Source organism: Pelecanus crispus, chromosome 8 (genome assembly GCF_030463565.1).
Source record: "Pelecanus crispus isolate bPelCri1 chromosome 8, bPelCri1.pri, whole genome shotgun sequence".
Taxonomy (NCBI): Eukaryota; Metazoa; Chordata; class Aves; order Pelecaniformes; family Pelecanidae; genus Pelecanus; species Pelecanus crispus.
Window position 1 is genome coordinate 20,616,969 of NC_134650.1, and position 137,819 is coordinate 20,754,787.

General features: G+C 47.0%; 10 protein-coding genes and 1 non-coding gene across 16 annotated transcripts in view; 5 read left to right on the top strand and 6 right to left on the bottom strand.

The window, feature by feature from the left end:
* The first annotated feature begins 502 nt into the window (after positions 1-502).
* On the top strand, positions 503-706 carry LOC142594238 (small nucleolar RNA SNORA74). The gene has a single exon (XR_012831277.1). It is a non-coding gene; the product is annotated as a small nucleolar RNA SNORA74 (small nucleolar RNA).
* Positions 707-5,066: 4,360 nt separating this feature from the next.
* On the top strand, positions 5,067-32,261 carry MATR3 (matrin 3). 4 transcript variants are annotated; one of them, XM_075715892.1, is made up of 15 exons: positions 5,067-5,104; positions 13,436-14,507; positions 19,041-19,102; positions 19,635-19,676; positions 19,944-20,047; positions 21,195-21,247; positions 21,709-21,834; positions 22,462-22,587; positions 22,775-22,945; positions 24,246-24,377; positions 25,836-25,879; positions 26,353-26,743; positions 28,434-28,827; positions 29,429-29,550; positions 31,172-32,261. In XM_075715892.1, exons 2-15 carry the CDS (start codon positions 13,617-13,619, stop codon positions 31,220-31,222), a joined length of 2,709 nt encoding a protein of 902 aa, XP_075572007.1. In that variant the 5' UTR covers positions 5,067-5,104; positions 13,436-13,616; the 3' UTR covers positions 31,223-32,261. The 4 variants fall into 4 exon arrangements, with proteins under 4 accessions (XP_075572007.1, XP_075572011.1, XP_075572008.1 ...); XM_075715893.1 differs by lacking the exon at positions 5,067-5,104 and adding an exon at positions 5,707-5,803; XM_075715896.1 differs by lacking the exon at positions 13,436-14,507 and having other exon boundaries at positions 5,076-5,104; positions 31,172-32,260.
* A 3,798-nt stretch (positions 32,262-36,059) lies between these two features.
* On the top strand, positions 36,060-45,553 carry PAIP2 (poly(A) binding protein interacting protein 2). Of its 3 annotated transcripts, none has more exons than XM_075715349.1 (4): positions 36,060-36,109; positions 40,496-40,655; positions 43,045-43,224; positions 44,465-45,553. In XM_075715349.1, exons 2-4 carry the CDS (start codon positions 40,518-40,520, stop codon positions 44,528-44,530), a joined length of 384 nt encoding a protein of 127 aa, XP_075571464.1. In that variant the 5' UTR covers positions 36,060-36,109; positions 40,496-40,517; the 3' UTR covers positions 44,531-45,553. The 3 variants fall into 3 exon arrangements, with proteins under 3 accessions (XP_075571464.1, XP_075571467.1, XP_075571466.1); XM_075715352.1 differs by lacking the exon at positions 44,465-45,553 and adding an exon at positions 41,913-42,096 and having other exon boundaries at positions 43,045-43,082; XM_075715351.1 differs by lacking the exon at positions 36,060-36,109 and adding an exon at positions 40,111-40,122.
* A 2,457-nt stretch (positions 45,554-48,010) lies between these two features.
* SLC23A1 (solute carrier family 23 member 1) lies at positions 48,011-52,241 on the bottom strand. Its single transcript, XM_075715250.1, has 15 exons — positions 52,077-52,241; positions 51,514-51,585; positions 51,195-51,296; positions 50,938-51,095; positions 50,768-50,856; positions 50,618-50,685; positions 50,347-50,528; positions 50,140-50,260; positions 49,870-50,026; positions 49,512-49,659; positions 49,272-49,377; positions 49,066-49,195; positions 48,681-48,824; positions 48,431-48,526; positions 48,011-48,267 (listed from the first exon to the last, which is right to left on the bottom strand). Exons 1-15 carry the CDS (start codon positions 52,110-52,112, stop codon positions 48,011-48,013), a joined length of 1,866 nt encoding a protein of 621 aa, XP_075571365.1. The 5' UTR covers positions 52,113-52,241.
* A 348-nt stretch (positions 52,242-52,589) lies between these two features.
* Positions 52,590-53,642, bottom strand: MZB1 (marginal zone B and B1 cell specific protein). Its single transcript, XM_075715757.1, has 4 exons — positions 53,451-53,642; positions 53,045-53,151; positions 52,866-52,970; positions 52,590-52,767 (listed from the first exon to the last, which is right to left on the bottom strand). The coding sequence occupies exons 1-4, from the start codon at positions 53,640-53,642 to the stop codon at positions 52,590-52,592; spliced, it is 582 nt and encodes a 193-aa protein (XP_075571872.1).
* Positions 53,643-54,687: 1,045 nt separating this feature from the next.
* Positions 54,688-58,911, bottom strand: PROB1 (proline rich basic protein 1). Its single transcript, XM_075715641.1, has 2 exons — positions 58,183-58,911; positions 54,688-58,128 (listed from the first exon to the last, which is right to left on the bottom strand). The coding sequence occupies exons 1-2, from the start codon at positions 58,909-58,911 to the stop codon at positions 54,688-54,690; spliced, it is 4,170 nt and encodes a 1,389-aa protein (XP_075571756.1).
* Positions 58,912-63,737: 4,826 nt separating this feature from the next.
* DNAJC18 (DnaJ heat shock protein family (Hsp40) member C18) lies at positions 63,738-80,328 on the bottom strand. The gene is made up of 7 exons (XM_075714953.1): positions 80,291-80,328; positions 79,955-80,100; positions 78,026-78,211; positions 73,862-73,974; positions 72,389-72,498; positions 70,170-70,342; positions 63,738-65,986 (listed from the first exon to the last, which is right to left on the bottom strand). Exons 1-7 carry the CDS (start codon positions 80,326-80,328, stop codon positions 65,862-65,864), a joined length of 891 nt encoding a protein of 296 aa, XP_075571068.1. The 3' UTR covers positions 63,738-65,861.
* Positions 80,329-83,828: 3,500 nt separating this feature from the next.
* Positions 83,829-92,721, bottom strand: ECSCR (endothelial cell surface expressed chemotaxis and apoptosis regulator). The gene is made up of 8 exons (XM_075715644.1): positions 92,632-92,721; positions 90,548-90,659; positions 89,987-90,034; positions 88,023-88,070; positions 87,339-87,437; positions 85,955-86,053; positions 85,312-85,348; positions 83,829-83,955 (listed from the first exon to the last, which is right to left on the bottom strand). The coding sequence occupies exons 1-8, from the start codon at positions 92,719-92,721 to the stop codon at positions 83,829-83,831; spliced, it is 660 nt and encodes a 219-aa protein (XP_075571759.1).
* Positions 92,722-104,519: 11,798 nt separating this feature from the next.
* Positions 104,520-104,942, top strand: SMIM33 (small integral membrane protein 33). The gene has a single exon (XM_075715930.1). The coding sequence runs from the start codon at positions 104,520-104,522 to the stop codon at positions 104,940-104,942; it is 423 nt and encodes a 140-aa protein (XP_075572045.1).
* A 7,753-nt stretch (positions 104,943-112,695) lies between these two features.
* PCDH12 (protocadherin 12) lies at positions 112,696-122,492 on the top strand. Its single transcript, XM_009492606.2, has 4 exons — positions 112,696-115,572; positions 116,091-116,185; positions 117,463-117,614; positions 122,128-122,492. Exons 1-4 carry the CDS (start codon positions 112,696-112,698, stop codon positions 122,490-122,492), a joined length of 3,489 nt encoding a protein of 1,162 aa, XP_009490881.2.
* A 3,468-nt stretch (positions 122,493-125,960) lies between these two features.
* The window catches only part of DELE1 (DAP3 binding cell death enhancer 1), a 16,448-nt gene continuing 4,589 nt past the window's right edge, over positions 125,961-137,819 (bottom strand). The window contains exons 5-11 of the mRNA XM_075715755.1: positions 134,505-134,560; positions 132,796-132,889; positions 131,935-132,077; positions 131,071-131,229; positions 130,062-130,154; positions 126,468-126,624; positions 125,961-126,217 (exon numbers count right to left, since the gene is read on the bottom strand). Of these exons, the coding sequence (XP_075571870.1) occupies positions 125,961-126,217; positions 126,468-126,624; positions 130,062-130,154; positions 131,071-131,229; positions 131,935-132,077; positions 132,796-132,889; positions 134,505-134,560 (959 nt within the window). The remainder of the gene's footprint in view (positions 126,218-126,467; positions 126,625-130,061; positions 130,155-131,070; positions 131,230-131,934; positions 132,078-132,795; positions 132,890-134,504; positions 134,561-137,819) is intronic.

Here is a 137,819-nt window from a genome sequence, read left to right on the forward strand (position 1 = left end):
GCCCTCAGGTATGGGGTCCTCACCAGTGGCCTTCGCTTATGAAAACCCCCAAGTTTTGCAGGAGGTGGAAGCAGCCAAATGAGGAGTCTTCTGGAGGAGACTGCCGCTCTGGTAGCGTGACCTGTGCCTGTGGAGGGGAGATGTAAAGGAATAACCTGAACATGAGGCACAGGGGGAGCTCAGGAGCCTTTTGAGCAACATGGGTGAGGCCTCTCCATGAGCCAACAAGGGGGAGATGGGCAAAAAGGCTGCTTGTTCTGCCATACTGAATAAACTAAATGGCCTCTGCTGGCTTGTGAATGGACTGTTCTGCCAGCCTGTGGTGCTCTAGGGTGGAAATGCTGACCTGGTTTATCTAGTGAAGCAGGCAGTACTTCCTGTGGCTGGAGGAAGGCCTGATGAGAGGAGGTGTTAGAAGCAAGGCCCGCATCACCAGATGGGTGTCCTTTTGGGCCTTTGCTTCCTTCTGTACTTTAAAAACTCGATTTTGAGTTCTGTTTCATCCAGCGGTAGTCAGCTACCCATTGCTGTTCAGTGCCTGTGATAGTGTTATGCTGCTGGGAGAGAAATGTGCTGCCGAGTCGCTCCTGGCACCACCGGTGCTGTTCTAGTGCTAGGTGGTGCCAGGTTTTGGCAGCATTCTGCATGCTTGAGAGTGGAGTAACTCCTTCTCAGTGGAGTTAATCCTAGATTGGGTGCAGACAACGTGCAGTCAGACAATTAAAAAAAAATGAACTGTTGCAGACATTTTGTTTAATATTGCATCTTTTATATAAAAATGAAGGTCGGCTAATTTAGGGTTAAGGGTTGAATTTGGGGTCTGTAGAGATACTCCTGTTAACTGTCTTTGTATGTTGTTTAATTACAGGCAAATGGTTTGCATGTTTTGCTGCAGGTAGGGGCTTGCTGGAGAAGCAGTAGTTGTCGGAAGAAAAGAAACAAGCTGCTGGTGCTGCTTTGAAGATCTTTGAAAGAGATTGAGAAGATGGAAACTTGCACAATTTAAATGGGAGTACTAGAGAAGTACTTGTTTTCAGGATCTGAGTGTAGTAACTTGAAAGATCAGAAGTGGTTGGGGGCAAGGTATAATAAGAATTACATACACAATTTGTTAATAGTTAATCCCTTCTCACTGCTTGTTTAAAATTACATTTTTTTATGTGACCTCTATTTATTAAAGTTACTGACATTTCAACTTGCTCATTTTGGTTTTCATAAGGCTGTCAGATACAGCAGGATTTGAAAGTCGTGTTGAATTCTGGTCTGTGGGAGACTCTGGAGAGGCAGGAATGTGGCACTGGGTGCCTGGTGCCCCTTCCTGCCACACACGCTGTCCTCCATAGCCTCTGCTGCAAGGACAAATTTTTAACAAGTCTTCCTTTCCTCTGGCACTTGGAAGGAGATCAGATGTTTAAATTAGTTTTCCATGAAGGAAATAAGGTCTGGAATTCCTATTTCTGCTGTCTACACAGCCAGTACAACTTCACAAGATATCCTTCCCATGCTTCAGTTCCTGACTTGAAAGAACTTTCTTATTATCTCCCTTCCCTGGGCCTGGGGGGAAGGTGATGCCCACTGAAGATGGGGGAGTTGGAAAAGGCTGCCAAATATGTAAAATACATTAAAACTGGTGGGGAGGGGAAAGATGACCACCATGGATTCAGGCAAAAATGCTGTTTAAACTCAAAAGTGATTGTAGTTGTCAGAGTAAAGGAGTATATTGCTCTCGCCAAGATGCCTGACCCTTTTGCACTTGGTGCAGTCTTCTGGAGAACCTTGTGTTTGTAAAATAATCCAAGCCTAGGAGTTTTTAGGCTAAAACTTCTGTTTTCAGTTTTTTAAAAAATGGTTCAATGGTCTTCACTCATGTTACATTACAATTATCCTGTTGTAGATGCTACTATAGCTACAGTGCCATCTATATACAAATTAAATTCAGAAGCTTGGACACGAGACTGCTGTTGTACACCATGATATCTGCAGGAGTGCAACAGTGTCAATGTATTTAGGTTGTTAGCGGCTGGAATTTATAAACGTGAGGCTTTTGATAAAACACTAGCACACGCCAGGTTAGTTCCTGGATTATTGATGGTTTATGTCAAATAGGTGCTTCTGTCATGTAGTTAGTTCTGTATGAATTACAGCGCTGAATATTTTCAGGGCTCTCCTAATTTTTAAATGACCCTGGTGCTGCTCACTTATCTGTTAGCCCTTCTGCCATCTGAATATTGCTGATCTTTGAATGTGCATTTGTTATGCTCTATATGGAGATATTTGTCGAAGTATTCAACGTTATTGGGAAAAAGTTTTTTCTTAGTTGAAGTCTATGACATACATGAATATAATTTTACTGGTTCTATATGAACACATTCTCCCTGCAAAACTAATGACCAGGTTTCCTATGGATTTACGTTGTGCCCAGCAATCTTCTTCTTTCCCAGTACTCGCCCAGGAGGGGAGCGATGGGTGTCCTTAGGGCTGGCTGCCCGCTGCCCTCAGGGCGGGTGTGGGTTCCGGTTTTCACTGCAAAGGCTTTCTGCCTGCTGACTGCCGAGAAACAAGCTCACTGTGTCAGGGGACTCTGCATCTGTACCAGGTATTTCTGAAACTGGCAAAAAATGAGGAATGTACCCTCTCTGTCAGTGCATAAAGCATGTGCTATATGGACAATAAATAACGTCCTGACTGGCTTATTTCTTTGAAAAACTGTTTCTGCAGTAAAGCTCTACTAACATTCATGTCCGGGCTGAACCCAAGACTTGTAGGCCTGGTTGTGCTATAACAGAAAAGGCAGTAGAGAAGGACAGAAGGAGTCTGTTGGGGTAACCTCGCAGCACGCCTGCTGCTGGCAGCGGTGATTATCCCATCTGAGTGCTTGGGAACAGCTGCAGAGCCCTGCTCAGTGCACGCCTTACGCACCACGAGAGCTCTTCTGAGGCCCCGCAACAATCAGACAGCTGGAGCAGTAGCACTTTTCCCCCAAATCCACCAGGCTTTGTGGACATACTGGAAAAGGGAAACAGGAGCGTCATAAACATTCTTCAGTGATCAGCAAGAGTACAGGCTTAGGGAACTGGAGCTCTGCATCTTACCGCAGCAGATGCATTAGCAGGGTAGCGATGGTCAGCGCTGTATGGCTCCTTCTGCAGCGCAAATGCAATCAGGAAAGGTCAAAGTGATTCACCTTGCTGCCAGTTTGGTGCCCTGACCGAAGGACAACAACGGAAATTGAGAGAGAACCCATGTGGTCCAAGAGGAACAAAATACTGGCGTTGAAATAAAGCCAGGGAAATGGAGCGAGACCCGCTTTTGTGCTCAGGAAATGCTAACGTGATTTATGATTCTGTTTATTAGCACTGTATGTTTTGTAATCTGTATATGACTTTTACTGGGCAAAAGTGGCTAGATTGCTTTACATTTCATCAAGGTGCTTTGCTCTGCCTTTACTGCTCTGCAGTACTGCAGCACAGAAGTATTGTTAACTTAGATTTATGTGTTTGTTTTTGAGCACTTAATTGTTTTTTATCCTGAGCTTAAGAGAGCTGCATTTCTTGTGATTGTTCTCTGAGCACTTCCATATTATTTCAACAGGTATTTTGTACCAAACCCGTTTTTTTCAAACACCTTCTGTGTTATTCTTTCATTGTGCTCTCCAGCCACATACAGAGAAGAAAAATCAGCCTGTGATGAATTCAAAAGGCAGATTTTTCTTTTCCCCTGGAGACTGAATTCAGGCACACTCCCTCACCTTTGTAAAGCTGCCGGAACATAGCAGCTTCCAAGATGATGGAGAGACAGAGTCTCTAGCCACAAAACGAAATTGGAAAGAAAGATAATGACTATGAAAAATTTTGAAACATAAATATTATTTGCCCGATTGTACGAGTATTACTTTGGTCATAAAAGCAACAAATCGTAAGGAGGGGACAGGAAAAGTGAACTTCCCTCATACCAGCGCAAGGTGGCAATATTGGCTTAGAGGAAAAGGCAAGCCTGGCACATAAGCCGTGGGCCTTTTTTTGCCAGAATTTTCTAATGAACCTAATCGGCATCGAGAGCCCATTGTCTTAAATACTTTGGAGATGGTAACATCTTCATTCTGCTGAGGAGAGCAGTCCTTAGGCTTGAGCTGACAGAGCATGGCCGCACTGGTTGCCAGGAGCCCGGCCTAGGGAGCTGCAGGGACTATGAGTGTCTGCCCTATTGCAAAGGTAACAACGCTTTTGGGGTTAGAAGAGCCAAGTGGCAGCGAGGAATCCTTGTTATCTTGGGTGAATACATGCTAAAGCGCTTGGCTAGCGTTACCCGTTCCTCCGTTTGCAGTCATGGAAAGCGGGAGAGGCAGCGGCCGGCGCGGGCCCTGAGGGGAGCCCTGCCTCTGCCAGAGGAGGGTTTGCCTCCGCCAGGGCTGGGGACGCGTTTCCTCCTGGGGGAGCCCGGGGTGCAGAGGGCACCGACCCCGGCACTGTCCCTCCGGCTGTCACCCCGCGCCGCCCCTGCGGTGGCGAGCGGGGACGGGGGAGCTGCGCGGGCGGCAAGCGCTGAGGGCGGCCGCGAACCCGGGTCCCCCGCCCCTTCCCTCAGCCCAGGCCGGGGGGCGGGGACAGGCGGGCGGTTCGGGCCCCGCCCCCGAGCGCCTTCCCATCCGCCCCCGCGGGAGCGCGCAGACAATGAGCGGGGGGCGGGCGGCGGGCCGGCGCCGCGCGGCGCGGCAGGACTCTCGCGAGAACAGGGTGAGCGGCCCCCCCCCCCCCCACACCTCTCGCGAGACCTGACGCGGCGGCACCTCCCTCTCCCCCCCCCCCCTCCCCCCTCCCGGCCACATCCACACACGGAGGGCGGGGCGGCCGGTCGTCCCAGCGAGCGCAGCGGAGCGGAGGCGAGCGGTGCGGAGCGGGGCGGCCGCCGCCGGGCACGTGAGCGGGCGGGCAGCGGGCGGGCGTGCTCTCGCGAGCGCGGCGAGACGTGCGCGGGGCTCGCGCAGCCGCCTCCCTCTCTCCCTCCTTCCGCCCCTCCCCTCCCCTCCCCCTGCCGCTGGCGCCACAGCGAACGGGAGGCGCCACCGCCGCCGCCGCGCTCCCTTCCCGCCGCCCCCGGCCCGCAGGTAGGCGCGGCGCTGCGGCCGCCCCCGGCCCGCCGCCATGTTAGGAACCGGCGTCGGCGGCCGCCGCTCCGCGAGGGGGTGGGGAAGAAAGGGGGGGGGGGGGGGAGCGTCCGTTAGGAACGGCCGCGGGCGGGGGGAGCGGGGCTGGCGCGCGGCGGCAGCCGCAGCGCGCATGCGGGAGCGGCGGGCCCGGCACGGTCGGTGCCGCGGCCCCGCCGCTGCCCCACGGGCCGCTCGCTGCCGCCGGCGCCCCCGCCCGCCGCCTGGCAGTACTGCGGCCGGGCCGCGCCGCGCGGCCTCCGGCGGCCCCGAACAAAGCCCCGCGGCCCGGGCCGCCGGCGCCCCGCGACTCCCCTTGCTGCGCCGGGAAGGGCCGGCTCCGGCGGCGGTGCGCGGCCTGCACGGCCTGCGCCGCGCCGTGCCGTCCTCCCCGCGCTGCGGGGTAGGGGCGGGCCGGGTGCCCCCTCCACTGGCCGCCCCGTGGGCACTGCCCGGCGCTTGCTGAGGGCAGGGAGAGAGGCTTCTTCTTGGCTCCTCGGTGTTTCGGCACGTAACACGTGTTTTCAGGGGTGACCCCAGCTAAAAGCACGCTTCGTCCCTGCTAGCGCTTCTGGCTCCAGTTTGAGGTCCCAGAGTCGGCATCTTTCCTCCCCGGCCCCCAAAAACGTCCACTCGGAAGCAAAACAGCGTGTGAATAACGTGCGTGCCTTCTTAGCGTCTCTGAAGGCCGTTAGTCTCAAAAACTGCTGGTTTTGATGTTTATCTGGGATTACGAATTAATGACTTGAGCATTAACAATACTGACAGTGGAAGCACCGTTTGACTCCACTCTCTCCACTCAGTTTCACTTTCATATAATTTAGGCTGTGGTTGCAAATCATGCTGCAGGGATTTTCTTCTTCTTTCTCTGCTGTGGTGGAATAATAACCTACTGTGTTTTTTATATACATATTTTGTTTCCAGAGTCAAATTAATGAGATCTAAAGTTCACCTATGCTGAAAATAAGCAAAAGTTAAAAAGAACTTTCTGGGAACCTGAAGAACTACTTTGTTCCAATAAATGAAGCATTTATGCTGTAGAAAGAAAGCTGAAAAATCCTTCTTTCAAACATGTGGCTTTTTTCCTTTCCACGAAGCATACCTTTGGGAAAAAAGTATCTGATACTGTTTTAAACAATTGAATGGTCTTTATTCTTTTCACTCAGCTTTGAATTCTTCAGGTTTTTTGAACTATCAGTGGAGTAGGTGGTCCTGACTTCCTAGAGTAAGATAAGTACAGAGCAACTCTTGTTGAAAACCTAAGTCTCTTAGAGCAGTCTGTGTAGTTTTTGTGCCTCAGAAGAGGAAAAGGGAGTGTTTTCTGATGCTTCTTTATAAAGAATCTCTTGATCCAGTGGTTTAATCTTCCTGAATTTTGAAACATGTTAATACATTGAAAACTTTAATAAAGTTAAAATCATACACTATTTTTTCAAAATGTAGTGAAACATATACTAAGATTTTTAATGTACTACTGAGAAATCACTGAACTTCTGTCTTGAATTTAATCAAAAAATACACAAAATGATTCATTACTGAATTACATGGAATAATTAAGTTTGAGTGAGGATACTGGCACTTGAGCCTTGTCCAGGTGTTTGTTCAGTGGTAACCCGATATCCGTACTTTTACATTGTGCACTAGGTAAGAAGATGAAATCTGAACAGCAAATTCAAGAGTTTTGATCATTTCCTAATGATTCTGGTGAGGCTTGCAATGTCACAAGCCTTTTTTGTATGTTTGGTTTAGAGAATCTATCTGAAGTTACTGTGTATTGAAATCTTCAGTTTCCAGTGTTTTGCACATATCTAGGTGTTACATATATCCCACCGCTAAATGATGGGAAGACTAAGAGAAATTCCAAACTGCATCCTTAAAATGTGAATAGCCACGTTCCTAAAAGTAAAAACTGAAAACCAAGGAGGAGGGAAGAAGAGTCAGTCTTTGAGGCTCCAACCTAAATTAAGGATCCAGGGTATTATGATCCATGCAACTGAAATATGAATGCCACCTGGTTTATTCAGGACTACACTTAAATGAAAATGCTCATTAATTTGGTGTGAGATAAAGAAGTACGTATTGTGTACAACACTTGTCTGTGACTTGCACATATCCCTGCTGAGAGTTTTGGTGAATACAAAGATATTTTGTAATCTAATACTTGACAGTGTTCTGGGTAGCTCAGCAAATCTGGGGGAGAAGCTGTTGTAGGGAAAGCTGCAAAGAAATTATTTCCATTCAGTTTATTTGTTAACTTATGAGTGTATTTTTATAGCCTCAGTGGTGCTGGCATTCTTCCTCAGTGCTCTAATCAATGAGTCTTGAAAACAAAAGCAAATACCTGATAGTATTTCTGAACTAATTTAGTTTTGCAAGTGTATAAGTACCATATTGTGTAGTCATAACTTAAACAAGAAAGTTTTTGTTTTGAGCACTAAAACAGTCAAACAGTTCCTTGATTCTTCTCTGCAGCTAGAATACATCTCTACAACCTCATGCAAGACTTCAGCTGGGAAAGAATGTGATTTTATCCCAGCTCTGGAAATGCCTGGAGGCAGACTTAGATTCACTGATTAGTCAGAAAGCTTTTTAATCACTTACCAAATCAGAATACAGAAGTGTTCTGTTTTGGTTTGGTTTTTTTTTTTTTTAAAAAAGTGAAATTGGTTCTCTGTTATACTGATTAACTCTCTAATATGGTCTGTCTTTGGATCACTATGTATATGACCTGTTTATTTCTAAAAAATAGTCGTGGTATGTTCTGTGATTATTTTTATTTTTTTTTTTAATCAAAGTTTTGGTGCCTGTGAGGCTATTCATCTCCAAAACTGATGTGAATGAATAGTGATTGTCTCCTCGCTTTGACAAGTGCACGAACATACAGTCATTATTACCAGAGCTTCCAGTCTAAGATCCTACATCATTCTGCAGTGACTCTGTTTTTGGCAGGCCCCTTCTGTTGAACCAAGTCTTAATTGCTTTATGGAGCTTTTTGTAGGTTCTGGAGCCTATGTGCCTCCATCTTACTGTGGAGTTGGAGCTCTGAAGGTAGTGACAAGGAGTGGGCTTACAAGTAGTAGAAAGGAGTGCATGGAAGCCATAGAGGTAATCATGTTTATGGAGCGGTCAGTACGCATGACAGCAGTTATTCTTTATGTTCCTGGCTGTTTTTATTTTCCCTTTCTAAAAATATACTTTTTTTGCCTCCTCTACTCTTTCTGTACTGTTTCTTGGGCCCTTTTTCACTTGTGTCTGTAAAGGAATAAATGCACTGGTTTTCATGCACTTTTTACGAAAAGGATGCTTAAATTTATTAAATTATATAATGAGCAGAAATAGGAAATCATCTTTTACAGTGCTCTTTTCTGCATTCAAATGTTGAAAACTATGTAAGTTCTTTTAAGATTCTTAATTGCTAAACTAGTCATTTTAATTCCCCATTTATAAATAAATCTTTCGTATGCAGTACTTCTCTGTTCTGCAGCAATTCTCTGTTACAGTAACTTCAGATCTCAGATTATTATGTGCCCCTCTGATCAAGCAAGTCACTGAGATGAAGCTGAACATAATCCTAAGAAATTAAACTCTTCCAGTTGTTCTGCAAGGCCTGAAACAGATTGTCTAATCTGCGCACAAAAAAAGCACATGCATCAAGTGTGCCAGGTGCTGCTTAAATTTTTGAGGTCATGACCTTTGAAGATCAGTTGGTTTCTCGCATGTGAAACAGCAGTATTAAATAACCACTCTGAAATGGTGATACTTGAAATGGGTGATAATCTGCATTTTCTCTAAGGCTGCTAGACAATTCCTCCTTTGCCTTTGGAAAAAACAGTGGCCATTTCTGTATTGTCCAAGTTAAAGTAATCCCATAGACTTCAAATACGTTACACTCAGTCATTCAGTGGCTAGATAACATCTGCTTCTAATTTCCTTGCAAGTTCTTGTTTTTACTACCATTGTTTCTCGGAGCAGCATGGGGAGCTGTCTGTCTAAATTTTTCACTTGAACTTCCAAATCTCTTCTGTTGATAATCTCTTTGCCATGATATGTTGGAGACAGTTTTGCCAAGGAGCATATGAATTCTTCCATAGCATAATAGATTGTTGCACTGAGTGTAACACATAAGGGAGGAGAAGAAAAATCTGTAGATTTTTATCCAAAGAGCAAGGATTGTGGATGTGAAACTTCTTTTGAGACTTTTTTCCCAAGGGTGTACAGTCTTCAAAAGCCTTGTGTTGTTGCAAACGGAGGGTATGTTTTTCAGCTTGCAGATTATTTTATGTTTCTACCATAACTGAGTTTGTTTGATTAAATTCAATGTGTCTTGAGTAATTTTGGTTTTGAAGTGAAAGTGAAACTGACTAGAAAGTGAAAACAGTTACTCTTCATTTTTGAGACTTCTAAAAATAGTGGAAGAGGAATGGGTAAAAGATGAGTTGTTCTAAGAAGAAGATTAATATTAAAGCTATAATATGTATGCACTGGTTAAAAAAAAAAAAACTGAGAGTGGTAGAAGGAATAGGGAGCTGGGGAATTATTTTCAGCCTACTGGTGTTCCATAAAAGGTGGTAGTCTAAGGTTACTCTGTTCAGCACGATCAATGTATCCCAATAATTCACTGAATGGAAACTGTTTTCAGGAACAAAATTAATATTTATGTAGAGCAAGAATTCTATAAGTTTTATAGAAAAGAGTTTATAATCAGTTTTACACAAAAAGAAAAACCTTCTCTAGTGTTCGAAAATTAGCCTAATTTTGGCCTTTATTTGGCAGCAGTGTGTTCTGTAGGTTTCAAATTTCTTATTTTTGTTGTCTGCCTTTACAGAAAACTCTTGCAATTTGTAGATATAAAATGGTTTTTTTCATTGTCTGCATTTGTCTGGAAATCTAGTAACATTTTGACTTTCAACTTATTTCAAGATTGCTTTGTATTACATATTTTCAAATCTTAATATGGCCAAATTTCTGTCTAAAGATCTTAAAAATGTATATCTGAAAGCCTGTCTGTTCCCAGTATAGCTGAAATTACATGAAGAACAATTAGCGTAACACTTTGAACTCAGCTAAATCATGTCTGGATCTTCAGACAGCTTTGTTCGGTCATACTCATCTTGTTGCTGTGACTCAGTTGATGGCACACTCGCTTAAAAGCTGGCATGGGTCCGTGGGAACCTGTCTCTATCAGATACTGACATGAAATCTTTCAGAAATGATCAATGCAAGAAATGCTATCTTAGAATCACATATTAAACCTGACCATGTGGAAGTTAAATGTTCTTTGGTATGACTTTTTTAGAGCTCTTCCCCCACCTTGTTTTCTTGTTGCATTCATCTGAGCTTAAAGAACGGGGATGGTTAGGAGTACAGTACAACAGCAATTGCAAGGTGACAGTGATGTGATAAATAGTGATTTTTGAGGGTAACTTAGAAACTTAGTTTTTGTAAGTACCCCACTCAAATACCTAACTAGGTGTAGGCAGGGCTAGCACACCAACTGCTAACGTTTATTCTGTCTTCATCCTACAATTGTCTTACTGTCCCACTTCATGCTTTTTCATAAGATTGTCCCTCTTTCTTTGTCTCGTTCCTCCCCCCCCATCTTTCCTGTTTTTATTTTTCCCTTCTTTCTTCGATGGGTGTTTGCAGCAGCAGCACAGCGTGGTTATGTAAAACCTCTGTGTGTGGGGGGGGTCGAAACGTGGCATGTAATCAGGTTCTCTGCAGCCCAGGTCCCTGCCGGACTGGGATGTGATGGGTTTTGTTCTCTGCTAATCTCTCCAGAGCAGCAGACAATGAACTGCCAATTGAAAATTGTGACAAGAGGATTAGTGAGCATCTGTTCAAACAGAAGGGGTATTTTTGAAGAGTGGAGAACTTTCCTGATTTAGTGAAAGCTTGAATAGTGCAGATCCTTGCATTGACACCAGGATGCACGGTGCCTTTCCTGACCATGTGGCTGTCTGCTGAATCACTGTCAGGGTCTGGTTTGTAAAGCCCTCTGGAATATCTTGATTTCATGAAGAACCTAGTAAGTTCAGTTTCAAACCATTCTTTAAGTGTGTGAATGAACTAGAAGGAAATTTATATGTAAAAATGGAAGGAGTAAGGATTAACTCGTAAAATTGTCATAAAGTACTTTGAAGATTACTGTGAGATAAAACATGGTACCCAAGGTGAATATTAGTGTTTCTCTCATGTTTGAACTCAAGAGAGTCTTGGGTTTTTTTACAATATAGTTCTTAAATGCTTTCTATTCAGGTGTTCTTTAGTGTGGTCAGCCTGTCCTGGATATCTCACTTAGAATTTGCCTCATCTGCTCTCCCTATATTCTTGATTTACTGTTTTCCTCTGAAGCTTTCTGCAGTGCTTTTCTGTCTTCCGCCTCAGATACTTTTAAACTTCTTTTCATCCCCATGTTTCTCAATCTCTTATTCTTAATCAAATGTTACACAATTAAGCTTGCTTTAAGTGGCTCCAGTGAGTGTGGATCTTAAAAGCATAGCTGAAATAGGAGTTCAGCTGTACTGATAACAGAATACGTAGCAAACTGTATAAAGCAGTTACTTTTCAAAGATGGAGTTCTGTGTGGGTATTGTCCTTTATGTATCTCTCATAGAATCCATTATTTTTCTACAGAAATGCATAATTTTGTAACGCACTGCTACCGAGAAAGAAAAAACAAGTGCTTGTCAACTTTGAAGCAGCGCAAACTTTACGTGCTGTTGAAAGAGGGCTCTGGATTGAGTAGGCAGTTGGAATAGAGATATGCTCATAACCTTGACCTTTTCTGTTTCCAGTACAAGAGAAATTGCCTTCTGCAGAACTGGTCTCCAAGTAAAAATCCTTGCTTTTGTTTTGTCCTTTCCATTTCTCCCCAAACGTACCTGTTCTCTTAGAAGCCGATTTCATCTGGAGCTATGCAATTTGTGCCTGTTTCTTTTTCAAGTGATTATGTGTTTTATGTGCATCTGAGCGGCAGTGCTGGAGAAGCCAAACTGCTGTGCAGAGATTTGAAAGGGCTTTACCGCATCGGGAACCCAAGAACAGCGTATTCCTGGTGGAATGTTTTCATGTGTGTTGAATTGCTTTAATTTCTGTGTGTCTATCCCAAGGTTGAAAGAGTATGGGGAGACATATTACAGTTTATTTCTGCTCTGCACTAAAAAAAAAACCAAAAAAAAAAACCCAAAAAACCAACCAAAAACATTTTATGAAATATATCCATTGCACCATAAACTATACTGTGGATATTAATACACTGTTTACTTAAAACTTGAAGTAACTGCAGTTGAACCAAATATTTAAATATGAGGTTAGTATTTTACACGAGGCAGATATCTATCTCTTAAGAGTATTGTTTTAGAATCTTTAACTACCACATGTGGTCATGGTATCAAAATGTTAGACCTGAACCAAGGAAGAAGCAGTATGCTGGTAAGAGACACGGACACTGCTGTCCTGCAGGGCTGGCTGGGGGTGTAGTGCCATCTCCTGACTCACCTAGTGTCTCTTTCTGCAGTAGGGTTTTCCTTGGGTCTCCCATCCCAGTACTAAGCCTGACCTTGTTTAGCTTGAGGTCTGAGAGTGCAGGCTGATGTCATGGCTGCAGTATAACTGAGTAAAGAATCACTTCCTAAGTGCTGTATCCGTATAACTGCAATTTGAGCAAGAGGTCTTGTTTACTTCCTGCAAAATTTAAAACTTATTTTTCTTGTTCACATCTGTCTTCACATCGGTAATTTGAATTTTACTGCATAAAGATTGAATATTATGTTTGGTCTTATTTACCAGATCTTACAGCAGAAACTTTTTGCCCAAACTTCAGTTACTTTTAACTTCCTTGCGTCCTATTCTGTGGTGGTATAGGTTTCATTTTCAAATATGTATTGTATGCCAAAGTCATCTTGGATTCTATGGGCTTAAGTTTTTTGTGGTCTTCTCATAGACACAGTACAGTAATGTAGGATATAAACAAAACCATTAACCAGAGATCAAGGCTTATATGCTAGTAAACTTTAGATGCTTTCAGACATCCCAAACTTCTGAAATTCACTTGTCTTCGGTGTGAAAGTAGCTTTTTGTAGAAGAGGAGTAGTATGTATAGGAAACACGACTGTATTTTTATCTGAAATAATATATGTAGGTTCTGGGTACCTCTTGAATCTGTTAAGTTATGTAATAAAAGCCTTGTAAGATTGAGATCTTTAATGTTTTTAGATCAACATGATGCATAAGTTTAAAACTGCATCTGTTTAAAGGGATTTATGACTAAAACTGCTTGTTTTTCTACAGAATTGTCTGGTGTTTCTCAGCTTGAAGAAGATCTGCAGTCATTATTGATCCTCTTTCTTGGCGTTACCATTTTTGAAGTGAAGTTTGCCTAGCTTTCTAGTGTGAGCTCTCTTTTCAGCCATCTTATAAAAAAAGAACAATTTTTTTTTGATCCGTAAAGTAGACAAGCTATAGTTCTACAATGTCCAAGTCATTCCAGCAGTCATCTCTGAGTAGGGATTCACAAGGTCATGGGCGTGACCTCTCTGCAGGAATAGGCCTTCTTGCTGCTGCTACCCAGTCTTTAAATATGCCAGCATCTCTTGGAAGGATGAACCAGGGTACTGCACGCCTTGCTAGCTTAATGAATCTTGGAATGAGTTCTTCATTGAACCAACAAGGATCTCATAGTGCACTGTCTTCTGGTAGTACCTCTTCCCATAATTTGCAGTCTATATTTAACATTGGAAGTAGAGGTCCACTCCCTTTGTCTTCTCAGCACCGTGGAGATGCAGACCAGGCCACTAACATTTTGGCCAGCTTTGGTCTGTCTGCTAGAGACTTAGATGAACTGAGTCGCTATCCCGAGGACAAGATTACTCCTGAAAACTTGCCTCAGATCCTTCTACAACTTAAAAGGAGGAGAGCTGAAGAAGGTTATGGTAGAGATGGCAGATCATCCACACGGGAACCACCGTACAGAGTACCTAGGGATGATTGGGAAGAAAAAAGGCATTTTAGAAGAGATAGCTTTGATGATCGTGGTCCTAGTCTCAACCCAGTGGTTGACTATGACCATGGAAGTCGTTCTCAAGAATCTGGTTATTATGACAGAATGGATTATGAAGATGACAGATTAAGAGATGGAGAAAGGTGTAGGGATGAATCTTTTTATGGTGAGACTTCGCATAACTATCATAAATTTGACAGTGAGTATGACAGAATGGGTCGTGGTCCTGGTCCCGAGAGATCTCTCTTTGAGAAAAAGAGAGGTGCTCCTCCAAATAGCAATATTGAAGACTTCCATGGATTCTTACCGAAGGGTTATCCCCATCTGTGCTCTATATGTGATATGCCAGTTCATTCTAATAAGGTGAGTTATGCACCAGATACTTCTATTTTCTTTTACGTTGTAGTATCTGTTCTGTTTTTACCTATTTCTTTAATTATTTCTATAGCCTGGTTGCTTTTGAAATGATCTGAAAGTTGGTTTGAGAGTGAAAAAGGCACTTTGTTTATTTACAAAGGTAATTGTTAACAAACACTGTAAACCAGGGCTTTACATTAATGTATTTTGTTTGCCCAGATTGCTTAACTTCAAGTCAAACAGCTATCATCTACTGGGATATCTTATTTATATTTTACATCTACATGTTCTCTTAACCACAAACATCTGGCATTCAAGCAGTTTTTGGGTGGGTTTTTTTATTTTTTGTTGGTTTGGGTGTTGTTTTTTTTTTTTTTTGCAGTGTATCTACTGTGCTATTCAGGAAGCTAGTTTCAGCTCTCCTCCACATCTGTCTTGATTGCTGATTTATATGTAGTTAAGATGCATTCTTGCACAGTTCTGCTTTTTCCCTGTCCAAAGGGAAGGAGTTAATGTAGAGCCCTGGAACTTATTTGCAAAAGTAAAAAACACGTTTTAGATTAGCTCATTCTTGCCTTTTTAATTTCACTTTAACACTCTATCTCATACTATGGCTGAAATTTGTCGTCATTTTTCTCCTTTTTCACAACTTTCTTAGACACTTCAGACTCACTTTTTATTGTCACATGTTGCATCTATCCCTGTAGACGCTCCGAGCAATCAGTCTGCTGTTGCAGTGTCCTGCTCTGTGTTCCTAGTAGTGCTCTTTACTTGGCTCGCCAGTAGAGTGGATCTTCGGGTATATTCGGTTATGCTGAGACTTCCCTCTTAGTTTATTCATGAGTAGTCAACTCTCTGCAAAGGTAGCAGGTTACTCAAAATGGCCTGTTTATTCAGACATTATTTTCAGAGCCTTCTCACTTTCAGCTTTTCCAATTTTACTCATCTTGCTGATTTTCAGTATACTAGGCAATTTAATTGGCTAATTGGCTAATACAGTGCCCTCTTGTCACAATTAGTGGCTAATTAGCTTGAAGGCCTTCAATTGAAACTGTAATACGTGCTATTACTGTAAAATTGATACAATGTGGAATTGCTGTTACTAACCATTTCTTTACAGTTACCTCTCAAAAAGCGCTGCTTCTGTACATCTAATCTCTTTGAAACATGAGAATTATTCTGTCCCTGAAAGGAAATGATCAAACCAGTTTTAGAGCATACGCTGTATGACTCCAGCTGATCTGACAGTTTATGAACTTGTGTTGCTTTAATTATTTTTTTATATAAAATAAGCACAGTAATCCGGGTTTCTTGTCTCCTATATTTGACGTTTATTTTCATAAAAGGTTTTAAGTGTTAACACTTTAGATGCCATGCTCAGTTCTGTAAAAGGACTTCATTTGGTTAGATTGAAAACATAAACTTCTGAGGCCCTTGAAGATGGCAACCAGTAATCCTGTAAGTAGGGTTCTTTTTAGTACTTTATTTTAAAGCCTCATGGTTCTTGGTTTGCTTTGGTGTGAAGATCTGTTGAAAGGATATCCAACATGAAATATCTTTCCAGGTATGAAAAATACCGAATTCTTTTGACAGCACAACTTCAGTGGCTGACTTCTTCTGTAACATGTAGAACCATCATTTTTTTTAGGAATATGCTTTGAGTTAAACTGTTAGTACACCATAAAATATTTGAGATTGGATCATCCGTTTCTTATGGCTCAAGTTTGGGCTTTGTTTCTAATTTCAAAAATCATGTCACTGCAAGAATTTTTCTCTTTCTCTCCTTTTTTCCTCTGCTTTGCATACCTAACAGTTACAGAATTTCTTACCTTGTGTATCCCACAAAACTGAATCAAGTGGAACTTAACTTCTAAAGTAATCTGATCTGAACCGAAATTTATGGAAAGCAGAAAGGGAATGCTTTTCTTAGCTGGGACAATGTAAACTTACTACTGCAGTATCAAAATCTCATTTTCCCCACCTCCAAATAAAAATACAGAAGATTTTTTTAAAAAGCCTATGATAAAGCAATGTGTATTTTAAGCCCGAGCCAGTGGTTAAACACCCTCAGTGTAACTTAAAACAGAGGACTAGTCTGCCAGCTTTTCTTTTTTAGCAATGTTCTTAATTGCTTCTTTAATTTGATGTGTACATATTTTAAGACCCAGTTTGTTTTCTTTCTAATTGTAAGGTAGACTGTGCCCCAGTTTTTTTAGGCATTTTGTCAATCCTGATCCCTTTATCAAGGAATGAGGTGTTAGATGTGGAGGGATTGTTTTCCCTGCCAAAGAAAAAGGCTGATGCAACATGAGCAGATGAATTTGGAGGTTAAACACTTGAAACAGTGATATATCTCAAAGGAAAAACATGGCGGTGTCCCCAGTAGAGGGCTATCTAAAATTAGGTGCTTAAGTTTGGCCTAATTTTTGAAGAACAGCATGTCCTCTTGCTTGCATCAATTGAGGCAAAAGGTAATCTGGGTTTTAAGAAACTCAGTTCAGATTTTCTCCATGTTAACTTTGGGCATTCATGTTAATTAGTGTCTGTAAATATCTTGTGCCCTGAAACCTCAGAGGAGTGACGCTTCAGACTGGGTAGAGGCAGGGAGCAAAGGGCAGTCCAGATTAATAATTGTATTTAATAAAAAGTTAATAATGCAGATGAGCCATTGTTGTTCTGAAAACTTTCCCTGGGGAAAAAAAAATCCTAAGTTATATTTCAGATCTCCCTTTTTTGCCAATTTAAAAGCATTTGAAGTATAATGAGAATTAGATTTCCCAAACTTTGGCTCTAGTTTGCAGATAAATTTCTATTTCATTTTATAATATAAATTACATGTTAAGACAGCTTCAAAGCATGGTATATCTAGCAGAATCAGCCACCGAAGCTTTACAGATTGTGCACCCAAATTTAGAGGGTTTTTTAGTGTTTAAAGTACTGTTTTCTGTAGTATAGTACTAAAACTTGCTAACAAGTTTTAAACTGAAGAAGCTTTGTTTTTAAGTATTGAATGTTTTGTAGATAAGTAGGTTTCTTTGGGGTCTTTGGTGGGTTTTTTCATCCTAATTGCCAGCGTATTAATTTATCATTGCAGAGCCTGCATCTTGTGCAGTTAACAAGAAAAAGTGGTGCTCTCATTTTACATCTTGATAAAATGAATGAAGGTTTCATCTTGCTCCACATTATATTCTGTGTATCATGGAGTAATATTGTAATGTAGCTTAACAATATTACTTTATGGGAGACTTTAGATCCGGGTTTTTCTCCTTTGTGGAAAGTGCAAGGAGGGCATTTAGCATATGGAAATGCTACAGTAAGCCTCAGGAGTGTCTCACTGTATCTAGAAGGATGGCTATAGTGTGGCAGAAACTAAAAATCAGGGAAGATGAGGGATTAGGAAAAAAATCATTTGTGGGTGCTGAGCAGAAATATACCTGTAAGAAGAGACATATAAAACAGTCAGCCAATGCAGTACACGTTCACAGTTGAAAATGTAGCCGATAAAACCTTTGGTTGTTAAACTGCCCCCCAAACACCTGTAATTACTCTCCCCTTCATTTCTCTCTGAACCTAAAGCTAATTTGCCCCTTGTGTCTCTGCTGATCCCTTTGCTTACTGAGGAGCAGCAAAGTGGAAGTCAGACTGTAGCTCATAGATGTGCAGCGGTGAAACTTCAGAAGTTCTGTCACTTTACAAATGTGAATATAGCACAAACTAGTACTGTTACTTGTGAGAATGTAAGGATATGGAGATCAGATACTCTGTACTTCGATAAAGGAGGAGTCCCCATGCCCTCTCTCCTCTTGAAATAAATAACTCCCTTCGTAATCAAAAAAATCTGCGGAGAAAAAGTAGAAAGCCCTCATTCCTTTCTAGTGCCAAAGTCAGAACCAGAAGGAATTTTACCTAGCTGATTTGGTTTAATTCCATTATTCCTCCTTTGTACCATCTGGATTTAGATCTTTTTTTCCTTGATATTCCCTGCAAATGGTCATATTTTTTTTTATATGTTGCCTGTATACTTGTAGTTTGTCCTAGCTATGCACTTCATTTCTTTTAGTCTTTCCTTTCTGAATTCCTTGCAATTTCTTGGCTTCTTTATGGTTCTGAAAACTTGAGTGTTTAGTTCACATTAATCTTTAAAAGTCTGAGGAATGAAGCAGAGAGAGTGGAGGAAATTCTAAAATTACTGAAGAAAAAAAAAAGTATCTGTGTCCAGTTCCAAAAGTTGAATTCACAATGGTACGCATGTATACTGTAGCATTTATTCCCTGGTAAGCTTTGCACCTCTGAGGCAGGATCAAGCCCATAGATTGCAAGACATTTTTCATCAGACTCCTTTACACCCAGGTTAGGAGTTAAGAGGTAGGTCCAATTTCAGTGTCTCTTTAAAGCACTACAAAAAGAGATTTCATTATCTATGTATGTATCTTCGATACTTCATCTTAGAAGAGAAGATACTGCACTATACAACATTATTTTGTTAAAAATGTCTTGTCATATGTGGCTGTTAATTTTTAATTATTTACTTTGCTGCAGGAGTGGAACCATCATATCAATGGAGCGACTCACAGTCGACGTTGTCAGCTGCTGCTTGAAATGTATGAATTTGAAGTACAGTAAACATTCTTGTGGCATGAGGGCATGTACATCTAAACAATGGTCAATTATGTTGCACAAAGCAGGTTTAGAAAATGTGCTGTGCCTTGTAGGGAATAAAACCATGCAACTCGGATCATCTTCAGGACAAAAAAGGGATCTCAGTTCATACCTTGAATCATACTGACCTATATGTAATGTTTTAAAGCGTTGGGTCTTGGGAGTTGAGACTATTGTAATTTTTTACTAGTCACACCAGCTTCTCAATTTGTGTTGTAAAACAAACTGTGTGCAGGTTGTATTATAAATTGGCAGATGTGACATATACTGTAGGAAATTTCTCATTAAGAATAACACTTTTATTCTGTCAATATATACTGCTCACGTCTCTTGTAGTGGTTTTGTAGTCAGCAGTGTTACTGTGTGTTTATCTGTGTTAAGGTGTAAAGGTATGGCTGCTTGGATGAAAATGATTACAGAGGTAGAGGAGATGATATTTTTCTTACTGGTTTTTGTTTGTTTCTTTCTTTTAAGATACCCAGAATGGAATCCTGACAGTGATTCAGGACATGGAATGTAAGTAGTAATGAATTTTGAAGTATTTGTAATTTTTTTTTTATTTGAAGCAGAGAATGTTCTTAACATGTTATGTGAAACAACACACCTCCTTTTCTTCAAATGGATACCTCCCTTTGTTTTCTACTAGCTGAAGAGCAGCAGTAGAAGTAGCTAAAGTTAACTTCTCCTTGGGTGTTCTGCAGAAATTAGGGGGGTTTTTTGAGAATGAAAACTTCACCTTTTTTTTTTTGTTTAAAATTAAGGTGGTTTTCCCCCTCTTTCTAGGGGTGATCCCTTTATGTTGCAGCAATCCACAAACCCTGCACCTGGAATTCTGGGACCACCACCACCTCCATTTCACCTTGGAGGACCTCCTGTTGGGCCAAGAGGTAACATTAACAGGCACCTGCTTTTACAAGACTTAAGATTGTGCTTTTTTTTTTTCTTTCCTTGTTTTAAGTTGTTACTGGTGTTTTAGAACAACAAAACAAAACACTCAGTTTTCTGAGCGATGGAAGACTGGTACTTAGTTCCCACACTTCCACCTTTCCACCATGTGCTAACTACCAGCCACGTTACTATGGCTGGCTTTTTAACTCTGATGTCTCTTTTTTCCTGTCTAGAAGTTTTTTGCATTGTCTTCCATTTAGCTACGCATTGGTGGGTTTTTCTGTGAAACTTGCAAGAATTCAATGTCCTAAGTGCTTTTCCTGCTTAATTAATTTCAAATTAATTTGACAAATAGATTTGAATAGCAACTGAGAAATAGGAAGCTAGATCATGCAAGCCTTCTTCACAAGAAGGCAGGCTAAGAATCAGGTTCTTGCCTGAAGTTGTTACTTCCTTTGAAGTTGTTACTACCTTTTAAATAGTTCGAGTGACTAAAAAGCAAAACTAGTTAATTTACCTAGCTATCCTGACAAAGTACAAGTTTCAGACACTTTAAAGGAATTTTTAGATGATAGATGCATTCATACTTAATTTCATTAAAATAATACTGTTAATTTTTCAAAAAATCTCAAACTTGACTAGAGCTAAACTATCTGAAAGGCTTTTTTCAGGTGTTTCTTAGTAAAAAGGGCATCGTGATAGAATTGCCATTGCTTTAGAACCAGAACTAGGAGTCTTTTTCTACACCTAAACCCTCAATTGTAAAAAGAGTATTTTAGATAGATCTCGCATCTTTTTGTGTACAGAGACATCTTGCTATGGCAAATCTTACTCTAAAACAGGAGAGATTTTTTTTCAACGGGCTTTACTTATTCTGTGCTATTTCTGCACATCAGTAAGGGCAGCTCTTTCTCTACTGTTGGACTGAACACAATGATCAGGAAGGAGGACCTCAAGTTACAAGAGCTCTGAAATAAATTAACAGCCTTTTCAGACTGTAATGAAATAATTAGTTTTTAAAACATGATGTCGTTCTGGTTTAGTGTATTACAAGTGACTTGTCTCTTTACAAATTCTTAGGAGATACATGTTAATAGCAGTCTTACAGGTTGAACTAAGCTTGTTTGTTCTCTTAATTTCTTAAAGGAGCTGGAAATGGAAATATGCAAGGACCAAGACACATGCAAAAGGGCAGAGTGGTTAGTATTAAAAATCTGTTTTGTTTTTTTAAAAAACAGGTTTTTGCAAAAATGCTTTTTTGTTTGCCTTCATAAAGACAATCCATTCATTCAAAAAAATCTTAAGTGAGATTTTAGGATTTATTTGTGTGGAAATACTGAAGCTTTGGAATAAGACTGGGGTTTCGTTGTGTCAAGGACTCTACAAAATATTTGTTCCAAAACTGTACAGACCCTATTTAAACATTCTCTTATGATGAAGCTGTGGGACATGAACATACAGAAGGGCAACTTTGGCACGGCAGGCATCTTCCTCTGTGCAAATCCCTGGAGGTTCTGTGTCTTTTCTGTATGTATCTCGTTTTAGTTACTACTGAAGATTTTAAAAAGGAAGTAGAGCAGAACCTTGACAGACTGTCTTTTTAGGTTAGCTGATAAACATTTTATTTTCATGTTGTGTATGCATGCTTTTTGTTCCACAGGAAACAAGCAGAGTTGTTCACATCATGGATTTCCAGAGGGGAAAGAACTTGAGATATCAGCTGCTTCAGCTTGTCGAACCATTTGGAATAATTACAAATCACCTGATTCTAAACAAAATCAATGAGGTAAGATTAGGCCCTTTAGTACTGCTGTTGGCACTGCTTGGTGACTTCAGTATGCTTACTGTGTGAGCTTAATTTTTGTAAAAGGACTTGCTCAGCTACCAAGCAACATTACACGTGTCACCAAGGTCAGGTGCGTGAAAGGGAGACTGACTAGTATGTTTCTTTCCAGAAATGCTGTAGTGCTGCATTTTAACTTAAATACTGTTTATAAAATCCTTCTTGTTGGTTGTTCATAGCTTTCTCAAAAATACACTATGCTTGCAAATTGTTCTTGTTCTGATATTCTCTGAAAACTTACTTGATCTTAAGTTTGTATTACACAGGGTGTCATATTTTGAAATGTGGAAAAAGCCAATATCATAGAAGAGAAAAAGCAGGAAGCAGTTGAATGTTCTGAATCCAAATCTAGGTGGAATGTAAACAAACCAAATAGTTCTGTTTGTGCATCTAAATAAAGCATGTGAAATTCATGCCAAGTTCTGCAGGTCAGTTAATGTTGTAACCAGAAGGCAATTTCCATTTTTGATGCAGCTGTTTTTACAGGAAAGCAAGGAAGAGCTTGAGATTTTAAACAAAAATACTGATTTTTGAAGGAGTAGTGTTTAATTTGTTCTTACATGATTTCAGGCATTTATCGAAATGTCAACCACTGAAGATGCCCAGGCTGCAGTAGAATACTATTCAACAACACCCGCACTGGTATTTGGTAAACCAGTCAGAGTCCACTTGTCACAGAAATACAAAAGAATAAAGGTAAAACACTTCTGCTTTTTTAACATTGCCTTATTTTAATCTGGGGCAGTGAATGTTATGAGGCCATTGCATTTAAGTTATTCTTAATTTATGTACTTCTCAGCTGTGTGAACTTAATCAAGGGAGTCACCCATGTGTATTTTATGCAGTATGTACTTTAAAAATTTCATTCCCTTTTTAATTTTAGAAACCTGAGGGTAAACCTGACCAAAAAACTGAGCCGCCAAAACCAGAACTTGGTCGTGTGATTCACCTCAGTAATTTACCTCATTCAGGATACTCTGACAACGCAGTACTCAAACTGGCTGAACCATATGGAAAAATTAAGAACTACATACTCATGAGAATGAAAAGCCAGGTAACTGACCATAGGAACATACATGTGTGAAGACTTAAAACTAAGGTTTTTAACTGTGAAGAAATGACATGCCTTTAATTGGTGCATGTGTAGACTTTCTGCTCTAGCATAGATATGGAAATTATTAGAGAACTATGTAGGTGGTGTTTTGCTATCTAGCTTACTGTGAAATGTTGCTGTAATGTGAGCTGCTTTAAAAAAAAGAACAGGCCTCAGCTGTGAAGAAGGTATATTTAGCATTGAGGCTTAATTTTTTTGTTATGCAGATTTCTAGGAGTCTTGGAACTTTTTTTTAAGGCTGGAAAAAAATTACCTATGAAACATTAACATATTCCACTGTTACATAATTCTGTCATTTACCCTTTATTTTTCATTCTTTAGAACTAACCAAAAGCAGTCCTGCTGTGACTCTAAAAAAAAATGATTGAAGATGGTGCGTTGCATGTATATAGTAAAATGCTTTGGATGTGCATGTACATGTTTTCTGTAAATACACAGGAGTTAAAAAGTACTTAGTTCTAATTTTTTTTCAGCTTTGCTGTCCAAGTTTGTTGCTCCCTTGAGTTAAATAGGCAATTCGAGCACTTTTTCAGAGAGATGAGTGCTTGAATCCCCTAATGCCATACTTGTGGAATCAAAAATTACTAGAATCTATTGTACGACCCCTAGGAAGTCCTCCCTGACCTTATTTCACTGGAAAAATAAAATCCCTTGCTGTCTAAGTTGGATGCAGAAACAGCTTTCTTCTGTCTGCCAATGATACTCTAGCCCAGATGTGTATTTAAAAGCTTGTTCAGCAAACTTAATGTGTCATAGGCTTGTTTCTTGGAGGAACACCTCAAAAAGCAGGGCTTATAGACCAGCAGCTGCTGCCTTTCTGTTTCAGGCTTCTCTCAAAAAATAAAAATAAAATACTGGGATAGTGTTTTGGCTACCTTGGAATTCTCAGATAATTAAGCACCAAATAAATGAGTTTCATTGTCCAGATGCTTTTTATTTGGAGTCATATTTTACTTTATGTTGACCTTTTTTTTTCCCCCCACATTACTTAAATGCCTGTTCCATTTCAGAACTTTCTGTGGGACAGAAGGTATCAGACAGATACTACTGAATTGAAAAGCTGGGGTGTATAGAGTACTTTGGTAAATTTTAAAATGTAAGGCTAGTTTGGAGAGGACTGATATATAGCTGAACCTCATAATTTTGTTTCAGCATTTGGAAATGCTGTGTTTTAAGTTAAATAGCTTTGCCTGCAAAAGTGTTTCATAGTTGTTTTTAATGTGTGTTTTAATCTTTCCAGGCTTTCATTGAGATGGAGACCAGAGAGGATGCTTTAGCTATGGTTGAGCATTGTGCCAACAAAGCGCTTTGGTTCCAAGGCAGATGTGTGAAAGTGGATTTATCTGAAAAATACAAGAAACTGGTGTTAAGGGTAAGTAGTGATTTTAGTTTTTTAATTGTAGTTTAAAGGTGTAAAATGAAGTAGAAGACAGCTACCTTACTGAGAATTCAATGCTGCTTGTAAAATGGTAGGATTTGCTTTAGTATTTTCTGGCTACTTAAGTGCAGTTACTTATCATGAGTGTGGTGTTACGAGGCCTAGAACAAAGTAAAAGGATTTTCCTTTCAGATTAAACAACAACCAAACAACTACTAGAATTCAGATTTTAGACTAATTGGTATAAATTTTAATGAAAATTTCTCCATTTAGAACTTTCTGTAATGTGGGGGTTCTTTTCCCCACCCCCACACCCCCCCACCACCCCCCGAAAACGATCAGTGAGTAGAATCAAGCTGGGTGGCAGAACTATGTACTCATACATTGTGTGCTTAATTCTTGGCTTTTCTTTTCACAGCTGCTGGTTGGTTTGTCTGTTTTGTTGTACACTTATTCCTGTGTACAGAGCAACGACAAAATGTTACTAGGGACTCGTTTTTAAGCTTTGAAGTATTACAACAGAATGTGTTTCCTGTGTTGGATGCCATCCAAAACCCTTTTTCTTTAGCACCAGAAGGCTTTTTGATCCCTGTTGTGGATACTAACCCCAACTACCTAGATGGATAGATGTAGTCTTATGATCTATTTTTTAAAAATAAGCTTTGTCAAAACTTATGGTGTAATTGCATCTTTGCATGTGCAGCTCATATCAAGGAGGGAGGGGTTGGCTGATAGCGCTTTTGTTTTTTGGTTTTTTTTGTTTTTTTTTTTTTTTACATAACACCAGGCTAATACTCTTTCAATTATAAGACTTTCTCCATCAGACTAGGACACTAGCTAGAAAAGCAGGAGAAATCTGAACTGTCAAGCTGTCTCATAAAATACATCAGCTTTCCATTGTGGAGTATGAAGAAATCTTACTGTTGCATGTGATCAGGCACCAAAAATGAACACTTTGTGGAAAATTCAAACACTTAACCAATGCATTGAATAGTTTTCCATGTTACTACCATACAAGTGGAATTTCCTGTTCAGTAACTCTTAGATAAGTGTTTTGAGTCTTCAGAATCTTTCTATGTAGCCCACTCCTAATGATAGGGAGAAGAGTATAGCTTAAGACTGATTTGTGCCATTGCCTGCACCACGCACTATCAGTTCATGAACAAAAGAGGAATTGTATATGATTTTTCTGGAGCAGGATATCCTGTTTGTTTTTTATTGAATAACTGATAATTACTGTGAATAAAGACATGGGATTTCTAGGTTGGCATGGTCCTAATATAATAGCAGTTTATTAATTGGTTGGTAGGTGGGCATGGTAAAAGAGTACCTGTGTATTAACATAATTGGAAGTGCTTGGCTAGATTATGCTGTCTGGTGTGAATTAATGCTGCAACAGTTGTATAAATAATACTCTACTGTGACTTACAAATGTTTTTAATTTTATTTTAGATTCCAAACAAAGGAGTTGAACTGCTGAAAAAGGATAAAACTAGGTAATTTCATATTGCTAAAGAATAATGTGGTTTAAAAGAAATATGAAAATACCTTATGCAGAGTATAGAAATGATACAAAAGAAGTCAGGCAAGCTCTGAGACCAATTTGTTGTTTGTTGTGCCCTGAGATTAACTAATATGCTACCTGCCCTCTTCCTCTAATGACGGAGATTTCACAGTCTCTTCAGGCTCCTCAAGAAATCTTTTCCAGTCCTTAATTAGCCTTGCCTTCCTGCAGTTTAAACCCACGAGCAGTTGTCCTGTCTTGTAAGGACAGTTCCTCCTTGCAGCAGCCTTTTGCATATTTGAAGAATGGTATTCAAAACTTCAAGGTTTCCCTCAACCTTCCATTTTCTGAACTACAACACAATCATTTTCAGGCTTGTCTAGAAAAATATAACCTACTTTTTTTTTTTTAGTCATTTCTGGGCTCTCTTCAGGTTTGCAAGCAAGTATTCTTTGTTCTTTACAGAAAGAGAACATATTCTCCAGACAGCAAAGATTCTCCAAGTGATAAGAAGTCTAAAACAGATGCTACTCAGAAACCTGAAAGTGGCAGTGTAGAAGATAAAGCGAAAGAGGAGAAACAAGATGATGCTGCTGAGCCATCAGGCGCTAAAAGTAGTGAACAGGCAGACCAAGATGAGCCTAGCTTACTCCTTGAATCTGAAGATGAGCTGCTAGTGGATGAGGAGGAAGCAGCAGCACTGTTAGAAAGTGGCAGCTCAGCGGGAGATGATGCAGATGTTGCCAATTTAGCTGATGTGACTACTGAAGAAAAAAAGGACACAGCTGATGATGTGGCCGTAAAAACTGAGGGGAATGTTGTGGCCAATCCAGCAACAAAGAAAAAGCTTAAAAAGGTAATCATATAGCAAGGTACCTGAGTGTGGAAAACCCTGTCTAACTTAAATAGCACAGCACAGTACCTTCTATTTCAGATCTGTTTCTGTGGGTCTTTAAAACACATGCATGGCACACCTGTCTGAAGAGAAACAGGTGTTAAAGCTCCTGTGAAGAAAATGGAAGATTCCGTTGGATGCAACTTGCAAATGGAATCATTTATAAATCACTGTTTCTGTTTTGACAGAAACTGTTAGCTTGTGGGCTTCTACCCATGTCACTTCCTGGGGTTTTGCTTGCCTTTCTCTTCACCCCTTTTTTGACTAATGCTAAGCAATCAGGTACTATTTCCTCCTCAGCAGTTTCTCATGAGACCGTTAGCTACTTTTCTGAGCACAGAGCAGAACAATGACATTCAAAAAATTACTTATTTAGGACTTGAGGCTGATCTAGACTTGGACAAAGTTGTATGTACACCTACTCTTCATGTTCAGCCAGAAAGGCAGGCAAGTCCATTTGTGTTAGCCAAGGCCCATTTCCAGTTGGGGCAGGGGGGTGGGAGTAGTTTCAAGGTGTCTTCAGTCATAGGCTACCTGCTGTGAATTTCCTTTTTCTCACCAGATGATCCCACACTTACGGGTTTTTTTATGTCCCACTGGCTGCTTTTTTCCTGTTTAAATCATACTCAGTTATGTGGAGTAGCATGCAAAGTTTTAATAATGTTACTGACTTGGAATGATGTTTTTGCATAAAAGTAAGGCATGTTCCTTACTCTTACTGAATGAAGTGTGCATGGTTTTAATTTTTTGGGGGGATCCTTCTATCAGGAAGCTAGTTACATGGTGTTGGGATTAATGCTGCCAATGAAAATGGCAGTGATTATTTCTTATTATGTGGTTATCCATTATGATAAACTGCCTCAAAACCCAAACTTGTTTCCTTGAAGACCTACATGTAAAGCTAATGCTATTTCAGTACTACTCATGATTGCTGTTAAGCATGCGGAATACTGATGTCTCCATATCAGCAGGATTGTTTCCAAAAAAATCACAATTCAGACAGATTCATTGTCTTTTAATGAAGCTGGATTTTAAGAGACCTCCACAGTTTTGGTGGTTGGTGGTTTTGGGGTTGGTTTTTGTTTGCCTTTTTTTAATGGGGAAGCTTCAAGCTTTCCACTGGTTGAAAAAGAGCTCTTTTTTTTTTTTTTTCTTTTTTAATGAACTTTCATACTATTAGTGGGCACAGAGGTGTTCTGGTAAGGTTTTACCTTTTGTGCAGGCATGAATTGGAGGATCTTGTGGGACTGTCTCAAATAGAAACAAAACTTGGGCATTCCAAAAGACTTCCACTTAAAATACTCATGTTAGAAGGACTTTCAAAGTAAGAATAGAGCAAAAAGATACTGAAATTCTCAAGTTGAAGATCACATGTTGATGTGATAAAACAGTGGACCCTCATGATGCAAAAACCAAAATTTATTCTGAAATTGAATGCTTGATTTCAGGGACAGTGGAGTACATCTAAAAAGAGCTTGTTACACTTCTGCATGCTTGAGTAACACTTTGAATGAGTGAGGTAGGTCTTGAAGGAAGAATTTGAGCATTTTTCCAGGGAATTTGGAGAAGGTATTTCTTCTCTGAAACTTAAGACAGTTTGAGGGAAACATTTTAAGAATAAGCTGACATAAGGAAAACATTTTCTCAACAGCGATACGTGGGTGGTTTTCCACGGAGCATGGAAGGTTTTGTCACTCTAGATGAGGTTGGTGATGAAGAAGACTCGGATCATCAAAAACTCCGCAAGTCGGGTTTGGCAGTAAAATCTGCTGGCAAAAATGATGATAGTTTGGCAGAAATCAAGGTAGACAAGATTGAGGAGCCAGAGCAGGAAAATGAAACGTTAGAAAATGGAACCAAAACCGAAGAGAATTCGAAGGCTGAAACTGTTGAAGCTTCTGATACCACAGCAGCACAGGATACTGAGAAAAATGTCCATGAAAATACAGACACCCAGGATGAACAGGAAACAAAGAATGTCCAAGAGAAATCTCTTGTTCCAGATGAATTTAGGATTGGGCCATACCAGCCAAACATTCCTGTTGGTAAGGCTGTTTCCATTTCTTTTCAAATATGTTTCTCTGCATTGCAGTAGCATTTCTCATTTCATTTGCCTTTTATTTCTGGCAACACATTGCCTCTGAGCCTTTCATTTTAGGGCTTCCCACTCTTCTACCCTTCCTCTCCTCCCCTAACCCTAGTTTTTTTTTTTTTCCCCCCTTATTTTCATACAGTTCTCCATAACACTTTCCTTAGGCAGGAATTAAATTGGAAGAGGTATATTGTAGCAACACAAATTCAATTAATAGCACAAATCACGTAGTGGTAATAGTTTAGATTCATACTAAATACTCAGAACTCAGAAACTGATCACGGAACGTTGTTAGTTCTTTTGAAGGAACCGATAAAATGGGCCCTTAATCTGAAAGGTTGATTTTAAATTTAAAAAAAAAAAAAAAGCCTGCACATACTTAGTTATTACTAGGCCCCGGTTTGACTAAACTAAAACAAGGGCTTTTAAAGATAAAGCAGCTTTTAATGTAAAGTGAATTACGGTTTTAAGATTTAGCTGAAATGACATATGACATTAAAAGAAATGATGTAGAGTAGATCTCTTAGTTTATTCTGTGGTGTTTACTTCTCTAGGTGTGAATTATGTGGTACCCAAAACAGGGTTTTATTGCAAATTGTGTTCCCTGTTCTACACAAATGAAGATGTTGCAAAAAAGACCCATTGCAGCAGCCTTCCTCATTATCAAAAGTTGAAGGTAAGGCAAAAACTTGTTCATTTTAAATGGCGTGATTCTTTCCTGGGGAATAGATCTGAACGAGACTGGACTGAGGGAAAAAAAAACCCAAAGCTTTCAGGCAGTGGAAATTGGCTTATTCTATAACTTTTAACTCAAGCTAGACCTCTCCAAAACTTCATCTTTTGAAAATAATACACAGGATACACATTTTAAAGATGGGCTCCAGCATATTTTTTTTTTGTAAATTTGGATTAAAGAGGGCATTCCAATTGGAGTAAAGGCCAGGCTTAGAAGTAGTGGTGCAGAGTAAATACAGATGACTCAAATCCCTTCCAGTTGTCACTTTGAGAGTATTTTTAATCTGTCAACAGAGCTTAAGCTGAAGTTTTTATATATTTTTTAAAAAAAGCCATTATTTGCAACTTCTGATTTTGTGAGCATGTTTTACAATTTCTAATTGGATTAGGTATCACATGATTGCATGGCATGAATGATAATGCTGCTGCTGCATCTTTGTGTACTGTGAGCTGCTTTTAAATACCACCTCCAAGGAAGGGAAATCCTAAATGAAATTCTAATAATAATGTAGTGTTCACATAAATTGATTTCATACCAGTTGATTACTGAGCTGAAAACAAATCCCGGGGTTTCCATAGAAAAGAAGAAGGTGGCATCTCAGACTCAAAGGGTTTGCTTTTTCCTGTGCAATAATAGGGAACCCTAAACAAATATAGGGCCCTGGAAGGCAGATGGCACATATAGATGTCACAAAGCAAACAACATTATCAAGGAGTAGATCAGAAAATCAATTACCATGCAGAATCTTCTATTAAGAAAAAAACCCACCTCATCCATCACCCATAGCTTTTTTTTCTTTTTTTTCCATTGAGGTACCTGATTATGGGACTTGATGTAAAAGGGGAAGTGGGGGAAATAATCCCAATTTATTAACTTTATCATCTACTTAAATGAAACATGATGTGACTTGCTTTTTCCATGGCACAAATGACTAGTGAGCTGCTCTTGAATGACCTTGTAACACTGGTGTGGTTTTAGAATCAGGGAAGGAAGGGGGGGAAATGCAGGTTTTGTTTCACAATGGCAAGGCACTTCTTTAGCTGGGAGTCTCGTTCACTTTGAGAGCAGTAAAAGTAAATAAACAGATGAATTGATATTGTTAGCAAATGTCATCAAAGTGATAACAAATTCCCAAAACTTCCAAAATAACCCTTCTTTAGGGAGGGGAGATGTTTTCTCCCTGGCTTTATAGATGGCAAATTCTGACCAGGTAAGTGGCGCAACTGTTGTCACAAGTGCATGACAAAATGGAAAGTACTTCTCTTGGCTTGCCAGCCTGTTGGGAAGGCATTAACGGCAGGGACAGGTAAATACTTGCAGAGGCTGCCATTTGGTGTTTACTGGTGGTGAGCTGTGTGTTTGGTGACATAATGATAATGTGGTGCTTCAGAGGAGCTCCACTTCAGTATATGGAGAAGTGCCAGTCTTGTTAGTTATGACCTTTGCAGTTAATATTCACAGATTTTACAACTTGAAAATTGGATTTATGTTTCTATTATTGATGTTGTGACTGTGAGAAACTCTTAAATATATCCAAAATATGGTTGCTTTCTTTTAACAGAAAATTCTGGATAAAATGGCAGAAGACCACAGGCAAAAGAAGGAAGCTTAGAAGGAAGGAGGGATGTAAGGAAAACAGTGGCTTTGTTTTTAATGTTAATCTTTTTTAAAAGCAGTACAAGTAGTAGATGGAAATACTGTATTCTTTTCTGTTTTAGTGAAATACAGTAGGCATTATAGGTCTGTTCATGTGTTAAATGTTGTAGCAAAAAGCATATGCAGTTAAGTTAATGACAAATTTTGTTCTTAATGTGAGAATGGCAACAAGTTTTCGTTTTGACACTTCAAGCTATTAAAGAAAAAAGTCTTGCATCCTTGTGGAAAGCTCATCTATGGGAAGAAAACTTCATTTAACTGAAATTTACTATTTTCAAGCTTCAGAAATTGTCTTTCAATTCCATTCTCAATAAAAAATAAAAAGTAACACTGTATTTTTATTTTATCTAGAACATTCCATATTTCAGCCTGAGCCTAGCAGATATTTAATTTGGAGTTAAGGCTGTCATTGCATTTCACTTTTGGAAAGTCTTTAAATGTAAGTTGCATTTTTAAATGTTGAATTGCAGTTTCTTTTAATGTCACTGCTGTTATATAGCAAATAGGAAAATTAGCGATTAGTCAGCTTTACAACTTTGTTATTTTTTTTTCCTAAGCTCTTGATAGACTTTCCTATTCAGCTATTCTGTGTATTTTTAGTGAAAAGTAAATGCCCATTCTCCTCTGAGCAGTATTATTTCCTTGAGCTCTTCCTGCTTTTACTTGAATCTTGTAGCTGTCGTACATCTCTAGTATATTCAAAAGCAGCATTTGAGTCCTGAAATGTAAAAAGGTATCTTTATATTCTTCATATGTAATTTTTTCATACCTGCATTTTAAAACCATTTTTGTTAAAATCTGGTTTTGTCAAGAATCTTTAGAACTGTGCTCTTAATGTACCTGCACATGTGATATGTGAACAGGAATTTGCATGTGTAACCTGTGTTTATCTGTAGTTTTTGTTATTTACTGCTTATTTGTGAATTCAGGTTACTAAAGTGATTTACCAATAAACAAAGCTAGGCAACAGTAATTTGTTATAGATGTTTGGGCATGTTAACCAATGTGTGTACTGACTCTTTTACTCCTGTGTTCATACCACACTGAGGCTCCAGCTCTCTTTTAAAAATTTGCATGTTTTAACACCTGTGATTTAGCAGCTTACTGCATAACTTTTCTTTCTCTTTCCTAAAACCTCTTTCGTTTCCAAACAAATCAAAATATTGCTTGTTAAAACACTGGTAGGTATATTCTGCTGACAGTTTTATTTCTTGAGTTTTATGGTATTTTCATAAAAGCTGAAGTTCAAGCCACATCACGTTCACATGGATAAAAATGACTAGGGACAATTCTTTCAACCTGAGCCTCTTGCCAACAGAGAGGCTTCAGTGCTAAGAAGGGTTTTCAAATGTAGGAGGCTGAATCTTGATGAAGTTAATTTACTTAAGCAAATACACCTAGCGGTCACAAGATGGTGTGTTTTGTGGAAGTAAAGCCTCGATAACTTGTCTTTCCACTTGTAACTTTCTGCTGTTGCATGCTCACAAAAAGGGGAGGTGTGCAAGCCCTTTTGTGCAAGAATTAAGTATAACTTCAGACTGAGATGGTAGCAGTTTTCTCTGGGGACTCTGTATAGAGTAGTGAAATGCTAATAAGCAGCTAATGGTGCAGATTTTATTTAAATAGCATACCCACATTATAAAATTTTATGCAGTGACTCTTTCTTGCACTTTTACAAAGATAAGTTACTGCTTTGTACACAGTGCTCATTAGTATGCAAAGTTTTGGTTTTGTTCGTATGAAATCGATTAAATGTAATGCAGTGATAATAGTCTTAAAACTACTCTACAGCTTTCCTAGGCTCCTGAAAGAAAGTGCAAGCAATGGCAGCCCTGCAGTCAGTTCTGTTATGACTAAGTTACAAAGTTGTACTCGGACCCCCACTTGCTTATGATGACTGTTGTCATTCATCTGTCTCCAAGATGCTGCTGAGTTCCTCAGCCAAGCAGAGGATGTGACTTCAAAGCAGTCATTCAGTGTTTGGCAGTCCTACCCCTTCTCTCTAAAGATGGTAGATAAGAATTTGGTTTTAAGGTCTCCACCTTAATGCTCCACCAAGCATTTTAGGTTTTCTTACAGTGTGCAGTTAAGATTAATGTATTGAAATACTACAGCTCTGTATGTTTTATTTTTCATGTAGCCTTCCCTTAGCTATTACCTGCATCTTAAACAGCTGTGCAGTTCAGTGATCTTGAACCTAGTGTCCTCAGCCTCTTGTAAATGCTAACCTGTGTAACTGCCAGGGATTAAACTGTAGGAGGATGTTAACATCATGTTTAGTGTGAAAACATAAAGAATTCCCAGGCGTAAAGTAATTGCAGCATAGTCCAACTTCAGAGCCAAGAATCCCTTGCTTCCATCAACTCTCAGTTTCTGGTACTGGTGGATGTTAGATGACTTTCAAAACCCTGATCTGCATGTAAGTCTTCACAGCTGTACATGTACAACATGATGCTTTTATACATCAGAAAATAAGTCAAACCTAATTTGCTTCTGCAAAATGTCTTCTGTTTACATGCAAAGGACAGAGAGAGAATACATGTCTTACACTAATTTCTGATGAAGAGAAGGCATCAGAATAACTTGGATCTTGAGGACAAATGCTAGGAACACACTTTGGTGGCAGATTGATACGTGGTCTTGCCATGGGCTGCTCACTCTTCAGAAATAATTGTATCTGCCCTGCTCTGTGATTTAGATGCCAGCTTTCATACATGAATTTCAACTCGGAATTCTGAGTAACCCTAGGGTCTGTTGCCTCTTTACTGTGCAGACATGCAGCAGAGGTGCAACATGGCCCTGGGCTTGCTGAGCATGATGGGAAGTAAGTAGAAAAAGAAGTCTCCATTATAGATGAGAAAGCCATGTATCATGCTCGATTTATGAAAATAGAGTTGGAAATAGGAGTAGGAAGAGCAGAGTAGTTTTGATTTTTTTTAAGGATCCTTGCAGGGGTATTTCAGGGTAATACTTGGATAGAAGGTAAGTATTTAGTGAGTGTATGATGGGCCATAGAGAAAGCTCCTAGGCCCTGGAAACAAGTTAGTAATGGTGACCAGTAAAATCAGTATAAACAGCTTGATCAAGGGAGAATCCATCCCCAGAAAGTCTGAGAAAACCCAGACTTTATGTAGATTTGGTTATCCCTTACTAAAATTTAGGAGGAAGTAAGTAAAGGGCTGAGCAGAGAAACATAAATGAAATTGTTACCCTCAAGACAGCCCCTTTCCTGCTTATAAGCAGCCTATGCGAGTGTTTTGATAGCACAAGAGACTTTCCAGCCTAACAGGTGGTGTAATGCAAAGAGCTAAGCTGAGCAAGTTGGTCTGTACAGTGCTAGCTCACAAACTGTTCCTGAGCCTGAAAAACAACTGTTTGCATATGGTAACTCTTTAACTGCTAATGGATTTCAAGGTTATTGAAGGTTACCTATTTCTGTGCAACTTAGACCTCAGTAACATAATGCTTTTGGGCTTTGCAGTTGCATACGGAAACATTTTTCTGCCATACATTTCCCAACTTGTTGTTGGGACAGATTTCCTGCTTTTTGTGGTGGTTAGCTTACATGTTTGTTGTACCAAGGTGGGCGTGGAGTGAAGGCAGACCAAGTCAGATCGCATTCATCAGTGGCTTGTATGGAACAAAGGGTCTTTAACTCTGTCAGTGTCTAGTTCCTTTGCTTTTTAAGAGGTTGTGAAGATCAGAGGACTGGAAGAGCCTGTATCTAGGCGGAGTATTTGAGAGGATGGGTAAACACAGCGAGGAGCACAGCATGGCTCTGATCATTGCTTATACCTCTGTGCACTACTTTTAGCAGGTAGTGTCTGAAGGAGAGCATCATTTCCACCTTACCTTTAAGAAGGGGGGGAGGGGGGCGTGGGGTGTCAAAGGAGAGAATAAAAATTGCTTTTTCACTCCATTTTGTAAATAGGGTTGAATTCTTGGCACTTAATGTAGGTCCCAGAAAAGGGCCTTTGTTATCTTTTGGTTCCTAATACAGAGTCTTAAAAATGCCCGAATCTAGCGTGGAAACATTTGTTTTGTAAACGGGCGTGCTTTAGGGAAGTACTAAGTTTCTTTCCCCCTTCTGGAGCCCAGGACTCAGTGGTTTCCCCAGGGAGGCCGGTGTCCCCGGCGGGAGGCTGGAGAAGCTTTGGGAGTCCTCGAGCACGGCCGAGCAGGTTTTCCCGTGTGGGAATGCTCCCCGAGGCCTCGCTGCCCGCTGGCCTGCCCGGAGGGGGCGCGGGGCTGCAGCAGCCCGGGCTGCACGCAGGATGCGGTGCCCTCCCCGCACTAGTGCCGCTGCAAGCGGAGCAGGTTGGCCCCGGAAGCGGGAGGCTGTTTGGGGACTACTTCGTTATCAGCCGGACTGGCTCCTCGGGCCTGCCCCTGGCCGGAGCCCCGGCCCGCCGCGGGCCCCGCGCCGCCTTCATCCCAGCCGGCGCCACAAGATGGAGGCTTGCCCTGCCCCGGCGGCACTACGCTTCCCGGCGTGCCCCGCGCCGCCACGCGAAATGGCAGCCAGGCCGAACTACGGCTCCCGGCATGCCGCGCGGGCCCGCGCCGCCCGAGGCCGAGGCGGCGGAAGGACTGCGCGTCCCGGCACGCGGCGCGCCGCCTCCCCGCCAGGGCTGCCTGCCGCCGCCGCTTCCGGGGGGGAGGGGGGCGGTGTCTATGAGGTCACGCAGGTAGCGGAAGTGATTTCACGTCCGGCGGCCTGCGGCGCTGGGAGGGGAGCGGGGCGGCGGGCGCGGAGCGGAGCCGAAGGCGAGCGGGGGACGAGGCGGCGGCGGAGCAGCTCGGAGCCGGCGTGCGCACCCGCGGCCCTTTCCTCTGCGCGCAGGTGAGGCGGCGCGGGTGGGAGCGCGCAGCCCCGGGCCGCCGCCGCGGGCGGGAGGAGCCGCCCCCTCCCCTGAGGCGGCGCCGGCCCCCCCCCCGCGGCGGCGGGGCTTGCGCGGCGGGCCCGCCCCGTGGCGCCTCTTTATTGTCTCCAGCTCCATCCGGGACCTGGGGGGGGGGGGGGCTCGGCGGCGCGGGGCCTGACGGGACAGAGCCCCCGCCGCGGGGGCGGCCCTTGTGGGCGAACAAAGCCGGCGGGGGGTGGGAGCGGTCCCGGCTACCGGCGGCGGAGGCGCCGCGCCACGAGGGCCGTGCCGGCCCGTTGGGCCCTGGGTCTGGCGGGGGTGGAGGGCCACCCGCGCCGGGAGGCTGCGATTCCAGCGTGTTTATCGCCAAGGCCGCCCCCGGAGGGGTAGGGCCCGCTCCGCCTCCGTAACAGAGATGGTATCGGCGGAGAGCGAGCGGCGGAGCTGAGCCTACCCGCGCCGCCCGGCAGGTTCGCCCGGTTCCCGCTGAAGCGGAGCGGCTCCGCGGGCGTCGGCGCTCGCTGTTAGTGAAAAGATCAGCACCGAGAAGGGGGTCTTGGGGAGCACGCTCTACCCCCTCCGAGAGGTTTTGTTAGCCGACGTGCTTGCCCGGCTCCCGGCAGAGCTGCTTATCTCTGCGAGGGCTCTGCTCTTCACAACCAACTTTTTTTTCTTTTTTTTTAAAGTCTCGGTGCTGGCATGCTGCGTAAATGAGTCGGCTGTTTTCAAGTAAACTCTAGTGCAATGCTTTTAAGTGTTTCTTAAAGTGTTTCTTCATCCCACGTGAATTTGCTTGAGAAATCTATTTATTATACGGAGTATAATCAGTTTACTTGATACCTGCCACTTACTAATCTAATTCGATAACAAGAAACTTGGCCGGCACTCCTGACTTACGAGAGTAATTGCTACTTAATAAACAAATAACACCATCTTCTGCAGAAGCTCAGAGCAGTCCCTGCTGCACTAAAACACCTTTGCTTAAAGTTCAGCTTATGCTAAAATACCAGTGTGCTGCCTGCTGTTCTGTGTTGCTTTTACGTGTTTGAAGCAAATATCTTAATTTTTTTTCCTCTATTTTTTGTTATCAAGGGTAAGGACCTGGGTTTTATTCTATGGAATTAGGCCCATTGACCTTATCTTCCGAAGTAGGCAGTAGATAATCTTCTTTCGTGATTGGGATTTAAATGCAAAATCTTCAATCACAAAGCTTTGAATTTTAATGATGGTTGGTCTAAGGCTCTTCATTGCTTTAAACGCAGCAAAATTCAGAGAAACGAGTAAATTAATGGACCTTAATGTTGTTCTGGAGTAACAAGTTCCACGCTTCATACAGAAAACACTTTGAGTCAACTGAAAGCCCTGTTGTTACAGGATTTTTAATTTTTTACTTCATTCCTAATATAAAAATCCTATTTTTTTCTGTCTTTCCATGTGCACTTATACTGTTCTTCCTGTATTGCCCCCATCCCCTGTGAAAATCCCAGAATAATTTGGGGCTGGATCTCTGATCATATCACTATGGCAGAATTCTCCATATTTTCTGTTCCTTAGCACTACTAATGTTCTATTTCCTGTTCTAGTGTAAGAAGCTTTGAGATCCTCTGCTTTCCACCTACTCCCAGATGGAAAATGTATTATTTTTATTCATGACGGTAGCGTAGCCTGTCACTGTGGCTTGTTTTCTGCAGCAGCCTTCTTAGATTGTGACTTTTTGCAAGACTAAAGTAGCGTTTGGCTCTCCTCCTCAGAATTGCCTGTAGCTCATGACTAAAAAGCCTGTATCTAATACCAGTGAAACGAGACTAATCTTGTCCTCGCAAATGAGCACAGAAAGCCAACTGGTTTGTATCTTGAAACGGTGAGATGGAAAGCTCCCTATGCAGTGTATTTTATTACAAGTTGCAGAAAATCAAATTACAAGGAGCGCTGTGAGTAAGGGACTGGCCTGGGGCTTCCTAACTGTTCATGCAGGGTAAGCGTTTCCTGTGGGAAAACATTAGCAGACTTGGGGCTTCATCAGATAAACTTCAGATATTCAGGTTGAGCGTCGGATCTTTCTTGAAGATAATCATCCACATCGTCCTTGGGCAGTAATGGAAGAAGTTGTTTCAGTCCAAATGTGAAACACTGAACTTCCTTTCCTTCCCTCCTAAAGCAAATAGCTTGTGTTCTACGCGAACACTTCAGAAATTGGAAAACAAGCCCAGGATTCAACAGATTAACCTTCCAAGCTTTTACGCAAACAAGTAGGGTTTGGTTTTTTAAATTATTTTTACCTTTATGGACTTGTCTGGGTGCAGTTGTCTTTGTACAGAAGTTGCCTGAAATTTGGCCAGAGTACCTTACACTGCTAATGCAGTTATTCACCTGTAGTGTAAATTGTTGGTGTGCAAAAAGCCCAGTGGAATATTAACATCAAGATTCACTCCACAAAAGAAAAGGTGAAAACACTTGCCAGTTTTTAAAAAAAAAAAAAAAAAAAAAAAAAAAAGAGAGACCTTAGGCTTTTTAGACTTTGAGGTCTTTTATTTCTTTTAGTCCATCCTGTTTGTTAGCTTGTGAACAGCTGAAGTTGCTTAAAGCAATTTCAAGCTTGAGTTGGGGTGTTATATGCAATGTCTTTTCCTGTTTTATGTTAAATGCTGCCAGTAATCCTTTGCAACTTTGTTTTGAAAGAACATCAAAAAGAACCTGTGTTCTTTTGCTAGAATACCCAGGTTCTGGTCTCATTTGTTGTACTTCCTAGGGAGCTAAAGTGACTTCCGTACTTGGGTTTGCCTTTGATTTAAAAACCTTGAATAGAGCAAACCATGCAAGTTCCTTTTTGTGCTTTTCTTAGTTGATCATTTGGATGCTACAAGCCTTTGACCTGGTATTACCAAGAATACATTTTGAACCAAAACTTGCATTAATTCTGTAGATAATACGACCAACTGAAATATAAAGAGAAAATACGAGCTGCTACGTGATAAGCCCTTGTACTCTTAATAACGGAAGCTATGTTTTGATACCCTCTTCTCTGAATAAGTCATTTTTTGATATGCAGACAACAAGCTAAAATGTTGATTTGAGAACAAAATAAAAATATTTTCACTCATTGCTGCCTTGTTTCATTGCAAATTTTTAGCACTTGAAAAACATTCAAGTTTGATTTTTTTCTTTTTGAGCTCATTGCCTCACATGCTTTTAGATACTAATACTGGCAGTGTTAATTTGTTTTAACAGTATACAAAGTACTCAGCTTTTCCATTATTGGTATCTGTACTTAAGCATGGTATAGGGAAAAACAGCAGCATTGTCTCATTTACTTTACAACACAAATAAGATTTTCAGTTTTAGAACCTAGGCTCTGAGCAGACTTGGGTCTCTGAACTCAAGAGTTACAAGCTTCACATAGGCTTATGCGCCTGATGGAAGGGCTGCAATACCATTCTTACAACAAAGATTCAGACCAAATTCAGGTTTTGTCCTGCTTTTGATTGTGGTTAGGTGGAACAAAGCATGCTTACCAACTGTACCTTCATTCCTTGAGTTCAGGACGTTGCGATATCACGTATCATGGACATGCAGAAATGTTGACTGCTCTCCAGGCATGACTCAATCCATATTAACGAAGTGGGATGAGAGGCAAGCACATACTGTCCTTCCAGTGCCTTATGATGTTGTCTTTACCTGAAGCTTCCCAATCATTGGACTTTTGCTAATGAAGTAGCTGTAAGAACTGTTGTGTCGACTTGGCTCTGTGAGGAATCGCTGCATAATGGTTTCTGCCTCACTTGCAAGGTTTCACAGCAGTGAAACGGCCATGAAAGTTGGTTCATGCGATCATATAGAACAGCCCGTAACTGAATTTGAGTAGGCTGAAGGTCATACCGAAGATTGATCTACTGTGGGTATGCTTGGAAATTCCCCTGAAGTGTAGCCTACGCCCTCTGAAACAGTATGGACACTGGGCAGTTCATTTCCAGGGGAGTTTGTTGAAACTGAGGTGGGAGCTTTAAAAGTATTTTGGAAAACAAATTTTTCTTTTGTTTCTTGAATGTTGCCTTAAATACTTTCCTACTGGCAAGTACACATGCTTTCTGGTTTTTCCTGTCACTTTTCATTGGCCTTGGTGCTTGGCATTTGCTGATTTGGTGAGGTTTAATTTGGGAAATTAATTTGTCACTCAAATCTGCATACAATGGAAACGGCATTTCTGATACTCTCTTACTTGCTGCGATTAGCAGAGCTCCTCTGCTACAGTCACAGTAAGGCTGCCTGGAGCCTTCAAATACAGGTGCAGCCTTCCCTTGGGCCGGGCTTATGCAGAAGCAGGGTGATGAGTGCACATCTTTAATTACTGCATTTCTTAATTGCAGACTTCGAATCAAAGACGCAGCCATGAAAGACCCAAGTCGCAGCAGTACTAGCCCGAGCATCATCAGTGAAGATGTGATTATAAATGGTCATTCTCATGAAGATGACAATCCCTTTGCGGAGTACATGTGGATGGAGAACGAAGAGGAATTTAACAGGCAGGCAAGTCATTTCCCTCTATAAACATCTTGTGATGTGCTTTACCATTTCCTAGCTGAAGGGAGAAGTGCTGTGGCTTAGCAACCGGGGTACAAGACTGGGAATCCTTTAGAGGTGGGGTTTTTAGATAGGCTTGCTAGAATAATGGGGGGAACAGACAGATCTCAGTTTCTCTGGCAATAAATAACTGTTTTCTGTAATCTTGGTGGAAAATATGGGAAGTCTGGCATGTTCTAATGCATCCATTAATTCCCTGCTTTCATGAGAGGGAGAACAAAAAATAGTTGACAGACTTTATGTGGCACTTTGGAAGGGACAGATCTTGCTTGGCTGTTGAGCTGCGGAGTTTTTACATGTGCAAACATGCCGGCTGTTGTAGTTCTGAACTGGATATGTCCTGGTGCATACCTGCCTTGTCAACAGGTCTGTTGCTCCTAAGGGAGTTGCTGGACATAGCTGTTGGGTGACAGTCCTGTTTGTTGCGTAATACTTAAGTGTCTCACAGCTGGCCTTTGCAGTCAGGTTGGAAGGAAGCCTTAACCTTGCATCTGGACAGTCTTCTCTCCTGTGGAGGCTGGGAACAGCCTACTTTCTCCACCACCCCTTTCTTAATCAAAACTTGATCTTTGTACTCAAGAAGCTGCTTTCTGTGCACTCCAGCACAGTATGGCTGTGCTGAAGTCTGAACTTCTGAAATAGAATATGTCTGCTGCTCTCTCTTTAGGGTGCCAGCCAGGCACAAAGCTAATCTGAAATTCAGGTAGCTTGCAAAATCTAAATTCTCTTGTGCATATGCCAGGATGGTCTCGGTGTTGTTTCCTGTTTGGTGGGTTTTTCCTCCTGGGGACTGTACTGTAGTTAGCATATGGGATGTGTAGTTCTTGGGGAAGGAGCAGAGAGTTGTGCTGCGAATAAACTATTTTTCAGGTATGTGCTCCATTTTCAGAGGAGAGATGGGAGCATGAGGGGAGAGTGGTCTTATTCAGGCAGGCAAACACCATGTGGCAGCCTGGTCACCTGCCACTGCAGGCACACCTCTCTGTGGGAACCCAAATGAGTTAAACTAGGGCTGGAAAATACAAACAGGCAATATTAATTTCAAGACATTTGGGGAATTAAACATTATTAGTACTTCTGGAGCTGCCACTGGAGGCACCTGTAGGTGTACAACCATGTAACAAAAAACCTGGAACCAGGCAACCCCTGCTGTAATACTAGCTTGTGGCTCTGTGCCCACGGCTGCCTTTTACCCGCACGCAGGACGGAGACAGTGCCTCACAAGAAGGATTGATTGGAGACCGCCGTCCTTGCTGGAGTACTTTACTGGGGAAATCACTAAGTCGGTGTTTCGTGCGGGGTTTGAATTGTCTGGACAGTGGCTTAGAGCATATGGTGATGAGTCCCTACTCCCCAGAGCTGTGCGTCTTGAGCACCAAGTGAGCTGGTGAGTGTGTTTGCCCCAAGCACCGGGGACCTAGATTTTACAGGAGTCCTGAATGCTGGCATAAACTTTTTTGATTTGGTATTTGTGGTATGTAACTGAATTTCCACTTTAGGATTGAGTATGTGTTTGATTTCAGAGTGAAGGATAGATAGGAAAAATTGTTTGAGCTTCCATTGAATGAACTTTTAAATCTGTCCTGAATCATTTTTCCCCTCCCTTATGTCTGGCAAGTCATTCACACCAGCTTCTATTTCCCTGCTTTCCACCCTTAAGTACTGCAGTGCAGGACAGGAAAAATTTGTTAGGAACCCCCTCCAAAGCTTGTTTACTGAACAACCAAACAAAACTTTCCTTTAATCTTTGCAATGCATGTCAGTTCTGCATCACTTGGTTTGTCCTGCTTATAGTACAGCAGATCAGCATTCTTAACAACTGCTAAGATCATGTGGAGTTCCTTAGGAGAACTACACTGGGTGAACGCATAATCTACAGCCGAGGAGATGCTGCTTGTTCCAAGTGACAGGCAGTGGTTATATTTTTTTCCCCAATAATCTTGCAGGACACTTTCCAGGGAGTGTGCCTGGCTGCATGTGTTGTCCCTGGTTCCCTTCCTTGTACTTGCAGTGAGTTCAGTCCAGACTAGTTGGTACAACTGAAATGTTCACTTGGAACTAGCGTTTTCCTTCTTGAGCTCGTAACAAGCTGCAAATGAAACAGCTAGGGCTGAGGGGTTCTCCTGCCATTCCCTTTTAACTGCAGCCCAAGTTCCTGGGACAAAGCGCTTTCCTACATTAAAAAATCAAAGCTGATTGCCTTCCTGCAGCACAGGCGTGGTGTTCTGCTAAAAGTCCTATTGCATAGCTAGAAAGAAGGTCAGCTAGGTGCACAAAACTTGGAATGAAGACACAAGTAAGTTTGTTGATGAAGCAGTTTCTTCTCGTTGTATAGATCGAAGAGGAGTTGTGGGAAGAAGAATTTATTGAGCGCTGTTTCCAGGAGATGCTGGAAGAAGAGGAGGAGCATGAATGGTTTATTCCAGCCCGTGATCTCCCACAAACAATGGATCAAATCCAGGACCAGTTCAATGACCTTGTTATCAGTGACAGCTCATCACTGGAGGATCTGGTGGTAAATTCAGTTTCTCATCATATTTCTAAAGCTTGACATCTCTCTTTGTCCAAGGCTGATTTTTGTTGTTGATAATGGCAAGAGAAAATCCTTTACACATAGGCCAGAGACTCTTAAACCATGCCTGGCTGTGGTGGAGGGGGGAAATGTGGAAAAGTTGAGCAAGGGATGTTTCCTCAAGTGATGTGACCATACAGTGGTTTTCTTCATAACCACATGGTGCCTTTCCTAGCCCATGGCATAAATTCAAGTGGCTTTGGGTATGCATAGTATGTTAGGGAAGAAAGGCAGTGAGCGAAGCATGCTGACCCTGTGAAGTGCCATCGGTGACAGGACTGCAAGAGTTTAATTCAGCATCTGTCAACACTTAGGTTTGGGTAGGTACGACCCATGTTCTCAGGTCTGTCTTGGATCATGCGAACCATAGCAGATGTCTTTGTACAAATCCTAAGGAAGAGGAAAACAGCTAAACTACGATTATTTCCCTGTTTCTTGCTACATGACTTCTGTCCAGAGGTTAAATAAAAGGAAATGGCAGTGTGTACATATTTTCCCTAACAAAATACGTTATTGATACAGAGTACAAAAACCACATCATAGTGTCACATAACTGCTGTGAAATTGAGATGCAAACCCCTACTTTTCCAAGCTCAAGCAGCTGCAGGCAGCAGTTTTAGACTCAATTAAGAACACAAAAGCCTAATCCTCCACTTTATGATAAAGAGCTGGCTGCCCACCTATAACTGCAGGACATTGTAGAGCAGCGGCTTGCCAAGTGGGAGGACAGGGTAGTCACAGACAGAGATATTTAAAAAATCAATACAATGTTCATATATGTTAAACTCCCAGGAGTGGCTTAAGTTCCTGGAAGAAGTCTCCTCTTGCTTAAATAATCAACATCTAAAAACCTCATTGCACGTTTTAACAGCTCAACAGCATTAAGCGAAGTTGCTGTGTTTGGTGCGCACCTGTGGTTTTCGTGTTTCTTATTCCCTGAGCCCTTATCTGACTGAAACGTCCAGGTGGTGCTAAGGAAGGATGGATAATTGAGGCACTAGCACGGAGGAGTGGGCTTTTCTAGTGATTATAGAGACTTTTAGTATATGCAAAAACCCTATTTGCCTGACTGTTTCTCTAAATCCGTAAACTGTTCCTATTGCTGTCTGCCTAGAATTGTGTTGTTTGAAAATGTAAGATGAAAATAATGATTCAACTAGACTTCTGTGTTTCCATTCCTCAGGTCAAGAGTAATCTGAATCCAAACGCAAAGGAGTTTGTTCCTGGGGTGAAGTACTTAAATATTTGAGTAGACTGGGCCCTCTCTTGGTGGATGTAGCACAATTTCCACACTGTGAAGCCAGTATTAGAAGATTTAATTGTAAAAGCTCTCTCTTCTTGTCACTGTGTTACACTTATGCATTGCCAAAGTTTTGTTAGTCTTGCATGCTCAATAAAAGTGCTGAGACTGTTATTAAGTAAATCTGTCAAAAGTTTAATGGAAACATAATTGGGCCCTGGCTCTCTGCAAAGGAGGCAGTGAGGTAAGAAGCACCAGTCAAGTTGAGACAAAGTACCACGTTTATAAAACCTTCTGCAGACTCTGTCTTTTTAAATAGGACCTGGAATTTGCTACAATGGTCTGTTTTTAACTAAAGATGAGTTAACTGGTGCTAGTTTGCACCTGATAATGCCTTAACTTAAAAATGAAAGCTAGGAGATCTGATTGTTATGCAAATTAGCTAACTTTCCTTTGAAATATCAGTATTGTTACTAATTGTTAATTTTTCCCCTTAAAAAAACTTCATGCTTCTTTTAAGCAGCATGAGCTTTAACAGAAATTTTACAGACCTGTACAGAGTCGTAGATCTCAGCTACTGAACTAACATCCAAGCGATTGGAAGGAAGAAATTCCCTGTACTTTGAAGTATGTTATCATGTTAGAAACGTTTCACTTCCTGATTATGTTAAAGGAGATGTGAGTTTCATCACAATTTTTTCCAAGAACCCAGATACGTACATAGCACTGCCTATGTAACTTTTAGCATACAACTTTATTCTAGCTGGATTTAACCAAGAAAACCCTAGCATTAGTGATTTGAGTGGTGCTTTTCCCTTGCTTTGTTTAATCATCACTACACAATAGTCTACAGCACAACAACTTTTTTTTTTCTTTTAATAAAGCTAGAACAGTTTTGGCTTCTTAAACTTCATACTCGGGTAGGTTAAGCTGCCATACGTGTTCAGTGTGAATAGTGTTTAAGTTGAAAATATTGTAAAAAAATTATATTTTTTCAAAAATATTTAAAAAAATAAATAATAGTAGAACTGATGTGGTGGCTGTCTCATGAATATGCATCTTGCATAGAAGCGCATTTGGCAACATGCAGAGGAAAGGGATGACATTATGGATATGGTGCCTGTAAGGCTGTTTGTAACACGATAGCCCAAAATATTCATCTGAGATTGGACTCTGATAGCTCTTTTCTTTCTTTCCTCCGGCTTTATGCACTTATTTTCCTCCGTTCTCACCGTTGCTAATCCCAGTTCAGCTCCGCTGCTGCTGGCAGCACGAGCAGTCCTAGTTAACAGCTGATGGCACTATATAAAGCCCGCTGCCTGGCGCATGCTGTCGGGGGCTTTGGCACGGTGGCTGTTGGAGCAGGGCTGCTCCCCATCCCATAAACCTGGGAGAGCTGCCGGAGGGTGTCGGTGAGTTGCGAAGTGGCTGCAGTAACAGCCTCCAGCAGTCCTCAGGTATGAGTCTGATCCACTCTTGCTTCATAAATTCGTCCAGCCTTGCTGTTAATATCTCTTTTTTTTTTTTTTTTTTTTTTTAAACTCTGGGTAAACCAGATGGAAACACTTCAGAAATTATGCAGTACTGCAGAATGGGAAGAGTGAGATGAAGCCTTTATGCAGGTGTTAGCTCACAGCGTAACCACATCACTGCATCGGTCTTGCTCCAGGTGGAGGAGCCCCTCTCAGGAATTCAGTCAGACCAACTCATTTTGCTGTTGCTCTGCAAAATGCTAATCGCAATTGTCCCAGGCTGCTTACTGAGTGTTACCTTCCCCCCTCCTAACCTTCTCAGATCTGCTGGCCTTCCTAGGAGCAGCAAAACTACTCTGGCGTTTCCACTGACTTGAAATAGTTTAGACTCGAGCACCTAAAGACAAAAGGTCAGGAAATAACATGCTACCATGCCCTGGTTTTTTATTTTTAACTGGAGTGGGAGTTTCACCAGAGAACCCCTGGCAGCAGTTGCTTGCCGGTGAGCTTCCTCCTGGGGTTTCAGCCTGAGTGCGATTTGCAACTGAATGCCGCTGCTAGGAGCCAGCTGCTTGTGAAACAGCCAGCCTTGCCACGGTTTGGTTGCTTTGCTTTGCTTTTTTCCCTGCCATATCCCAGCCAAGTATATAACATTGTCTCTGCTAGGATGGAGCTGCCGTTCTCCATCACAGCCCCTGCCCTCCTGTGTTTGGGGTTTGTGACTGGTGTTTTCGCTGTTGCTGAACAGCCAGCACTTGCACAGCATCAGGGCTTTCTCCTTCTCTTGCTCCAGCCCCAGCGAGTAAGCTGGGGGTGGGCAAGAAGTTGGGAGGGGACACAGGTGACCAAAAGGGTATTGCACACTGTGTAATGTCATGCTTGACAACAAAACTGGGACAGCAGAAGAGGTGGGGTTCTGCTGCTGCTCAGAGCCTGGCAGGACATGGCTGTGTTTGTGGGAAGTGCAGAGTGATTGCATTTGCATCACTTAGGGGTTTTTGGTCTTTTTCTTCCCCCCTGCCCTTCTCTTATTAAACTGTCCTTCTCTCAACCCACAGGTTTTCTCACTTCTGCTTTTCCTGCTTGGGCTGGGGAATGAGTGCATGGCTGTCCCACCACGCTAGTGTGGACAGCCTGTGACAGGGTCATGCAATGCTGGCTTCAACTTTGGATTTTGGTGCTAAACCCAAGCCCAGAAATGGGCTTGACTCTGTTGGCCATTGCAATGAGGCCATTAGCTGCCTTCCATGCCTGCTGCTGAAAATCATCTGGCTGCATGAGGCAGCACTTCACCAGAGCGGCTGGGATGGAGCCGGCTGTCCAGTGCCCTCCACAGCAGGATGGGTTTGCCAAGGGCTTGTGCTGAACCACCTCTCCCACTGCACCGGGGTTTGGGCAGAAGCCCACCGAACACGCAGTTGCTAGGGCTGGACAAAATCTAGCATGTCTCCATGTTGGGCGGCCCGGGAGTGAGTATGGAAAGCTGCTGGAGTCTTCAAAATGCAGAAGGGACGAGGGAGTAGTGCAGGACACAGCAAAGACATTGGTAGGGCAAGTGGGCTTGAATTTTAAATTTTTTTTTAATGTATGATCTTAAACTAGGCATCCTAACGCTGGTCTGGATACTGTACCCCGCACAGAGCCTCCTTCAGCCGCTGGGTAGTCCTGCCGAAGCCGAGGGCACAGAGTGAAAATCCGTGGCCCTGGGTGGGGGTTTGTGGCTCTGGGGGCTCTAGCTAGCTCTGACGGTGGCTAATGAGCTTTGGCAAGTGCCGAACAAGTCTCAGCCAGCTGAAGTTTGAGGTGGAGCAATGACACGGGGGGTGGCAGTTCCCAGGCAGGTACCCTGGGAGCTCGAGATGTCCCCAAAAGGCGCCTTTGAGTTTCCCTATCCCTGTGTTCGAGACAAGCACCAGAAGCCTTGCCTTTGGACTTGGCGGGTGCTAACGAACTCTGACGGCACCTGTGGGAGCTCGGCTTGGCTCCTCCGGCGCCAGGGTGCGAGCCCTCCCCTTGCTCAGACCTTTGTGCACACGGAGAGCCCGTCTGCATTATCTTGTACGTCTGCAGCTGCCGCCGTCACCGCGCCACTGCCCCTTGCCCGGGCCTTAAACCCCGTGAACACCGGGCAGATGGGCACATGCTTCAGCCACCGGCTCCTCCTCACCGCGCTCATGCCGAAGGGGAAGTCATAGCTCCTCAGGCTGGCTCTCACTGTGCTGTCCGAGTGCGCGCCCGCCTTCCACTGCACCAGTCCTCGCTCCTCCTGCGTCCCTGCGGCAGCAGGCACCACGTCGGCCGAGACCCTGGCCCCTGCCTGCCCGCAGCTGGGATGCCTGGCATCAGCCCCCGCCTCACCCGCCGATCCTCTCGCAGCTCTAAACCAAAATGAACCTGCCCCCTGCTTCCTCCCGCTGGCTCCATGTGCTTTAATTACCTGGGATGGTGTTGTCCAGGATGAAGGCGATGGTCCCCCCAACAAACATCTCCGTTGTTAGCAGCACCGTCAGTATCTGGTCCAGCTCGGGGACACCTGCGAGAGCGCAGGGACTGAGCCGGGGCGTGCTGTGATAAGCCGGATTTGCCTAATTAATCGTTGCTTACCCAGGCTGGGCAAATGCCCGCAAGAACTGCCCTCCTCCCTTCCTAAACACCCAAAATTGGGGCTTTTTGTGGCAGGCAGGTACCTGTGTTAATGGCCTTGGGGTGGGAATCCAGGTAGTTTGGCAGCGCCAGCCCAAAAAACATGGCAAAGCCCAGCACGAAGAGGTTGCGGGAGGAGTTCATGTCGACGAACTGCAGGTTGGAGAGGCCGACGGCCGTGATCATGCCTGCCAGCAGAGACGGCGGCCGGGTTGTGAGCGCACAGGGATGCCCGTGCTGCCAGCTGGGAGCCAGGCATTGGGGAGGGCTGCCCGCCAAGGCAGCGAAGGGCTTTCAAACCCAGCCATGGCTCAGCCCAAACCCTCAAAGCCCACCCTGCATGCCTCGGGCTTGGAGCCCCTGAATCCCTGGGGAAACAGCCCGGGGCTGATGATAATGACGCCCCTGGATTTGACGTGCCGAGGTTACCGAATAAGGTGCAGAACATCCCGCCAAGGATGGGGTCGGGCAGGGAGGCGAACAGCGCCGTGAACTTGCCAATGGTCCCCAACACGAGCATGATGCCAGCCCCGTATTGTATCACCCTCCTGCTCCCCACCTGCATAGAGAGACCGGCAGCAGGTGATGGCACCCATTCCCCCGACCAAGTTGGGACCCCTCCCCAGCCCTGGTACCTTTGTGATGCCTAGGACACCAATGTTGGGGCTGGAGGAGGTGGAGCCATTGCCGGTTCCCAGCAGCCCCGCGATGATGCAGGAGATGCCTTCGGTGAAAATGCCCCTGGGGAGCAACACCAAGGGGCTGGTTGCCGCCACTGCTCTCCTGCAGTGTGTCAGTGGCAACCAGCGCGCTCCTGCCCGGTGCCCACGGATGCCACAGCACGGGCAGGGCACTGGCAAGGCCAGTGGCCGTACCTGTTAATGGCGTGCACGGGGGGAGCGGGGGCTCCTGCCAGCCGGGCGCAGGAGTAGTAGTCCCCAATGGACTCGATGATGCCCGCCAGCGTGGCACTGAACATGCCCAGCACGGCTGCCGAGGTCACCGTGGGCAGACCCCACTGACCTGCCCGGGGGGCAGAACAGGGCGTCAGGGTGGAGGGCACCCCCGTGCTTGGCCCCTCTGGTGCTCACCGGTGCTGCTTTGGGTGACCCACCCCGCCCCTGCCCCGGGTGCTGCCCAGCCCTGGTGATGCTGTGCCAGCTCCCTGCATCCCCTGGGGCAAAAGGGTGTCAGGGGGGGTTCCTGCATGCCGCAGGGCTGCCTGGCACTCACAGGGGTAGGGGACCCGAAACCAGGGTGCCACAGACAGGATCTCCCCCCGCGCGTCCGTCCTGGCCTTGTAGCCGTACGCCTCGGGCTGGCTGGGGAAGACACCGGTGCGCGTTAGCACGTAGCAGAGCAGCCACACCACCATGATGGCCAGGATGATCTGTGGTGGCAGAGACCGGGGACGTGGTCCCTCATTGCTTGCAAACCAATGCGTGGAAAAAGGGGGTTTTTTTGGGACCCTCCAGGACCCATTGGCTCTTGGCCAGTCCCTACCGGGAACATCTTGAAGATCTGGACACGGAGCAGGACGAAGCCATTGCCCCGCCGGTAGCCAGGCAGCCAGACGGTGATGTGCCGCAGGTACTGGGCAAACAGGATGATCAGGAAGATGGTTCTGGGGGGGGGGGGGGAGAGAGACACACGAGGTACCTCATGCCCCTGGCATACCCTTGCCCCCCCATCCCCGTCCCCGTGCCATACAGTGCGGCAATGCCCCAGTGGGAGCCAGCCCGCTCGCCGGCCGCCTGGAAGACGGAGAGCCCGATGAGGGAGATGGTGGGCGTGACGGTCAGCGGCCCGATGTAGCTGAGCAGTGCCCCGGGGAGGCCCAGCAGCCCGATGGCCACCTCCACCAGGCTGGACACCACGATGGCCCCCTGGATCTGCAGAGCATGGAGTAGGGCGGGTGAGAGAGGGGGTCAGCATGCTGCCAGGGATTTTGGGGTCCCCCGGGGGTGGCGGTGAGGCGTACCTCTCGCATGCGGGGCTGCCAGATGTGGGATGTGTTGAGCGGCAGCGTCCAGTTGCCGTAGATCTGCTCTGGGGATGGAGGGGGGTGAGGTGGTCCCTGGGGTGCGGGGGGAGCAGCTGGACTCCCCCCCTGCACCTCCTCTGCCCTCACCTTCAGGTGGGCATCGCCACTTCTCCAGGGCCAGGATGGACTTGGCAGGGACAAGAAAGGCCAGTGCACTAGCCTGGAAGAGGGGCAGCCTGGCGGGGGGTGAGAGCGAATGTTTGTGCTCACAGCCTGGGGACGGGCAGGGGGGGTCTCCACCAGGGCTGCGGCTCTACCTGATGCCCACGGTGGTCTGGATGAGGGTGGTGATGCCGACGCAGGTGAAGATGGTGCCGATGAGGTAGCTGACAGTGAGCTGGTCCTTGGCCACGCACAGGCTCTCGGCCAGCAGGAAGGGGACAGCGATGGTGCCGCTGAAGCAGGTCAGGTAGTGCTGGGGGGTGAGAGGCGGGGGGCTGTGGGGCACCCTGCACCATGGGGAGTGGGGGCTCAGGCTCTGCCGGTGGGGGGTACCCCCCCTTCCAGGCCATACCTGGAAGCCAAGCAGGATGCAGAGGTACCAGGGGGGCACGTCCTCAATCCTGTAGAGCATGTCCACCTCCGGCCGGGGGGACCCGGTGCCTGCCCCAGGGTCCTGGCATGTAGGGGGCACAGCTCAGCCCCGGCTCACCCCAGGGGGCTGGGGATGGGGGCGGACGCCCTGCATTATCCCCACGGGTGGCACAGACTGCCCCATGGGACCCCCTGTGCCTTCAGGGATGGGGAGGGGTCCTGGCTGGCTCGTCTCCATCTGACGGTGCACTACAGAAGGATTTGGGCTATGTGCTATGCGGGGGTGCCCCGGTACTCACCCTGCCCACCACAGGAAGCTTCTTCCCAGGGGGATGCGCGGGGCCGGCGGGGGCAAGAGCTGCGTTCCCGTTCTGGCAGCGAGGGCGAGGCAGGAGCTGGGTCAGTGTTGTCCTGGGTGTCCCATGGGAACGGGGATGGGCTCTGCCCCAGGGACGCGAGGCCCACCGGGCCACGGCTTGGCATGCATGGCCGGTCAGCCCCACCCAGCACCGTCTCTGCCCCCTGAGAAGGGTCTGGGCTCCGAAACCTGCTGTCCCTATGCAATGGTTTGTCCCCAGGGAAGGTTGGAGGGAGGTCACTGCTGGCCCTGGGGCACCGCGACCACCCCGCAGGTGCCAGGAAGGATGGTACAGCCAGTCCCAACTACAGCATCCCAGCATGTCCCCTTGGACCCGGGCTTCACCACAGCCCTCATGCGCATCCCATCCTTTGCCGGCCCCGGCTGGGCATCATGGCCCCAAGCTGGCCATCATTTGGGGTTGGTACCCCCAGCCACCCACTTCCCTCCCCGCTGGCCCTGGGATACAGCTGAGGAGGGGATGGGGATGGAGGCTGTGTTCACCTGGGGCTGAGCCAGGTCTCCCGAGCGGGTCCCCATCTTCCAGCGACGCGGCCCCGGCGGTGATGTCGCCGCACAGGGGGTTTTATGGCCGTGGGAAGGACTTTAGTCACCACCCGGGCTGTGGCGCGGGGCGGCAGGCTGGAAGGCAGCCATTGGCTGCCGGTTGTGAAACCAGGGAGCACTGTCTTGGGGACAGATCAGCTATTAACTCCTTTAATTAGGGCTGGCACCGCTGGCGGGGCTGGGGCGCTCCCGCTCTGAGCACGCTATTGGTAAAACATTAGAGCCGGCGGGTTACAGAGTAATTCCCGGCTCACAGGGGGTCTGGTGGTGCGGGGCACCAGCTGCCACCGGCATCATCCCGGCACGGCCGGGCTGGGCATCAGGGCACAGTCGGGATGCTGGTGATGGGCAACGCTGGGAAGGCACCCACCTCCCAGCGTGTGACGGCTCTCGCTGGGGACGAAGTTGGCTCCGAAGGTCGCTGGGCATTAAGCATTAACTGCACCGGGGCTACAGCTCATTCTGCATCGCCTTGGGTGGGGCTGGCCCCTGAGCCTTGCCGCTGGCGCAGGCCCCCTTCTCCCCATGGCAGAGCAGCTCCCGCAGGGCGGCCCGGCCCTGCCGATGTGCCCTGTAGATCTGCGCCTCTCCCTGCTCGCCCACGTAGCCGTGGCACATCTTGGACAGCCTGCAAGGAGCCGGAGAGGGTCACGCCACGTCCCCCTGCCATGGTGGCAAGGGGACGGTGCCCGGCACCCCCTCCGATTGCCGACCTCCCTGACTTACCTGCCTGGCCAGGGTCCCCCCATCACCATCACGCTCATGGGCTCCTGCCTCGGCAGCCCTGGCCCCGCCAGCCGCTTCTCCCCATCCAGCTCCTGCACCCCGTAGCTGCAGGGAGAGGCAGGGGTTGGGGACACCCTGGTCCCTGGGGACACCCACCTCCCCGGGGATACCCTGCTCACCTCTCCCAGCCCTGTGAGCAGCTCCTCTCCAGCACCTCCACGTAGTCAGGCTCGCTCAGCGCCTTCTTGCCCACCTTCCCCTCTGCCCTGCGCAGCTGCTCCTCAATCTCAGGTGAAAAAAGGCAGAAATCAGCTAGTGACGGTGGCAGCCTCCCCATGACCCTGATCCCAAGCGGGGATGGGCTCTGCACCCCTCTCCTTGCAGCCCTAGCAGCTGAAACACTTTTGCCACGGGGTGGTGGGTCCATGAGTAGGTGCAAGGGGGCTTGCTGGCCCCAAAGGGCCTTTTTGGGGAGACAGCCATCAGTGGGGTGCCCCAGGGGAGCCAGGAGCATCTCCCCAGGCCAGAGCATCCCCGTGAGGCCTCTCACCCCCAGTTTCAGGGTGCTGTCTCCCCAGTCCCCACCTGGAAGGCGATGGCTTGGCAGGCGTCACAGTGCAGGGATTCAGGCATGTGGGGCGAGAGCCGTTCCTCAGGGCTGAGCTGGGGTGCAGGGATGGAGTGGGCTGGGGCGGCGGGGGGCCGCCCGCACATCTCCTCGGCCCCCATCCCTGCCAGCAGGCTCAGGGCCAGCCACACTGCCAGCGCCGGCTGCATCCTGCCACGATGCCGAAACTGCCGGGGCAGAGGCGCAGGGCGGCTATAAACCCCCCTGGGGCCAGCAAGCAGGCACTGATGCGCAGCTGACGCACCTGCATCCGGCTGACGTGGCCCTGTCCATCCCTGGGGCATCAGGGCGGGGGGTATGTGTGTGCATGGGGTGTCCCAAACCTACTGTCCCCTCCCCAGGACCTTTTTTGGTGTAATTCAGTCCTGTAACGCCTGACCCCTTCTCCTCGACCCAAATCCTCCCTGCGATGGCGTGGACCCTCTTGGGCTGGGGCAGGGTTTTGGGGCTCAGGGCTGGGGCTTGGCGTTCAAGGGCTGCAGGCTCAGGGCTGGGTTTCAGGGCTGGGTTTTGGGGTTCAGGACTTGTGTTCAGGGATGGCGTTTGGGGCTCAGGGCTGGGGTTTGGGGTTCAAAGACTGACGTTCAGGGATCACCGTTGACCACAGAGTTCCCTCCTGCCCCAGGACCAGGGATTCATCCCGTGGGCACTCCAGGACAGACAGACAGACAGACTGCAGGGTCCAAGTGCCTCAGGTCCCCTGATGGGGCCGCAGGAGCCCCTTGCACTCCCCCTTTACAGACTACATAAACACAGGATGAATATGCAGGATTTAATTCTGTCTCAGCATTTTTATTACTATTTTAGGGAGTCTGTGCCGCAGCCACGGCTGCGGGGGGCTGGCAGCGGCCAGGCCGTTGTCCCCCTGTGCCGATCAGCCCAGCTCACCCTCGGGACAGGACTGGCAGTATGGGGAAAGTAGGGGCCATGCATCTCATCCCTTTGCTGGCCGGGGCCCATGACTTCAAGCCACCCCAGGGCTGCCAGGTGCTCACATTGGAAAATAACCTTTTTCTCCCCGTTCCCATGAGGAGCCGGTGAGGTCCAGCTGGTGCCCATTAACCCTCGGCATTTTGCCAGCTCAGCCACGGGCAGGCAGTCTCTCCTATGCTGGGGGTGATGCTGACTCTGGGGTTAAAGCCCAGCTGCTTGGGAAGGGACATGCCACGGGGGTCTTTCCCTGGCCGAGGACTGTCACATTCGGAGTAGCGGTCCCTTCTCGGGCCCAGCAGGGCTGGCATGGGCAGGGGGCTGGCCAGCGCTGGGGCCGGGGCTGGCCCGCATCCCTGTGGGGATGTAGTACAGGCTCTCCAGGTACCCAGAGTCAGGACCCCCAGCAGCAGGCGGCCCCTCGCCCTTGGGAGTGGGGCTGAAGGTCCCAGAGAAGCCGGGGTTTTCAGCAGCCGGCAAGTCAGGGTGCACTGGGGAGGGGGCGGTGGGCGGCGGAGGTGCTGGGAGCCCTGGGAAGCCGTTGTAGGGCATGTAGGACGGAGCGTAGACCCCTGGGGCCATGACCAGGGGGTTGAAAGGAGCCTGGTAGAGTCCGGCATGCGATGCCACTGGTGGGATGAGCACCTCCAGGTACTGCCCTGTCTCAGGGTCATAGAGTGTTTTCAGCTGGGGTTGCCGCGGTGGCTCCATGTAGTAGCATTTCCCACTTTCAGGATCGACGAGCATCCTCCGGTGCGCAGGCAGGTGAGGGGCGAAGGGCTTGGTGGGGGTTGGTGTGCTCTTGCTGCTTGGTGAGGCACCGTCAGTCTTCCTCAGGAAATGGGGAGCATCCTCTAGTCGAGGCTGGGGCTGGGCTGGGGGCAGCGGCACCAGATGATCAACAGCGGCTAGGCCCTCGGGGGGCCGGGGCAGGAGGGGCTCGGGGCTGGCTTTGCTCCAGGGCGCTTCCCCACTGGCCAGGGGGGACACACCGGTCCCCATTGGAGCACCAGCTGGGTTGGGGACCAAAGGGGATCCAAAGGATGAACTGGCCAGATTGGAGACTGATGGGTGCCCAAAGGAAGCAGGGACTGGGTTGGTGACCAAGGGGTTCCCAAAGGATGAGCTGGCTGGGCTGGGGACCAAGGGAATCCCAAGTGATGAGTTGGCCAGATTAGGGACTGAGGGGGTCCCAAAGGATGCGCTGGACAGATTTGGGACTGAGGGGGTCCCAAAGAATGCATTGGCTGAGTTATGGACCAAGGGGTTTCCAAAGGATGAGCTGGCTGGGTTGGGGACCAAGGGGATCCTAAGTGATGAATTGGCCAGATTAGGGACTGAGGGGGTCCCAAAGGATGTGCTGGCTGGGTAGGGGATCAAGGGGGTCCCAAAAGACTTGTTGGTGGGGTTGGAGACCAAGGAAGCCCCAAATGATGTGCTGGCCAGGCTGGAGGCTGATGGGTAGCCAAAAGATGAATTGGTCATGTTGGGGACCATGGGGGTCCCATAGGACATGCTGGCTGGCTTGGGGACTGAGGGGGCCCCAAAGGATGTGTTGGCCAGGTTGGGAACCATGGGGGTTCCAAACGATGTGCTGACCGGCTTGGGGACCACAGGGGTCCCAAAGGACGTGCTGGCTAGGTTGGGGACTGAGGGCAGCTTTGGCATCGGAGAGGATTTGGGGGCTTTCACAGGAATTGCTAAGTAGTTGGAGTTCTCCGCTGGGGAAGCAGGAAGGCACGGCTCAGTAGCTGCTGACCGCTTTGGTAAATGCTCCCAGGCCTCCCTCCGCTCTGGCAGCTGGCTAGAGGGCCCTTCACTGGCCTCTCCAGCCTGAAATGGGGCGGTGGGGCCGGTGCTGCCCGCAGAGCCGCTGCTCCCCGCCAACACCTGCTCGCTCGTCGGTGGCTTCGGTGCACTCCTCTCCACCAGTTTCCCAGGCTGTGGGTGCACGCTGCTGCCAGCCAGGGGTCTGCCTTGGGGGTCCCCACTGTTGCTGCTGCCATGCTGCTGCACTGTTGACTCAGGCCCCTCGGTGGCGTGGAGCACTCCGGTGCCGCTGTGGCTGCGTCCATCCTTTCTCTCTGTGGGACTCGGTAGCGGTGGCGGGAGTAGGACCGTCCTCTCTGTCCGCAGCATGGTGCTGCTCTGAGCCGGAGAGCCCTCCTTGGCCGCTGCAGGGGACCGCCGGCCCACCAGGACATGGAGGTGGGTCTCCACATGTGGCACCCCTTCAGCCACCGGCGCCCGCGGCGGCACCGTGAGCTCGCTCCGCTCCCGGTGCGGGGGAGATTCTGGTGGCCCCTCCGCAGCAGCTGCCCCTCTCCGTGTGGCCTGGACCCTTGTGATGTGGACGGGGGAGCCCTGGGTAGGAGAGAGCGGGCCTCCAGCAAGCTTTGCGGGGCCCTCGGCACATGCCAGAGCTGGCTCTCCGCTGGCAGCTGCCAGCAGCTCCCCGTCCTCCGGCTCCATCACTGGCTCCCGGCGGCAGACCGAGGTGCAGTGGATGACAAGCGGGGTGGCCGGTGGTGGACCCCTGCCGCTCACTGGTGCCATGGTGCCACGGGATGCACCGGCAGTCCCAAAGCAGAGGCTGTAGCTGCTCTTCACCAGCTTGCGCACATCCCGGGGCTGTGGGATGTGCCCCTTCCCCTTATCTTCTGGCTTTGGGGGGGCGGCTGGCGGGGACTCCCCAGCCGGAGTGCCAGGGCTGGCTGGCTGGTGGGGCACCACTGGTGGCTTCTCCTCCCGCCGGCTCTGCGGCACCAGCCTCACCTCCTGAGCCCGGGAGGTGAAGAGGCGTCGGGGTGGCGCAGCAGGGAGCGCAAGGCTGTCGGCCTCGAAGGGGAGGGCTTGGGGGTGGCTGGGGCGGATGGCTCGCTGCTTCAAGCTGGGCCACGGCTTCAGCGCTCTCTCAAATCGGGGGGCAACGTCCAGCACCTTCCCCACCCCAGGGTGGGCTTCGAACAAGGCATGAGCTTGCCGGTAGCGGTTCCTCTCTGCTGCCGGCTCCTCGGTGGCACTGGGCAGCCATTGGCCCTCCAGCACCTCCTGGTACTTCATCCTTTCGTTGAGTTCATTGAAGGTCTTCTTCAGCTTGCAGACGCTCTCCCTTGTCGCCTCACTCAGCACCACCCCCTTGGCGGGACGGGTGGTGGTGGCATCCCCCACAGCCACTGCAGCCACCGGCATCCCGCCGCCCCGCAGGTCCTCAGCTGAGAAGCTACAGTCCGAGCGGGAGAGCGAGCTGGATTTGCCCTCCAGGCCGTCCCCCAGCAGGTCGGTCCCGGTGGAGGATGGCCCTGAGGAAGTGGAGCTGCCCCGCAGCCCCTTCTGTTCCATCTTGATCCTCTGCTCATACTGCATTTTCTTGGCAAGGACGTTTTTCACCAGGCAAGAGGCTGCCCGGGTCTTGCCTTCGTCGGCGTCCAAGGAGGCCATCTTCATGAACTGCTTGTAGTTGAGCCTGAAGTCCTCTCTGATGGCCCTGCTCTTGCTGGGGGTCTCCTTCCTCGTAGGGGGCAGGGGTTGGGGGGCCGGGCCATCACCCCAGGGGCCAAAACCTGTCTCCTTCCTCTCCTTCCTCTTCAGCAGGATCTGGCGCTTGGGGACAGTCCTCTTCTTGCAGTGGCCCTTCCTGGCCTCCCCACTCTCCAGCTCTATATCCACGCACTCAAACTGCTCCTTCCCCAGCAAGCCCAGCAGCTCCCCGTCCACGCCGGCAGGAAAGGGCCAGCCCACCCTGCCATGGAGGGCTGCCACCGTGCTCCGGGACTCTCCGCCGGCCACCGGCCACTGCCGCGGCCGCCCACCATCCTCTGACAGCGAGTTGGAGAGGCTGGAGGAGGTGTGGGAGCTGCACATGTCGAGGCGGGCGCCGGGGTGACCTGAGAGGCTGCGGAAAGCCCTCGCCGTCAGCGCCCGCACCTCGCCATCCACCTCGTCCGAATCGCTGGGTGCCCCGCCGAGCATCTCCCCGGGCTGCTGCAGCAGAGCCGGCTCCCCGCCGGCAGCAGCGGTGGTGGTGTCAGGCTGCTGGTCCCCGCCGAGGGGACCCATCCTGCCCCCCTGCCCTGGCGCCAGGCTATTCTTAGCCACGACGGACAGCTGAGCCTGCCGCAGGCGGGTGAGGGGGCTGGGCAGCAGGGGGACGGCGGGGGCCCCCGCTGGAGCCCAGCGCCCCGGGGCAGCCCCCTCGGCGCAGCCACCCTTCTGCCCTGTGTCCCCGGGAGGCATCCCCTCCTCATCCAGAAACTCCAGGCAGTCCTTGAAGGTCTCTGTCCCCTCCGAGCACAGGGCGGAGTGGTAGGAGGAGACGGAGGAGCCCGACATGCTCTTGGCGAGGTCGTCACGGGGGAGGCCGAGGAGGTGGCCCTCCTCCTCCGACGCAGACCGCCGGCCGTCCCCACCGCTGTGGGGACCCTCGCCGTCCGTGCCAGGCAGCTCAGCATGGGAGAGCAGGACGGGGTCCCTCTTCCCGCGGGGCATCATGGCAGGGGTGACCCCAGGGAGTGCCAGCCGATGCCAGGGGACCTTCCTTGGTGCTGGGGACACTCCGCCGGGGACGCCGGCTCGACCTTCTGGCTCTCTCGCCGTCACGGCGGCTGGACCCAGCGGCAGGACAGAGCAGCCCCTCGATCACATGGATGTCAGCGAGCGCCAGCCCGGAGAGGCGATGCCAAGCACATTGCAGGGATGCCACTGCCACCCCCTGCCCCCTCACCCTGCGCTGCTGCTCCCCAAACCCTCAGGAGAGGTGCAGGGCATCCCCACGCCCCATGGGGGTACTGGGCCGTGCTCCCCAGCTCAGTGGGCTAGGCTGCCCTGGGGGCCGGGGGACCCACAGACCCCTCCACAGATGTTCCATCCCCTGTGCAGAGGGCACAGCCGGACCCCGGGCTGCCACGCTGTCCCTGCCATGGCTCCTTTCCCGGTGCCTCTGCCCACCTTGCTGCACGGATGGTGTGTCCCCATCCTGGGGTCTGCCCCAAAAACCACCCTGCCCCAAGCAGCAGCTCCCCCAAAATGAATTGCAAGCAGCCAGAAGCAAACTCAAGGCTTGAAATCAACCAGGCACTGAGCACCTCTGGGACTCACAAGAGCCGAACGATGGATGGCTACTATTTGCCTTTTTCGGGGGGAACCCAAAGCAAGCGGCCAGGGTGCCCAGCATAGCACGAGGGTCTCCACAGCTTGTCGGCCCTGACTGCTGTCAGCAGAGCTCAGCCCTGGCTTTTGGGGGGATTTTTTGCAGTGAAGCAGTGGTAGCAGGTGCTCCCTGGCACTGCCAGCCATGGAGCAACCTGATGCCCAAGTCGTCTGGGTTCATGCAGGGACTAAATTTAAACCTTGGCAAGGAAAAGGAGGAAAGCTTCCCTGATAGCTGGCCTGGCACTTAACCCTTTGCTGCTGAGCAGGTCTGTGCTTGCAGGTGGCATTTGTGGTCATGGGGAGCGGAGGAGACCTTCTATGGGCAGCACTTGCCAGTGTGGTGGCCTTGTGCAAGAGTGCAAGGGGGGGGATTTCAAATCCCCAAATCCCTACAGCCTGGCTTTTGTAGGGAGCTGGTGGGATGTGGCTGTCAGCGGAGTAGCTCCCCGTGCTGCCCGGATGGCTTGCGATACCCCAAAACCTTGGGCTGTTGCTTCGGTGCTGCAACCACCCTACGGTCCCCATGCAAAGGGGGTCTGGCACTCAGCCTGGGGCTGGCCAGGAGCATCCCTGAGCCCCCCAGGCCTGGCTCCCCGCCGCATGGGCTCACGGCACAGCAGCCCAGCGGGCGCCTGCTGAGTCACTGCTGGCTCCAGCCCCAGCACAGCGCAGCCGGGAGCACCGCAGCGACGTGCACGCAGACCCTGCCTGCTGCTGGATTTGCAGTGCCGGGGGGGGATATACAGACCTACAATGGCGGGGGGTGGGGTGGTGCACTTCCCCTTGGGCTGAGCTGGCTCCTCAGTCCTCGGCCAGTCCAGATCCCAAAGAGATGCTGTTTCATTCCCTCTCCTCTGCCGAGGGTTGTGCCCAGTGTCCCAGGGCCATGGGCAGTTGGTGGCAAAGGGAGGTTGGTCCAGCCCGGGATCACCAGTGTCCTGCTGAGCCTCCCTGGGGTGCCTTGCCGATGCCTTCGGTGCACCCAGAGTACCACTCCTAGGGGCGAGGAGAAAGGGCAGAGAAGGCATAAGGGGAACACGGGCTGTGGGAGCTGGTGAAGCTCTGGGTAAGGTAAAATAATCAGCCCAGTGGGAGGATCGCTGCAGCTCTTCCTGGGCACAAAGAGAAAGGTCCTTGCGCTACCGCCTACAGGTCCTGCCGTCCTGGCAGCACTTGTGAGGCGGATTTAGGGCAATGACCAGCATAACCGCTGTAAACCTTTCCTCTGCCTCTTTTCCAGCACTTGAGCTAGGCACAGTTCTTGCTGCTGCTGCATCTTTCATTCCGATGACCAGTTCCTGCCAAAACCTAAATGGTCAGAGTGTCAACAGCTGCAACAAGTGCTATGGCAATACCAGTGGCTGTGAGGGTGGCTGGAAAGTACTGCTGCGCACCCAGCCGTTTATCCGCTTCCCCAACACCCGCTCTCAGTGCTGTGGGAGACGGCATGGCCCCATACATCCCCTGCTCGGTAGGGCCAGCTGTAGGGAAAAGCGTGGCCAGGTTGCAGCAACGACTCCCAGCTTGGCTGGTTTCTTCCAACATCCCCAAGGCTGCCACGAACAGCCCGTCTGGGTGTGTTGCTGAAGTAGAGGGAACCGGCTGGGCAGTCCTGTCTCACCACCCCGGCTGCAGCCTGAGGCTGCCGGCAACCTTCTGGGCAAGAGCCGCGCTCCAGCACCTGTACCTCCTCCTCCTGGTCCTTGGGTGCATCCCCCCCTCCTCAATGGGGCTCAGGACTTCTACACAGGAGAGAGAGGAGGGCATGGTGGAGATCCCCGGGGTCCACCTACCAACCGAAATACAACCATTTTAGGCTACCAAGCTGTAAACCCGTCTTCCAGCACCCGAAGCAGTTTGGGGTGTGTGGGAAAGCAGCCTGTTAGGCACAAGCACATTACAGAACAATGGGCGAGCCCAGGCTGAGCCAGACTTGCTAATTAAATACTGAATACTTTCATGTTTAAGCCAGCGTGATACTGCCTGTAGACTTACCATTGCATTTGCTTATTAACTTGGGTTTTGTGCCAGCTCTGTGTGTGCTTGCCTCTTAACGCCAGCAAGCCTGAAAAGAAGGCAGCAAGGAGAAGGACTATGGCTGCTAGGGCTGCCAAAAGCAGGACGTGCCTCTCCCACGCTGGAGCTACTTTTCGCAACTCCAGAGGAGCAGGAAACACAGGCCCAGCTTGGCAGATGCTTTCAAAGCTGCCTCTGGGGTTCAGAAGGGAACTGGGCATCTGAAGCATGCCAGCAGCTCTGACAAATCTCAAGCGCTTCGGTACCCAAGGGCTGGATGTGTGAACCTGGGGTGGATACAAATAGCTTGGCTGGCCCACACCTGCAAAGTGATCCACCTCTGACTCCGTGCAAGGGCTCCACCTTCCTCCGCACCGCACTGACCGGGCTGTGCAGCCACGGCGCGGGGGGCGATGCCCGAGCAGGCGCCCGGGGCTGCACGCCGGAGGCGATCTAGAAGCTCCGGTCTGCCGAGATGGAGGCTTCAAGCGCCAGCTCCCCGAGCGCAGGCCCGGGCTCAGCACACGGCGGAGCAGGAGGGATCCTGCCGATCACGCAGGTGTTATTTTGGGGCCATGACACGCAGGGCTCGGCCGTGCTCCCGCATGCCCCTACCCCGGCTGGCACCTGCGGGGCTGCGGCCCAGCGCCACGTGCGGAGCGGCCTGCGCAGGCCCCGCCCCCCCGCGCAGACAGGGAAGGCGCGGCCTCCCAGCCCCCCCCCCCACCCCGCGAGGCCCCGCCCCCTGTGAGGAGCACCCGCCCCTCAGACCGGGAGGGGAGGCAGTCGTCCCCCGCGCCGATGCCGATCCCGATCCCCATCCCCATCCCGGCCCTCGGCTCCCGGCCCCGCCGCTCGCTGGGCGCCGCCTACGCCTCGGCGAGGTGCCGCGGCTGGCGGCAGCCCAAGGCCTCAGCGCCCGCCGCCATCTCCCGCAGCCCCGCGGCAAATGGCGGCCGCCGTCGCCGGGCCTTCCCCCGTCTCCTAGCAACGCGCGCGCCTGTGTCGTTCCCCACCTCCATCTTAAAGAGGCCGCGGTGAGGAACCGCCCGACGTCCCCGGCCCCGGAGCCGCACGGGGGTGGCCGCAGGGCCGCGGCTGCGCAGCCCGGGGCAAGGGCTCGGCCTCCACCGAGGCCCCGGGGAATGGCCGCGGCTCTCCCGGACGAGCCGCCGCCTGGGGCGGGCTGTCGCCGCAGGGACGGCGGGTAGTTCATGGGCCCTCCGCCGCGCCTCCATTCAGCGTGGAACAAACTCCCAGACGGCACAATAATATTTAGTTTCAAAGTCAGGCTTTTTACCACGGTACAGACAGGTACAGAAATGTCAAGCCTTTCAGTTAAAAAGAAAAAAACAAACAAAAACCCCACAACCCATTTGCAGGTCCCCGGTATTCCCCAAGAAACAGGAGCATCCCACTGCATTGCCATTGCCAGCTGGGCACACGGCCCAGCCGGCAGCACTAGGTGCCCGCCCCAAGCGAACCACGCCTGCTCAGAGAACACCTTTTTCCCCCTTTAGAGACCCAAGAAATACTTAGAGGTCAATCACATTTTGGCAAGTAACCTTTGGTTAATGGCAGCAATACATTTCAACAGCCACAGGCATGAGGTAACGATCCACCCCCCCCACTTACTGAGCAGGATGCCAGTGCTTTACAAAAATAAGTAGCCGTGTTTATCACTGAAGACATTTTAGAGCCAAATGCCCTTATTCACAGCGCACAGTCCTTGACTGTGATTATGAACAGAGAACATCTTATTGCTTTTTGAAATATTTTTACCTTTCAAGCCTCATCTTCCACTTCATCCTGGCCTCTTTTCTAGTCACAGAGAAGACTCTTAAATATTGTGCTTCTCACAGGAGGTCTTCCACCTCCATAAAGCACTTTGAGATCTTTGGATGAAAGGTGCAATCCATTTTAAGTGCAAAATACTACATATGAATTCTATGTCCATACAAGACATCGCAGGTCCAATAAAGTCATCCTGTTTGGTCTACCCACCTATCACTTCACAGCCATGGGAGTCAAACAGAAATGACAGGGAAGATACCAAACCTGGAACAAAGTCCAACCACTTTAATATATTTCATAATATATTCTACAAACTATTTGATATATAAAAAGCAACAATGAAAGAACTTTGCTTTTTATACACGCTTATATTATGCCCTCAAAACTGGGAAATAACCAGAATTAAGGCCACCTGTCCTACTTCCAGCCACATTATCAATCTAGAATAATCAAAGCAAACAATTTTGCCCTTACAGCCTCTCACGCTAAATGTGTTTCACAACCACCCCCTCTAAATGCCTTTTTTACTGGCACTCTTCCCGCCCCGCGTGGCTGACAAACTCTGCTCAACTTTCCCAAGCGCTCCTACAAAGTTGCCCAATGGGGAACAAAAGTTAATATGAAAATGCTGTTTTAAGGAGTCACTATGTTGTTTTTAAATTTTTTTTTTTTAAAAACACACCGCCATTTCATAGCAGCAACATTGCTGTACTTGCAGTGGTCTAAATCATATAGGGGATGTGTATGTCTAATCTGCGGAAGCACCACGTCTCAAAACCCAAGACAAACACCCCCGGCTCTGGGGCAGATCATAGAATGCTTTGGGTTGGAAGGGACCTTTAGATATCATCTAGCCCAAAAAGCTTCTCTTCCTGCAGCTCCCAGCTTGCTTTGCTGCCCAACCTCCCACGAGGAGCGACAGGGACACCAAGGGGACACTTTCTGGTACCTACGATCCCAGTTCCCCGCTCTCAGTACCAGCTGCCTTGTGCAGCATGCCAAAAGGACACCCTCAGCGCATGGGCAGAGCACTAGTACGCGACTGCATTGTGATGCCCAGGCGCGTGGAGACTTGAAGTCTAAGCTTTAAAGGCAGTTTTAATTCTGGCATTTCTCAACTTTTGAGCACTTCGCTTCCCAGGTTTAAGCCAAGGCCAACTGTGGCATCCTGTGCTACTCATAGCGAGTTTTAGGGATGGGGGCAAAACCAGAGACTTGTTCAGTTTTAACAGGCACGTACCTCCACGTCAGAGAGGCAAGCATGGCTCTACTGCGGCTACGCTAAGATCCCACACCAGGGAGGGAGGGAGGGCAGAAACCTGCACCTCCAGTGCTTGTACTGCTTGGAGATGTCCTTTGTAAGAACAGTTCATTCCATGTGGCATACATGCCTGCGGCACCCCACCACAGAAACTGGCTCAGGAGGTTAATGATGCTCAACTGGAGTAACACTGTTCTCTGCTGCAGACAAGTATAAGCCATCCTCAACCTGTCTTTAAATGCCTGGTTTTGTAAAGGAGGATCAAGAAAAAACAGGACACTACTACATGGATCTTTTTCTTTGCAATACTAATCTCTACAGCGAAACATTCATAACTGCTCAACAGAGTAAAAATATGCTACATCAAAACTATACCAGAAAAAGCAGGACCCCTGTAACAGCTGGAGAAGAGTCTGCAGATAAAAATCAGAATTAAACAGCCAGCTTAAAAATATGCCACTAAAAACATATGAAAAAATAAGGTTGTCCTTTCTTTACAGTTTGGCAGACATTGGAACTGGTGCAATTCACAGACGCTCATCTTCTTGTTCAATGTTGCTGTTGGCATCTCAGCACGTTGTCTGACCAAGGAACAGAAGGGGCACGGCTACCCAAGTCAGACAGCACAGGGTTATGTCCCTTTGACGGCAGGGAGAGCTGGAAGTGTGCTCAAGTGCTCACCTGAAGCAGGTACTTGACTCTTCCGAATTAAGCATTGCATATTACACTCGAACAGGAAACACGCTGCCTTCCATCTAAATTGTCATTACAAACCACTGTAGAAGCAAGGACATCCACTTGGTATCAGTACGAGAAGGCTAGCGCACTTAATACTGAGAACTACGCTGTTCGTATGATCGAGTGAATTGCAGGTCCATATAAAGTACAGAAAGCTAAGACATTTGTCTGCTCTCCTGGGAAGTATATACTGCTTGGACAGCAGACAAACTACCAATGAAGACAGGCTCCAAACTAATAGCATTTCCCAGGGAATTAATTTACAAAGTGCCACTGGTCCTTGGAACCAAATGTAGTGTACAGTATATTACAGCAAACACTAGCTCTACAGCTTGTGTTGGCCCTTCTCTGCACTATATGCAGAAGGAATCAAATGTTCAGACTCTTTACAATACACTCCTTCCCTTTTTATACAAAGGAAAATAAAAATATAAGTTAAAACAGCAATAAATAAAACTACAGAATGTATGTGTCCTGGTCAGCCCCCTTTGTGCATTCCAATCAGACTGGAGAGCTTCTCACAGTGCTCAAGTTTCAGTGATTCTGCTTTCTGTTTTAACCGCTCATCTCTGTATAGCTTGGCCAAATTTGACAAATCAGACTCTGAAAAATGAAAAAAAATATACATTAGGATGAAGTTGTGAGCCTATGTTACATACCTGTCAGTGCTTTGTTATCCTTTTGGCATATTTTTTTTAATTCACCTTGTTTCAGTGAAACTGGGCATGTTAACAACTCTCTTTAAAGAGAGGCCATCAGATTTAACCAGGCTAGCTACTTAAGAAAACAGTATTTTCATAATTGCTTGAAAACTCAGTTATAATAACCCTCTCTACCAGTGCACTAGTAGGAAAATAACCAAACAAAAAGTAAGACTGATTATTACTCTCTGCAACGAAAAAAATATAGCTTAGAAGTCACGTAAGATTTAAAATTATGTTAATGATCTAAAGAATAGGCAATTGCTTTAAAATATACATATATATTTAAACTAACTGCACATAAAAAGGGGCTAGTAAGATACCATTTGATCTGCTACACAGCACCCATCTTAGGCGATACTGCTGTTTACATTTGAACTACATCTCATCTCATCATGCATTGATCCTTACTGACATTATCACCGGGCACAGATTGGCAGAGGGGGGTTACTCGTTGCCCATCAGTGGTATTTAAGTGACAAGCCAGAAGGAAAGAGAGCCTCGTGACTACTTTTCCTATCGCTGCCTTGGGGCTGTGTCAGCTGTCTGCAGCCTCATAGCAGCTAACTACAAGACATACACCCCTGCCCACATAACTGAGAAATGCAATTCTCTTGTCAGATCCATTCTGCAATGGCCCAGAGCATCCATCCAAATATATACTTTCAGGTACAGATAACTGGTTTTTTTCATGTTGCACTTCTCAGAATTCAAACTCTGTCTGGCAAGAGGCTTGCCCAGAAGGCATGCTAATTTTTTTTTTTTTTTTTGGTATTGATTACAGGAAGGTGAACAGCTAGCTAAGGGACTTGTCTGAAAGGCCTCTGTGCCTGTTCATTAACAATACGATCTTGAATGTACTTCGCATATTTCCCCCCCTTCTCATAACTGAAATAATCCCATTGTTTACATTATTTCCTCCCAGTAATTCAGAGAAGTTTCTTATGCAGATTAGCTAAGGAAGTCTTAATACAGCTTTCTCCCTGAAGAGTAATTTAGATCCAGGATTAGATGCACCTAAGAGAACAGCAGTAATTTGTTTCAAAAAGGTCAAAATTTCCGTAAGCACAGGTTACCGGATGACAATTTTTCAAAGAGCTTTCGTATATCTTACAAGTCCCTCATTTTACAAAATCATTCAGAGTGCAAAGAACTTCAACAGGTCCTTTCATGCCTTATGTCCTCTGTCCCTGTCCCACTGAAATTTAAAGCCATTTAACCCTCCACCTATTTATTGAAAAGCTTTACAAACTGACAGACATAACATTTTATTTTAGATCAGAAATAAATTTTCAGGTTTTATAACTAAAATGCCACTCAGGTAGTGCTGGGCACATAGCCTTCACAGGCCTTCAGCAAAACTAGGCTCAGGTAATTGTCTCCGAGTCTACAGTCCTTGGATTTCTGCAGCGAAGAATCTTAAGTTTACGCTTATGCAACTGGGCAAAAATAGTCACTGCAAATGCTTATACTTTTGACGGCATTCATTCTGTCATGTTGTTTTCTTATGTTTTCAATCTTTTACATAAAGTTGTTCCTTTGCACATTTTAAGGAACTCCTAAAATACCCAATTCCAACTACGTATTCTCCTCTGTTTCCAGTTGCGCCTCTAATTTTCTCTGACTTGGAGCTCTTTGCAGTCTTACTTTGCAATTGTGCTGAACAATCTCCTGCAAAAACCTGGGACATGCCTTTTGTACTGTATCAAAGATTTCAGAAGACCAAAAACCATAGCATATGCAACTTTTACACACTATTCCGCTGTGAAGGGAGGAACACTGTCTACTGCAGCAGTGTAAAAGTGACTGGCTGAACACGATACCAATATATCAGTTACTTTTGAAGTTTTCATTATGGTAGCTGGACATCAGGTAACACTTTACAAGTCATAAAATCAAGGACTTTAAAAATCAAACTGTTCCTATATAACTATGTCCATTTTGCTGGTGCTAAAGAGAAATGCACCCTCAGTAAACCAAACAAACATACTACGAATAGACATTCAACTGACAAAAAAGAAAAGTTGACCACATTAAGTTAAACACTTAAACAAGAATTAATGGAATTAATGGACCAAAGTTATGAAGCAACAGCTGACTAAGAACTGTCTCAACATCTCCAGAGAACATTTCCCTAGTACTCCATCTTGTATTCACAGTTTATTTTTACAAACTTGGCTGTACTAAAGTTAGCACAGTCTCAGATGTGCTCATTACCTGCTCACTGGCCTAGCTGGTAATCATTCTGAATTTTTTATTTTTTTTTTAAAATTACAGTGGTCTTCTCAGTCTACTGGGAATTGCATACCTTGTAAATATATTTGCAGATGTGTGACTAACAAAGTCTCCAAGTGTAAAAAGCTCCAGAGGAGCATTGTTTTGCAGGCATTACTTGGCATTCAGTGCTGGATCATCTCCCCCGCCCCCCCCCCCCCCCCCCCCCCCCCGACTACCAGTCTCTCTTAGACTTGCAAACCCTGTTGTCCATTTTGGGGCACGGCACTGCTTAGCTCTACATGGAAGAGACAATATGGTGACTTTCAGTTGCACAAGGTCAATTAAAAGGATTTTTTTGTAAGAAATAAATTCTATCCCTATAGCAAGCCTACATTTATGGTTATTAACAGCCACATTATACCTATGGGCTGCTACTGCCAGCCACAGATCCTCAGAGATCAGAAGTCAAGCACACCAAAAACTAAAGGTTTGGGATCTTTATGGTCTTATATTATGGGTTCTTTTGTTTTCTTTTTTAACTTCAGAGCCTACATCTCTCTATTTCTCTTTAAAGCAAGATTGGTAACTTACATGTAAAATAAACCAAAACAGTCTCCAGATGAAAACAAAACAACCCATCCTATCAAAATCCCATCAACAGTTCCCTTAGCCTAATCTTGAAATAGTTGGGAGTCAGCAACACTATTGTTACCTCTAGCACAGGATTAAACAAGTCTTGCTTAGACAAAGTGTATGCTACCATAATGATGCAATTGGTAAAGAAACTGTAAGCAAGTGCAAAGTCACTTTTTTAGTAGTGTGCTGAACAGTCGTTTTACGCAGAGCACTTCAGAAAGCCCTACTAGTGTGTGAAAGCAGCTTGCCTGCTACTATTAAACATTTACACAGAAACAACTTCTTCCAGTTTCCTTTATGTGCAGCAGTAGTTTGTGTTTACTCATTTTAAGGTGATGAGTTCTTCAGCTGAAAAAAAATCAGTCACAACATCCCAACTTCAGCTAGTCCTTGTAATTTGATTTGTTATTTTGTACAGTTACAAAAGAAGCAGGGATTTGCTCTATTTTAAATGAACTAGAAGAGTTGTAATTAACAAATAATACAATATGGGGTTAAAATACATGCCTTTATACGTGCCACTGATTTGACTTAGGACTGATGTGAAAATAATGATTTTGAATGGTCACATTTTTGTGTTCTCCCTTTCTGCATTCAATTCTTGTTTTTAAAAGACAATCTTGACTATGGTGAGAAACATGATCTCAAACTCATCTAAAGATAGAAAATGCAAATAAGCACACAAAACAAGTACAGAAGCACACTCTTTTAAAACTGGTATCAGTAACGCAGTCCACTGCAAGATTACCAAAAGCATATGAATAGGCTATGGGCTCTCCTAATGAAGTTTCGAAGAAAAAATTACGTAATTGTCTCCTGGAGCCAGTCAAAGCAAAAATTATTCCACTCCAGCAAAGGAAATGTGAAATGGGTGATGTCTCGAGATCTTTTCTAGCCCTAGCAATCTGTCAGACCTAGATAAATGTGGTGTATTACATGTTTAAAACATCATCACTAAGAGTTATTCAAGCATAAAAACTGAGTGGAAAAAATGTCTCAAATGGTGAAATCTGCTTTCCACTTGTCTCTCAGAATCACCTGAAATGAATTTGGACAGACCCTCAAGAGCAGCAAATCCAGTGTTAAAAGCAGATGTGAGAAATACCAGTGCAAGATTTGAGATGTTAAATGCATCGGAAAATGAGGCTAAAAATGGCAGTGCTTTGTGAAGCATAGCCATCATACAATTACTGGTGGGTTGTAGGCACACACTTGTATGAAAAATAACTTACTTTGCTGTTTCTCCTTCCAGCAGCTGGTCTGAATATAGTCTATGTAATCTTTTTCAACAGTTTTCTCTAGCTCTTGAAGTTCTGCTCCTTGATAATTCTTTTCAAAGTTTTTATCAACATAGTAAGGCACCTGCAAGTTCTCTGTTTCTCTACTAATAACATGGCCTATGGACCTGTGAAAACATCATGGAGAAAACAGATTTTTTTTTTTTTAGCAGTTCAAATATAAAGAAAACAAGAAATGTTTCTCCATATTAGCATTTCTAGAGGACAGTATTTACAACATCTTTAGTTACTTTCCGCAGGACTATAGCTCCCTCAACCATCCAATTAGGAAATTACAAGTCTTGGGCACAGCAAGCTGTGCACTGCAACAGAATTCACCCCCCCACCCCTTTCCCCTCGCCAAAAAGCCCAGGAAAATATCTAATATTTGGAGATATTGACACAGAACTGACTCCGAGCTGACACTGTTCCTTCCAAATACTGTGTGTGTTCTCATCAGCACAGTCAAGACACTTCCAAAACATAAGAGCAAACTTTATCTGTGAACGGAAGCTCCACATGCTTTCTTCTGTTTGCTGGTCATTTCTGGCAAGCTACGTCCAGAAAGCTATGGGAATTGATAATAAAGGTAGAGATTACAGGAAAGGCATATGGCCCTCATATTGCTTAGGGCACAATGCAATTGGATCTGGATTTTCCCAATTTCTCGATCCTTCAGTAAAAATATGAATTTGCAGGGCAGATTCTAGTTAAGCTTTCCTTTAGGGTTTCATAATCATCAGTAAGTTAAGTGGGGTGTGGAATATCCCAAAGAATATCCTGTAGGTAGAATTAGCCACTCTGACACAGCCACTGGATTAAATTATACTTATATGGAATTTCCTTATTTGAGCAAAGATACCCAGGCGTTTTTTCAAATCACTGTCCAAAGAAAGAGGCAGGCAGCCAAAACACAAACGTTACACTCTACTCAATGGAATCCAGTTTGCCCCTTCCATTTCCTGGACTCCTCTTTTCCTTCTCTCTTGCTACGTCTCAGAGGTGTATGCTCTCTTTTATATAAAGAATTTCTTTCAGTTTTTAGGCTGCTAGCTTTTTTTAGGATATGATTTAGAGAAACAGCATAACTGTGTACCAGGCTCAGGCCTGACTATCTCAAATCAACAGGAGAAGGGGAAGTAGTGAAGAAAAGCAGGAGAGATTAGCTGCTCTGGCAGCAGTGTGGGAGGCTTCACATGGGACTGGCAGATAGCAAAAACACTCTCTGAAAAAAAAAAAAGCCCCCACCCAAAACCCAACCATCTTATGCTAGGTCTATACACTGACATCTTGTGGTAAAAAACGATAAAGGGTGTTGGGCGACTACGACAGTGCAGAAGATACAGACCTAAACCTAAGCAGTTTTGCTCCTAGAAGGGAGCAAGGGGAGTGTGTGGAGCACTCCGCTACTGCTGCGTGCAGCAGGTTCTCCAAAACCTGCTGACTCCCGCTCCTATCTCAGTAAGAGCCAGTGAGGTGACTGAACTGGTCAGCTCTTTCCCCCTAGAGCCTCCCTCCTCCCAACGCTGGATGCTGAGAGGAACAAGTGGGTTTTGTTCTGCCCCACAAACAAGCAGGCCTCGTGGTGTTCCTTCTGCTTCCAGAGCTGACCAGTTCAGTTTGCCCTCTGCAACCCTGGGGTCCTGCTTCTTTACAGATGTTAAAACAAGGCATTTCAAGGCTTTAATGATTTGTGGAGCTTGACAATTCTTCCAGTGGAATTCAGGCTCCAGAGCAGATTTGGATTTATACTGCAAACCACAGGCTTCATTTTTTAATTGCTTTACATAGGACCCTCAAGCCGTGGTCCACAGATCCTGGGGGGCTCTGGAGACCGGAGACTGATCAGCACTGTAGCTGAGCTACACCCACATTCCTGCTACTGTTATCACTGTGTAAAAACATTTCACACTAGTTGAGAAAGCTTTCTGGCTCAGCACTTCTATTTGTTCAGCACACAGTACAATAAAACACACCATAGTTAACTTCATAGCAGTAATGCTTAGCAGAACTCGTCAATAGAGACTGTTAGTATTTCCTTATTTACAAATTGGTAACACTTTCTATAGAGCAGAACAGAACACTAACATGCATTTTGCCATCAAGTCCAACTTTCGTCTACCTCCTTACTGCAAACACTGAAGACCCAAAAAATGTATTTTTAAATGACTTACGATTTGTAGAATAGGCTGTAGGGTGGGTTTGTGGCCATCAGTTGAGTTATAACTGACACTACTATTATTATGAAAACTGGCATCAACTGAATAAATGCAGAATATGAATTCTGAAAAGAACAATAATTAGTAGTCAAGAAAAGATACAGATGGAAAAGGATGCACCTGTTCACAGAAACCAGGCTATCTATCATAGATCAACACTGTATTAAACGTAAACTAAAAAGAAAAAAAGCAGTACTTTTGAATTTTGAGAGGGATGACATTTTAACTTCAAAATAACCTTTATTAATAATCTCAGAGAACTCTTTAAAGCCATTTTCTTTCAATTATATTTTCATGACATTTCTTTCATCTACAGCTTCCTTCACAAGGTGTTAGATGCCCACAGCACTGTACCTGCCAGTGACTGGCTGACCATCCAAATTGAAGGAACACACTGCAATTCCCATTTGTGCCTACAGCTTTCTGTGCATCTTCTGAAGTTTGCTACATGCATTCTAAAAATCTCAACCTCTGTTCAAACACTGGATAAAATGGATGAAAAGTAAAGGTTTAAGAGACCACAGGTCGTGTAACTTGGGACAGGATGCAAGCACTTGGGTTTTTTTGTTTGAATGAATTCAGTAGAACAAAAGGGTGGAAAAAATATCAAAGATAAAACATAAATCTTCACTTCTGCTTGTCATTTATTTCTAAACTGGCTTCTAAAATGCCTTTTCTAATCAGGAGCAAAATATAATATGCAGCTATTTAGGCTTTGCCCTCTGCCCTGGGACAGCAACAAGGATACCTGATGCAGTAGTAGGTAGGATTAATTTGCCCTAGCTTAGCTGTCTATAGCCTGTATTGAGTTTTTTTCAGAGCCTGACCAGAAGAGACTCACAGGGAAAAATTCATCTTCCTTGGAGAATGATCTTGTTAGGTTAACAGACTGCCTCTAGAGGAAGATTTTTCCAATGCAGGTGGCATGTGTGTATGTGTGCTAGCCACAAATGACACCTTGTGTCTCATCTGGAGGTTTCAGTTGGTAGAAAAGTATCTCAGACCCATCCTGCCCTGGGGCTGGAAGAAGCCTGTGCTGCACCTGGGCAGAAGTTTTGTGCTAATTTACGGAAGGATTAAATATGCCATGAGGACAAGCCAGTACTTCCGTACCTGTTATCAGTCCACATTTGGACTAATTGTTGTTGGATTACCAAACCATTAGAGCCTGCAAAAAGCAAGCACCAGCAAAACACTCAGTGACAGAAACTCTGGGGCCTGTAATCCTATCAATACAATGTATTTTTAAAGTAGCGATTTAATAAAAGACAATCTAGTTACTTTTGAAAACATCCATTTTGGGTGCAGCATTTGTGGATGAACACTGAGCATTTAAGGATGGGAAAGTCTGTTCTGGCTTCAGATGTGTAAGTGGACCCCCCACCCTGGTGAAATATTTAAGCCCAAGAGATCCCTCCTCCTGGCTACCTGTGGCCTGTTTTCTTCCTCCTCTTGCTCCTGCGTCCATGCTCTTTCATTTCGGTGCCTCCGTGGGTAATAGTGCGCATCTCTGGCTACATTTGAGAACATATGGATATTTCCTGTTAAAAGAAACCAAGAGAGTCATGATTTTCATCCCGTTGCTGGTACTCACCTGTATTTCTCAGAGTTTCTATTGTCCCGGCCTGTACTACACGGCCTGAATGACAGTTGTGAGATCTCAGATTAAAAAGCACAAACACACCTCAGATTTAAATTTCAAAATAGTATGTCGTTCCAAGAAGTGTACCAGAGAAATTGTAAAGTTTGCCCCAAGTCCATCTTAATTTAAATCAAACTGCAGAAACATGCTATAATTTCTATTATTGTATCTCATATTTTAATATTGTTTTTGTCATATTCACTTGCAAAGCCATAGCTTGTGTTGCATCCCCAGGCTCTAAGCGGGAAAATTAATTTCCTTCACCAAACTCGGGCCATGAATCATGGCTTACCATAATTATGGAATATGGTTTTCTACACTAATTTCTACTTCCTCTGCCTTCATGCTATTAGTAGTTTAACTTAATGATTTTATAGTAAGGAAACAGATTTAAAAAACGAGTAAAAAAGAAAAAGAGTACAATTCAGGATTTCCTTTCTTGCACACTGAATGTAGTTGATTTATTTTTAAAAAATTCTAAAATGAGGAAAGAAATGCATATGCTGTTTCAATTTGAAGCTTCAACTCCAATTACACACCAGAAGGACGAGATGTCATCCAAAGGGACCTGGATGAAAGCTGGAGAGGTGAGCCCATGTGAACCTCATAAGGTTCAACAAGGCCAAGTGCAAGGTCCTGCACCTGGGTCAGGGCAACCCCTGATATCAATACAGGCTGGGGGATGAAGGGATTGAGAGCAGCCCTGCAGAGAAGGACTTGGGGGTACTGGTAGGTGAAAAGCTGGACATGAGCCAGCAACGTGTGCTTGCAGCCCAGAAAGGCAACCATATCCTGGGCTGCATCAAAAGAAGCATGGCCAGCAGGTCGAGGGAGGTGATTCTGCCCCTCTACTCTGCTCTGGTGAGACCTCACCTGCAGTACTGTGTCCAGCTCTGGGGCCCTCAGCACAAGAAGGACATGGACCTGTTGGAGCAGGTCCAGAGGAGGGCCACCAAAATGATTCGAGGGCTGGAGCACCTCTCCTACGAGGCCAGGCTGAGGGAGTTGGGGTTGTTCAGCCTGGAGAAGAGAAGGCTGTGGGGAGACCTTATTGCGGCCTTTCAGTACTTAAAGGGGGTCTATAGGAAGGATGGGGGCAATCTTTTTAGCAAGGCCTGTTGTGACAGGACAAGGAGTAATGGATTTAAACTAAAGAGGAATAGATTTAGACTGGATATAAGGAAGAAATTTTTTACAATGAGGGTGGTGAAGCACTGGAACAGGTTGCCCAGAGAGGTAGTGGAGGCCCCATCCCTGGAAACCTTCAAGGTCAGGTTGGATGGGGCTCTGAGCAACCTCATCTAGTTAAAGCTGTCCCTGCTCACTGCAGGGGGTTTGGGCTAGATGATCTCTCAAGGTCCCTTCCAACCCAAAGCATTCTATGACTCTATTTTATCACCGTATGAGTATCTTAATAATAGCTTGCTCTCCTCTTTTTGAAATTCAGAATGTCTTTGTATTAGAGAATTTAAATTTATGACCTTATCATGACAACACAAATGCAAATCTATTTTTAAGCCCTGGGAAAGATGTCACATTATTTTACAGTCTTATGCTGTCCTTTCTCTGGATTTCCCAAAGAATTCTGCAAGAAACCTGGGTGGAAGTGACCTTTGCTATTGTGTCAAAACATCTGTTTCATTAATCGTTCAAAGGTTTTTCCAAGGGTCTAGGCACATTTGCAGTCAGAGCTCCAACAGAATGTCAAGTGAGGCTGGTTTGAAGAACAAAAGTTTCTTTCTTGAAAAATAAAGTTTGTTTCTACAATTCAACACTGCTCAGACAATATTTTATCAAGCTGTGAAAAAGACAGAAGCAAGTGTGGGAAAAGAATGGCTTCTACAAACAAGGTGCCTAGAAAAAAGTTTTCCCAAATCCCAAGTTTCTCAAAGAACTTCTGCCAGCAGTTTCATTCCTTCCCTGTGCATTTATTTTTTATGAGAAGGAAGTTCAACTTGTAGCCTCTACCCATTACAACTGCAGCACTATACCACATGGAGTCTCCTTTTAGACTTATGACATTTAAAATGTTAAATGTAAAAAATTTATTAAAAAAATTAAATTTAACTTTTAATATTTTTCCACTGAGCTTCCATAGAGGACAAATGCACAATAAAAACAAAGCCATAAACCTGCCCACAAAAGCTATACAAATGAGTTTAACACCAACATTTCTTATTCAGATTTCCAGAAAGCCTGGTAATAACAAGGTGTCACCAAACAAAAACCAGCACAACACTGCAGCTTAGCACAAACTTCGGCTCAAGGATGCAAATCCTACTTAACATTATGACAGTTTAAAAAATGTTCTCTTTATACCAACTGTCTGGACACCATCTTACTAGTAATTCTCTTGCTAAGTAGAAACTGCGTGGACTTTGCCTATTTGGAAAACCACTAAACTGATGATTTTCCATAATTTAAAACTCCCTTCTAGGTTAGGAAAATGTACATAAATTTAGACCCAAACCTTTTTTTGGCAAGGAAACTACTGTTTACTACCAATACCTATTACTATTAAAGTATCTTTTTATTTTCTTATTCTTTGCCACTTCGATAAAAATTCCCATTTATTTCTTTATGCCACTCTACCTGTTAAACCTGCCATGCCCAGTACCCAAACTTCTCCCGCAGCTCCTCAATTTCTTGTCCTCAACTCCAAGCATCCCTGTCACCCACAGCTACATAGCAGTCATGTTTCACAAGGGAATGTTTCACTGATGGTTGAGGCAAAAGGCACACGCAGGTGTAGTTTTTTGCAAAGTCAGAAATGGAAAACTTGCCAGCTCAGTGTAGAATTATGCCATGCTGAGTTTGTCTCACTTTGCACATCTACTGATCAAATTCTGAAAACAATTTGAGGTCCCCTGAGCTGCAGATGCTACCACACAGACTAAGGTTATGGGGAGCTTGTAAGTCATTACCCGTATCTGTGACTTTAGGCTGTAGTAACTGGCGCGTATGTTGCTTTATACCACACCTTGGAGGTGAGAAAGTTTGTGTTAAAGCAACTCATTATATACTGCCAGGAAGACCCTTGAGCTCACCATACCTTTCAGATTTACTTTTAATCCAAACCTGTATTCCATTGATCTTGCAATATCTTTCTCTTTTTACTACAAATACAAAAGCCAAGGCTGGACTGAGACATGCACAGACCTGCTATAGGTACGGATCTACTGTTCTGTTACTAGATACCATACATCCAGTAACTGGATGTACATCCTTTCCTGGCGGGCATCACTTTCTAAGCTAAGAAGTTTTAATTTCTTTACAGCATGCAAGCTGCTGCCAGCCAAATGAACTCTGTTTTCCTAGTTGCAGGGGCACTGAGACCACAATGCCAGGAGCTGCTGCCATGCTGTACTGGAATTCAGTAAGATGTCTCAAGTACATCACTATCAGCAAAGACACCTCTGATCCCTTCCCATCCACACCTTATTTTACCTCCCATAGCACTGAAGACAGCTTCAGACAATGGAAGGACTAAAAGCAACAACAAAAAGAAGAGTTTTCAGCCACAGCTGGTATTAAAATTCGGCTACCTACAAATCAACCTAAACCCTTGCCAGACTGAAATGTTCTTATCCCTAACTAGTGCTGTCAGAAATTTTCAAGAGAGGCTGGGAGGTTAGGAACTTGCTCCAGCAGCAACAGTCATTACCCCACTGGCAGCTCTCTCTTCTTGGAGCATTCCTGGACAGCAAGGCTGGGCTTTGACAACATTTTTGGGGAACGGAGCTCCTAAAATCTGAAGTTTAAACCATGCATTAAGGGAGCTTTTCCAGGCATAAAAAGCTAGGAAGGGAGAAAAGAGTAAATCCAAAAAAGTTTTTTGCTCTTTTCAGATGTATTATCAACTCCCTGAGCAGTACCAAGAGAAGCTGAACCTCCTTTATGGTCTAGTGTCAGTTCATTGCATTTCAAAAACACTGCAGACAGATACTGACCTGTAGGAAAGTGCCCACCAAAAAACACATTGAATATTTCTTCTGGTGTAATGTCTGCTTCAAATTCTGTGTAGTAATTATAGTGCCTGGCCTGACCAGTGCTGACATGCTCTTGGTCACTTCCAAATTCATCGTATCGTAATCGTTTTTCAGGGTTGCTCAGAACTGCAAAAGCATTGCCTATAGCTGGAGAGTGAATTAAAAGAAGCATTACACAGGCATATCACACAGTATTTCCAGATATCAGACTTTTATAAGCAGAGTAACAAAAAAGCCCAAACAGGCATAGAAAATTTGTGCTTGATGAAAGATTGAGTTACTTTTGAAAGAACCGCCTTTGTAAAAAAAGTGCTACAACACTGGCATTACCTGTGATGGAACCTATTTCCTGCTACCACTGATACCAAGAGAAAGACAAAAGCATTAAAATATATGGAGAGAGTTCAAATACTTGTAAAACTGAGGTGAGAGAGTCCACTTCAGTCAAGAGACTGAATGAGAATGTAACATTTTATCAGATCAAACTTAAGCACTGATACAGAAGTGCACCTCCATATACCATATACAGTTAATACAAAGTTAATAACTGCAGAGACTAAATAACATGCAGAACTATATTCCAAGTTTTTCCCATTGGCAGAGATGCTTGTGAAGCTGTACAGCATACCTATTTCACACTTTACATCAAACCACCCAGAAGTATTTGTTTGGGAGGTGATTCTGCCCCTCTGCTCTGCTCTGGTGAGACCTCACCTGCAGTACTGTGTCCAGCTCTGGGGCCCTCAGCACAAGAAGGACATGGACCTGTTGGAGCAGGTCCAGAGGAGGGCCACCAAAATGATTCGAGGGCTGGAGCACCTCTCCTACGAGGCCAGGCTGAGGGAGTTGGGGTTGTTCAGCCTGGAGAAGAGAAGGCTGTGGGGAGACCTTATTGCGGCCTTTCAGTACTTAAAGGGGGCCTATAGGAAGGATGGGGGCAATCTTTTTAGCAAGGCCTGTTGTGACAGGACAAGGAGTAACAGATTTAAACTAAAGAGGGATAGATTTAGACTGGATATAAGGAAGAAATTTTTTACAATGAGGGTGGTGAAGCACTGGAACAGGTTGCCCAGAGAGGTAGTGGAGGCCCCATCCCTGGAAACCTTCAAGGTCAGGTTGGATGGGGCTCTGAGCAACGTAATCTAGTTAAAGCTGTCCCTGCTCACTGCAGGGGGGTTAGGCTAAATGACCTCTAAAGGTCCCTTCCAACCCAAAGCATTCTATGATTCTTCCTTGATCTTTGACAGAACATGGCTGTAAATAAGTTCATAGAGAAATACAACCCTAACACAAAAAAATAAAGAAAAGCCCTTCAAAAACTCCTTCTTCTAATAGACTATGAGTGAATACCTCATTTTCCTCATGCTGCCTTATAGTGCTGTTGCAGACAGATGCAATGCAGGATGGAAAAGGCAAAAGATGTAAGAGTTTAGATGCTAACATTGTTGATACAGGTTTAGATTGCAACATTACTGCAAAATCCAGACACAGAATACTGGACTCAAATTTCACATGCCTGCATATATATATATATGTGAAAAATTTTATTTATTACTCAGAGCAGTTATTGATTACACAACCACACACTCTCCTCCATCGCCAGTATAATTTCCAAGCATTGTTCTGAACCTTTAACAGTATCTAGGAATGAGATTTGGGATATGCTTCCCTTTTATTCTAATGGAAATCTGTATTCTGAAGATTAACAGGCAAATCTTGCCGACCAGCTGCGGGATTTTGTGGAGATGCACATATTTGTCTATAAAATGACAAGCTATGTGGGCCCATATGATGCCTTTATATAAGGCACAGAACTGTAAGTCTGAGGCAGTCTGTCCTCATTTTAATCTTGCTTTACGACTTTCAAAACCTGGCCAGTCCCCATCTCACCCTTAAAAGCTTCCGTTGCTCCAGGAGCGCGGTTCTTGTCAGGGTGAAATTTCAGGGCCAGTTTGCGGTAGGCTTTCTTCAGGTCCTCCTCGCTGGCATCCCTCTCCACCCCCAGAATTTCATAGTAGTTCCGACACCTCTTTATTCTGGAAGCGCACACAAGGTTATCTTTACCGACCTATCCCCCCAGACACCACCGCAGGCCCCCACCAGAGACCCACCGCCCCCCGCCGCCTGTCACCGAGCCGCAGCTCCACCCCGAGCCGGCCCCCGCCGCTCCCTCAGGAGCTCCTCTCCCCCGGCCCCGGCCCGGCGGAGCCCCCGCGCCGCGCTCACCGCCGCACGCCGTCCAGCTGCTCGGCCGTGTAGGTCATGGCGGCCGCGGCGGGCCCCGGGGCAGCCCGCCCGCCCCCCGCGCCCCTCACAGCCCGCCGCCCCGGCCCGCCCGCGCCGCCATGTTGTGCGCGGAGGCGGCGGCCGCGCGCGGGCCTCTGGGTACGGGAGTCCCCAGCCCCCGCCGGCGGCGCGCGGACTACAGTTCCCAGCGGGCACCGCGCGAGGGCGGGGCTTAAGGGGGCGCGCGCTGCAGGGGGTGCTTTGTGACGCCAAGCGAGGCTCGGTGACGTCATAGGCAGCTTCCTGAGGGGAGGGGGTGCTGGGGAGGCTGCGGGAGCACGGCGGGGTGGCCTCGGAGCTGTGGCGGTGGCGGCTCCTGTGGGCTGAGCCTCAGCCGCTCGCCTCCCTGGCACAGCATGTCCCAGGCCAGGCCAGGCCAGGCCGGGCCGGGCCGGGTGAGGTCAATGCTGTGACTGGGACGGTAGCTTCAGGGAAGGACATCGCCATCTTGGTGCTGATGGCTCATTCCTCAATGCAGTGCTGCTGTGTTGGCAGGGCCATGGGAGATGGTCTTGAGTCATTGTGTTGAGCCTGGAAGGAGCCTGGAGAAATGGCTGCTCCACACCTTCTGACCGAGCTCCTCAAGGGCTTGTCCTGCAGCTCCTTCCAGCTGCATTCATGCATTGCTAATGTTGCTGCTTGTTTCCCCTCATCCCATGTGCCAATTAAAGCTGGGCTAATGAGCTGTGGGAGTGGAGTCATGGTGTGAGGGAGTTGGTATCTTCCACCAGTGTGATTTGTAAGAGCACAGCAGCTTGGAGAAGATCTCTGCTTTCATGTGAGCAGCAGTGACTGGAAGTTAGGGGTTATGTAACTTCTATTGTTTATTCATTTTTCTTTTGAACAATTTTGCTTTTGGATGTGGAGCATGTTCAGGTTATTTGTCAAGGCTCTCAAGAGTCTATGGGAAGAAGGAGCCCAAAGGAAGGAAAATTGAGCATGGGACCATCTTTCAGAGGTCATTGTGAAGGGGGGATTAGTTAAAGCCTGATAATTACTGAAGTGTGTGAATACCACAGGTGTTTACCAGCTGCCTTTGTGGTCTCTTCCTGGGACTAAAATCCTGCTTGTGAGGCTCCATGCACGCAGCCACAGGTCTCAGATCTGAAGCTGTCTGGGTCCACCTACCTAGGAATCACCTGGGATCTTGTGCTTAAGGAAGCTCACCAGTCTGGTGGAGGCTGGGTGAGTGGAGTGATGTCATTTTACCTTTCAGTAATTTTACCAGAATGGCTTAATTTCTTTAAAAGATAGCTTATCAAAATACCTGTTGTGTGTGTTAAAGACAGGCAGTATGTTGGATCTTAGCAGGAGTTGTGCAAACGTTGCATTTATTTTGCTGAACGCTTCATTGCCAGCTGCAAAGCACAGCTACCTCTTGCAGTGCACATTCCAGTAAACATCTCTTATCAATCCTATAAAATTAAATGAACCTAATTATTATGTTTCACTGAACTGTGCAGTGATATCTACTTGAGTGCTTGGCTAAATCTTTTTTTTCCTTGACTTCAGAGTTTAGCTTCAGGGTTGATGGATATTGATGCTCATGTTAGGAGAAGGCAGTATCTCGGCGTACTGCTGCTGGGTAGATGAGGTGCTCTGGAGGTCTGTGTTGACTGTGGAGCTGGTGAAGCTTGCAAGCAGGAGTCGTCGTGAAGATGGGCAGAGGCAAAGTTAGTTGCAGAGTTAGTGCTTTAGTACATTAAGCTACTGAATAAGGCAGCTGAGGCCTCCAAGAAATACCCAACAGCACCTCGTTTCTCTTAGGGCCATGTGGAGGCTGGGTATTGATGTCTCCATCATCCTCGGTCGCTTGGCTTATAAGGATGTATTTTGCTGTAGGCGGTAAAAGTGACTGGCAGCAGAGTCTGAGCCAGCTCGGGCTGTGAAACAGCTGGCTCCAAACATGAGCTGTTGCACTGTGGTGCCTAATGGAGGACTGTTCTCATTATCCTGGTGACTTGGGGGTGCACTGGTGGTTCTTGGTGCTACCATAAGGTGGGTGCTCTGGCTGAACCGGTAGGGGCATCTGCTTTTCTGGTCTATCAGGAAGCTCTGGGAAAGTGGTGGTACAGAAGATGGAAGCTCTCCCAGCAAACTTGGGCTACCAAACTTCAGGAGCTGAAGTAGCTCAGCATTTTGCTTGTGGCCACTCCTTTTTACACTCCGATAAAACCCTGTCTATGCAGAGACCTTGTTCTTTACACTTAAGATGAGTTCTTCTTTGAGCATGTTGGACCTGTGGGAAGATAGTGATCTGCCTGCCTGAAGCTCAGTTATTAATAATAAAGTATTTAAGATGGCAATTTGCATTTCAGCAGCACATTTAATTCATGGCTCTCCAAATGCTTTACAAACATTGATTAACATAGCCTCACAACAACCCTGTGAGGTAGGTGGATATGGTCATCCCCAGCACTGTGGGGACAATGAGGTCACCAAGGATAAGGGACTTGGAGTAATCGTGCTGGGATTTGACCTAGCACTTGGCCATTTAAGTCCCATTAGGCCTTCAGCTTCAGATCATGCTTTTCTAATGCATGGGTTTGGCTCAATGTGGGACTATACTGATTAATGAGCCTGTGACTGGGTGGCACAGACTATAAAGGCTGTTAATCTAAGGCAGCAGTTTATTAGCCAAGTAGATGGTTCCTTGGTGCTTCTTGGTGCTGGAATAATCTGAGGGTTTGAAGGCATATTAAAAATAGATTTAGGTATCAACCATTGAGTATGGCAGGCTGTAACTGGAGAAAGCCCTTAGACCCCAGGTGGGGAAGCTATGTGGGATGCTACTGTAAATGTATTGATCAGAAAGGACATAATAATTTATATATAAAGTTGACCCTTGCTCTTTCCCCAAAGTGGGGGGTGGGTGGGGTGGGAAAGAACCTAGAAAGTCACTGCTGGTTGTCATGTCAGCTTCAAGCTCTGGGCCTTTGACTTCATAGCACCTGCAAAAGGAACAAAACATGGTGCATCAGCAGCCTGTTTGGGCTGGCAAAAGAAGTTAAGCAACGTTTTCCCTCAAACCCAGTCCCAGTGCTAGTGTAGCTTTAGAATAACTTAAAAAGATATGAATTACTCGTGTGGGATGGATCTGAGAGTACTGATGGGAATGTGCTCCCATATTGCCTGCGGAGCAGGAGTGCGGTAAGCTCACCTCTCACTAGAGGGTGAGACCTTTACTTCACAAAGGGTAGCTTATTTACCTCTTCATTTAATGACAAAGCACTCTAGCTCTGATGGCTGGCCCTAGGTGATGGCACCTATGTATGAGATGTATGTGATGCCTTGAGTTCAGGCAGCCTGGATAAACCCAAGATGGGCATCCAAACTTCACCAGGCTCACTGGAACCAGTTTGGACCTTTAGGAGTTTGATGGCAGTTGTTTTTTATCTTTCTGAAGGAATAAGAGAGCAAAGAAATAACTCAAAGGTGTGCTGTTATCTAGCAAGATAAATAATTCCCACTTAACTTTCTAAAAAGCAAGGCTTAAAAGAGAAACCTTTTCTGATGGTGGGTAACTCATGCTGTTGTTCATGTTGATGTTCTTCATGGAGATCAGAGTGATGCTGTTATCCTTCTGGCTTGTGCCTGCTGAGCAGCTGTCAAGAAGAGAAGGCAGTGTTAACTACTCTGGAAAATGAGAGAAGGGAGTTTGCGCATAACTGGAGGCAAACTGGCAAGGCTGTGGCCGTCTGGCACATGGGACCAGGGCTGACTTACGCTGCCCTTTGAGCTGCTGTCCTGATTCAGGCACATCCTTAGTGCCAAAGTCACCTGTCAGAACACAGGAGATGTCTGGGGAAACAAGCAGTGCATTCAAATTTGAATGCGGTGCTGGTTTGCCCAACAGAAAGCACCATTGTCACCTGTGTCACTACTTGTAGGCAGAATCAAGGCGCAGTTTGGATCTGGTTCTCAGTGACTGAATTAACCCTTCTAGCCCTGCAGCCATTACCAGAACTGGAACAAAAGGAAACATTACCGTGTCCCTCTGTCCTATGCCCTTAAGTTTATTTTTCATATAAAGGGAGCCTTGGATATTTTTACATCTGATGCTGCTGCTTATGTATTGCCAGTGTCTCTCTTAAGAGTGAGAGTTACAAGTGTTAGGAAGGTGTAATTCCCATTTCTCCGTACCCTGAGGGCTGGGATATGCATTTAGTGCCAGTGGAGACTGGATGACTTTGGGGATTAGGGTGCCCTGGGGCACAGTCCTGTGCTCTGATATGTCCTGCCTCAGTGGCTGCAGATCGCTTAGATCATGATCATTAAGGGTATTTGTGATCCATTGATGTTGATGCAAATTTGGCACCTAAATACTTAGGGACTTTGCTCTGTGTGTCCCTTGCCTCTTCCCAAAGCAGGGTTTATTACTTTGGTAGGAAACTTTCAGATTGAAAAGTAGGAGCAACATGTTTTGGTCCCTTCCAGCTCTTGAGCTCTTGTTTCCTGCTGCTTTCCCCTGTGCAGCCTCTCTTCTTGGTTAGCAGTCATGGACCACGGGATTCAGATGGACCATCCTTTGCTTGGTACTTCTGTTCCAAAGGTCTCTGGATTGGGGCCCCTTATCCTGCTCTTGCTAGATAAAAGTAATAGATGTTTTGGAAGATATTTTTGGGGACCTGATCTCATCTCACTGAGGGTGCTTTGAGATCCAGAAATCCAGGTTTAGACCTCAAGTCTGTATATAGGCAAAGAAAGACAAGCAAACTGCTTTTGGAAGGTGATGAGTCTTCACAGATATCAGTGCAGCTTTGAAATGAGGCCCCTAAATATTGAACTTCTACCTTTGACTCCATCAGGCAGACGGTGAGGTGCTGTCACTGCTCATTTTGGGTTTTTTACCTGTCTCAAAGATGTCTTGAAATGCTCCCTTCCATCTTTTCCTTGCTAAAATTAGTTCTGGAATAAAATAGGCATTTTCAATAGGATGTGAATAATGTGAGCAGCCTTACCTCTCTGACACCATGGAGGTCCCTGGTTTCTGTTTGTCTGGAGGGAGAAAAACAGTTAGTGATGTACAGGTGAGAAAACATCACAGCCAAGCATTAAAATAAGTCAGTTATATTCAGAATTATGTTGTACAGGGTTATAAATGAAATCCAAATGAGATTAGAGACACCATGGGGGATACTTGAGAGTTGATTAGAGAAAATTCTTCAACTAACGTGACATACAAGCAGGACCGAATGCTTTGCTGCCTGTTTAGTCACTAGCATCCTTTGGTCTTTTGGCAGTTACCGTCTTGGGTAGAGCAGCCTTGCCCTCTAGTGGGCACTGCTTAGTGGGAAATGGGATTCCTAGGGAAAAGGGAGCGTCAAATCCGTGAGTTTTGCTGGAAGAGCTGCCCACCCCTGGGAATCTGCACATCTAACTGCAGCAAACTTGAGACTGTTCCTTTGTGCAGATGGGTCTGGGCTGGGGCTCTAAAGAGGTGGTCACACTACATTCCTAACTGCTGAATCTGTGTTCCGGTTTGGCTTCAAAAATCTCCCCACCATGTAAGCTTTTTAAAAGCATCTTTTAGGAATTACCAGATCCGTGTAGAAACTGATGACTTTTTTGATTAGGGAAAGACAGATCGCCCCAGTCAAATACCTTCTGAGTCCTTTGAGCGATTACACTTGAACCTCAGGCTGACCACGCTGACCAGTATGATCACAACCACTATCAGGATAACTATGAAGCTGATGACACCTGGGGATGGAGGAAAGAACTGTCTGTGATTGATATAACAATGTACCTGTCCTCGGCTTCTGGGGTAGCAGAGAGACTTTGACTGTCATCAAAACTTGGGTAGGCAATCAATATTTTCATTGAAATGAACATGGTACGTAATAGGCAGAGAAGTAAGTAGTCACTCAAGTGAATGGCTTTATCTTCTTGTGTTTTAGCCTCAAAAGGCTTCTGATGAATACTTAATTGGTAAGGCAGTGCCAGGAGGGCAGAAGTCAGCTGATTACGCTGGAGATTGATTGAAGTCAGTATTCCCTACTACAGTTGGTAAATCTTATCCTAAAGGTATATAAAGTCAGATAAATACATAATGAAATGGGCAGAGACAAGCTAAAGACTGTGAATGATGTTATCTGTCTCATAAACCAGTGGCTAACTGCAGATTTGATTCATAATCTGGCCTCAATAAATCAAACTATTCTTTGCACAGGAATCTTGTCCTGTTAAGACTGCCTCAGGACTTCTTGTGGCTTCCCTTGGAGGATATAAGCAAATGATACTTATGAAGTTAACACTTGACTTTTAAAAATGCTTCTGAAATAACACTTTTTTGTATAGTGTGATAGAAATGAGCAAATTGGGTTTTTTGCTCATCTTCATGGAGGAGGTGGACTGTATAGCCCAAGGCAGAGTGGGTCTCTTAAATCCACCCCGTGCCTATCTTCAAATCTATTGCTGGGTTAAGGTATGGCATCTCTTGCTCTATCCTTCCACAGTCTGAAGGATGCGGAGGACTTGGCTGCTTCCTGCCAAGCAGGGTGCAGCTGTACAGGGGAAAGCAGTCAGGCAGGGTGGGAATGCAGTCCGAAGAGGTTTGCAGGAAAAAAAAAAAGTCTGAATCTGAGCTTCCAGGCATGTGTTTATTCTAGACCCTTTCAGGGCAACCAAGGCATAGCATGGGATCATTTGTGCCCAGGTCTTGTCCTAACATGGAGCTGGGGCAAACACTGGTGCTGGGAGCAAGATCCCAAGCTCAGGTGTAGCCATGATGGACTTTCAAATTGTCTGTCCCGTGTATACTGGATATGGCTGGGAGTATTTATTAGGTGCTTTGTTGCCCACTGGTGACAAGTCTTTTTTCACAAGGGTTTTCCCTTGCACTCTGAAAACTCCAGGATCAGGCATGCTGAAGAGGAAAACTGTGGAGCCATCTCCAGGGAAGCATCTTTGAAGCTGGGTGTCCAAAACAGCATGGCCTGGTGAAACAGACCCCCCCATCCTCTCCCCAGGTTGCACAAGACCTTACCAAAAGCTGCCACTGTCAGTGGTGATTTATCATCTGTTGGAGTGGGCATAGGCAAGTAGCCAGAGGACTTCGGTGTTGGGGTAGCTGGCTTAGAGGTGCCTACAAGAAGGGAAAAAGGTAGCTTTATATATAAGTCTTTCTTTCAAGGCGGGGAAGAGGATTCCTAGCAATGCTAGAGGACCTAACTCGCACTTGCACTTTATTGAAGAGAAGCTGGCCAGCCCCATCAACGTTAACAGCAAAGTGACCAAGACCTATGTGGGAATTGGATTGCCTTGGTGTGGCCCCTTTTATCAACAGTCTGAGAACACCGGCAGGGTTTTCTGCTGGGCCCCTAGTGATGAAGCTGAGTGTGGCAGGCGAAGGACTCATCTGGCTGTGTGTTTGAGAGGGAGGCTTGTCCTGTCTCCCTCCCTTTATAACCTTTTGCCATGGTGGCACCTTTCCTGCTGTGACTCACAACCACTGTTCCCAGGTTCAACAGGTTGCCCTAACGTGCTGCTTCTGTGGAGCTTTACAGGATTTTCAAGGGCTAGATGGGATGGCCAGCATCCCTCAGGTACTCGTTGGCCATTCACCATGCTGCGTTGAAGGCAGCAGTATGATGGCCTTGCCTCTGGCTGTGAAAAGGGCTATAAAATACCTAGCAGTAATCATCTCTCTGCGAGAGAAAGGAGAAAGCACCTTGAGTTGCTGATGTTGTGGTACTCTCGCTTCTCTTGGGCTCTTGACCTGCATAGAGGAAATGCAGAATGTGAGTATTGTCCTTGAGTGTCATCAAATAACCAAAAGAATTAATGGGCATGCGGGAGAGGAGAACGGATTACAGTAATGCTGATGATATCTGGGAAAACGTGGAATTTGTACGCGGGCTAAAATCTTCCCACCAAACATACTTTGTACTATTTTCCATGTCTAAACAGAAACTCAGGGAACCAAAATTCAAATACCCTTGTAAACTGTTCAGGTTCTGCAGTCCCAGATGAGTTTTTGGGCAGAGACAGCAATTGAATACTGGAAGAATGAACTGGGAAGTTTATAGATTTGCTATTGTTCATAAACATTGAGACTTTAAAAAAAAAATCTGCTTAGGGGAAGAAATTCTGCAGATTGTGGGCATGGGTTGCCTGTTTGGCTTGTCCTTGTCCTTGGAATTAGTGAGTATGCTGTCCTGGGTTATCTAGAAGTCATTAAACTAGTTTGAGTTGGGCTAACTTGTACACCATATGTAGTCTAGCTGTGGCAGTGTAGAGGTTTGTTCGAGCAAGGCCTTCAGTTCTCAGTGGGATAAACTGGCTGATATGAAGCTGTTTGGTTTGTGACATCTGCTTCTAAGGCCTGTGCAAGCAAGTTTAAAGGTAGCCTGTGTGTTTCACTTGCACACAGAAAAAAAATCCTTTGCTGCCTCCTGGATGTGTGTTGAACGTGCAGATTTTCTGCATTGACCTTAATGAACAGCTACAGGCCCTGTCAGGAGACTGAAAATAAAACTTGAGAGCTGCAGAAGATCATCTGTAGGTCAAATAAGATCTTCTTTCCTCCTTTCCCTCCCCACCTTCCCAATAGGAGCATTGGCCAGAAGTATGTGCTGCCTGGAGAAGTGTGAAACAGCTCCTGGCACTCTGCAAGTGGAGCGCAGGGCGTGCAACTGAAACTGGGGTTCCTGTCTTGCAGAAAACATCACTGTTTTGGAACGTAATTTTGCCAAAAGTCAGAAGAAAAAGGGGAAACAGTATGAAAAGGGGAGAAGGCATGAAATAACAAATGTAACCGGTTCAGAAACCACATGGAGCAGAACAGTCCTGAGAAGCAGGGACTACTGCTGTACAATTTTTTCACCAGTCATCAACCCTTTTGTTTCATTCTGAAATTGTTCTTCTAGCCATGGGCATGGGCAGAAGCTGTGGTTTGCTGAGCTTGGCATGGATACCTCGTCCCTGGAAAATGTTGGGTCTCTCACACAGGAGACCTCGCTTTTGGAAGCATCAGCAACATTTCTATAGCCAAAGTTGTATGGAGCTTTCCAGATATAAAGCAGGGTTATAATTAATAGCAATCTGCTCTGATGCAAAGGGCTCTTGGCTTAGCTGGGCACAGGCGTGCTGGTTGGACATCTGTGCAGGCAGTGCTGACCACAGGTTTTTAACCTTGCTTGTGTTAGAGAAGATCTGAGAAGTGCTTGGAGAGGCAGAGCAGTTTTTGTCTTGACCATTGCAGATTTTTGAGACTGAATCTTTAATGGGGAATCAGCTCAGTTGTCAGATTTCAGTCTTCCCACTCACTTGGATTCTGTCCTTACTCTGAGAAGACTCTTACTGAATTCTCTAATTTTTGCTCACAGGCTGGGTTAAGCAAACTGTCAAAAGCAAAATTATTTTTTTTTAAAGGATATTAAAAGGGCTCCCTTTTCCTAAACATAGATCAGTCTTTCAACTGTTCAAGTTCATCCCAGGCAGGGGATGTTAAGTGTATTTAGTCTTGTGTTTTATCACTGTTTGTAAGGATACCAGACATGATTTTCGGTGTTACTGATGGCTCAACCCCAACATAAAGACTAGTGATTAGACAACCTGCACCATGTGAGCCAAGTAAGCCAATTGCCATGAAATTATCTAAACTTATTGTTACTCTATAAAAGAACAAAGTACCTTGTGGTGGTGAAACGGCTGTGCTGCTGCTTCCACTAGACTTTTCATCTGGATAAAGAAAACATGGGAAAGGAGAATTAACTCTTGAAGATGCTACTAATTGTGCTATGGAGAGCTATTGGGTTTCCATGGGGTAAAAAACTTTGTTTGCATGAGACGTCCCCTCCAAACAAACATCAAGGTGCCCAACTAGCAAGATGTGCAGTCAGTTTAGAGAGCGTACATGAGAGGTGAGCTTGGGAGGGGTCTGCTGGGGAGGTTGGGGTGCCTGTAGTTCCTCCACAAAACACGCTGGTAAAGCGTGATCTGGCTTTTCTGATAACGGGCTTGCTGTGCAGCTGCCAAGTCTAGGTCATGGCTGTGTCCAGCCCTGTGCTTTTGGGAAGCTGGAATGAGCTGCTCTTTTAGCAAAGACTCTGAGAGATTCAAAAGTTGCTGCTACTGAATAAGTAGCATGGCGTGGACTAGCCCAGTCTTTCTGATGCCCCCAGTTTTGCTTGGATAAGGAGGGATGCATAAACAGGTCCTGCCTGAGCAAAAACTTGAGTTTTTCATACTTACCTCGCACAGTCAACGCTAGAGGTGTTGTAGTGACGGAAGAGGATTTGGCTGTAGTAGTTTGACCCACAGAGGTGAGATTCAAGTTGGTTGGTGGTGCTGCTTTTACTGAAGGCTCTGTAGAGGAAGCATAGCGTGACTTCAAAGAGCTGTGCTCACCTCAAGCTCTGCTCAGGAACAGTTTGGAGGAGGGCATGGCTATTGCAAAGAGTCCTCAAACTCCTTGGGAGTTATGGATAATCTGCTAGGGAAAGCATGGGCACAAGTTGGCAAGGAAATGGCCTTCGTCCTGCTGAGAATCAGGGAGCTCTTGTATTTTGGCATTAGCTTTTGCTTTTTTTTAGTGTACAGAGGTGCTGAGCTGGCAGAGCTCAGGAGACACATGGAGAAAGTCTGCGTTTTGCCACTGCTTTTTTCCCTCTTTGAAAATGAAGGTATTTTTATCACTGGACACTTTAACTGGCTAGAGCCATCTGGCACCCACGTGTATGTGTGTTTGTTATCTGAAATGTGAATTTTTATGTTTCATTTCACTGAGAGTCTCTAAGCACAAATACTTCAGTTCTTGCAGTGCTCTGGAGGCTCTGTCATCTTCCTCAACCTGCTACTCAAAGCTGCATAGCAAGAACATCATGCAGAGCAAGATGTGGGGGGGAAAAAGCTTTCAATAAGACCTCTGCAAGGCAGAGTGGATCATCAGCTTGGAATTTATAGTCAAGTTCCTTGTCTAGACTTCTCTTGGCTTTCCAATAAAAATGAGGAAAGAGTGAAAATATTTTTAAAGGTTTTTTTTGTGTGTCTGCCCCCCTCCCCCCCCCCCGCCTCATCCATATGCTTCACCAAAACACCTGAATTTAGGAATAAGTTTCTTTTTTCTGCAAGGCATGGAAGCAGAATCTGAGATCTTTTTGAGATCTTCTTCCTTTATATTTTTGGGGTCCCTTTGGAGGGGTAGCTATGCTTAGAAAGACTCCGCCCCCCAAAAAAAGGTAGCAGGAAGAGATCTGCCTCCAAAGATCCAATTAAGCTAACAGATGTGGATCTAGACTTGGAGAGATCCCTTCTTGTGTATTTGGCTTTGTGTATTTTCAGACTGAAACATGTAACTTTCTGCTAACACCTCCCTACACTGACTTCCAGGCCTTCTGTGTGACCGCGTACACGTGGTAGTGTCCTGAAGCTGGTTTCAGCAGAAGGGGAGAACAGAAAAAAGAGAATACACTAAGGGAACGCCTCAGAGGTTCATATTGCTTTTAAATATTTTTCTGTCCTTATGAGTGATTTCTGTTTCCATGAAGGTAGGTAACAAAGCAAAACCCCCAACATGAATAACTGAATTAGAGCTAAGGCAGTGTTCAGTCCCTGTGCTGACACAAACATTGTACAGTTTAGGACAAGCCCCTTCATGCTTCCCCTTTTCCTCTTGGAGAGACGGGAAACATGTTGACCTGTTGTACGGGAGGTGTTGATGGTGTGCAAAGCACTGGAAGATTTTAATTAAAAAAAAAAAAAAAGTGCAGTCAGGCTTGTCAAGAGAGCAGTATTTAACAGTAAATGTAATGCAGGGAAGCTCTTACAATGACTTCATTGCTGTTACTTCCATCACAACACTAGGAGCCAAGGCCAGACTTGGTATGCGAGGCACTGTGTTGCATGTACTGCACACACCCGATGGTTCTTCCATGGAAGAGCTGCTAAGCAAAGCAGGTGATGCCAGGTAGGAGGATGCAGCAATACGGATGCCGCTCAGCCTGGCTTCTTGCCTGCGTTCTGGGCAGTCACATCCTTTTTTGCACACAAGATACAAAGCCCAGGGCTTTCTCTGGGTTGTGACCTGCCGGCCCTGCTTCTCCCTATTCAATTTAGTGATTTTTCCTGGTTCTTGCTCACACCTGTGCCTTGAACCCTCTGGGGTGAGCCGGCTGGATCAGAAGCCCTTATGCCACAAAACTTCCTTCTTCCCCATTGTTCTTATCTAACCTGCTGCTGCACAGCCCCATTTATTGCTGGATGGCCCAGCTGGACTGAAGGTCAGACCAGTACAAGCCAGGATGCTCCTGAGCTGCACTCTTAGGTCTCAGATGAGCGTTATCTGAGGTATGGTTCTTTACTTCAGGGCTGTGTGTTGTTGATAGGGATTGACCTGTAACACAAACAGAGAGACATGGAGGTGACATCTCCTACACGTGCTCCTTGTTGGTAGGATCCCTGTAGGGAGGGTTGAAGGATGGGCCAGAAAGAGGCCATTATAGCCAATATGAGCTGAAAGGGTGATGGGGGCAAGAGATGCTAAGGAGGGGGTTTGTCACTGGTGTGGCTATAGGGACCTTGGCTCTGAGGCTATAGGGACCTTGGCTCTGAGGATCTGTGGAGGGAAGCATGCTAATGGAGAACTGCTATATAACAGCTGGGGGGAACTGAGAGCAAAGAAGAGGCAGGATCCCTCTGCTTTCACTAGGCTTCCTGAAACACAGCATTGCTTTCTTCCAGACAAGGTTGGGGGCAGAAACCAGAAAAAGGGGAACCAGGTAAGGTCATCTTCTGGGGTGCAGTGCCCTCCATGGCCCCCGCAGATGTGGGGGTGAATGATGATAGATGGGGCAGGTAGAGGTGGGCAACACAGGGTCCTGGGAAAAGGATGGGAGGTGGATGGGAGTTCTGAATCTGGTTCCCATTTGTGGACCCTGCATTTGCATCTCCATGTGGGTATGTGCATCCACAACCAAATAGACATTTAAAGCAGATCACAACCCAGGAGGTACCTGGGTTACAGCATGGACAGGGACTAACTGGTTTTCTAAATCCATTGGGAACAGGACTAGAAAACAACGACTTCTAACTCCAGCAGGGAAAAGGGAGGCTGGGCAATAGGAAACTGCCTTGACATAAGGAGAGTGAGTTGCTAGGAGTGATTGTGTAGGAGAATTATGGGATATCCTTCTCCACAAGTTTTGAAGAGCAGGTCAAATGAGCATCAGTCTAGTAACAGACGGGATTATGGACAGATGTAGCATCATTTACTAAGTCAACTAATATAATGGAAAAAAAAAAAAGATCTTTTGGGCACATGGTTGCCCTTCTTGAAGAGGTAGAGATGCTTCTTTCGAGAAAGGGGGATGCACCCCTTTGCAGCCCTGTCGCCTGGGATACTGTGGGGCACTGCCTGCTCCCCAGGGCCAGCTGACTCCATGGAGAACGTGCAGTGACTTGGGCCGTTTCCATCAATCCCAAGAGTTTGCCAAGTTTTCTCTTTGTCACTGGGCTTCCTCTCCTTAAACAGCTTTACAACACAATTTCTGGAGATTGGTTTGCAAATGCCTTAAGGTACTGTGTATACATTCAGCACAAAAAATAATGTGCTGAGATCATCATGGGGGCCAATATCCTCTAGCAGCTGCCAAACTCAAACAGCTACTTTCTTGAAAATTCCCTTGCAGAAGCCATTGTCTTGTTCCTCCGTGGGGAGAAGTAGCTGCTTGTAACACGTTTTCTTTTTTAAATTATCACAGGTGCTTTTTCGTGTACATGGCATGTGAAAGTATCAAGAATCGCTGAAGAAAGAGCTACTCTCTACACTTAGTCTTTGTTGAAGGAAAAGGGGAATGAAGGTGCTGAGCTGGCAGTTTAAATTTTTGGTGCAGCTAAGGAGAAATCTGAGAGCTTGAGAGGAGCCTCTAGGGGTGGGAGGAAGCTTAGAGCAAGGGAGCTGACATTGCTGCCCTGTGCTGCTATCCATGATGGGACCATCCTGTGGGCTAGCTCCAGCACCCTTGGCACTAGGGCAAGAGGATCATACCCAATGCTTTCTTCCACCACAACTCAGCCCCTCATTGAAGGTCACACCAGAGCACTGGCTCATAAGGAGCTCTCCGTTTGCAAAAGTAAACCTTGGCATTATTGTAAATAAGATGAATAAGCAGGTTTTTTCCAGTACTCATTCCCTGGAGTTCACCTGGCCAAGTAGATGCTCACCCTGGTCTGCTGTGTTTGAGCTTTGCTGTGAAGTCACTGGTCTTGCTGTGAAGAGGCCAAGGGATGGAGATCCACTTCTGGCACTTTGCTCAGGAGTAAATGGCCCTGGCTTTTTAAGCACCACTGCACGTTATTTCGAAGTGGAGCATGTCTGGCTCTGACTTCTGGCCACTGCTGCTTGTTATGCCTTCCCTGCCAACTTAAATAATCAAAAGTCCTGTTATATGAGGTGTTTTCTTTTGGTGAAGGTGCTTAGCATCCTGGCTGAATTACAACGGAGGAGGACAGATGTGCTCAAAGCAGGAAGATACCCAAGTCATGTCGTGGGTCTGGGCAGCCAGACGGGTATGAACAAGAAAGCGCCACGCGTCGCGGCTCCCTGCAGACGTCCCCGGGGGACTCTCGTGCAAACAGTGCTGGAAACCATTTCCTCCTGGTGCCTCTGCCAGCCCGGCCCTGCTACACTCCATGGAGAGCCCTGGCTATATAAACAGCTAACAATAATAATCAGGACGCAGCCAGCGCAGCTGTAATTGCAATAAACATCAAAGCCATTCAAATAACTCGCCATTGAGCATAAGCACTGCCAAGATATTTTTTGCGTGTTTGGGTGCAAGTGATTTATAGCCAGATTGTGCAGTTCTAGGTGGAGATGGGGAGCTTGCTGAGGGCTCTATGATGGGAAATAAGGCTTTCTACTCTTGCTGTAATGGGAAACTCCTGATAACCCAGCAAAGCCATAGGGCTGCAGAGGAGCACATCACAGCAGCAGGTGCATTTCAGCTCTGACTCAGTGCTAGCTGCTTTTCAGTTAATTTATACAGAGGATGAGCCGGGGAATTTTGGATATCTGTTATTTGCAGTAGTTCTGAGAGGTTACATGTGAGTGCTAGACTGAGAGCAGAGGGGTCTTTCCATGGAGCCTTCTTTCACAGCAGCTGAGATGTTTCCAGAGCCAGCAGCTCACCCAGCACAAAAAGAGAATGATGTAACCCAAAAAAAGGTGAATTTTAGGTATTTCTGGTTTGGTATTATTTTTCACAATCATAGACATTTAAAGAGTGGTTTCTCCAGCTGCTGCCCAAAGAGAGGCACTGACATTTACAAAACCCAAATTTCACATCAGAGCCTCCATATAGCAACACTGCTGTAGCAGAGACCTGGGCCAGCTGTTGGAAACACTTCAACAGGGTTTAGATGAGGCTCAAGAAGGGCTCGTGCTGTCCAGTCTGTATTCATGGAGGGATGGAGTCACAGGGAAGGATCTCTGGCACTAGTATGAAGGCACTGGGACTGGTCCTGTCCACTCGGAACTGGTGATGGAGAGGGACCATCTATCCCCAGTGATGTGTAACTCTGGACTCGCTGGACTTTTCTCCTTCCCTGGCAGTTTTGGGGGGAGATGCGGTGATGTCCTACCTGTCCCCAGGTAGTGCATTTTGTGGCAGGGAGCTGCAGAGCCTGTGTGGCATTGTGCAGCCTTGCTGTACCAACCTTGGTGTCACCCTCTGCTTGCAGGTTGCATAAACAAATGCTTTCAGAAAAGAGACCTAGCCACCTAAAAGTAGACTTTTCAATTCATATATTGGCACTTCTGTCAAATGACCCATGACAAAAATATACTGTTCGCTTAATGCAAGTGCAGCTGTTTCCTGGGTGAAGCACAGCAGCTGCTGAAGCAGCAGAGAGCAACAACACCCAGTTCTTAGGACTTTCACATGGAAAAAAATCCTGCATTAGGAAACCTGGAAAAAAGAGAGCTCTGCAAAAGTCTAGGTCCCATTTTATTAAGTGCCTAAAAAAGGTGCCTGTGCCTTGAGGGTCACACAGCAGAACAGGTAAGGTGGAAATTATGGAGGAGAGAGAGGAAAAGTGTCATTATGCAGGCTGGATAACTGACAGCCTAAATCAGGTCCCAGATCCACAGAGGTATTTAAGCATCTAATTCCCAAATGATATGGGGGGGTGTTGGCAGCTCACTGCCAAGTGGTTCTGAATTGTAACGACTCAGCCAAAGTGTTATGGAAAGTTTAGAGAGCCAGGAATTAAACCCGGATCTCGTCAGCAATTAAAATTAATCTTAGCCTTCCTCTACTCCTCCTCAAGGGCTGCACCCAGCTCTGGGCATCCTCTCTGAGCGTCATGCTCTGTGCTCCTCTCTGGTGAGCTGTTCTAGCAGCAGATCTTAGAGGAAGTAAATTAAAACCCACTTGAATGTAGAAAACAAGCTGGGAGACAAACAATGTGGGGAAACTGCATGCATAGAGCGGGCTCTGCCACATCACTGTGCATGATGAGGTCTGTTTTTTCCACAAAAAGTGGTTGCTCCTGGAAGAGGAAAGCAGCATGGCTTTTCTCCTGGCTGAACCACCACTGCTCCATGGTGCTTGGGGAATAAACACCTGCTCCATCAGGCTGCTGTGCCAGCACCCTCCTAGCTGCTTACTGGTTCCAGTTTCCTCTGTGACCTGCTTGTTTTAGAGCTGTGTTCGCTCCTGGTCTCTGTAGTGCTGGTGGTGTGGGTCCTGCCCTTCTCCTGGCTACGCTGCTCCTAGGGTTTGAGCCTGGGTCTGGGGTTTTGGAGGAGGAAATCGCTCCATGCCCAGTTCAAATGAAACATGGGGTGACCACCTATCCAGGCCTGACGGGAGTTGGAGCCCAGTGTGTGCTTTTTGCTTACCTACAATTTTTTTAATAATATTATTCATCAGCAGATCTCAAAGCACTTTGCAGAGGAGAGGGGTAGTGTTAGCTCTGCTTTGTTTTATGTAGATGGGGAAACTGAGGCACAGAGGAAGCGTCATAAGTTGCAGGCTAGTTCAGCAGTGCTGCTTTTGCACCTTGATGAGGCTACCAGCCAAGGTCCTGACATTGTACAGGCCACCTCACAGGTGGTCCTTAGCAGTTTGTATGATTTTGTTCCAATTGTTGTGTGCTCCAGCTGCTGTAGGAGATCCGCTGCTGTATTTGGTTGTATGCTACACCTCCGGACAGGCATCCACAGAGCCCTGTGACAGCACATGCGTTTACCATGCCCTGCAGCAGCACAGCCAATGTGGTGGATCAGTGGTAGGTGCCTACCAGGCATGTCTTGCATCCCTCAAGTTCGTGGAGGCTTCTTGCTACTGTTTCCAAGTTTATTCACAAATTTATTATTCTTTCTAGTAATTCCAAGACTCCCCAGGTTTACTCGGGCATTGCTGGTAGCAGCCAGGCTGTGTGGTGTTTGTGAACCGCCATGCAGAAATGTGATCTGCTGGGATCGGTTCAGCTCCCACCTAGTGACCCAGGAGACAAGGTGTGTAAGGGGCTGGTGGCAAAGGGATTTCTCTTTTATTTCCACTTTCTTTTCTTAAGTCTTCTGGCTTGAACCCCAGGGGAGCAGCTGAAGGATGTCCCTGCCTGGATGCAGTCATTTTAGTGCATCGGTGCTGGGTAGGCACCATGCAGCTGCTGCCTGAAGTGCTGAGTCTTGCAGAAGCGGCAGCTAAAGAGCAGGTAAAGATTCTTGGCCTGACAGGCTTCATCTGAGTCCAGATTTTAAGTGAGTGGCCCTGGTGATATCACCTAGGTTCTATTCCTAGATTTTAAAGCAGTTTATGGAAGAGGTAATTTTATTATCCCTATTTCATATCTGGGAAAAACACGGTACGGGAGCGTTATGTGGCTGTGATAAGTGGCAGACACAAAGCCCAGTGGTCCTGTGTCTCCATCTGGTGCATTGTCAGCTGTGACATGTTTCTCCCTCATTTCTGATCACACTAATTTCAGTGTGATTCAAGATTTTTAGCAACTCCAGCGTCACTTCTAGCTAACGTATGAGAGGAGCTTATTGAATCGTATGTCTGGAGCTGCTCGCTCAGAGCTGTGCTGCCCTCAGGAGTGTGCAGAGTCTGCAGTTGTGCCTGATGATGGTGGGCAAGGTGGGGGACCCCACTAGTGTCACCACCTGCTAGTAAGGCAGTGCCATTTAACTGCATCCCTGGCGTTTCACCAGGTTTGTAGGAAGTTTCATTAGCTACTGGCATTAGAGACAAAATGTCCTTGAAACTTTTATATCTCCACCCCTGCAGCCAGAGATAGAGGGGACTTTGCCCCTTTCTGCTGTGCTGGGATGATTCAGCTGAAAAGTAAAAACAGGCCCCCCCAGCCCATAAGTCTACAAAAAAGACCAAATGGGAGGTTCCTCCTCATTATGATGGTTGGGTCGTGCTGAGTGGGCTACTCCGGGCAGTGGAGTAATGAGACCTTCTAGCTGAGGCTTTGCAGTGGTGCCCTTTGCTGGTGCTACACAAGGTGGACATCTCCCTTTTCCAGCCTTGGGCTTAAGCCCATGCCTTGGCTTTCCCAGCAGGAGCGTTCCCAGCACTGGGTTACCAGCACTGTTCCCTTCCAGGGACACCTGTTGTTGACTCACCTCTTGTAAATGGGACATAGTTCCTGGAAACCGCCTCTGGCCACTTTGGTCAGATTTGCGGAGTCATCTGCGTGTTTCTTTCGTGTTACTAGAAGGGAGCAGTTTGTTTTGTGAATAAACATTTCTCCTAAGTACCTCCTGCTTTCTCTTCCTCCTTCACCAGATCAGAGTTGTGCTGGCTGCTCCTTTTTGGCCAAGGAATCAGTTAGGATGCACCCGATGCCCTGGTTTTAGGATGCAAGCACTTCCAAGGTCTCCTGGTAGCTCAATCTCTGTCCTCTAGCTGCACCCCATGTTTTCAATTGTATCAAAAATATATATATCAACATATTTATATGTTTTCAATATACTATGCTTCTCATGGTATTATCCATCCACTGGCTGTGGCAGACATAAGGAGAGCAGTGGATAGAGTGACAGTGGGAAAATCCTGCTGGGTTCTCATCAGCTTCGAGGAGGAATTTTTGGTGGATGTCTTTTGTCTGGAAAATGCCTGCCCATTGTAATGGAAACTGTTCATAGGAAGAGGTTTGTTTGGACAAATTTTCTGTTATGTGCTTCTGGGGGAGGAAAAACAAGTTGGAAATGTTCCAAACCTTCCCACTTCAGCAATTTCAAAATAACAGTATTTGAACCTTCCTTTAGAAATAACTGTGAGAGCTTAGAAGTTTAAATAAAGCAATAATAAATTCATTAATAAATTAACGAACTTGCACAAAGTTTAAAAAAAAAGCCTGTGCAGAAACAGGTGGGTATTAGTTTCCATCCAAAGCAAATTCTGTCTCTCCTGCAAGGTTACTTCCACCTCCTCAGGTGCAGGGAGACCTCTGAGCTCTTCTGTCTTGTTCAAGAGCCTCTAATTCCCTTCTCCAGCTGCCTGTGTGTCAGGGAACTGGCAGCATCACTGACCCTGTCTCTGCCCCTTGCGCTAAGCCTGCTGCTTTGCCTTGCGCAGAAGCTTTGCCCCCAAAGTACTGCGTCACCTTAGTGACTTTGCTAAAAAACTAAAAATAAAATTAAAGCCATTTCAGAACTCTTGGATCAATGCAAAAAAGTGAGACAGGATATATGACAGTGGGGAAGGCCCATTGTTTTGGTCGAAGCTGGAGAGGTGCAACTGCAGCATCAGCTGATGCACATCGAGCATCAGCAATGCCATTATCGTCTGTAGGCATTGGCCCTGCTGGTGTCTGGCGCTAACTGCTAGATACACATCTAGTGAGAACTGCTCTGTGATTTTAAGCAGACTGTAGAGGACAAAGTGATGCGCTCAGAACTGAAGGACGGAGGGTGGCATCCCTTCCACCTGATGCTGCAGCAGCTGGGTCCACCTGGGAGGTGAATCTCTGGGGGCAGTGCGGCCATCAGTTCCGCACTGGACAGGGGGCTGGATCTCGGTGTGATGCAGCTGAGCCACAGAAGTTGTCTAACAACCTCTATGGTATTCCTGTCCTGTGCAAACCATACCAAGTAGTTTTAAGGGAAAACCAGCGTTCTGGCCAGGCATTAAGGAGCATAGCAGTATGGCCAAGGGGTCTCGAAGTCCCTTGTATGATACCAGCCACAATTCATCGCTCTGCTGAAGCCAGCAGTATTGCCCTCTAATGAAGAGAGAAATTCTCCAACCCATGTGCTCTTACTTCTCAGAATTACACAGCTACTAACTGAATTGGTTTCTATATTCTCTGCCCTTTAAAAATCCCATTATTATCAGCACAGTGGCTGTAACCTGTAGGCAACTTCTATGGTTTAATGATAAAAACTTTGGGTTGGAGACACGTTACTTTTAAGTGGTTGTCTATTAGAAGCAGCAATGATGTTGCAGTCTATATTGCTTTGAATGCTTTTCAGCTCCTAGCTACTACAGCTGTCAGCAACAAAAGAGGTGCCTGACAATGCAGGAAAAAACAACCTGTCACCCCTCAGAGCAGGAAACCGGCTCCTTCATCCCACACCACAACTCATGTGGGAAAGAGAAGTTAAAGTAGAATTATCACAAAGGAGCAGAATTGGCACAATAAGGATGAGGCATATTCTGTATGAGTCTTGCGCATGGTCTTTGTATTTATATCAACGAGAGGAAAAATTAAAATCAGCCAAGGAAAAAATACTTTTGAGGAAAATAATGTCCTGTACATTTAAATGTTCTACTTTCATGCTTATTACTTCAAAACACCTCAGCATTGTAACCTTCAGCAGAAATACTCTTTTTTTTAACCAGGAAACAGGTTCTTTTATACCAGCACTGTCAAATCAACTCCATAAACCTGGTATGGCCACATTTTTCCCAGCAATCTGACTCCTGCCACCCCTGAATTTAAAGGCTTAGCTTTCCAGTGGCAGCTACTACATGTTCAAATGTCTAGCTGGTTCCCGTTGGTGCCCCCTGTGAAGCCAGGCTCCCCAAATCCCCTGCCCAGCACTGCTTCACCCTCCCTGGGTTGTGAGCGGAGCATCTCACCTCGGAACAGCATGCAGCCGAAGAGCCAGAGGAGCGGATGGATGGACGAAGGCAGCATCTTCTCAGTGGCTTGTGGCTCTGCAGCCCTGCTAAAAGTCTGTCCATCTCGGGAGGGACAAGAGGGTGAGGAGCAATTTGCCTGCCTGGGCTGACTCTCACAGAGCTTCCTGTTAAAGAATAGAAGGAAATGGGCTGAATCCACAGGGGAACTGTGTTTTTTAGCCCATTATGATTGGAGAGGATATGAGACATCGCTTACCGATGGCAAAGGAAACTTCCCCCTCAGTTTGTTGGGGGATTCAGCTCTCATAGTGGGGGAGAGCGGTGGCACGGCAGGCCTGCCCTGCTTTGGGCCTCAGTAGCTTCCTTATGGTGCTTGGGTTTTTTGGGAGATGCTTTGTTTGTGGTGAGGATGTGCGCCCCACGTCCAATCCGCTCTGCATCAGCTGTGAGGGCTGCAGGCTGCATTGGTCCTTCCTTGGCAAGGAGCTGCTGGAGGAGGCAGTCCTCCCCTCCTACCTGAGAAGGGATTTCTTAACATCTCCAAGAAGGATTTGGAAATATTTGCTCCTCGTGGAGCCAGGAGCCAGCCACTCAGCAGCCAGTGCTGCCCCATGCCCTGTGCCTCCCTGTGCAGCTCCAGTGAGTCTGGGCATCAGGATGTGCTGGTTTTGGGATGCTGGCTTTGGGATGCTGTTTTTCAGGTAGCAGCAGCATCCGTACCTGCAGGACATACAGCACACGGCAGACATTGACTTACCCTAACCCCAGATCCTTGACAAGGGGAAGAACTGGAAAATTAGGCTGGTTCTGCCCCGCAACCAGCCCAAGGAGCTTGGAGCATTTGGTTTCTTGGCCCCAACCTTGGGATGCACTTGTCTATGCTTGTCCTGTCTGTCTGTCTGTCCCCTGCTGGCATAGTTTGAACTTCAGTAGTAACAAGTTGCCCTGTGTTGGATGTGAATGGGTGTTTGGGGGAGGAGAAGGGTCTTAGTGTCCCCATGTGGGAAAGGGTCCCGTGTCCACCCCTCTTGGAGGGTCCATGTGGGTGTTCAGGATGCAAATCCACAGGATTGTGTCTCCTGGCTCAAGGGGCTGGTCCAGCCCCCTCCCACAGCCCCCTGAAAAGCTGCAGAGCCTCAGCCGAGGGCAACAGAGCGGCTCCTTCACTGCATGGAGCGCATTGAGGGGGTGTCTTATGCTGCTGGCAAGGTCCTTGCTTTCCATGACTAGGAGACAGCGGCAGGAATGGAGCAGATCTCCCACACACTGCACAGCTCCTTGCGTTTCAGTGTGTCTCTTCAAATACCTCCAAAAACTCAAGCAAACCATCAGGCCAAAAGCAGCCAGCATCCCACAACAGCCTTTGCTTTTACAAAGCCTCTGGTAGTAGCCTCCCCCATCATTTTTTCTCTCTCTTGCACAGATGTGATGCTCAGAGATTATGCTGTAGATTAAGGTTTTACTGAATTCCGAAATGAGTGCAAATTCCCAGAAGCTCTAATGTGTGGCTAAATCTCTTCTGGATGCTCGGCTGGATGAGGGAAGAGGCATTTCCCACCCCGTCCTCCCCACGTGCAGGAAAGACAGAGCCCAAATATTCACCCCAGCTGAGAGCCTCCAGGTAAGAGCGGTGTTCTTTTGCGACGGAAAGGTGGGGAGACATGTTTTGTAATGGCTAAAACTCCACAGGATCCATCTTTTCTGCTCTCAGAAGTGCTCAGGGTCACGCCAGGTGGCAGAGGGTCTGACCACATGGCATCCCTGGACCGAATGGACGGTACCTGCCTGTGTGCAGGGGTAAATGCTGCCAGAATCAAAGGCATCCCTGCAGCCTTGCTCGCATGACCGCTGTGCGAGGGGAGAGGTGTGTGAGCACCAACCTGGCACTGGCTCCTGCCTGCAGCCCTGAGTGGGTCCCAGGGTCCAGAGCTTCGCCATGGACTCACACCGCTGCTGGCCATAGCAGTGCTGACGAATGGTCCTTCCGCAGCAGCGGGAACCCCCTGGCAGAGAATATCAACCCTGGGGCTGCATCATCTCTCAGGGTGAGGGTCCTTCCAGCCTGGACCATTGTGTTGGATATACTTTGCTGGGCTTTGCAAAGAGCTAACGTGCAGAAGGGTGATTTTTTACACTGATTTCTTAAACTGCATTAGATTTTAAGTCCAAGTCAGTGGAAGGAGGGAGGTTTCCTGCAGTTAGGCGGCTGGGGGTTGCATGTGTGCAGCTGAAGGGGCGGTAGGTGCTTTCTCCCCGAACAAAAGGGCGCTTGTCTGGCAGCAGGCGAGAGGAGGGGTTTTTCCGGCGAGGGTGCTTGACAGCGAGGGAGGGGGTGGCGGCGCTGATGTGGCACCAGGCTAGGTAAGGGAGCACCTCTCCTGTCTGCGGGATGAGCAGGCACTTCCTCCTCTGCCCCGGGGAATCCCGGGGCGGTGTGGGGCCAAGGCGTGACGTGGCAGCCTCCGAGGTGAGTCTGGCTGCACCTACACCAGAGAACCATCCTGGAGGTTTTTCTGCTGGTCCTGCCATCAGCTTCCCAGCCTCACTGCTGGAGACGATGATTCCTGTGCATCAGGGACACCAAGGTACCCCTGTGGGGCTGGGGAGGGCTCTCCCTCCCTCCTCTCCCCCTGCTGCCCCCTGCTCCCACCCGTGCTGGCTCCCATGGGATTTTGTGGCTGTGGCACGGGATGCCTCGTGGTGTGTTTTGGTGGGGTTGGGTCTCCCAGGGAGGTCCCCATGGGGTTTGGTCTTGGATTAGCACTGTGGGGCTGGGGGCGAGGAGGGGAGGGTGGAGGGCTTCCCACCAGGGAGCAAAGTGTGGTGGGGAGGGAAGAGCCCCATGCTGAAGGTGTCCCGGACAAGGGGACGCAGTGCATTGCTCCCCAGCTGAACGTGTCCAGGGCACTGTCCTACAACCCCAGGTATAACCACCAAAATTTATCCTGTCCTGTGAGCCTGAAGGAGGGAACATTTACGGGACCGTCCCATTCCCCAGGTGCTGCAAGTGCAGGCGGGACCTGCCGACACAAGGGCAGGAGATGAGGACATTGGACAGCCTCTGCTCCGTGGTCACCCCTTTCCACCCCATGTTTCTCTGTCCCAGGTCAGCCTGCTCAGCCATGAACACCTCCATGCCCGGCAGCCAACTAAGACAGCCCGAGCCCCAGGACGTGGCTGCCTTCACTCCCATCTCCATTGTCAGGAGCGTGACGAAGAAATCTGATGCCCTGCCCATGATCTCAGTGATCGTCGTCATCTTCGTCCTCTTGGCTGTCTTCATCATCATTGTGGTGCACTACGGTCCTCACCTCCGCACTGTCCAGATCACCCTCTACCATGAGCCCATGCCGCAGGACCTGGACAATGGGGTGTACCTCACGGACTGGAAGAAGCTGGGCTCCCAGAAGAAGCTGCCTGCCCAGCCCTGCCAGCGGGAGCCAGCCAGCGTGGATGTGGCTGGCATAAGCTGCCAGTGCTCCTGCAAGCATCACCTTCCCTGCAGGAGTGCTGAGTCCAATGTGATCGAGATCACGTACCTGTGACAAGGTTGTGGGCCCCTTGGGCAGGACTCAAGGGACCATGTCCTACTGGAAGAACAGTGACTGGGATGTTAGCTTAGCCCAAGACTCACCAGTTCCCACACATGGAGGTTGTAGCTCCCCAGGATTGTGTCTCTCTCCAGGTAGGCTCAGCCAGAAGGTTGAGTGTCACTGCAGTGACCCATCATCAGCCCCTAAAAGTCCAGCCCAGGGGGTGCCACTGTCCCCAGGCAAGAGCTGGGTCCCTAGCCCAGGCTCTGGGGCTGGGTCAGCCTATGTGGAACAGCGTTAGCATCTCTTCTGGTTTTTTTCGCCCTGGTTTTACCTGTCCCATGCTGTCTGTGAGTGGCCAGGAGAGCTGTCTTGGTCCTTGCCTCAGCTGGGGACCTCTGGGCATATGCTTAGCCCTTTGGCAGGAGGTGGAAGTTACATCATCTGGAATTGCTTTCCAGATTAAAGATGTTTCCATATGCACAGTGTCCTCACCATGCCACTTACATGCTGCAGAAAAACCTGCAGCCCCTCTTTTCCCCCATGCCACAGCCCCTTTTCTTCCACTGTCCTCCTTCCTGCCAGCCCCAGCAGTGGGCTCAGCCCATCGTGGCAAACAGCCAGAGGAGAGGAGGCAGCACCTGAACCCATGCTGGTGTTTCAGCGGCAGAGCCGGTGGCAGAGGGCAGCATGTCCAGTCCCCCAGTGGAGGCGGGTGAGAGAAGAGAGGTGACACGGCAGAGGCAGGAGCACATCAGCCACCCCTCGCAGCTGGCTGAATGGTGGTAGCAGACTGTGGTGACCTGTTCAGCCCTGGAAGTCTTTCTGCTCCTGGAGGCACCGGGCATCTTTCTGGACAAGAAATTGGTCTCGGTTTCTTCTCACTCAGTGGAAGCTGGACATGGAAGCCGGTCTTCAGTGCGTGGGCATGGAGGACAGTCCCTGGGGAGGGAGCACAGCCTCTGGAATCACCCTCAAGGATTTATTCTGCTGAATAGTCCCAGAAGTCAAAACACGGCTCCTGCCTCTCCCCTCCCAACCCCAGAACAAAAAAGCCAGATCTGTGTCCGTCCTAAGCCGCACCCCTGTCACAGATCCCTCTGTGCACTGTTGGGCAAGAAAAGGGGTCTTTTACCTGTTCCTCTGGGCACTGGAGGTATTTCTGGCATGGCAGATGCTCTGGCATCCTTTCTCTCACTTACTTTAAAGCAAAGTAGTGGTTGGACTTGCTGGAAAATTTTAGTCTTTACAATAAATCTAATTTATATTACTTTTTTTTTTTTTCCTCTGTGTGTGTGTGTGTGTGTGTGTTTTCTGTTTTGATATTTTCCCCTTTTTGTTTTCCAGAGGTGATACTGCATTATCCGCTTTCCTATGCCTATGTTAGATGAGATAAGATCTATCATTTCAATTGAAAATTGCTGAGTCACATCTCCCTTTGCATGTCAAAACAGGGCTTATTTTTTAATTTATACATCCCTAATTAGCAGCACCACCTGAAGAGCTAGCCACCTTCCAGGGACACCTCTTTAAACGATGGCTGTAGTTTGTGATAATCCAGGTGGTCACCCATGGTGAGGGCTCAGCCTAAGAGCTTAAGAACACCCCTTACAACCATCACAGCATCTGCATTGTGGTACCCAGACTGGCTACACCGTGTCTGGAGGACACCGGCTGTGTCCTGAGATGGTGTCACCTGTCCAGGGTGAATTGGTGGAGCTGTCACCCAGCTTTCGTGGTTGTGTCGTTTCAGATCAGGGAGCAGCTTGCTTCAAGACAAAGTCTTTAATCAGAGAAACAGGAGCTTTTGTGGCAGCTCACACTGAAGGACAACCGCAGCAGGGAAACATCATGTTTGCAAAGAAAAGATTAAAAATGTCTAAGTATTAATAAAGAGAAGGATAAAATAGATAAATATTACTAGAACTCATTGACTTGCAGCCGCCGGGGACTCATAAAGGTCTGATTTATGTTACGGCATGCCGTGGCCTAGATCTATCACTTGTGGAGGAGCTGGGGAAACCCCGCTGCTGCAAAACGCTTTGCCATTGTTCAGGTATTTCAGGTTGTCAAACTAAAAGCAAATAAAACTGGCAGTGAATGGTGGTGCTGATGGGGCTCCAGTTTCCCCCATATTTGTCCTGTGTTCTGATCCTTCCAGCCCAGTCCAGGAGCTGTCAGCAGCCCCTTCTATATGACTTTTTCTGGAAAGATCTAGTATTGAAGTTCTGGCCTTGAGGATTTTTCCCATGTATTTCATTTGCAAACAGATACTTAGATATAACCTTTTGAAATACAGGAAAGAAATTACTCTAAGACTCATAATAGCAAACTAGATCATAAAAGCAAGTGACAATCTTTTGCCAGCTTTCTCCTCCAGAAGGACACCAAGGGTTAGATCTCAACTCTGCTTCTCATTGCTTTCTCCTACACAATAAAATGTCGTTTTTACAGATTCTCATCTTTTATATTTGGCCAGCTCTAATGCTGTCTGCTTATAGGATTGCTCTTTGTAGCACAAGACTTTATAAAATACATTCAGTTTCTCAAGTGGCAGAGGCTGTGTATGCAAATTATTATAACATTATTACTCTCTATTCAAACACTGAGCTTGTTCCAATTTATTTCACTTATAACTTTCTTCCCCTCCTTAACAATAATCTTTTTATGAACCCAGAGCAAGAATAGCTCTCCTTATCATACCCTCTACACAGGGGAGCTCCTGGTGCACAGCAAGCATGAGCTGGCAGATACTTTGCAGTTAGTTGCTTTTCTCAAAGCCAGAAAGCCAGATTACTGTCTTAGGAAGCTGCTGCTCTTTTTTTTTTTTTTTTTTTTGTGTTTTTTTTTGGGTTGGTGGGGGTTTTGTGGTTTTTTTTGTTTTTTTTTTTTTTTTTTTTTTTTGAAGCTGCTGTATCAGTTATTACCTCTGCCCTGTTTAGGGATTGTGTGCACCTCTTCTTATTTCCCTCCTAATTAGGGTGTTCACCTGCTGCAGGGGGAACACCTATATAACCCCTGCGCAGGCACATAGCTCTCAGAAGCATTTAGCAGGGGTTTTACAGCTGGGGTTGCAGGATGCTCTGCTCATGATGCTGTAGGGTTGCCTAAAATTGTGCAAAATTGAGGGAGGCATCCAGAGCATCAGCAGAGGCTGAGGATGGAGGGGAGTTGCAGTGTCACCCAGTGCCTCCCTGCAGGGCTGGGAGCCAGCTGAGCCCGGCTGGGACCTCTGCCTTGGCGTGAGGATGGTCAGAGACCCCCCTCGTTGGAGGTTTGCTGCTTGCGGAGAGCTTGGGGGCTCTCTGCGCCTCGCTGCCCATCGGCCTGGGTGCTGGGGAGGGCCTGGGGACTGCGGCAGAGCCGAGCGCGGAGCAGGAGTGGGCTCTTGTGGCGGAGGCAGCCAACTGCACGCTGTGCGGGCAGGGGTGCAGGCAGCAAGCTGGGGTGGCGATTTCTCCTGCCTCTCTCCAGCATCGGTGGGAGTGCAGCTAGGGTAAGCCTGTGCTTGGAGGGATGTGCCTGCTTTGGGGCTCCCCGGTGCAAGGAAGGCATTGCTGGGGGAGGCTGCAAGGAGATACAGAGAAGTCTTTGCTGTGATGAAGGATGAGGTCCTGAGCAACCCAGCCCAAAAGGGACCTGACTGGGGTGGGAGGCTGGACCAGGTGGCATGTGGAGGTCACTTTCAGCCAGTGTCACCTTCTGATTTTATGGAGAAGATGAGCAGAGGGAGAGCCAGGGCCCCTGAGAGAAGGTCCATCCACCTCTTGCAGATTTGGGTACTTGCTGTTTGGTGTGAGAGGGTGAATCATTTCCTTTGTCCTGAGAAAGGTCCCCCAAGAGCCTCCCCAGTCCCTGCAGGCAGCTGAGGATGGGGCAGGTCCGGGGCCACCTTGTGCATTTGCATCCAGCTCTTAAAACATCTAATGCACAGAGATAGATTAAGAAAACATTTTTTTTTTTTTTTTTTTTTTTTCTGCTGAAAAGGGAGTGATACTTCTATAAAAGCAAAGCCTGTCTTGGAAGGGCTGAAAATTGGGACAGTCGAGGGGAAAAACAGTATGATCCCTGGTGTAAGGGCACCAGCTGGTGAGAAGCAGCCATGCTTTTACTTGCTCCATCTAGATTCACAGCCATCTTCCTGCTGAGGATGGTGCTCTGAGGTACAGAGCTGAGCCTAGAAGAGAGTGTCTCACCTTGGGGTGCATCCTGTTGTCTATGGCCTCTGTGTCCTGACCCTCAGACACCATTTCCCACCCTATGGAGCAGCTGTAGAGCAGAGATGAGACCAAGTCCTGCTTCCCTGAATGGTCCACATGATATGGTAAGGCCTGAACACCCTGATGAGGCCAAACCTTGGTAAGTCTTTAGTCATGCTCATTTTGAACTCTTCTCCTTTTGATGTGTTGTTTTTCATTATTAGATTTGAAAAAAATTTTCTCTTCCTTTCTCACTTTTATGTTGCCCTATGCACCTTACTGGTGATGTGCAGCACAGCCTGTGGTTCCCAGCTAACACCAAGCTAACCCAAAACGACAAACAAAATTTGAAGACCGCCAGCTGTGCAGTGGAGCTCAAAATAACATGGTTGGGCTGCTCTCTGCCCTGTGATGGACGGTGAGTGTGTGGTGTCTCAAGTACAGCTCTGCACCCCTGGGAGGTTGGGGTGTCCCCTGCATCCATGTCTTTCTCTGTAGCCTGGAGAGCAGCTGAGCTTCAGAGGAGCCAGATTTTCACACCAGTAAATAGCATTTACATCTGCTTTGGGCACTGATAGCATCGTGCAGAAGCTGAAGAATACTACTGCAATAATTGAATATAACTGATGCTCTTTCTGAGCTTTAAGTGAAAGGTTTTAGGTGCAGCCAACCTCCTGGGGAGGAAACTTTATGTTCATAGACACAACATTGTCTATGGAGGTCTTGAAGCACCTGCATGTTGGAAACCTGCCTGCATGTGAACAGGAAATGGGAGGAGGCATGTTTTGTTTTTAGCACCAGATCTTATTTTACTGCCTGTGCTTCTTGCAAGTCTCAGCTCAACCCCATTTTTCTTTTCCATTTTCTTTGTTGGCATTACTTTGCCCACCTTCCACCAAGATGCAGCTGGTGTGGTTTGCAGCTCAGCAATGCTTTTGCAGCATCCTGCAGCCATCCTCCCTGCAAACTGCTGATGTCCTGATGACTTGGGGTTACAGGTCTAGTCTATAGGGGTTTATCCCTGAAACACTGTAATAATTAATGCATTAGCTCCTCCAGCTCATTTTCTCCTGGGCAGTCCAGATTTGTCACCAGTGCTGGTATCTGTACAGCTGGACTGGGGACAGCACAGCTGGTGGTGGGGACAGTGCTCAGGAGGGGGTCACAGCCCTCGTCTCAGTGACTGTGACTTCTCCTCCCAGTGCCGGGACTGTCACATCAGCCTTGTGGCTGAGCAAACTGGTGCTCAAAATCCCATCTGCCTCCCTGCCCTTGGGGAGAAAAAGGAGTCATTTGGGGCTGCAGCAGTCTAAAGGGGCATCCTCCCACCAGCTGGTGGGGCAGGGGCCACACCAAGCAGAGTCCAACACATGTGGGTGCTGGTGTTGGGGGGAATATATCTCCTGGCACATCAGTGGCGGCTTAAATGTGGGGCAGTTGGTGACACTGGCTTGTTCTGCAGATAGGTTGGGAGGTGATGGGGAGAAAGATATGTCTTGCAGGGCTTTTTGGGGAACCCCCACAGTTCTCAGGCATAATAATATTTATTTCCTTTCCTTGGTGAAAGTTCAGTGCAGTTCTGTTCCTCTCCATCCCTGAAAGGGAAAGACATAAAAAAAAGGGACGTGGAACAATAAGATTCCCCCAGGAAGGAAGTAGCCTTCCCACCCCCACACCTGAAAACAGGGCACAGGCTGGGAGACATCTGCCTCTCCATCCACAGCTCTGTGGGCTGCCAGTGAGCAGGAGAGCATCCCTCCGGGAGAGGCCACGGGCTGGCTTAGCTCGGTTGAGAAGGAAGTGAGAGCACAAAGCAGGGAAATGACTTGGCAAAGGTCACCTGGAACTGGGGCTGAGCCCAGGAATAGCACTGGGTCTCCTGCCACCCCCCACCATGGCCAAGCTGCACCAGCCCTTCCTCCCAGTGTGCTGAGCCATGGCAGTAACCTCCTGCAGGGCAAACTGTCTGGTCAGCACTGGGGTGGTTTTGCTTTTGCTGTTCATTGTGGCATTAAAATTTACCGTAACAGAAGAGAAGTGAGGGGAGGCAGGCAATGGGGAGCCTCAACTGGGAAAGTCAGTTGTGAGGGGAGGCATGGGAATAAGATGGAGGTATGGGTGTGCCCAGCAAGGCTGGAAAGGCAGAAGGAGAGGGGCAAGGCAGGCACAGGACACCAATGGCAGCTGCAGGGCTGCTGGAGGCTGCCTGGTAGACGTAGGGGCCAAGATGAAGATGATGTGGCTGATGGAACTCAAACCACACCATGAGGATGCTCTGTTCTCTGTAATGGCCAAGGAAACTTCTGCAGTGACCTTCCCTGTCCTGAATGCCTTCAATCACCTAAAGACCCCAAGCACAGCCCAGCTTGGGATAACTGGGCTCTGCAGGCAGCCAGCTACCTGCTTAGGAGGAATACATGAAACAACTTTAGTCTGTGCTACCTGTGCAAGGACATGTGTGTGTAGAGCTGGCCAGTGAGTGGGCGGTTTGGCTGTGCAGCCTCATCCACGCTGCTTGAAGGCAGGGGCTCAGGGTAAGATGCCGAAATAAGGCAAAGAAGGGATTTGGTGGTGCAAAATCAGTGCTGGGTGAGGAGTGATGCCTGGGAAATCAAAGCAAGAGCTGAGCTGGGGATAGAGCACGTGCCAAGATGGGCGGAGCTGACCAGGACAGACAGACGTAGGGGATGGGGAGAGGCCTGACAGGACACAGGTCACATCTGCCACAGCCTCCTTTCTTCCCTTGTGCCCACCTGCCTGTGTTTGATGTGGCAACTCTCCCAGTGATTCATCAGCTCATTTTGGTGTATCCAGATAAAAATGAAGCAGTGACATAATCAAAAGCCTTATGTTGGAAAAGGTGACATGGGCACATCTTCCTCAAAACCATCAGCAAAAGGCAGAGGAAGGAGCAGGGATTACATGCTGGATTTAGACAAAATGAAAATAAATCAGAGTAAGTCAGAAGTCTAACAGTGTGGGGAACAAGCCTTTGAGGTAATAAAAGAGCAGAAGTCCATCATCATCACTGGTCCTTGCAGACATCTTTCTGAAGCACGTGTGAGGCTTTGCAGATGGGTTAGAGACTGTCTGCAGGAATCACACCTTCTGTAAAATGCATTTTGCAGGTGACAGCAAGCAGTGGTGATGGTCCCTGCAGGTTGGAAACCAAGGGCACTTCCACACCCCTCTCAGAGCTGGGAAGCATGCTGCCCCATGAGCCCCCACCCCGCGAAGGCATTGTACCAGCCCGGTCCTCCCTTTTCCTGTAGGTGGGGTTTCCATAGGAAACACTACTGGTCCACCTCCCCGCCCTGGCCCAGCCAGCCAGACGCTGCTCCCTGGCTGAAGCTGCAGCTGTGGCAGCCCCCTCCGCTCCGGGCCGAGCATTTCAGCCCAGGGAGCAGCTGGATCTCCCGGCTGTGCCCTGGTGATGGCAGAGCAGGGGACAACTGCTGGACTCACTTGCCATTTCTCCTCCTTTCCAACTGGTGGCGGGCGCTTATGGGACTTGGAGATGGGAGAGGATGCCAAGGACTTGCAATTGCCATAAGGACCATTTGGGTATGCGGCGGCAGGCGGGCAAGTCCGCGGCAGTGTGCTGGGGCAGTGGGGCGGTGGGCTTCATGAGCAGCATGCTGCTGCTGAGCCGCTCCACTCTCCATCTCCCGGCCTTGTGGTGGTACCTCTTCCTTTCCACCGATGCCCAGGAGGTGGCCACGTTCACGGTGCAGTACCGGGTGTTTGAAGAAGTGCCGCTGGGAACAGTGATAGGGACGCTGGCCGAGCACTTTGAGGGGGGTGAGAGTGGCGAAACAGCGGATACCTTCCAACTGATGGAGACCCCCAGGAGGTTCCCGCTGCACGTAGGGAGCGGGGATGGGGCACTCAGCACAGCTGGACGGGTGGACCGGGAGCAGCTGTGCCGGCACAGTGAACCCTGCTGGGTCTCATTCGATGTGCTGGCTGCCCGAAACCTGGCTCTGATTCACGTGGAGGTTCAAGTGCTAGATGTCAACGACAACTCGCCACGGTTCCCCACACCCAAGCTGGAGCTGGAGATGTCGGAAAGTGCATCTCTGCGGACACGGATCCCACTGGACCGAGCCCTGGATGCTGATGTTGGCCCCAACGCCCGCTGCTCCTATGCCCTCTCACCCAGCGAGCACTTTGCTCTGGAGGTCATCTCTGGCTCCGATGGGACGAGGCACGCAGAGCTTGTCGTGGTTAAAGAAGTGGACCGGGAGCTGCACTCCTCCTTTGACCTTGTGCTGACGGCTACTGACCATGGGGAGCCACCAAAATCAGGTACCACTTTAATTAAAGTTATTGTCCTTGACTCCAATGATAACAGCCCCGTCTTTGCAGAGAGCTCTCTCACGGTAGAGGTTCAGGAGGATGCTCTGCCCGGGACCCTCCTTGTGACGGTCACGGCCACTGACCCTGACCAGGGCCCCAATGGGGAGATTGAGTACAGCCTGAGCAAGCATGCACTCCCGGAGGTGCTGAGCGCTTTCGGCATTGATGCCCGCACAGGCAGCATCATCCTGAAGCACCCACTGGACTATGAGGAAACCCACACCTACGAGCTGGATGTGCAAGCCCGGGACCTGGGTGCCAACCCCATCCCAGCGCACTGCAAGATCGTAGTCAAAGTCCTAGACGTCAATGACAATGCTCCCGAAGTCCATGTCACCTGGGCTGCACGGGTGCCCGTGCTCTCCGAAGCCCTCCCCAAGGACAGCTTTGTGGCTCTTGTGACGGCCAGTGACCCCGATTCAGGAAGCAATGGGCAAGTGCACTGCTCTCTCAGTCAAGGGTATGAGCACTTCAGGCTGAAGAGGACCAACAGTCACAGCTATGTGCTGATGACCAATGCCACGCTGGACAGGGAGCTGCGTGCGGAGTACAACCTGACTTTGGTGGTGCAGGACCAGGGTGACCTCTCCTTGGCTGTGCTGAAGCACCTCACTATCTGCATCAGCGATGTCAATGACAACGCCCCCTCCTTTGAGAGGGCCACCTACGAGGTTGCTGTTGCTGAGAACAGTGAAGCACCTGCCTTCTTGCTCACTGTCTGTGCCACTGACCCTGACCTGGGTTTCAATGGGAAAATCACCTACAGCATCCTGGACTCCTCTGCTTCAGGTCTGGTCTCAATTGACCCCACCACTGGTGATGTTTTTGCCCTCCAAGCTTTTGATTACGAGCAGGTGAGGAGCCTGGAGTTCCTGGTGACTGCGGAGGATGGTGGTCACCCCAGGCTGGCGTCCAGTGTCTCTGTCAGACTGGCTGTGCTCGACCGGAATGACAACGCACCTGTCATCACTATGCCAGCACTGGTGGGAGGTGCAGCCATGCTCTCTGTCCTGGTCAATGTGGAGACGGGGTGCTTCTGGGTGGTCCCCGGGAATGGGAGCAGCCAAGGGACTGCAACGGTGATGAATGCAACACTTGTGTCATGCGCTGGTGCTCCCTTCCTCTTCACCATTGCGGCCAGGGATGTGGACTCCGGCATCAACGGGGCTCTCCGGTATGATCTGGTGGGTGGGGATGACACTGGGCTCTTCATCCTGGACCCTCTCTTGGGACAGGTCTTCCTCAATGCCAGCAATGCCAGCAGCCTTGCTGGCAGCGAGCAGGAGCTGGTGGTCCGGGTGAGTGATGGGGGGGACATCCCCCTGCACACCCTGGCTCGGGTCCGCTTAGTTTTCCGGCGTCACGGGGCATTCTCCAAAATCTCAGCCCAGGATCCCAGGTGGCTGAGCCCGTCCATGGTGGCTGTTATCTGCCTGGCCGCTCTCCTGGGTGGGTGCCTTCTCCTTTTGGCTTTAACCCTGTCTTTGCGTAAGAAGGAGAAGAAGGATGGCATGGCCTACAACTGCAGGGAGGCAGAGGATGCCCACAGGCAGCAGCAGCTCAAGAAGCCGCACAGACAGATCCAGAAGGCAGATATCCACCTTGTCCCACTGCTCCGGGGCCGGCCCCGGGAGGCTGAGCCCCCCCATCCCTGTCAGGAGGATCTGCCCAGCACAGCCGCCCCTGCGCCAGGGGGGTCCCCACAGGCTCCCCTCCACCTCACCCCCACTCTCTACAGGACCCTGAGAAATCAGAGAGCCCAAAAGGACTCAGATGAGCAGCAGGGGACCTTCAACCTGCCCATCCTGCAGTGCCGGCCCTGCCAGCCCCACAGACTGAAAAATTCGGCGAAAGAGGCTGCGAGCCCCCCAGATGCACCACCGCACTGCAAGAGCTTGGTGAAGCCACCCCAGAGGCCCACGGGAGAGCCTCCACTGTCACCCAACCAGCCTGTGGGTGCCGGGGTACCTGGGCAGTCCCAGCCCCACCAGCACATCCTCAGGAGCCTGGTCCGGCTGTCACTGGTGGCACTGGCGGAGCAGAGCCCCACTGGGGAGTTTGCGATGGAGTCACCCCCGGTGCAGGTAGGAGCTGCCCTGCCCATTGCTGGAGGCGTGGACACCCGCCCCTCACCTCCCCCAATTCCTTCCTCGCCCAGGTCTTGCACACCCTGGGGTGGTGGGATGTGCAACCTGATGGTCTTTGGTTGGTCTCTTCTCCCATCCCTGGGCAGAGGTGCCTGGCAGTAGGGGCTGGGTAGGATGAATGGCCACCCCACCACAGGCAGGGTCTCCTCACGCCCACCAGGATGCCCTGGGAGCTGGGGTGGAGGATGGCTGTCACACAGGGGAGGGGACAACCCCATGCTCTCTTCCCCAGGGGAACATGTGGGCAGGGAATGGCAGGCAGAGACGGCGCAGGGAAAGCACTGGGGCCAGGTGGGCTGCCTGGCTGCTTGTTTTTCCCCCTGTGTGGGGATGCTGAACCATCTGCAGGAGGAGGAAATGCTATAAAAAGGCCGGGGGGTTCGGAGGGGACGTCCTGGCAGGAAGCAGCTTGAGTGGCAATCGCCGGGGCTCAACAGGCTTTTCCTGCCTTACAGCAAATCTCCCAGCTGCTCTCCCTGCTGCATCAGGGCCAGTTCCAGCCCAAAACAAACCACAGGGGAAACAAGTACACGGCCAAGAACAGCAGCAGGTAAGGCTGGCTCTCAGCCCTTCCCTTCCCCATGCCCCATTCCCCTGCATCTCTGCTGCCTCTGCTTCAGCCCCACTGGCCCCAAGAGCCTCCAAGGGCAGGAGACACCAGGGCAGCAGACACAGGAGGCAAAACCTCATTCCTGGTTCTGCTGACCTGAGACTGGGGAGGTAGGCCCTCCCTTCAGGGGATGGCTGTGCTCCTCTGGTCCTGGTTCCCTGCTGGTATCCAGCGCCCTCCTAGGGCTGCTCTTTGCCTCCTTCCTGGGGCACATTTGGCAGCAACTTCCACACCCACCTGAGCTCCACCGCAGCTGTGAACCATCTGCCTGTCCTTGCTGGGGGAACACCAATGCGTTCAAGTGCAATGGAAAAGTGCACAGATGAGCCCAGAGGGTTCCAGTTTTGTAGGCAGCAGCACAACAACAAGCTTTCTCACAGCTCAAAGTACTATCTTAGAGATGCTGTTGCCTGTTGACATGAGCTCAGGGCATCTATCCGTGGGCCAGGAGGCTAGCGAGGGAGAGACCCTGTTAGCAGGGATGGGAAGGACTGAGATATCCCAGCTGTGTGCTGAAGATGTTCCCAGGGACAAACTTTATGGTACTGCCATTAAATTATGGTGTTGACGTCTGTGCGTGAATGCTCCCAAGGATGCCAGGGCTTCATTGCTGCCTTGCCATGTCCCCCTTGTCTTGCCCAGGCCATGGGCAGACACAGCTTTCTCCACCTTTCTTATCATCTCCATCTGCTGAGGATGGTGAGGGATGGAGAGCCACTCTGGGGATGCTGGGGCAGGGCTGGGCTGTGTTGATCCTTGCCTGGTCCGAATACACACGGAAGAGCCAGCAGCTCCCTGTTTGCTCAGGATCTCCTTGCAGAAGAATAAAAACCCTTTCGGGCAGGAAATGTAGAGCAGGCCTATGTATAACCCAGCACCCAACTGGGGCCCAGTTTTCAGACGGTCCGTGGCACTCCTGATCCCAGTGCTTTTGTTCATGTATGGTTTGTGTGTTGTTTAGTTTTGTGTGTTTTTTTTTTTTAAAAAAAAACCAAACCCAAACCAAAAACAACAGAACAACAAACCCAAAACTCATTAATTGGTGGGGACTGAAATGATTATGCCTTTGGTAGTGTGAACGATACACGGAGAGGATGCCCGCACCCCACCTCTGGGTCATTTTATGTGGGATAAAGACAACCATCTTTAAAGGAATCAACAGGGCAGGGTCATGCTGAGGGTTGAAGTGTGATCTGAGTGTTTTGGCCCTCTTGCAGGGCTGCGGGGCTGGATGCTGACTGCCTGAGCACTAAGGACAGCGGGCACGGTGAGAGTGAGGCGGAGGACCGCGATTCGGAGAGCGGGTTTGAGCTCTCTGTGCAGCAGCTGGTGGGAGAGGAGCTGGAGACCCTCCTGGAGCCGCAGGCAGGTGAGGCAGCCTTGCTACTGGGACGGTGCTGGGGCTGGTGGGGGGCTCCAGCAGCGGGATCTTCTCAAATAACACAGTAACCCCATTCAGAAGATAAAACTGGCTGGCCAGTGGCAACTGTGGCAAGCCAGGGGACAGCTCATCTCCTAGGGTGGCTCTGACAGTGGCAGATGCTTGGGACAGCCTGTGTGGCCCATCCTATGCACTTGGTACCAAGCAGTTTACAGCAAAGGGACTTGCTGAGCTTCACATTGGATTTTTTTTCATGTTTAATGACTCTTGGTAGATCTTTCCACCTCATAGATATGTCTGCTGTTGTTGAGCTGATCTGTGAAGTTGGCCTCTGTCGGGGTGAAGTCCAGTTTAACTATGCACCCTGTGAAACCTCTGCTTCCCATGCTGACCTGAGCCCCTTCATTTTGTGGTCTCCCAGTCCATGCAGAGTACGAAAGGTGAAGCGTTGGCCTCGTTGAGCCCCTTATGATGTTATAGACCCTTTAAGCCCCATCAGGCACCTATTTCCTACCAGGCTGAACTCATCCAGTCTTGTATCCTGTGACCAACCTGTTACTAATTTCAGTGTATCTTTACTGACATGTGGTGACCAGAATTGTGTGCAGCGTTTAGGATACATCTACACTGGTGGTATAAGGAGGTCTTCTGGTTTGTTCTTCATTCCTTTCCTGCCCAAGCTTCATGCTGAGCTCTGTTACCAAACTGTTCATGGTGAACCACAAATACGTCCTCTGTGTGGAGGGAGAGTCATCAGTACATCATGTGTCATACCCCATGACAATTATCCAACAGTTGGTGACACAGAAATCCACCAGCCACTTTTTGCTCATAGTACTCAGTATTATTTGGTCCTCCAGCAAATCCCCTGCTTTTATGTCGCTGGGTGTTTTAGTGGAGTCAACACCACCATCCACTTCTCCACGTCATTTATCACTATGTTGAACAGATACTCTGGGACTCAACTAATGACCTCCCTTTGTGGGGAAGATTATTTATTCCTATACTTGCTTCCCAGCTTTTAACACACATTAGTCCTTGACAGAACCTGGCTGTTAATTCAGGGATAGCTCAGGTCCCCTGTGAGCCTGGCTGGTGCTCTTCTGCAAGCTCAGGTGCCCTTTGTCAACCAGGACTCTTCATCCAAATGCAATTCCCCACCTTGAAAATGTGACATCAGTTCCTGTCTGAATAGCAGGTGCTCAGCTAGCTGCCAAGTTTTGCATATAATGATTTCTAGGAATTTACCTGCACTAGATTCACCTTCATGTGCTTAAAAACTCATATCACAATTTCTACCTTCCCTTCCTCTGATACCATATTCATTTGAAGCAGTAGTTAACAAACAGCAGTTAATAAACCAAGCAATTTCGTATCCGAGTTCCTCTAGCACTCCAGGGTAAATACCATCTGGGCCATTTTCTACATGTTCCTTTTATTGATTTGTTCTAAAAATCTCTTCTACTGGCATTTCAATTTGAAAGAGTTGGGCTGACTCATGTCCTGTAGCAGAAATTTCATTGTGGAGCCTCTGTGCTCCTCCACAGCAAGAGGAACTCATTGAGGTTTGCTGCTGTGGTCGTTTTAATTCCAGAGTTGGGCATTTTCTGTGCTCTTGCTTGGAGGGAGAACCATGCTGCTTGTCCTTTTGCCTTCCCACCCTTTTATTCTAGTAAGGAGCAAATGAAGGAAAGGCTGAGTGAAATGAGCTGCAAGCTTCCTCAGATTTAAAGGTCCTGCAGCCAAAAGCAGGGAGCAAACAGGCTGCCCAGCTCCATCCCATGGGTGTACTGATATGCACCAGTCCCAGTAAAGGGACTGGTGGACCTGCTCAGCAGATCCAGTGCTGCCCAGGCAGGTAGCATCCTAGAAAATCAGTGCTATGGCAAGGCATATCCATGAAGTGACATCTCCCATGTTCCTTGGATTAGATAGGAAAAAAACCCCACTTTTGCCAAATTACTGGAATTTCACACTGAGCACCAGTGGTGCGTGTTGAGGCTATGCCAGTGTGACTTTCTGCCCATGCAGTAGTGCTGGACATGACAAAAGAGGCTGCCCTGTTTCAGTAGTGAAAAACAACCTTAACCATGAGCCCAGACCTTCCCGAAAAGGCAACAGAGCGCAGATGATGGAGCTGCTGGACTCCTTCCTCCTCTCCCAAACACAAACAGAGAAGTGGACTTGCATCCTGAGAGAGGAAGGAAGCATTGCTTGTGCTCAGGAGTATAACAACTGGCTGAGGCTGTCTGGGCCTTTGTGCTATTTGCAGTGGGGGGGAACTGCATGAGTAATCTGTCCCAGCCAGCTATCTGGTTGTTTATGCTGTAAGCACCGAGCTGCGGGCTGAACTCTCAGCACTCGGCACCATCTATTAACACCTATCCCCCACCAGTGAAGCAGAGTGCTTGCAGCAGCAGATGCGAGATATACCTTTATTGATTATAAAAACAACCCCCGCTCCTGGAACACCATTAAAATAAGGCAGTAAAGAGTTATCGGTCAAACGAAACATACCTAATTATAAGGTTTCATGGTCACAGGACCATCAGCCCACTGAGTCTTGGCTCTCCCCGCAGCGAGCAGACTACTGTTGTGCCCTGCTCCAGAGCTGAAGCATCAAAATATTCAGGGAATGCAGTGGCTTCTTGCAGACTGAGGAGGAGAGAACTGTGGATGTTTTAGAGCAAAAATATGGGACTTCAGCATGGCTGGGAGCTCTCTTAAGGAACAGTCACTGTGACTGAAACAAAATACTGAGATTGCAGAAAGAAATCCTGGAAGCTAAGCAACACAAAAGAATTTTGGGGCTTCAGCTGAAACAAAATCTAAGTACTGTATCTGCCCTTCTCTCCTTACCAGGTTTGAATCTCAGCCCTCATCCCCATCCACCCCAAGACACAGTTGTTTTTCAGAGAGAAAGGACTAATTATGTAGCTGGCTGAGGAAGGAGACTTGTCTCAGCGATTGACTGGCCACTGACCGAGGACCATGTGTCCCAGGCTGTGGCAGGGTATTGATTATCTTCTGGAAGCAGCATGATAAGTGCATTAGAATGGGGACCCTCCTTTCAGAGGCCACTTCATAAGTCAGAGCCACATAAATATTATAATGACACCAGCTCTTGCCATCTGATTGGAACTGTTGTGTCTTGTTACCAGAGACCAGTTACTTGTTTTGCTGCTCTCTGACTCAAGTGTTTCATAAACCTGGCGGTTGCTTTGAACCTCCCAGTGGTTCTAGGTTACACTTTGGAAATGAAGCAATGTGGGGCTGGAAGGTAGTGTCTGTGCACCACATCACGGAATCTTGTTTACCAACTGCAAAGCTCTACCTTATAAAACAAGAACCCCTGTTTCCTTTCCTGCTGTCTGATGAGGAAGCTATTCCAGGCTCGCCCTGCTATGGGGTCCTTCCTTTAATTTCCAGTATATGTTTATTCATGGACAGTTACAATCACTTCTTATTTTGCCAACACTATTTTAAGCATAAAGATTTCCTTTGTCAGTGTTTATCTCATCAAAATAATGACAGGTTGCAGTCAGATCCCTGGTGAGCTTTTGCTTCCTTTGGCTGAGCAACCCCTACCTCTTGGGGTCTCCATCATTTAGGCCTGGACTCACTCCTGTTTTCATCTCAATAGTTTTCTTTGCACTTCTGTCATTTCAGATCCTCTCTCCTACGGACGGATAATCAGATTTGTATGTAATACTCCTAATCAGGTCTTGCCAGACCTAGTAACAATACTGTGGATGTCTTCATGCCAACAGGGAATACCTTGACCAACACATTGTATGATTTCATTTGCCCATTTTGGGGCAGAATCACATTACTGGTACACTAACGAACCTGCAGCCAACACCCACACCAGGCTCCCACTGCTCCTCATCTGTTTCCAACTGATGAACTTCATAGCTCAATTTTTTGTTACTACTCTTCAACCATCCAGCTGTGCATTTTATAATACAGAATTTAATTCCATTTCTGTTATTATTGTTTTTACAGTAACCCATTTCTTTTTGGTCTCAATATGCCTGCTTAGTAGCAAATTCCCACCCTAGAGTGACCCTTAAGGGAAGTCCACTAGTGACCTTCTTTCTGTCCAACACTTCCCCCTTGAAAGCTTTCTATTGTCTCCCCTTTAGCCAGTCCTAAACCCTCACTTTCTCTGACTTTGCTGACAATTTAGTGAAGTGCCACTTGAGGCTGCAACAAATGAGAAAGCAAAGTGATCCTAATGGTTATTATATTAAACAAAAAACAAAACAAAACCCCCAGTAGTTTTAAACCAGTTCTAGTTTGTTTGGTTTTTTTAAGCTGCTGGTTTGAATGATGCTACTGGTAGATTATCTCTAGGCCTGTTTACAGTCAGTCCTCTCACAGTTGATTTCAGGAAGTCTCCTAATTTCTCAGTATTTCCCCCCCCTCCCGCCGCTTCTTCTCTCCTGTGGTCTCCTCTACTCCATGTCTCACCAACAGTTCTTGTTTTCACTCCCTCCAGAGCTGGCCCTCAAGAGGCTGACGGCTGCTGACCCAGCATGGGTGGCTCGGCTCTCCTTGCCGCTCACCAGTAGTTACAAGGACAACGTCTTCTCCCCTGACTCTTTGCATTCACCTCAGGATGAGGAAGCTGCAAGGCAGGAGAAACCAAGGACCTTTGAGACCTTCGGCAAGGGTGCTGGGGCTGACCCAAATGCTGCTGGGACAAGACTGGCCAGCACTTTCCTTTCAGAAATGAGCACCCTCTTTGAAATGATTTTGTCCCAGAAGGTCCAAGTCCACAATGAAACCGGCTCAGGGCTTCTGCGGCAGCTGTCAGCACGTGGGAAGAGCCTTGGACTGGAAGACAGTGCTCCTGTTCCGTAGGCAGCTTGGTGGCTGTGATAAGGAGATAAGAGTCAGACAGAGCTTCTTTCCGTATTTGGGGTGCACATGTGTGCTTTAACAGGGTCATTGTATCATCCATGTCTAGACTGATCACGACAGGCATATTTCTTCTTTTGCCTCACCCCATCAAATTTCCCTGTGACTGATTTCACCTTGTTTAGTTCCCTTCTACCTGCCTGTTCTTGCCTTCCTAGCTTTCCTCCTCTTCCACCCTCATCTTTCACCTTACCATCACACTCAAGTCACACAACAGCAGGAGGGCCCCTTCCTCCCAGAGCAGGCTGACTGAGGGGAGGGGCTGTTAGATTAACCACAAGCACAAGACAGTCAGCTACATCCACGTGATTATAGACTGTGCACCATGGATGATAAAATATTGCAGTCGTGGACTTTGCAACATGCTGCAGAGTTGGGCTCCAGGATCTCAGTTCTTATTTAAATAAAATCATTTTTTTCTAATGCTACTATCTCTGGAACAAGGTGCACTATAGGTGACATAATGATGTATCTGCAGAAAGCCTGAAATGGCAACTCATAAAGGGAGATCTGCCTGTTGTCTCCCACTGATCCTTTCACCTTTTGTGGTTGTACCACTGTGAACTTGGCATTTTATAAAACGCCCCAAATCAGCACTTCTGCTCTGGCATCTCTGCTATGGCTGCACTAGGTGCCCACAATTTCTTTCTCCATGCTCTCTTTTGAGACCATTGGATTTTGGAGCACAGTCCTTGCCCAGAATCAGACAACAGATGGCTGGAGTCTGCCAAGGGTAACCTGGGAAAAAGGAAGCGTGAAAACACTGTTTTGAAATATTCAGTCACAAGCTTCAACCATATTATGGGTTTTCACTTTGATCTGTATGTATGTGAGCTGTAAGACAGTTTTAGGATAATGGCACATGTAGGAAAACTAAGATACAGATATTAGTAACAGGAAGAAACACACAGGTGTTGTTAACCATGGGGATTTGCACTCACAGAGAATGAAAAGACAACAGTGGCATATGCATCTGGAGTGCATTTGTAGGCTTATGCAGCAGTGCATGAATGGCAGGTAAGCGCTTCTGGATCATGCACATGGAGGACTCTCTTCTGTACCATAGTTTGTGCTTTCCAACTATGATACAAAACACCAGAACAAATCTGGGGCATGCTGGCAAAGTGGCTGTATAGGTGAGAGGAAAGACATGCTATGGGAATGAGGGTAAGCCATTGGCTCCACTGCTAGCAATGCACAACATCGTTGCTTGCCAAGTGACTACAAAAGCAAGGCTGAGAAGAGACTGCCAGCCTCCCCTCCATCAGAGTGCAGGGCCAGCAGTGCTTTACACACACTGCTTTCTTTTCTTCACCACCTTTACGTTAAAAATACTGCACTGATTTCACAGATACCGCAGTTCACAAAATGGGTTTCTTCAAAGCTAATTTGCTCATGGTGGGGCTGTCACATCAGGTGTCTTTGCGTGGTATTTTTGGCTTTCATTTTACAGTTAAGTTGAAAAAGAACAGGCAGCAAGACCCAGCAGACATGATCCCGGAGCATCTCAAGGGTCTTTTACCTGTGTTCCTTTTCCATGCACCTAGAGGTGACAGTACCCTGCTTTTAGTGTGTACACACACAAGTCACAGCAGCAGACAATCATACAGATAATTTAAAGCAGAGTAAATGAGAAAATTATCCCTTTCTGTTGCTCTTGGGACCAAATGGCAAAAGCAACACACTAAGATTTCCCCAGGTAGATTCTTTAATATCCAAAATATCCACTGTTGTATTTGGAGTCTCCAAAGTGCTTTAACAGATGACCCCCATCCCTGGCAATAAACTACAGTGACGGGTTTGCCCCAGCCTGCTTATACTGCTGTGCTGCTAATAGAAATGCCTTGCTCTTTTGTTTCACAAACAAAACAGGCTCTTGCACCAAAACAATGACAGTGAGCCAAATTCTAATTGAGATGCAGCTGTGCAAACCACTAGGGAGGCATATCGGTGACTGTGAGGAGATGCAGCCCTACGGGATTCCTTTGCATCTTGGGAACACACACAGAGGAAAACACACGACACAAGCTCACATCTTCCTCTGAAAAGTTACGTTGATGTGCCTGTCAAAGGACAAACTTTACACAAAAATACATTATAATAAGAAAATTAAAAAGGAGACAAATTCCTCTCTCAGTTCAATTTCCTGATTCTGCAAACTGCTCTCAACACCCCCCCCCGCCCCCAACCCTTACCCCCGTCCTGTCTTGACCAATGCGTAAGCATACTGTGGATTATCACAGAATAGGAAATCCACCCGAGGAATTTCCTGCTAATTGTATCCTGCTTGATAAAGGAAATGGTCTAAGAAAGTTTGGTCTGAGCAGAAAGAGAGACCAGACTAGAAGAACAATCAGATGTGTTGAGCTCTGGCTGTGCCCCTCCCTTGCTGAATGGAGACCATAGCAAGTTCAGGATGGGGCCATTGCCTTTGTTTTTCAGAGCCTGATATACACAAAGCACCAGAGCACCATGGCTACAGGAAACTGGACAGTTTGTACAGATGCCCTTGAACCAGTTTAAACTGGTGTGGACAAATGTCTTCTTCCGCTGCCCCAGTGGAAGAAATTATCGTACCAGCTGCTTGCCGCTGTCTGCCTGACAGTGGTTACTGCCCGCTGGGAGCATCCTTTATCCACTTCAGTGAAAACGAGCTGGTGTGCTTAGCAAATATGTACAGTATAAATTTTGAAGAAAACCTTGCTCAATGTGACTCAAAGGGGTGTACCCATGGGAGCAGCTCACTGCCAGAGCTGAAGGAATAATTGGGGACCGAAGGGCACTGACAACAGTGCATGATGGCTGAGGACAGCCATTACTTTCACCAGTACCGGTGGATCCATAAGCCACATCCCACAAAAACCTGTGTCCTAATAATCAGAATTCACTCTCTTGCTTGCACAGGTTTGAAAGCAGATTAAAGTGCCACAGTGGCATTATAGAGACAAGTCCAAATTGTGCTGGTAGCAGAACCACTGTGGGAACAGCTAGCCTTGAAGTGAGATCAAATTGCCTCAGAGGGTGCAGGCCAGGCCCATCATGGAGTTAGCTGCCAACATCACCACATGGTGGCTTGTAAACATCCCTGGGCAACCGTGTGCAAGATGTGCAGGGGTACTGGAATTATAGCCCCAAATCATCACCATGGCATGGTGGGAGTCTATACGTAGCTCTATATGGAAATGTAGGAGCATAAGAAAGGTCCTTGTATTGGAAGGTAGAGGGCCAGATGACATGGTGGCATAGGAGATATCACAAGGTTTATTCTCAAAACCGCTGTATTTAAAAATGGCTCCTGTTCTATTAACAGAAAGCTTTCTCTTTCTACTCACTGCTAGCCTGCTTCCAGCCCCATGCAGACCAAGAAGGGCTGCCTTCCCTTCTGCATGCTTGTTTCACTTACCGACTGCTCTAATAACAGCAGTGGTGGGGCTCCAAGCACTGCAGTTCCAGTGGTGTCGCCATGTTTCCGAGGGCATGGCTCCATCCTGCACCACCAAGCATCATCATGTGGAGTCCATCTGCACTCCAAGAGTGGGGCAGGGTGAGTGCAGATTGTCTTGGCGGGGCAGTGTGGAGGCCTGCAGGCACACGCTCAATAGCCCAGAAACAGGGGCTAGAGGAAGAGGCTCTTATTCTGGAAGGGAATGGATGTTTTGTTCGCACATCTGAAAGTACATTAAAACAAGATATTAAAGATGCATCATGATATGGGAATGGCTTCTCCACTTCAGCTCGACTGGAAATAGCTGGTAAGAAGCGGAAAGAACTGAAAAGGAAAATTGCTCCCTTCAGTAAAAAGGGCTCCTTTTTGCCATGGCCCTGTGCTACCCTTCCTCTGGCAATATGGGCCCTGCTTTTATGGGGTCACTACATGATGCAGTCCCACACACCCTCTTCCCCCACTGCCCGTGGTACCTTCCACCTCCTCTTCTAACACTCGCAGTCTCTCCCGGGATTTCCTGTTCCCTGCAGCAGCTGACTGTTGGTAGTGTCTCATCGCTTCTGCCAGGTTCTGCTGCACTCCAAGGCCCTTCTCATAGCAAACACCCACGTGATACCTGCTTTGGGCATCCTAGCCACAGGAGAAAGCACAGCAGTCAGCCCCACACGATGGAGAAGTGACAACAGCACAGAAAAGGAGAACAGAGAGTCTTTAACACCTTCTTTAAAGTTTACTCCTCTATCCCTCAGACCATATATTCAGTAATTTAGTCCCTTCTCCGAGCACATAGTTAAGCAGAATTTCTTACCAGCTATCTCTGACTCCGCTCTTTCCTATCCCTTTCCAATTAAATTCACTGATTTCCCTTCAACATCTAGGTCTGTGTCACAGGAACAAAGGAAGAGCTGTCTCTGCAGAGCATCCCGATTGTCTCAGGGGTCAGAGCTAAGATGACTTGGGCAGCCTTGACTGCACCCACACCCTGATCACACGCAAACTCTGAGCACACCCTGTGGACTGCCCTACTACAGTTCACGCAAAGTCTTGTAAAAACATAACAAATGCCAGAGAGGTACTTGCTTGCCAAGGGTTGGAAGATTCTTGGCAGCATCAGGCCATCAGGCCTTCAACACAACAGTGCATGACTATCTTGCTCACCCCACCCAATTATATTCCAGAAGAAATGTCAAGCAGCAGAAATGAAGTCAAGCAAATAAGCACTAGAGAAAAAGCACCTAAACTACTCAGACATACGTAACTGCTGAGAATGAACTAAAAAGTAGAGAATGTCACGGCAGGTGGGTCAGTGAAGCCAACTCCGAACCCGTGATATGTTTACATGTCAACTGTGCACTTTATCTTTGAGGTCCAATAGGAGGCAAAGGATGTCATAGGTAGCAAGAAAGCAAGGCGACAGTCCTGAAGACATGGAAAAGACAGCATGGGCTAGTGGTCACACAGACCTTTTCCAGCAAAAATGCCAGCAACATAACTTGATGAGTATGACTGCCAGAAACATGATCTAAACAATGCTTTGCAAAAAAGAAAAGAAGAAAAAAAAAAAGAAAAAAAGGAAGTAAGTAGCAAGTTTTAATGAAGCCACAAGAAAAGAACATATTGCAAGTATTGCTGTCTGGGATGTAGCTGGTAGAGGAAACCAAAGAACTCCGTGAGCGGGTGCTTTGCAAAATGTTGCAAGTCTCAGTTCATGACAGCAATAAACTTCTTCAGAGATGAAATAAACATGTTGAAGGATTGACACTTCAGATGTGACATGAGACAGAGTTAAAAAAGTATGAAGTACTCCACTAGCCGCCTCTCATATGATGAACACCTCAAAGACAAGACCACAAGGAGAAGAGATCCCCAAATTAGCCTGGCATAAGTAACTGCGATATACTTTGAAATCTGAAGGTCAGACTCAGTTCTCCAACAACACTCTTTAGGTTGCACGCATAAAATGAGGAGGATTAAAAAGTGGTAACTGAAGTAAAATGCAGTTCTCTGAAGCATTGTTGTATTTGGAAGAACACTTGCCAGAGTTTACCCCCTTGGCTCTAGCGCAGAGCAACAACCTGAGAGAGAAGCACTGAACCCATGACTTTTTGTGCCTGTTTTCCCTTTTTTGGAATTGCAGCTAAATGGTGCTGTCCTTGCTTCACCCATATACAGCAGTATTTTAACCAACTAAACATAAATTCATACTCCAGGGTAATGGGAAAAAAACATCCTCATGGAGCACTTCTCCCAGCAGGATGTGTGGGGTTACATCCCAGGGAGCCTGTGCACAAGCCTGCCACCAAGGATGAGGCTGTGGTACATCTGCAGCCAGCATCCATTGGGAAGCAGAGATGGGAAAAGATGATTGGTTTCTGTGAACTGTCATGGCTGTGACCAAAACATGCACAACACAGATCTACTGGGGGGTACCCCTGGGACCTATAGTTACCTGCTAGATTTTCCATTGTTAAGGACTTACTAGGCATTCAGTAAATGACAATCACCTATTTATTGAGATGATTCATTGTTATATTGTGCAGCATATGCACCTGACATCAGGCTGGAAGAAAGGAGTCAGTGATGCAGCTTATGAGAGATCTTTAGCAGATTTGGAATTAAATACTATATAAACCATCATGAACATGATGTCTGAGCTGCTAGGGCTAGTCAGGTCTAGTCTCACCAGTGATCTGACAGTGTCTGCATTCTTAAAAGTGGGTGAAAACTGAAGAGGTAAAGTTTGCAAATCATGTAGTGTCATTTAGAGTGATCAAATTTACTGTAAAGAATTAGTTAGAGAAGATCTTGCAGGACTAAGAGTGGGTAACACAATCACAGAAGAAACTTAGTGTTGACAAATGCAAAGTAGTGCTTATAGAAAGAAATTTGTGGGTCACTGTGATGGTTCCCTGAAACCGTCAAGTCACCGCTCAGTGGCAGGCAAAAGGGCAAACAATATTAGGAATTATTGGAAAGGTATACAGAACAAAGCAGAGGATCTTATTATGTCAGATCCCTGGCATGCCTCCATCCTGAGTCCACTTTTAGTCCAAGCATCTCAAAATGGTCAAAGGAGAATTAGAAAAATAGAGAGAAGACTGACAAGCAAAACAGAACAGCTTAACTACATGGAGAGACAAACTAAACTAGCGCTCTGCAGCCTGCAAAAAAAATGACTCAGAGAGGACATACTAAAGGGCAACAGAATTGGAAGTATTAGCCAGAAGAAGAGGGAATAGCTATTCATTATTCTCCATTACACAAAAGCTGTGAGAACTGAAGTTAAAATGAACAAGTTCTTCAGAAAAAACTAGCTATTACAATGCAGTGCAAGCTGAAAATGAGTGAACAATGTCACAACATTGTAAAGAAACAGAACTGTGGGATGCAGAAACCTGGCTGCAAGACATGGGATGTCATACTTCTACTCATCTAAGTGCTGGTAAGGGTTCAGGAGCAGTAGTATGCTGAGACTGTGGCACTGCCCTTAAAAAAAAAAAAAAAAAAGCCTGTGTCACTTGGAGAAAGTTCAACAGCAAGCAAGAAAATTGTTGGGGATCTAGACAACATGACGTGTGAAGAGAAACTGCAACAACGGGGGAAGGCTGAATGGAGATTCAAGTATTTAAGTACATGAAAGGTCCATACAAGGAAAACAGAAATAGTCTTTTCATCCTCTCTATAGAAGGCAAGAAATAATGGGCCAATTTTGAAGAACAGATTAAAGATAGACACAACAAAGTTCTCAAAATGATACAGTAGTGAAAGAGTTTGACTGAAGAGGGTGTAGATGCTCCATAATGGGAAATCTGTAAAATTATGCGAGATGAATACAAGCACTGGTGCTGTAAGAACTACTCCAACCCAATAGGGCTGTTTCTACATTCATTTTTTGTATGGTCTGCACCTCAGGGCCTGTTTCCTCTCCAAGATGCTCCAAGGCTCCACTCTGTCCCTCTGGAGGAAGGATGCTCACTCCCATTTCCCAGAAGCCCTAAAATCTGCCACCTGTAACCTGCAATGATCCCAAACTGAGAACGGTCGTAGCTTGCAAAGGGATTACTTACACCATTCTTTGCTGCCAGCAGCAGGTACTTCAGACCTCTCTTTTCCTTAGGTTGAAGGCCTCTCATGTAGAACACTCCAAGAAAAGCCTGAGCCTGCAACAAAATGATGCAATAGAAATCAGCCAGGATTTTCCCCATTAATTACTCCAGTTCTTTACTAATTTTGCAAGTTGTTCAAATGCCAGGGTTACTGCTGCAAGATGGGTGTGCGAAGTACCCTGCTTGCTGCAGAGCCTGTTGACAGAAGGGGGGCTGTCCTAGAAAAAAATCAGTCTGACATGCTAAACATGAAAAATCATGTTCGATCTAGAGAACTCCACTATACAAGCAGTAACATCACCATACTAACACCGTAGGACCCAGAATATCATTTCAAACTGCACTGTGGAAGTCAGACCAGAGAATGGCTCCTACTTGTGAGCTGTCCGTAAGATACAGCAGATGCACCTCCTGGAACAGCATGCTACATGAGATACAGTCACTGCCAGAACAACTGGCATTCACAACACAAGATGGCACATGCCTAAATGCATCTCCTAAAGAGTGGGAAAGGAGGGCAGGGTACACAGATCCATGTGGATGAATCATCTTGAAAAGTCACAGATACAATATGAGGATCTGTTCTTACTCCAAGCATCTCATGGAAGTTCTTCCACCGAAATGACCTGTACTCTCGGAATTGAGAGGAGATGAAACACAGAGCTACATTTTCAACTGTAGGTCAGTTTTCCTAAGTCACTGGTCTAATCTAGTCATCTAATCTAAGAGCCACATTAAAAAGCCCAACACCAAAACAGACAACCAACACTGCTGACACAGTGGGTACCTAGTTGCCTCCCATGTGCAGGCAGGGCTGTCTCCCATACACTGTCAGGAGTATAAGTATGTTGGAAGAACTTTGCTTCCAGTCCCACAGATGCTGCTTTCTAGGATGTCTTGTGGTTCAAATCCTTTAGACAGGGTTCTCTGCCAGCTCTCTCCTATGAACTCCCATGCTGTGGACACTAACCTCTGTAATCCCGGCCATTGCTGCTTGCTCCAGGAAAGTCACTGCCTTCTGATGCCTGTCCCATTCATTTTCAGGTCTGTGGCATAAGAGGTATCTAGCGTAGCGGTACTGTGCCATGGGGTGACAGCTGCTGGCCGCACGGTAGTAATAAAAAGCTGCCTGGAAAAAGAGAAACATGCTTGTGTGAATCAGGTAACACATGCCCTCAAACATGACATGACTCCCCTCTGGCCAGGACAAGCTTAACCTCTCTGTCTAGATCTATCATAAGCTGTACACGCTTACCCCAGCAGCTCTCCCACACCTCCCCGCTGAAGAACGTGAGATTGTTTAAGTGAGACAGTGGACTGCAACTATACAAGAGCCCTCTAACCACCCTGCCTTCTCTAGTCAAAACTCACTGTGTTGAAGGGGGTGGCACTGGGCCAACAATACCAAAGCTTACTTTGTGCCAACGGGGATCTGCACAATTACTCGAAACAAGCCGCCTTTGCAGATCTTTCCAGCTATAGAAGATGCTGACTATGACTAGCACGCACTAGGTGGCAGGCTGTAGTTAAGGTAGCCAAACTGGATGGCTTGAGATGTAAAGAAGCCCTCGGATGTGCAGTGGTGTTTTAAATACAGTAACATGACAGGTTTCTCCTTGTTACTCTCATGGGTGCTAGTGGCACAGCCTGTGTACCTAGAAGGCCTCAGAAGCTAAGAGAAAGGAGATTTCAGGAGCATTATATTATTTCCAGCATTTTCTAATGAGACTTCAGAGGCTGTCACACCTGTGCAAAAGGAGAAAAGTGCCTGTGCACCCGAAGACCATTCTCCTGGTCTGTGCCACACACAGACAACCCTACGGGCTGTGGATACCTTTTCCAAGTCTTTTTCTGTGCCTCTGCCATGCTCGTAACACAGACCCACATTGAACTGGGCTTTGCTGTAGCCTCGGTCTGCTGCCAGTTTGAAGCAGGTGTAGGCTATCCTGTAACGGCCCGCTCTCATACTTTCAATCCCTGAGAAGAACACAACATAAAAACAGGGGAAAAGAAAATGGACAGAATGCAGCCTCAAATGCAGCAACCTCCCCCACAGCTACTGGGCCTTCCTTGGCCCATGCCAAGTGCTCTGGTCCACTTCTGGCTGGCTCACCACCCCTCATTCCAGAGGACCAAAGTTTCTATAGGAAAAACGGCAACAGTGCATTTTAGGGATTTTTCTAGTCTCATTGCAAAGAAGTATCATGGGCTAACACAACGTATGGTTTGCACAGAAGCGGCTTGCTTTTTCAGTGCTGCGACCAGTGATGTATATAGGACAGGGAATTTTTTCTTAGATCATTGCATCTTCCTTCAGCTCGTCTTAGAGTTGCAATTCTGCAATTGTTTTTTCAGCTTGCCAGGAAGACTGAGATCTCAGACAATGAAAAAGGATACAAGGATATAACAGTTTGTATTGCAGAAAAGACAGAGATGGCTTAATTTCCAACTACAGATGTCAAGACAACAGTACAGGCTTCAACCAAGCCTGGATTTAAATATGCTGATATAAATCAGGTGGCAGGATGGGACAAAGGGCAATCAATCTCTCAAAGCACAGTTGAAATTGCTGAAAGGAGGCTTCAGCTTGGGTACATGCCATCTCTGTCTTCACACAAGACCTGCAACAATTTGGAGGTCCTCCAAAAACAGAAATGTGTGGTTTAAGGACAAAACAAATCCAAGTCCGCATTACCGAGGATATTCAATGCAATGGAAATGTCAATCCGGAAAATCTGCTGCAACTGGAAAGCAGCTTCCTCTAAATGCCCTCGCTGAGCTGGGTCACCCTGAGGAGTTAAAGAAGAAAGCTATTAAGACAGCAAAAACATACAAACCCTATAGGAGATTCTTTCTTGGAAACTGAGCAGTGAGACACATTGGTACTGTACTCTAGTTATCAAGAGGGTGATGTAATCTGGTGTCATGTGTCCACAAAAAAACCCCTCCCTGTCCTACACAGCCATCTAATTAGGGAAGCTGTATGGACATTGCTGGCCTCCCCTCTGGCCAGGGAGCCTGGTTTAGCCTCTTGGACATCATCAGACGTTTCAGAATTTAGCAAATACCTGATACCACTCATAACTGCTCCCTTCAAAAGTAATATTAGCCCTTGTTCACCCTCCCGCATCACGTCAACAGCACAAACAGTCTTTCTGCCAAACATGCACTGACATGTTTGTGTATGCTTTACACAATTCAAGATGAGCCCACACTGTCAGCTTACTGAACACTGTACACTCCTCATAAAATCCTGCACAGCAGAGACAATGTCTTTTCTTTTTCAGGAATGAACAGTATTTTTTACTTTACCACAGCTCTGGGAGGTGGGAGGAGGATTAGCCTGGCCTGCAGGTTTAGCTTCCAAGCTTGCACACAAATTTAGTGCCATCGAGTGGCAGCAGTGCACATGAGCTGAGATGCCTTGGCACTCGGGGAACCCATGGAGCAAAAATGCCCCTTGCCACCCAACAGCTTTACTGCACAGCCAGTACTCAGAGCTGCTCACAAGAGGACAAGACATGGACCAACTCCCCTCCTCTCCCAAGAGCCTCCTAGGACCTGCCCCACGACCTACGTATGAGCTAGAGACTCTCCCTATGGGCCCTGCAGAAGTGGTACCTCCTAGGATGGGGAGCTTGACACTCACCCCCTTGGCAACCCAAGTAAACACCTTTCTGGTAGGGGAGCAGAAGTCACTTCCACGTCAAAGAGAGGATCCCACTCTTAAATACTGAATTTATCTCCACTCTGTTCACACTGCCCTTGAGCAATTACTCAGCTGACTGATTTTTAAAATGGCAAATTGTCTGCACCTAAGACTGTGAATTGCAAGGAATTAGCAGGCTTAATCACAACAAGAACAATAATATAATTTACGGCCTTGTGACTCTCAAGCTGATGCACCCTTTTCAAGCCCAAAGTGTCTTCCTCTCTATAACGGACAAGAGCCAGTCCTGATTTGCAGCTTTAGGAGGAGTGATACCACTTTCTCCAGTCATGGGTTGTCTGGTAAAAACCAAAATAGCAACAGCATGTAATCACCTAGTGAAAGATTGCATAAAAATGCAAATACACAAGAACAGACTAGGGCTACTGGATAGGGGTTTTTTTTGTTTGTTTTGGGGGGGCTTGACATTTTCTTTTGGTGCTTCTCTAGTAGCACCCCTGTTACACAGACACCTTAAAGGATGGGGATGCCAGTTTGTAGCTCCTGGAACTTTGCTCTGGCTAAAGCAGAGGGCAGCATATCACATCTCTCTCCTGGCTTCCAGCTGTGCAGGGCAGAAAACAGTTTTGTGTGTGACTGGATTGCTCAGGCTCTGCTTGGGGTTGCATTGAGATGTCTTCCTGTAGGCAAGGGGCCTCAAGTGCAGACAGAGGGTGTGAAAAATGAAAGCATACCTTTGCACTGCAGAGAACTGGCTCCAAGCTGGAGGCCTCATGGATTTGGAACTCTCCTACATGAAAAAAAAAAAAAAAAAAGCAGGGTTACGCAATGCTGTATCTTTGTCTCTTCCTCTTCTTCCCACCCTCTCTACTCCACAGCTCTTACCTAGAGGACCGATTGCCCGCCCAGTCAGGGACGTTAAGAACAGAAGGAACACTGACCAATCTGACCTTTGTATCAAAAGCAACCAAGTGCCACATGAATACAGTCCTGTAATCTGTAGCTGGCTAATGCACCTCCTCCAGAAAGGCCCCCAGTCACCAAAAGGTAGAGAATCTCCTGCTGCTTCTGAAAGTTTGTTCCAGCAACTTGTTTGTTCCAGCTGCTTTAAACCTTTGTGCTTCATTTCAAATTAAAATACATCTGGTTTCTGCTCCCAGGCGCTGGCTCTTCTAGGCTTTTTCTCTCTTTAGTAAAAAGCCCGTTCTCCTTTTGAAAGTCCTGATACGACTAATCAACCCCTCTTGATTCTTGTCTGTGATTCTAAACAGACTGTGCTGTTCATGTCTTTCAAATGAAGTACTTTTCTGCCTGAGCTGATTAATTTTATGACTTTTTGCCACTATTCCTGAATTTTCAACACTGTTACTTAAGTGCAGACCCTCTCACCAGTGTCACAGGAAGGGTAAAATCGCCTCCTTATTCAAACCCGTAACTGCCTAGTTTGCATGTATCAGCACTGTGCTCCTATTCGCATTGCCCAGGGCATCACACTGAAATCTCACTCTTAGGTCCTTGCCTCCCTAGCTCCTTTTCCAGGTAATCTCTTTCCAGGGTACAGTTCTGCTTCTGCAAGGGGATGATCAGATGTGCTATTCTGGCTGCATTGTATGCAGGCTTAGATTATCACCCCAATGCACCCCACTTGCTCATCGCTGCCCTCTTAGATATGCTGGCACAACCACATGCTCAGTGACTATCCGACCAGTTTCAATCAGAATTATCTAATGAAAATATCTACAGCAAAAGCTAAGCCACCTTGATCTTAACAGACTTGTGCTGGAAGTGATTACACAGGCATTTACACCAGCTACTCTAAGAGGATGATGACCTCCAGCAAAGAGGACAAACAGGTGAGGGCTGACTGAGGGCAATTATTTTTAACCATAATCACCATAAGCAGGTGGATCCCACTGGGCACCTAACAGCAGGTGCTGAAGCCTGGATCACTTCAAGCCAGTGCTGCTAATGCAAGAACTAGCTGTGCCCTCCCCGTGTCTCCCCATCTCCCTCTCAAGCTGTGTGGCTGCAGAGCAGGGAGCTAATACGAGTAAAAAATCAGTCCTTTTGGGGGCCCAATTCCTTGATTCCTGGCCCCATATGGCTACACAAGCACTTGTGTCAGCAGAGCAGCACAAATGAGTGTGCAATAGGCAGCATTGCTTCTTGCAGTGCCTGCACCACCTTACAATGCACACGAAGCTGTGGTCTATGTTCCAGCTGCAGTCTCATTATTACCAGATAAATAATTCCCCTCTGGCTGTATTAAAATTTATTTTTTTTATCTGAACAAGCCCCACTCACCCAACAGGCAAGATCACTATGGCAAACAATTTCTATTCATCATTCCATCAAAAGTAATACAATATGCAAATTTATTAGCTGTGCTTTACATTTATTTTCAGATCAGACATAAAATTACCTGATCTTTCTCACTGTAAGACTCTATCTCTTGTTCAGGTATCTCCCTCATGATATAATTTGTTTTTTTTGCCATACATACAACAGCAAATCTCATGAAAAAAAATTGTCTATATTAAAAATTCTCCCAACTATTTGTTTAAACAACAGTAGTACATTCAGGCTTTTAAGAAACTTTACATTTGGCATAGACATCTACTCCTAAATCAGAGATTTGTCATTTACTGAGAAAACACGCTGTAATTTGTACAAACCATTACCCCACAAAAAATAAACAGAAACTAATTCTGAATTTTATCTGCCTGCAAAACTGTCTCATGCCCCTCTCCCACTGGAAATCCCTCCTCACCCAAATCCCAGTAATCTCCCCAGATTAGAGTTACCACTCCCAGAGAGCGTAAGGTCATTTGGAAGAAAACACAGGGATCAACTGATCATGACTCCCAGTCCCATCTCCTGAAGGACTAGATTATTGAATTCTCTTGGAACTCACCTTTGAGGCTGGGCAAGCCTCAAATCAAAACTCTTCAGGGATATCATGATCTTTAAGACTCGCCTGTTTCAGAGCAGCTGCCTCAATACCAGGCACACAATCTAAAAACAACGCTTAGGTTCCTTCAGCAGTAAACGGAGAAATAAAAGCACCCCCTGGCAGCAAATCCCATCCCACTTCAGCAGAATGAGACGACCAGCTCAGATTAACCTTCAGACTATCATTAGGTAATACAGGTTCACCTCAACTGTTTGTTTCTTATTTTCCACAGGATGGTCAAGCTTCAGCAGAACTTCATAGGAACCAGGCTTTGAACAAATTCCTTGCTATATTGCACACACAGAACCACGTTAAATTATTCTTAAGGTTGTATGTTCAAAGCACACAAAAGCTGGGAATACCACAGGTTGAATTTTCTGTGCAACTTTATTCCTACTTCTTCAAACACGTGCTATGATGTAACATGACTATGCATCCTTTTTTCCATGCAGTCTTGCAGCTTTCAGTGTACTGGATGCCCAATGCTCACACATTCAGCAGCTAATAAATATTCTGTATTTCCCCACTGTTCATCCTGTAATAATCAAATGTTGCTCAAAGCTAGCTCCAAATGAGGAATTAATAATCTTCTCATAGACAGTCTAGATTGCTCATCCCAAAACATCCAAACGCTTCACAAGAATGAATTCGCAACAAGAGCTGGACAAAATCCAGGATTTCTGCCTCATGGAAAATTTTAATGTTTCCAATTGGTTTCATTGTGCTTTGAAATGAAAACACACTTTTGAAATGTCTGTAATCTCAGAATTGAAATAATGAATTTTACAGTTCTGCTAGGGGTAAAATACAACTCCCCAGGGCAGCATTCAGCTGCTGTAACACTGAGACTGGCTGTAATCACCTGCTCGTTCACTATGTGCCTTTAACTTTCGGCAAAAAAGCTTCGCGTGAGGCACGAATTGCATGAAAAAAAATTGGATGCAATCATGCAGCTGAGAACTTGCTGATAGTAATATCCAGAATGCTATTTAACGGAACTTTTAAATACATTTCCTGAAGTTTTCTTCTTAAACACACCAAAAGTAATAGAATCTATCATGTTGTGTTATTTTAAAATGGGAATGGCTCATCTGCA

Excerpts from the sequence above, each read along its gene's own strand:
- MATR3 (XM_075715892.1), top strand. The coding sequence starts at position 13,617 with ATGTCCAAGTCATTCCAGCAGTCATCTCTGAGTAGGGATTCACAAGGT. Across the intron at positions 21,835-22,461 it reads TTCTAAACAAAATCAATGAG|GCATTTATCGAAATGTCAAC; the intron begins GTAAGATTAGGC and ends ACATGATTTCAG. Across the intron at positions 28,828-29,428 it reads CCAGCCAAACATTCCTGTTG|GTGTGAATTATGTGGTACCC; the intron begins GTAAGGCTGTTT and ends TTACTTCTCTAG.
- PAIP2 (XM_075715349.1), top strand. The coding sequence starts at position 40,518 with ATGAAAGACCCAAGTCGCAGCAGTACTAGCCCGAGCATCATCAGTGAA. Across the intron at positions 40,656-43,044 it reads AAGAGGAATTTAACAGGCAG|ATCGAAGAGGAGTTGTGGGA; the intron begins GCAAGTCATTTC and ends CTCGTTGTATAG. Across the intron at positions 43,225-44,464 it reads CATCACTGGAGGATCTGGTG|GTCAAGAGTAATCTGAATCC; the intron begins GTAAATTCAGTT and ends TCCATTCCTCAG.
- SLC23A1 (XM_075715250.1), bottom strand. The coding sequence starts at position 52,112 with ATGGGGACCCGCTCGGGAGACCTGGCTCAGCCCCAG. Across the intron at positions 49,660-49,869 it reads GTTTCGGGTCCCCTACCCCT|GTCAGTGGGGTCTGCCCACG; the intron begins GTGAGTGCCAGG and ends CCCCCCGGGCAG. Across the intron at positions 49,196-49,271 it reads GTGTCCTAGGCATCACAAAG|GTGGGGAGCAGGAGGGTGAT; the intron begins GTACCAGGGCTG and ends CTCTCTATGCAG.
- MZB1 (XM_075715757.1), bottom strand. The coding sequence starts at position 53,642 with ATGCAGCCGGCGCTGGCAGTGTGGCTGGCCCTGAGCCTGCTGGCAGGG. Across the intron at positions 52,971-53,044 it reads TGCTCACAGGGCTGGGAGAG|CTACGGGGTGCAGGAGCTGG; the intron begins GTGAGCAGGGTA and ends CTCTCCCTGCAG. Across the intron at positions 52,768-52,865 it reads GGGGGACCCTGGCCAGGCAG|GCTGTCCAAGATGTGCCACG; the intron begins GTAAGTCAGGGA and ends GGCTCCTTGCAG.
- PROB1 (XM_075715641.1), bottom strand. The coding sequence starts at position 58,911 with ATGCCCCGCGGGAAGAGGGACCCCGTCCTGCTCTCCCATGCTGAGCTG. Across the intron at positions 58,129-58,182 it reads GAGAGTCCCGGAGCACGGTG|CTGCTGGGCTTGCTGGGGAA; the intron begins GCAGCCCTCCAT and ends GTGGACGGGGAG.
- DNAJC18 (XM_075714953.1), bottom strand. The coding sequence starts at position 80,328 with ATGACCTACACGGCCGAGCAGCTGGACGGCGTGCGGCG. Across the intron at positions 78,212-79,954 it reads AGCAACGGAAGCTTTTAAGG|CTATAGGCAATGCTTTTGCA; the intron begins GTGAGATGGGGA and ends TTCACTCTCCAG. Across the intron at positions 73,975-78,025 it reads TGGTGGGCACTTTCCTACAG|GAAATATCCATATGTTCTCA; the intron begins GTCAGTATCTGT and ends TTCTTTTAACAG.
- ECSCR (XM_075715644.1), bottom strand. The coding sequence starts at position 92,721 with ATGTCACCTCCATGTCTCTCTGTTTGTGTTACAGGTCAATCCCTATCA. Across the intron at positions 86,054-87,338 it reads ACTGACAGTGGCAGCTTTTG|GTGTCATCAGCTTCATAGTT; the intron begins GTAAGGTCTTGT and ends CTCCATCCCCAG. Across the intron at positions 85,349-85,954 it reads TCGCTCAAAGGACTCAGAAG|ACAAACAGAAACCAGGGACC; the intron begins GTATTTGACTGG and ends TTCTCCCTCCAG.
- SMIM33 (XM_075715930.1), top strand. The coding sequence starts at position 104,520 with ATGAACACCTCCATGCCCGGCAGCCAACTAAGACAGCCCGAGCCCCAG.
- PCDH12 (XM_009492606.2), top strand. The coding sequence starts at position 112,696 with ATGCGGCGGCAGGCGGGCAAGTCCGCGGCAGTGTGCTGGGGCAGTGGG. Across the intron at positions 116,186-117,462 it reads ACGGCCAAGAACAGCAGCAG|GGCTGCGGGGCTGGATGCTG; the intron begins GTAAGGCTGGCT and ends GCCCTCTTGCAG. Across the intron at positions 117,615-122,127 it reads CCTCCTGGAGCCGCAGGCAG|AGCTGGCCCTCAAGAGGCTG; the intron begins GTGAGGCAGCCT and ends CACTCCCTCCAG.